The 134815-nt window shown below is 52.5% G+C and overlaps 8 protein-coding genes, 1 long non-coding RNA gene and 12 other non-coding genes across 51 annotated transcripts in view; 12 read left to right on the plus strand and 9 right to left on the minus strand.

Annotated features, from left to right (window-relative positions):
- The first annotated feature begins 122 nt into the window (after window positions 1-122).
- Window positions 123-6110, plus strand: AURKB (aurora kinase B). Of its 19 annotated transcripts, none has more exons than XM_016946767.4 (10): window positions 142-246; window positions 527-599; window positions 767-822; window positions 2949-3112; window positions 3225-3279; window positions 3483-3674; window positions 3962-4100; window positions 4211-4359; window positions 5464-5638; window positions 5804-6110. In XM_016946767.4, exons 2-10 carry the CDS (start codon window positions 552-554, stop codon window positions 5975-5977), a joined length of 1152 nt encoding a protein of 383 aa, XP_016802256.1. In that variant the 5' UTR covers window positions 142-246; window positions 527-551; the 3' UTR covers window positions 5978-6110. The 19 variants fall into 19 exon arrangements, with proteins under 19 accessions (XP_016802258.1, XP_016802256.1, XP_063655864.1 ...); XM_063799794.1 differs by having other exon boundaries at window positions 3010-3112; XM_016946768.4 differs by having other exon boundaries at window positions 150-246; window positions 3483-3532; window positions 3916-4100.
- Window positions 6111-11480: 5370 nt separating this feature from the next.
- On the plus strand, window positions 11481-22315 carry BORCS6 (BLOC-1 related complex subunit 6). Its single transcript, XM_016932457.4, has 2 exons — window positions 11481-11639; window positions 18193-22315. Exon 2 carries the CDS (start codon window positions 20520-20522, stop codon window positions 21591-21593), a length of 1074 nt encoding a protein of 357 aa, XP_016787946.1. The 5' UTR covers window positions 11481-11639; window positions 18193-20519; the 3' UTR covers window positions 21594-22315.
- A 679-nt stretch (window positions 22316-22994) lies between these two features.
- Window positions 22995-23068, minus strand: TRNAI-AAU (transfer RNA isoleucine (anticodon AAU)). Its single transcript has one exon. It is a non-coding gene; the product is annotated as a tRNA-Ile (tRNA).
- A 359-nt stretch (window positions 23069-23427) lies between these two features.
- Window positions 23428-23501, minus strand: TRNAT-AGU (transfer RNA threonine (anticodon AGU)). The gene has a single exon. It is a non-coding gene; the product is annotated as a tRNA-Thr (tRNA).
- A 211-nt stretch (window positions 23502-23712) lies between these two features.
- On the minus strand, window positions 23713-23794 carry TRNAS-GCU (transfer RNA serine (anticodon GCU)). Its single transcript has one exon. It is a non-coding gene; the product is annotated as a tRNA-Ser (tRNA).
- Window positions 23795-24230: 436 nt separating this feature from the next.
- TRNAW-CCA (transfer RNA tryptophan (anticodon CCA)) lies at window positions 24231-24302 on the minus strand. The gene has a single exon. It is a non-coding gene; the product is annotated as a tRNA-Trp (tRNA).
- A 9431-nt stretch (window positions 24303-33733) lies between these two features.
- On the plus strand, window positions 33734-38180 carry TMEM107 (transmembrane protein 107). Of its 5 annotated transcripts, none has more exons than XM_016932459.4 (5): window positions 33734-34459; window positions 34633-34700; window positions 34802-34902; window positions 36046-36142; window positions 36389-38180. In XM_016932459.4, the coding sequence occupies exons 1-5, from the start codon at window positions 34373-34375 to the stop codon at window positions 36456-36458; spliced, it is 423 nt and encodes a 140-aa protein (XP_016787948.1). In that variant the 5' UTR covers window positions 33734-34372; the 3' UTR covers window positions 36459-38180. The 5 variants fall into 5 exon arrangements, with proteins under 5 accessions (XP_016787948.1, XP_016787950.1, XP_016787947.1 ...); XM_016932461.4 differs by having other exon boundaries at window positions 34217-34459; window positions 36046-36121; XM_016932458.4 differs by having other exon boundaries at window positions 34237-34459; window positions 34784-34902.
- On the plus strand, window positions 37072-37205 carry LOC112206142 (U8 small nucleolar RNA). Its single transcript, XR_002940344.1, has one exon. It is a non-coding gene; the product is annotated as a U8 small nucleolar RNA (small nucleolar RNA).
- Window positions 38181-47786: 9606 nt separating the features above from the next.
- Window positions 47787-51664, plus strand: VAMP2 (vesicle associated membrane protein 2). Of its 2 annotated transcripts, none has more exons than XM_001156324.7 (5): window positions 47787-47921; window positions 48437-48557; window positions 49040-49198; window positions 49282-49333; window positions 49935-51664. In XM_001156324.7, coding segments are annotated over exons 1-5 (351 nt in total). In that variant the 5' UTR covers window positions 47787-47919; the 3' UTR covers window positions 49952-51664. The 2 variants fall into 2 exon arrangements, with proteins under 2 accessions (XP_001156324.1, XP_009431073.1); XM_009432798.4 differs by lacking the exon at window positions 47787-47921 and adding an exon at window positions 47923-48362.
- Window positions 51665-54330: 2666 nt separating this feature from the next.
- Window positions 54331-70413, plus strand: PER1 (period circadian regulator 1). Of its 4 annotated transcripts, none has more exons than XM_016932464.3 (23): window positions 54331-54546; window positions 60022-60435; window positions 60550-60648; window positions 60742-60896; window positions 60991-61112; window positions 61204-61405; window positions 61557-61608; window positions 62068-62210; window positions 62595-62673; window positions 62751-62857; window positions 63025-63178; window positions 63274-63382; window positions 63471-63602; window positions 63850-63955; window positions 64087-64258; window positions 64350-64480; window positions 64715-64894; window positions 65858-66100; window positions 66979-67589; window positions 68020-68206; window positions 68397-68586; window positions 68900-69050; window positions 69547-70413. In XM_016932464.3, the coding sequence occupies exons 2-23, from the start codon at window positions 60161-60163 to the stop codon at window positions 69817-69819; spliced, it is 3873 nt and encodes a 1290-aa protein (XP_016787953.2). In that variant the 5' UTR covers window positions 54331-54546; window positions 60022-60160; the 3' UTR covers window positions 69820-70413. The 4 variants fall into 4 exon arrangements, with proteins under 4 accessions (XP_016787953.2, XP_054527088.1, XP_016787952.2 ...); XM_016932463.4 differs by lacking the exon at window positions 54331-54546 and adding an exon at window positions 58404-58527; XM_054671113.2 differs by lacking the exon at window positions 64715-64894.
- Window positions 70414-71359: 946 nt separating this feature from the next.
- Window positions 71360-71433, plus strand: TRNAT-AGU (transfer RNA threonine (anticodon AGU)). Its single transcript has one exon. It is a non-coding gene; the product is annotated as a tRNA-Thr (tRNA).
- LOC129137707 (uncharacterized) lies at window positions 71416-82289 on the minus strand. The gene is made up of 3 exons (XR_008540484.2): window positions 82153-82289; window positions 78965-79072; window positions 71416-72026 (listed from the first exon to the last, which is right to left on the minus strand). It is a non-coding gene; the product is annotated as an uncharacterized LOC129137707 (long non-coding RNA).
- Window positions 71913-71994, plus strand: TRNAS-CGA (transfer RNA serine (anticodon CGA)). Its single transcript has one exon. It is a non-coding gene; the product is annotated as a tRNA-Ser (tRNA).
- A 2812-nt stretch (window positions 82290-85101) lies between the features above and the next one.
- TRNAG-GCC (transfer RNA glycine (anticodon GCC)) lies at window positions 85102-85172 on the minus strand. The gene has a single exon. It is a non-coding gene; the product is annotated as a tRNA-Gly (tRNA).
- A 91-nt stretch (window positions 85173-85263) lies between these two features.
- On the plus strand, window positions 85264-90322 carry HES7 (hes family bHLH transcription factor 7). Of its 3 annotated transcripts, none has more exons than XM_016932467.4 (5): window positions 85264-85406; window positions 85761-85827; window positions 87789-87884; window positions 88485-88572; window positions 88878-89651. In XM_016932467.4, the coding sequence occupies exons 1-5, from the start codon at window positions 85345-85347 to the stop codon at window positions 89342-89344; spliced, it is 780 nt and encodes a 259-aa protein (XP_016787956.1). In that variant the 5' UTR covers window positions 85264-85344; the 3' UTR covers window positions 89345-89651. The 3 variants fall into 3 exon arrangements, with proteins under 3 accessions (XP_016787956.1, XP_063655878.1, XP_054527089.1); XM_063799808.1 differs by having other exon boundaries at window positions 88030-88572; window positions 88878-88935; XM_054671114.2 differs by lacking the exons at window positions 85264-85406; window positions 85761-85827 and adding an exon at window positions 86623-86872 and having other exon boundaries at window positions 88878-90322.
- Window positions 89903-89989, minus strand: TRNAR-UCU (transfer RNA arginine (anticodon UCU)). Its single transcript is given in 2 exon segments — window positions 89903-89938; window positions 89953-89989. It is a non-coding gene; the product is annotated as a tRNA-Arg (tRNA).
- A 196-nt stretch (window positions 90323-90518) lies between the features above and the next one.
- TRNAL-UAG (transfer RNA leucine (anticodon UAG)) lies at window positions 90519-90600 on the plus strand. Its single transcript has one exon. It is a non-coding gene; the product is annotated as a tRNA-Leu (tRNA).
- Window positions 90601-91068: 468 nt separating this feature from the next.
- On the minus strand, window positions 91069-91140 carry TRNAQ-CUG (transfer RNA glutamine (anticodon CUG)). Its single transcript has one exon. It is a non-coding gene; the product is annotated as a tRNA-Gln (tRNA).
- Window positions 91141-91664: 524 nt separating this feature from the next.
- On the minus strand, window positions 91665-91737 carry TRNAK-UUU (transfer RNA lysine (anticodon UUU)). Its single transcript has one exon. It is a non-coding gene; the product is annotated as a tRNA-Lys (tRNA).
- Window positions 91738-92088: 351 nt separating this feature from the next.
- Window positions 92089-114771, plus strand: ALOXE3 (arachidonate lipoxygenase 3). Of its 3 annotated transcripts, none has more exons than XM_054671116.1 (16): window positions 92089-92196; window positions 92593-93052; window positions 93927-94131; window positions 95219-95300; window positions 95850-95969; window positions 96297-96422; window positions 98709-98812; window positions 99372-99544; window positions 100375-100518; window positions 100608-100811; window positions 100901-100987; window positions 101560-101729; window positions 102314-102435; window positions 106453-106553; window positions 107175-107345; window positions 113864-114771. In XM_054671116.1, the coding sequence occupies exons 1-16, from the start codon at window positions 92114-92116 to the stop codon at window positions 114041-114043; spliced, it is 2532 nt and encodes an 843-aa protein (XP_054527091.1). In that variant the 5' UTR covers window positions 92089-92113; the 3' UTR covers window positions 114044-114771. The 3 variants fall into 3 exon arrangements, with proteins under 3 accessions (XP_054527091.1, XP_054527090.1, XP_016787958.2); XM_054671115.1 differs by lacking the exon at window positions 92089-92196 and adding an exon at window positions 92379-92407; XM_016932469.2 differs by lacking the exon at window positions 92089-92196 and having other exon boundaries at window positions 92409-93052.
- Window positions 114772-122701: 7930 nt separating this feature from the next.
- Window positions 122702-134815, plus strand: part of ALOX12B (arachidonate 12-lipoxygenase, 12R type) — a 15230-nt gene continuing 3116 nt past the window's right edge. Inside the window, exons 1-11 of the mRNA XM_511864.7 lie at window positions 122702-123381; window positions 124432-124636; window positions 129447-129528; window positions 129658-129750; window positions 129854-129976; window positions 130296-130399; window positions 130693-130865; window positions 131095-131238; window positions 133409-133612; window positions 133859-133945; window positions 134258-134427. Coding sequence (XP_511864.4) covers window positions 123235-123381; window positions 124432-124636; window positions 129447-129528; window positions 129658-129750; window positions 129854-129976; window positions 130296-130399; window positions 130693-130865; window positions 131095-131238; window positions 133409-133612; window positions 133859-133945; window positions 134258-134427 — 1532 coding nt within the window. The 5' untranslated portion in view covers window positions 122702-123234. The remainder of the gene's footprint in view (window positions 123382-124431; window positions 124637-129446; window positions 129529-129657; window positions 129751-129853; window positions 129977-130295; window positions 130400-130692; window positions 130866-131094; window positions 131239-133408; window positions 133613-133858; window positions 133946-134257; window positions 134428-134815) is intronic.

The raw sequence follows: 134815 nt of genomic DNA on the forward strand, positions 1-134815 counted from the left end.
AAGATAATTCACTGCGGGAATTTGGGGAAACTTTCCTAAGCTGGAAGCCAAGCGTGCGCCCTTCTCATTCCGCCTCTTCCCATGACTTACGTCACAGGACATCGAGCCAATGGGAACTAGGCATGGGCGACGAGCTTGTCCAATGGGGCCGGGGCGGGAGATTTGAAAAGTCCTTGGCCAGGGCGCGGCGTGGCAGATTCAGTTGTTTGCGGGCGGCCGGGAGAGTAGCAGTGCCTTGGACCCCAGGTGAGCTGGCCTCCTGTCGCAGGCCTTGCGCCGGGAGTGGGCAGATGATCAGGTAGATCAGAGGGTCTGTTGGGCTGGCCTGCGCGCACGCCGCAGGGCTGGAAGGAGGTAGGGACGATAGGAGGGCGGGGGCGGTGAGACCAGCGCCCAGATTGGGGCTAGTGTGCTGACCTGCTCCCTTTTACCAGCTCGGGCTAGCGCTTCCGGCTCGATCGGTCCAACCCCTCCCTCTCTCTCTCTTTTTCTCTGCTTCTCACGGCTGTTTCCCTTCTCCGCCCAGCTCTCCTCCCCCTTTCCCTCTAAGGATGGCCCAGAAGGAGAACGCCTACCCCTGGCCCTACGGCCGGCAGACGGTAAGGCCCTTCCCTCCGTCCCTGCGCCCCCATGACCCCGCATGGCGAGTTCCTGCTGGGAAACTTGAGATCCTGCAATGAGCAATCCTTTAAGCACTTTCTTCCCCGTTATGCTCCAAAGAACGGGTCCCAAGTTTGACGACAGAACCCGCTCTGGTCATTTGTAGCCACATCCTGTCAGGTGCTGCCAACGTGAATCTGACCAGCCAGTGACTCCCAGCCGGTGAGGACCTCTGCAGGGCTCGTCACATACAAATGATATCTGGGACTGAGCAGGCAGGGCGTGGCCTTCAGGCCATGATTCCCAACCCATATCCTGAAAAAAATAAACTAGACAGCAAATAGAAATAGACTATAGACAGAGCGAGACTCCGTCTCAAAAAAAAAAAAAAAAAAAAAAAAGAAATAGACTATAAAAGGATATAAAGTTACAGTTTAAAAGGCCCAAGGCAAGTCTAAATTACAATTTGGAATTCATGACTAAATTGAGGTAAGAATCTAAATGGATCTAAATTGACTTATTTCCCAATGGTCCAGACAGATTTCATTGACGGGCCTCCTCTCTGATTTGAAATGCCACTTTTATTATATATATAAATTCCCACATATATGTGGGTCTATTTCTGGACTGTATTTTATTCAACTTGCTTATTTGTAGATTGGTACCAATATCACTATTCGGGGCCTAGGGGCTTTCTTCTCTTGGCTGCAGAAGAAGGAAGGGGCCCTGCACAGGCTTTGCTCCCTGTTTTTGGGGCTCTTGCTTCCTGGAGAGTCTGTCTGTTCCCTTGTGCATCAGCTCCCTCCCTCATGGAGCACTGAGTGAGGCTGTCAGGAATGGAGTCTGAATGAGAAACCATTGTCACTTTTACCTTAGTCACTCCTAAAAGAAAGTGTACCTATTATTTTGAGAAGTTGAAAGTGAGGCCAGGTGGGTGGCCCACGCCTGTAATCCCAGCACTGGGAGGCTGAGGCAGGTGGATCACCTGAGGTCAGGAGTTCGAGACCAGCCTGGCCAACATGGTGAAACCCCGTCTCTACTAAAAATACAAAAATTAGCCAGGCATGTGCCTGTAATCCCACCTACTCAGGAGGCTGAGGCAGCAGAATTGCCTGAACCTGGGAGGTTGGAGGTTGCAGTGAGCCGAGATGGCACCATTGCACTCCAGCCTGGGTAATAGAGCGAGACTCCATCTCAAAAAAAAAAAAAAAAAAAAAAAAAAATGAAGAAGTTGAAAGTGAGAAGTGGTCCAGGGCCATCAGGGTAGCTCTTAGTGTCCTTAAAGCCTGTTCTTGCAAAAGTGTAAATCCTGGTTATTGCTATAACATTCAAGGCCTCAAGCATCTTATCTAAGCCTTAATAAACTAAGTTTTTTAGGAGACTTTGAGAATACCTCTGTGCTAAACCCCTTGAATTGTGGGTGTTCATTGACCCAGCTCTCTACTGTGGTGTAAGTGAGGGGCTGGATGAATGACTGTGTTGTTATGGACAGGACTTATACAGGTTGAACAGCTTCATGCCTGAAAAGTGTGGGCCAGGGCCAAAGAAGTGAAATGTTAGGTGTTGGTGTGAGTCCTTTGCCCCTTATCTTAGGCCTACTTAGGTTATTTATTTTTTATTTATTTATTTTTTTGAGATGGAGCCTCACTGTGTTGCCCAGGCTGGAGTGCAATGGTGCGATCTCAGCTCACTGCAACCTCTGCCGCCCAGGTTCAAGCGATTCTCCTGCCTCAGCCTCCCGAGTAGCTGGGATTACAGGCGCCTGCCACTACACCTGGCTAATTTTTTTTTTTTTTTTTTTTTTTTTTTTTTTTTTTTTTTTTTTGAGATGGAGTCTAGCTCTGTTGCCCAGGCTGGAGTGCAATGGCACGATCTCGGCTCACTGCAACCTGTGCCTCCCAGGTTCAAGCGATTCTCCTGCCTCAGCCTCCTGAGTAGCTGGGATTACAGGCGCGTGCCACCACGGCCAGCTAATTTTTGTATTTTTAGTAGAGATGGGGTTTCACTGTGTTGGCCAGGCTGGTCTCAAACTCCTGACCTTGTGATCCGCCTGCCTCGGCCTTCCAAAGTGCTGGGATTACAAGCATGAGCCACCATGCCCGGCCGCACCCAGCTAATTTTTTATATTTTTAGTAGAGATGGCGTTTCACCATGTTGGCCAGGCTGGTCTTGAACTCCTGACTGCAGGAGCCACTGCGCCCGGCCCTAGGTTGTTTATTAATAACCCATTTTAATATGGGACTATGAGCAGAGGCTGGGAAGCAAAACTGTCACATCAGTGTTTCTCTTTGAATTGGGGGTAGGTGGGTGGGTGGCTCTTTAGCAAGGGGCTGAAATACTGCTTGCAGCACATTCCACCCCGGTCATCAGACAAAGGCACCCTCAGAGCTACCCCCTGCTCCTTCTCAGGCTCCATCTGGCCTGAGCACCCTGCCCCAGCGAGTCCTCCGGAAAGAGCCTGTCACCCCATCTGCACTTGTCCTCATGAGCCGCTGCAATGTCCAGCCCACAGGTAACTGGGGCAAGGGGGAGAGGACTGAGCTGGGGAGATGACCGTCTGTGGGAGGGTTTAGGGATGAGAAGGTCATCCCTGTTCGCATTCAACCTACCTGTTCTCTCCTTAGCTGCCCCTGGCCAGAAGGTGATGGAGAATAGCAGTGGGACACCCAACATCTTAACGTAAGTGCCCCAAGCCTTGGGGTGGACGGGGGTGAGGGGACAATGAACAGGCAGGAAGTCGGGGAGATAAAACCTAAGCACGGGAGGAGTAGGGATGAAGAGAAGTGGGGCGGAGGACAGGATGGGATGAGGAAGCAGAGAGAAAGCAAACCTCTTAATAACCAAAACCGGTTCTGAGTTGCCTTCCTCCACTTTCTAAGCAGGCGGCACTTCACAATTGATGACTTTGAGATTGGGCGTCCTCTGGGCAAAGGCAAGTTTGGAAACGTGTACTTGGCTCGGGAGAAGAAAAGCCATTTCATCGTGGCGCTCAAGGTCCTCTTCAAGTCCCAGATAGAGAAGGAGGGCGTGGAGCATCAGCTGCGCAGAGAGATCGAAATCCAGGCCCACCTGCAGTATGGGTTGATGCCCCCTGAGCCGAAGCCCCTCTGCTCCCTCACCCCCAGCTCCTCATTCAGCCCCACTTCATCCAGATTGCTTTCTCTGTAGCTATGGCTAGTGAGCCCCATTTAGCTCTTAGTCCTGGCAAGCCTTGAATCCAGAAATCTGCCTCCAGTTTCCCCTTACCACTCCCAGCCCTGGTGTCCCCGGCCTGGGCCACGTCTGACCCCAGTTTGCTCCTATCATCTTTTCCAGCTCTTTTATGCCTTTGGCCTGAGGCCTCCTCTGTCTCTTCCCCCAGCCATCCCAACATCCTGCGTCTCTACAACTATTTTTATGACCGGAGGAGGATCTACTTGATTCTAGAGTATGCCCCCCGCGGGGAGCTCTACAAGGAGCTGCAGAAGAGCCGCACATTTGACGAGCAGCGAACAGCCACGGTCCGGGCGGGTGGGCACCTGGGGCGCCAGTAGGGGGCTCGAGGCTGAGGGTGTGCTGCTTGTAGCTGGAGGTCCATCCTTGTCTGATTGCCTGTCGTTGCCCCTCCCAGATCATGGAGGAGTTGGCAGATGCTCTAATGTACTGCCATGGGAAGAAGGTGATTCACAGAGACATAAAGCCAGAAAATCTGCTCTTAGGGCTCAAGGGAGAGCTGAAGATTGCTGACTTCGGCTGGTCTGTGCATGCTCCCTCCCTGAGGTATGGTGGCCTGGGAGGCCAGACCTGGGTGTGAGGCAGGGCCATTAAAACCTCTCCAGGGGCCGTGCACCGTGGCTCACACCTGTAATCCCAGCACTTTGGGAGGCCGAGGAGGGCGGATCACCTGAGGTCAGGAGTTCGAGACTAGATTTGCCAACATGATGAAAACTTGTCTCTACTAAATATACAAAAATTAGCCGGCCATGGTGGCGGACGCCAGTAATCCCAGCTACTGGGGAGGCTGAGGCAGGAGAATTGTTTGAACCTGGGAGGCGGAGGTTGCAGTGAGCCGAGATTATGCCATTGCACTCCAGCCTGGGTGACAGATCGAGACTCTGTCTCAAAAAAAAAAAAAAAAAAAAAAAAGGTTAGAGTGTGGTGCTAATAACCCCAAAGTCGCAGGTTTGATCCCCGTAGGGGCCAATGGTAAAACTTTGGCCAGGCGCGGTGGCTCACGCCTACCAGTCCCAGCACTTTGGGAGGCCAAGGCGGGTGGCACTTGAGGCCAGGAGTTCAAGACCAGCGGACCAGCCTGGCCAACATGATGAAACCCCATCTTTACTAAAAACACAAAATTTATTAAGCAGACATGGTGGTGCACACTTGTAATCCCAGCTGTTCAGGAGGCTGAGACATGAGAATCACTTGAACCCGGGAGGCAGAGGTTGCAGTGAGCCAAGATCGCCCCACTGCACTCCAGCCTGGACTCTGTCTCAAAAAAGCCCGGAGCAGTGGCCTTTTTTCCTCCCACATCACTTTTTAATGGTTTCATAGTATCACGTAGTAGCTGATTTATTTAACCAGAACATGCCTGATGGGCATTAGAGATGTCCCCAGTGAACTCCAAATGAACACTGCCCTCATATCAGGGTATCTTATTAAGATATATCCTTCAGTGTGGAGTTGCTGGGCTGTGTGCAGGCTCACCTCTGGGGCTTTGGGATATATCATCACCCCAACCCCACCCCCACTCCAGTGGCCCTACCTGGCTGGACCTCTCGCCTGGTACATCCCGTGGTCTTTTGGCTCCCTGCCGTCAGGCAGCAGGGAAAGGAGAGTTCCTATGTCACTGGGACCCCTGCCCACACCCCTTATCCCTCCCAGGAGGAAGACAATGTGTGGCACCCTGGACTACCTGCCCCCAGAGATGATTGAGGGGCGCACGCACAATGAGAAGGTGGATCTGTGGTGCATTGGAGTGCTTTGCTATGAGCTGCTGGTGGGGAACCCACCCTTTGAGAGTGCATCACACAATGAGACCTATCGCCGCATCGTCAAGGTGCGGCCTGGGCTTCGTGCCAGCTGCTGAGGCCAGGAGTTGGGGGGCTGGGGGTGGGCAAAGTGTATTTGCATGGCCCTAAGTAACTCCAAACAGAATGGGTAGTCAAGGAAGATGTAGCCAGGGTGAAACTAATGCAGCCCTTCCATCTCTTCACACCTGCAGGTGGACCTAAAGTTCCCCGCTTCTGTGCCCACGGGAGCCCAGGACCTCATCTCCAAACTGCTCAGGCATAACCCCTCGGAACGGCTGCCCCTGGCCCAGGTCTCAGCCCACCCTTGGGTCCGGGCCAACTCTCGGAGGGTGCTGCCTCCCTCTGCCCTTCAATCTGTCGCCTGATGGTCCCTGTCATTCACTCGGGTGTGTGTGTTTGTATGTCTGTGTATGTATAGGGGAAAGAAGGGATCCTGAACTGTTCCCTTATCTGTTTTCTACCTCCTCCTTTGTTTAATAAAGGCTGAAGCTTTTTGTACTGATGAGTGTAGATGTTTCTAGGTGGAGGCTTTGCTGTGGAGGAAGCTGTTCCCTAGAAGGAGAGCTGGCTCACCCTGAGGAGCCGGGATGAGCATTACTTTGCTATCCCTGGTAACACCCTACCCTCTCAGCTCTGACACCCACCTGGTCAGCTCCCAGCCACCCCAACCCCTACCCCCACTTCCACCTCTACCCTCACTGTCTATTCTTTCTGTTGCTCAGACTCCCACAGCCCAGGGGCACTGGGGGCCCTGGTTCCCCATTGCTACATTGGAACACCAGCCATCTCTGGCCACCTTCTTTCACCTCTCTCTTGGTTGTCCAACTTCTAGTTTTTCCTTTTCTGTTTCATTCTCTGCCCCTTTGCCAACGTAGGAGCAACTAAACAGTTCTGTACCCTAGAAGCTGTCTTTGATTATTTCACTGCTCTGGTCAGGATCTAGTACAGGAGCCAATAGAAGCAGCAGTGATTCTGTCTTGTTCCTGACATGAGGTTTCACTGTTATGCATGATGCTTGCTGTAGGTTTTTGATAGATACCCTTTATCAGGTTAAATAGGGCCTATTCTACTCATAGTTTACTCAGAGTCTTTTAAAAAAAAAAACCAAAAACAAAAAAACAGTTAAGTCTGGGCGCAGTGACTCATGCCTGTAATCCCTGCACTTTCAGAGGCCGAGGCAGGCAGATCACGAAGTCAAGAGATCGAGACCATCCTGGCCAACATGGTGAAACCCCATCTCTACTAAAAATACAAAAATTAGCTGAGCGTGGTGGCGTACACCTGTAGTCCCAGCTACTCAGGAAGCTGAGGCAGGAGAATCGGTTGAACCCGGGAGGTGGAGGCTGCAGCAAGACCAGATCGCACCAATGCACTCCAGCCTGGCTACACAGCAGGACGGAGTCTCACCCTGTCGTGCAGGCTGGAGTGCAGTGGCCCGATCTTGGCTCACCGCAACTTCCAACCTCCTTTCAGGTTCAAGCTATTCTCCTGCCTCAGCCAGCCAAGTAGCTGGGATTACAGGCGCACGCCACCAAGCCCGGCTCATTTTTTTGTAGTTTTAGTAGAGATGGGGTTTCACCATGTTGGCCAGGCTGCTCTCGGACTCCTCACCTCAGGTGATCCACCCTCCTCAGCCTCCCAAAGTGCTGGGATTACAGGCGTACCACGCCTGGACAAGTTTTTTTTTTTTTTTGAAACAGAGTCTTGCTCTGTCGCCCAGGCCGGAGTGCAGTGGTGTGATCTCAGCTCACTGCAGCCTCCGCCTCCCGGGCTCAAGTGATTCTCCTGCTTCAGCCTCCCGTGTAGTTGGTATTACAGACATGTGCCACCACTCCTGGCTAATTTTTGTATTTTTAGTGGAGACCGGGTCGGGGTTTCACCGTGTTGGCCAGGCTGGTCTCGAACTCCCGACCTCAAGCAATCTGCCCACCTCGGCCTCCCAAAGTGCTGGGATTACAGGCGTGAGCCACTGCGCCTGGCAGGATTGATTGATTTTTTTTTTTTTTTTTAATTCATTGCTTTACACCAAGCCTCTAGAACAGTACCTGGAATGTAGAGGACACTCAGTAACTACTGTAACAAATGAATAAATCTAACCAAAATTATGGTGGCAGTAGGGTGGAAAAGTGAATTCCTTGAATTTTATAGCAGGAAAAAAACAGGTCATGCCTAAAACTGAAAACTTAAGAAGCAGCAACGGAAGCATGTGATTTAAAAACGTATGGTAGGGGCTGGGCGTGGTGGCTCAGGCCTGTAATCCCAACACTTTGGGAAGCCAAGGCAGGTGGATCACCTGAGGTCAGGAGTTCGAGACCAGCCTGACCAACATGGTGAAACTCTGTCTCTACTAAAAAAATACAAAATTAGCCGGGTGTGGTGGTGCACGCCTGTAATCGCAGCTACTTGGGAGTCTGAGGCAGGAGAATTGCTTAAATCCAGAAGGCAGAGGTTGCAATGAGCTGAGATCACGCCATTGCACTCCAGCCTGGGCAACAAGAGCAAGACTCCATTTGAAGAAACAAAAAAGAAATCTGTACTTGTACACCTTGAGAACATAAAAATTAAAAAAATAAAAATAAAATATACATGACTGTTGTTTAACAACTTAAAAAAAATGTATGGTAGGCCAGGCTCAGTAGGCCATGCCTGTAATCCCAGCACTTTGGGAGGCCAAGGCGGGCGGATCACGAGGTCAAGAGATCAAGACCATCCTGGCCAACATGGTCAAACCCTGCTTCTACTAAAAATACAAAAATTAGCTGGGCATGGTGGTGTGTGCCTGTAGTCCCAGCTACTAGGGAGGCTGAGGCAGGAGAATCTCTTGAACCCGGGAGACAGAGGTTGCAGTGAGCCGAGATCAAGCCACTGCACTCCAGCCTGGCGACAAAGTGATACTCCGCCTCAAGAAAAAAAAAAGTATGGTAAATACCCAAAGCAAATCAAAATAAAACAGTGAAAAGACTTGGAACTGGCTATCTCTAGGGAGAAAGAAATGGGCGGGGTGCTTATTTATTTTTTATTTTTTGAGACGGAGTTTTGCTTTGTCACTCATGCTGGAGTGCAGTGGCACAATCTCAGCTCACTGCAACCTCCACCTCCCAGGATCAAGCGATTCTCCTGCCTCAGCCTCCCGAGTAGCTGGGATTACAGGCATGTGCCACCACGCCCAGATAATTTTTGTATTTTTAGTAGAGATGGGTTTCACCATGTTGGCCAGGCTGGTCTCAAACTCCTGACCTCCAGTGATCCACCCGTCTGGGTCTCCCAAAGTGCTGGGATTACAGGCATGAGCCACTTCACCCATCCTGTAATTTTCTCTCTTTTTTTTTTTTTGAGACAGAGTCTTCTGTCACCGAGGCTGGAGTGCAGTGGCACGATCGCGGCTTACTGCAAGCTCTGCCTCCTGGGTTCACGCCATTCTGCTGCCTCAGCCTCCCGAGTAGCTGGGACTACAGGCGCCCACCACCACGCCCAGCTAATTTTTTTTTTTTTTTTTTTTTTTTTTGCATTTTTTAGTAGAGACGGGGTTTTCACCATGTTAGCCAAGATGGTCCCGATCTCCTGACCTCGGGATCCGCCCGCCTCGGCCTCCCAAAGTGCTGGGATTACAGGCGTGAGCCACCGCGCCCGGCCTTTCAGCCTATAATTTTTAATAAGGATATCCCTAGGGTTTTTTTTAAAGCCCTTCTACTGGATGCACATGCAGATTATTTCCAATGCTTTGCACTGTGGCCAGTGTCTTTTGAGTGCCTCCTGTGCACCTTTGTGATGGTCTCTAGTTGTCCTCTAGGGGACATCTGAAGAAAGACATGGCAATGGAGAGTACCAGCATCTAGAGAAAGACGTGGTAATGCTGGGTACACGCAGGTAAACGGTCTATAGATATCACCAAAAATGCCCCTCTAAGTGGTGGACAGTTTACACTCCCACCGGCAATAATGAAGGACACCTATTTTCCCACAGCCTTAACGCTGACTCCTACTTCTATTGTTACCTGCGGGTAAGCCTGCAGCTATCCGGGAAACTCCGGAGTTGCAACTCTGCAGCAACCTCTCTCCTTTGTTTTCTCGAGGGCAAGAATTCAAACGAGATAAAGGCAAGGTTTTTGCTTTTTCTCAAGACGGAATCTTGCTCTGTTGCCCAGGCTGGAATGCAATGGCGCGATCTCGACTCACTGCAACCTCCGCCTCCTGGGTTCAAGCGATCCTCCTGCTTCAGCCTCCCGAGTAGCTGGGATTACAGGCACGCGCCACCACGCCCGGCTAATTTTTGTATTTTTAGTAGAGACGAAGTTTCACCATATTGCCCACGCTGGTCTCGAACTCCTGACCTCGTGATCCGCCCCTCCTCGGCCTCCCAAAGTGTTGGGATTACAGCCGTGAGCCACCGCACCCGGCCAAAGGCAAGGTTTAAGGCAGAAGGGAGAACTGATTTTAAGCAAAGTGAGAGTTTATTACAAGACAGTACACTTAGAAGAGGACAAGGCTGGAGACTTGAAAAATCAAGTGCCCCTTCCTTTTCTTTGTTTAGAGTTTTTTGTTTTTTGTTTTGAGACGGAGTCTCGCTCTGTCGCCCAGGCTGCAGTGCCGTGGCACAATCTCGGCTCACTGCAAGCTCCGCCTCCTGGGTTCAGGCTATTCTCCTGTCTCAGCCTCCCGAGTAGCTGGGACTACAGGCGCCCGCCACCACGCCCGGCTAATTTTTTGTATTTTTAGTAGAGATGGGGTTTCACTGTGTTAGCCAGGATGGTCTCGATCTCCTGATCTCGTGATCCTCCCGCCTCTGCCTCCCAAAGTGCTGGGATTACAGGCGTGAGCCACCGCGCCCGGCATGTTTAGAGTTTTTACACCCCCTACGTTTTCCCGCACTCTCTGTCTCCTTATGTTCTTCCCTTGAGCGGGCTGTGGCTTAATTGCCGCATGCGCAGTGGCCTGTCGGCGTTTGGGAGGGACCGCATGCGCAGTGTTCACCGAAGTCCAGCGCATGCTCATTAGGGGCAATTCGCCCTTTCTGGTCCAGAGCCCCCACAGGAAGGTTAGATACTGATCAAATTCAACCATTTTCTTTTTTCACTGCACATACTTAAAACCTTATAGGGGTGATGGCTTGCTAACTCCAGGTGTTTTCTCTGTTGCAAGACTCCTCTTACTCCCAGCACCAGCGATGGCCACTTATTATCTCAGACGGATGGTTGTATGCCTGCCGGTCCTTCACTCGATGAGAACCAGCTTGGGGGTTCTTCCCTTCTCCTGCTCATTATGTCAGAGGGACAGATTTCTAATCGCTTGACCATGGCTTGACAAATGCCCAGCATACCTGGAGGCCCTCTTTCCTGCCTTCATGTCTACCTACTCTAACATTACAAAGCATCCCCAATATATTGGCTTTTCTACTCCCGAAAACACCAAAGCTCCCCACAGCTCCCACACTAGTGATCCCCCCTCTTCTCTGAGAAACAGCAGAACCAAACAGGGGTCTTGTACATTCCAATCACCAATTGCCCCAAGTTACCTCTGTTCACCTATTATCTGTCTTTCCCCTTCTCAAGTCCTGTCAGGGAGCCCCTCCAGATATACTCTGAACCCAGGCCTCCTACTATTCAACAACTTCATTCCAGTAATTGTCCCCTTTCGCTTTTCTACCATTTATATATGTGTGTGTGTGTATATATACACACACATATATGTCCATATATATATATATCCTTTTTTTTTTTTTGGCTGGATAAGTCTCATCACCATGCAAACATCTAGCATCCAAAAAAAAAAAAAAAAAAAATAGGCCAGGCAGTTTGGCTCAGGCCAACTTTACATCTGTAAGCTCTGCCTCAATATCCGTGTGGAGAAGAGTGACGATAGACTGACACGGGCAGCCAAGGTGTTGGAGCAACTCACAGGCCAGACCCCTGTGTTTTCCAAAACTAGATGCACTGTCAGATCTTTTGTTTTCAGGAGAAATGAAAAGATTACTGTTGACTGCACAGTTCCAGGGGCCAAGGCAGAAGAAATCCTGGAGAAAGGTCCAAAGGTATGGGAGTATGAATTATTTTTTCTTGACTTCTCAGATACTGGAAACTTTGGTTTCCAGGAACACAAGAATCTGGGTATCAAATATGAAATCTTTGGCCGCGACTTTCTTTCTTCTTCTTCTTCTTTTTTTTTTTTTTTCTTTGAGACAGGGTCTCACTCTGTCATCCAGGCTCAAGTGCAGTGGTGTGATCACAGCTCACTGCAGCCTTGAACTTGTGGGCTCAAGCATTCCTCCTGCCTCAGCCTCTGGAGCAGCTGGAACCACAGGTGCACACCACCACACCCGGGTAATTTTTTTTTTCTCTTGTAGAGATGGGGTCTTATTATGTTGCCAAGGCTGGTGTTGAACTCCTGGGCTCAAGCGATCCTCCAACCTCGGCCTCCCAAAGTGCTGGGATTATAGGCTTGAGCCACTGTGCCAAACCCATGGTTTTATTTTTATTTTATTTTTGAGATGGAGTCGCTCTGTCACCCAAGCTGGAGTGCGGTCGCACAGTCTCAGCTCACTGCAACCTCCGCCCTCCGGGTTCAAGCAATTCTGCCTCAGCCTCCCGAGTAGCTGGGATTACAGGCGCGTGCCACTGTGCCTAGCTAATTTTTATATTTTCAGTAGGGGTTTCACCATGTTGGCCAGGGTGATCTTGAACTCCTGACCTCAGGTGATCCACCCGCCTCAGCCTCTCAAAGTGCTGGAATTACAAGCGTGAGCCACTGTGCCCGGCCCAGCCCATGGTTTTAAATAACGACTCCCACATTTGTATTTCTCACCTTGACGTCCCTATCAAGCTTGAGACTAACACATTCTTGGCAATCTAATAGGCTTCTCAAAGTGAGCATGCCTAAAATAGTACTTTTTTTTTTTTTAGACAAGAGTTTTGCTCTGTTGCCCAGGCTGGAGTGCTGTGGCATGATCTCGGCTCACTGCAACCTCTGCCTCCCGGGTTCAAGCGATTCTCCTCCCTCAGCCTCCTGAGTAGCTGAGATTACAGGCACATGCCACCATGCCCAGCTAATTTTTTTTTTTTTTTTGTATTTTTAGTAGAGACGGGGGTTTCATCATGTTGGCCCAGCTGATCTCGAACTCCTGACCTCAGGTGATCCCCCCACCTTGGCCTCCCAAAGTGCAGGGATTACAGGCGGGAGCAACCACGCCTGGCCTAAAATAGTATTCTTAATTCAGTGCCCACCCAATCAAAAAAGTTGTAACTTCCCCATCTCAGTCAATAGCACTATCATTTAGCACCCAGTTACTTGGGTCAAAAACCTAGAAATCATTCCTGGTTTCTCTCTTTTTTCTTCCTCACCTCCCCAGATCTTCCACCTCTTCTTATTGCCAACCAAATCCATGGAGAGGCCCACCTTTATTACACACACACCCCATCACTCTTATGCTGGTTCAAGCCACCATCCTTTCTGGCTTGGGTGATAACAACCTCCTAACTATTCTCTCTGCTTCTTCTGTTCCTGCCTCCTTGAGTCCATTCCCCCAACAGTCAAAGTCAGAGCATATCATTCCTCTGTTCAAAACCCTCCTTTGGTTTTTCAGTGTATTTACAATAAAATCGAAACTCCTTATCATGGCTGGCAAGGTCCTATCTTCAGGGGTTATCAACAATGGCTGCACATTAGAAGCATGTGAAGGACTTAAAAAGAAAATAGGAGACCGGGTGCGGTGGCTCATGCCTGTAATCCCAGCACTTTGGGAGGCTGAGGCGGGTGGATCACGAGGTCAGGAGATCAAGACCATCCTGGCTAACACGGTGAAACCCTGTCTCTACCAAAAATACAAAAAAAAATTAGCTGGGCGTGGTGGTGGGTGCCTGTAGTCCCAGCTACTCAGGAGGCTGGGGCAGGAGAGTGGCATGAACCCAGGAGGCGGAGCTTGCAGTGAGCTGAGATCGTGCCACTGCACTCTAGCCTGGGCGACAGAGCGAAATTCTGTCTCAAAAACAAAAAACAAAAAACAAAAAACTCCCAGGCCTTGCCCTAAGAAATTCAGATTTCATTGATCTGGGTTGAGGCTGGAGCATCCATGTCGTTTTTAACTCCCCAGGTGGTTCTGAGGGGTTCAGAAGCCCTGCCCTAAGAGTTCTGGTCCTTCCCCACCAATGGATGCTCCTCTCTAACTGCTCTTCCACTTCCATCACTAAAGCTCTGACTTCGGCTGGGCACGGCAGCTCATGCCTGTCATCCCAGCACTTTGGGAGGCCGAGGCGGGTGGATCACCTGAGGTCTGGGGTTCAAGACCAGCCTGGCCAACATGGTGAAATCCCATCTGTACTAAAAATACAAAAAAAAAAAAAAAAATTAGCCGGGCGTGGTGGCGGGCGCATGTAATCCCAGCTACTTGGGAGGCTGAAGCAGAAGAATCTCTTGAACCCCGGGAGTGGAGGTTGCAGTGAAGCAAGATTGGGCCATTGCACTCCAGCCTGGGCAACAAGAGGGAAACTCCATCTCAAAAAAAAAAAAAAGAAAAGAAAACAAAGACATCATCTCCTCACACGTGAAAATTCCAAGTATCCAGAGCAAGAGCCATCCCCAAATGTAATGTAAAACCATGGCATAATTCTACATGCCACATAAAACCTGCATTCCACCCCCATCCCACTCAACAAGCCCTACAGACAATACAACGGCTGATGCCCTGGGGTATGGGGAGAAAACTGTCCTAGTTGACATTCTTCTAAATGCTGAGCATAGCTGACTGGGGCATTTGTTCATTTTTGGGACTTGATGATCACCTTACCTTCCCACTGAATGGATGATGCCAAAAAAAGAAAGCAGAAATGATATCCAGCCTTGCTTGTTCCCCTGATAGGTCGGCAGATAATTTCTCTCTACTTCTGTGAAGTAATGTGGGCACTGGCAACATTGAGGGTGGGTAATCTGACCCCCTCCCCTACTGTGGCCTATGGAGGGGTGAGACCTGTGGATGATTGAGCTTTCACTTTGAGTCAGCATATCTCACTTTGAATTCCTTCACCATTGCTTATTAGCCATGTGACCTTGGCCAAGTTATTTTTGTATTTTTGTGAGTCTTTTTTTTTTGAGACAGACTCTGTCACCCAGGCTGGAGTGTGGTGGCGCTGTCTCAGCTCACTGCAACCTCCGCCTCCTGGGTTGAAGCGATTCTAATAGAGACAGGGTTTCACCATGTTATCCAGACCGGCCTTGAACTCCTGACCTCAAGTGATCCACCTGCCTCGGCCTCCCAAAGTGCTGGGATTACAGGCCTGAGCCACGGCACCCAGCCAGCCACTGCGCCCGGCCTTTTGTGAGTCTTTAAGATGGAAATAACAGTCATTTCTTATGTATAACATGGGCTGTTCCCAATTGCATTAATATACATAGACATTTTGTTTTGTTTTGTTTCGTTTGTTTGTTTTGAGATGGAGTCTCACTGTTGTTGCCTAGGCTGGAGTGCAATGGCATGATCTCCGTTCACTGCAACCTCCACCTCCCAGGTTCAAGCGATTCTCCTGCCTTAGCCTCCCGAGTAGCTGGGATTACAGGCATGCGCCACCACACCCAGCTAATTTTTATATTTTTAGTAGAGACAGGGTTTCACCATGTTGGCCAGAATGGTCTCTAACTCCTCACCTCAGGTGATCCGCCGGCCTCGGCCTCCCAAAGTGTTGGGATTACAGACGTGAGCCACCGTGCCTGGCCCATACATAGAAATTTTTACTTTCTAAAAACAATATTTTAAAATGCTGTTGGGGGCTGGGCGCAGCGGCTCACGCCTGTAATCCCAGCACTTTGGGAGGCCGAGGTGGGCCAGGTGGGGCGAGGTGGATCACGAGGTCAGGAGATCGAGACCATCCTGGCTAACACGGTGAAACCCCGTCTCTTCTAAAAATACAAATAATTAGCCGGGCGTGGTGGCGGGCGCCTGTAGTCCCAGCTACTGGGGAGGCTGAGGCAGGAGAATGGCATGAACCCGGGAGGCAGAGCTTGCAGTGAGCCGAGATCATGCCACTGCACTCCAGCCTGGGCGACAGAGTGAGACTTCGTCTCAAAATAAATAAATAAATAAAACAAAATAAAATAAAATGCTGTTAGAGGCCAGGCACTGTGGCTGATGCCTGTAATGCTAGCACTTTGGGCAGATCATCTTAGGTCAGGAGTTTGAGACCAGCCTGGCCAACAAGGTGAAACCCTGTCTCTACTAAAGATAAAAAAATTAGCCGGGTGTGGTGGCATATGCCTGTAGTCCCAGATACTCAGGAGGCTGAGGCAGAGAATCGCTTGAACCCGGGAGGCGGAGGTTGCAGTGAGCTGAGATGGTGCCACCGCACTCCAGCCTGGGCAACAGAGCGAGACTGTGTCTCAAAAACAACAACAATAAAACACACAAAAAAAGACAATACATAAGTGAATGAACATAGCTGTGTTCCAATAAAAATTTATAGACTCTGAATTTTTTTTTTTTTTTTTTTTGGAGACAGCGTTTCATTCTGTTGCTCAGGCTGGAGTGCAGTGGTGTGATCTCAGCTCACTTCGACCTCTGCCTCCTGGGTTCAAGCAATTCTCGTGCTTCAGCTTCCCGAGTAGCTGGGACTATGGGCACACATCACCACGCCCAGCTTTTTTTTTTTTTTTTTTTTGAGATGAAATGTTCTGTCGCCTAGGCTGGAGTGCAATGGAGCGACCTTGGCTCACTGCAACCTCTGCCTCCCTGGTTCAAGCGATTCTCCTGCCTCAGCCTCCCGAGTAGCTGGGATTACAGGCACGCGCCAATATGCCCGTCTAATTTTTGTATTTTTAGTAGAGACGGGGTTTCACCATGTTAGTCAGGCTGGTCTGGCACTGTTAACCTCAGGTGATCTGCGCACCTCGTCATCCCCAAAGTGCTGGGATTACATGTGTGAGCCACCACGCCCGGCTTCCCGGCTAATTTTTGTACTTTTTGTAGAGACAGGGCTTTTGCCATGTTGGCCAGGCTGATCTTGAACTCCTGGCCTCAAGTGATTCAACCGCCTCGGTTTCCCAAAGTGCTAGGATTATAGGTGTGAGCCACCATGCCCAGCCAACTTTCATATTCTCTAGATTATTTTCAACAGCTGGGCAGGGTAGCTCACGCCTTTAATCTCAGCACTGAGTCTGAGGCAGATGGATCACCTGATCTCAGGAGTTCAAGATCAGCCTGACCAATATGGTGAAACCCCCATCTCTACTAAAAATACAAAATTAGCCAGATGTAGTGGCACATGCCTGTAATTCCAGCTACTTGGGAGGCTGAGGCAGGAGAATTGTTTGAACCTGGGAGGCAGAGGTTGTAGTGAGCTGAGATTGCGCCACTGCATTCCAGCCTGGGCAACAAGAGCGAAACTCTGTCTGAAACAAACAAATAAAAACATAAAAGCATTCTTAGCTCATGGCCGTATAACAACAGGTGTTGAGCTGGATTTGGCCCTTGGGCTATACTTTGCTGAACCCCACTGTAGTGGACACTGTGGTAGCCTCCTGACAGCCCCTCCTGCCTTCCCATTATGTCGCAACTGTTTGAATTTGGAAGGAACTGACCCATCCCTAGCTCCAGGAGGAGCATAACTCTTAACCTAATCAGTTAATTCTTTTTTTGAAATAGGGTCTCGCTCTGTTGCCCAGACTGGAGTGCAATAGTCCGATGATAGCTCACTGCAGATTCAACCTTCTGGGTTCAAGCAATCCTCCCGCATCAGCCTCCACAGTAGCTGGGACTCCAGGTGTGCAACACCATGTCTGGCTAATTTTATTTATTTATTTATTTATTTATTTTTGAGACGGAGTCTCGCTCTGTTGCCAGGCTGGAGTGCAGTGGCACAATCTCGGCTCACTGCAACCTCCGCCTCCCGGGTTCAAGTGATTCTCCTGCCTCGGCCTCCAGATTAGCTGGGATTACAGGTGCGCGCCACCACACCGGGCTAATGTTTTTGTATTTTTAGTAAAGGCGGGGTTTCACCATGTTGGCCAGGATGGTCTTGATCTCCTGACCTCGTGATCCGCCCACCTCGGCCTCCCAAAGTGTTGAGATTACAGGCGTGAGCCACCGCGCCCGGCTGATAATTTACATTTTTAAAGGATCATTCTGGTTCTCTATTGAAAATAGACTGTAGAGAGAGGTGAGGGTAGAAGTGAGACCATTCGGGAAGCAACTTCATTTATCCAGGCCAAAAATGATGGTGGTTTGGACCAGGGCAGAAACAATGGTAAGGATGAGAAGTGGTCAGATTCTGGATGTATTTTCGAGCAGAACCAACAAGATTTCCTAAAGGATTGGCCATGGATTATGACAGAAAGAGGAGTCAAGTACAACTCCAAGGTTTTTGGCCTTGGCCACTGGGAAGATGGAGTTGCCACTTACTGAGACAGAAGTCACCGTAGGAAGAAACAAGGTTTTGCGGGGGAGGTGGTGCGATAGGGGTGGGGCAAGGAACCAAATCACAGGAAGGATAAAGGTGGGGCTATCTTCAGGCTGGCACAGGAATTCAAACGCTCTCAGAACTCATGCCTCTTCATCTTTTGTCTCTGGTTCTCTTCCTTATCAGCCTCATTCTTTCCTTCTACAGACAGCGATCTCCTGGACAGGAAAGATGGACAAGCTGATACCCAGCTTGAGCTCTCAAGAGAACAGAAAGGCGTCTCACACTCTCCACAAAGCTAGAAACAAACAACACTGTGGAGGATTTTTACTGGTCATACCTTGGGTCATGTGCCCTCCCCTGAGCCAATCTGCAGTCAGAAGGATGAAGTACTCTAATTGGCCAGTTTTGGGTCACGTGCCTGTTCCTGGCTGTCATTGCACCAACACATCAGGGAATGGGGAGTTGAGGAGTGAGGAGCTTCCCCTACACAGAGAGACGATGGGTAGCCCATTTGTCCGCTAAAACCTTCAAGATACATCTAGAATGCATCCATCCACATCATGCTAGGCTGAGCTACTATCACCTGGTACTTGGAACCGCCTCCTCACTGGTCTACCGTCTCCCTTGCAAACATTTTCTACAACAGCCAGTAATCCCTAAACATGAATCCCATCACATCACTCTCTTCCTGTGCTCAGCTTCCCATTCTCAAGGGAAGTCCTCCCATCTTCTAAAGAATATCTACCTACCCAGCCCAATTATATATGAGCTTTTTAGGTTTTTTTTTTTAGAGCAAAGGAATGACAGGTTTTGTCAAGCTGCAGGTGACTATAAGATACAGACAGCTGACAATTGTGGACTCCTCAGGCGTGGTGAAAGATTGAGCTACTATCATTAGGGTTGGCTGGCTAGGACCCCGGCAGGCACCTGGGGATAATAGTGCTGGGAAGTTCTGGGGAGTTGCACTTCTGAATGCTGGCATGACACTGCCTCAAGACATCTCTCTATCCAAATGGAAAAAACAACCACATCCTTTGTCAGCTAAGGAGAGTTAGCAAACTGTTTTTATTAAATACTGATGTCTGGCCGGGCACGGTGGCTCACGCCTGTCATGCTAGCACTTTGGGAGGCTGAGGCGGGTGGATCACTTGAGGCCAGGAGTTCAAGACCAGCCTGGCCAACATGGTGAAGCCCCATCTCTCTGAAAATACAAAATTAGCCGGGCGTGGTGGCGGGCGCTTGTAATCCCAGCTACCTGAGAGACTGAGGTAGGAGAATCGCGTGAACCCAGGAGGCGGAAGTTGCAGTGAGCCGAGATCGCGCCACTGCACTCCAGCCTGGGTGACGGAGTGGGACTCTGTCTCTAAATAAATAAATAAAAATACTGATGTCTCCAAGCTTTGGCTATGTGTTGCAATGTACAACCTTTCCAATGTCGCTGCACCATTGCATTTAGAGGAAATCTCCATTCCCTAACAAGAACTACAAGACCCCCTGCATGACGTGGCCCCTGCTGCCTGTTCAGCTCCTTGGCTTGAAATCCTTCCCCTTACCTTGCTGATTTTGTTTTAGTCCCAATGTCTCCTGCCCCCTCACCTCAGTTTCTTGAATACGTCAAGACTTCTTTGTCTCTGAGAGGTAGCTCACGTTTTCTTCTCTCTGCCTGGAGGGTGGCTGCGTCTTTTTGGTTCTTTTTAGTTAAAAGTCTCACCAAAGAGGTATTTTCCTGACCCCTTATCTAAACTAGTGCCTGCTCAGTTATATTCTCAATCATAACACTTTATTTCCTGTATAGCACATATCAAAATTTGTGATCATTTCATTTGTTGAATATTTTACCTCGTGGCAAAATCACACGCCATCCTCCAAGGGGCGAGACCCCTCAATGTGAAAGGGGCAAGAGACACAGAACAAGAGTGACAAACGCATAGGAAAGCCCAGAGGCCGCTGCCTTGACCACAGTGGGTTGCTCTGAGCAGTTCAGTGGTTAGGTCTGTTAACCAAGAAAGATAGAGCAAACCATTCATGCTCATGCTGGACCTCTGGTTTCCTTCTTTTTAGTCAACTAGGTTCAACCCTGATGGTCCAAGAAGGATATGCCATTTTCATCCTAAGAACCTCTCTAGGAACCCCAAGTGGGCTCCCCACTTGGTATTTTTGCTAAGCAATCACTGTGGGGGGGGGTACAATTGCAGGCAGAAAGAATCTGAGCCCCACCCCTCGGGACTCAGGAATTTGAGGACCTTGGTCTTTAAGATCTGCCTCATCAGCTTTCAGAAAGGGCGGGGCGATGGGAGCAGCTGTCACCTCCTTCTCTCCACCCTGCCGGCGTTCACGTGTGTTCCGCTGTGCAGTAACAGCTCTTCTTCCGGGACTTCCTGGTCGCCGCGACCAATCAAAATGCTTTTCCTGTCCTTACCATTGTCAGCCGCTGCCAATCGGCGCGCCTCTACCAACGCCCCTTAAAGGCGCAGCCACTGCCTCCGGAGCCGGGGCGAACCAATTCCTCCGTTGCGGCCCCCACCTGCAGTATGGAGTCGTCTCGGGGGCGGCCCGGGCCCGAGACGGACCTTCTGGCTGTAGCGGAACATCAGGCCCTAGTCTTTGGCGGCGGGCCGGGCCGAACGTCCTCTGAGCCGCCCGCAGGCCTCCGGGTGTCCGGGGAGGAAGAGGCCGAGAACGTTGGGGGCGCGAACCGCCACCCCAGGACGTCCCCGAAGACGTCAAGCTGCGGCGTCGTCCACCGGCCGGAACGGGAGGCTCTGGAGAACGAGCCCGGCTCTCAAGGGACGCCGTCTGGGGCCGGGAGCCGCAGGGGGGCGCCGGGTGCAGAGCACGAACCTTCCCTGTCCTCCCGGCACAAGAACCCGGCGCCGCCCGAGGGCAAGCCCGCCTCCGGGAGGGACTGCCGTCGAGGGGGACCAGGCGGCGGGATGGATGTTGAGCAGCAGGAGGAGGAAGACAACGACGAGGAGGCGGCCGCGGGCAGCAGAGCCGGCCGCTCGTTCTCCAGCCGTCTTCAGGACAGCCGCAGCCTGGACGGGCTGAGCGAGGCGTGCGGTGGCGCCGGGTCCTCAGGGAGTGCCGAGTCCGGCGCGGGCGGCGGACGCCGCGCCACCATCTCCAGTCCCCTGGAGCTCGAAGGCACAGTGAGCCGCCACGGCGACCTTACCCACTTTGTCGCCAACAACCTGCAACTCAAGATCCGTCTGAGCGGCGCCCCTCCACCCCCGCCTTCTGCCCCTGCGCGGCCCTGCCCAGCGCCTGCACCCACACCCACACCGGCCATTCCCCCCATCGACCCCGAGGTGCTGCGGGATCTGGAGCGGTTGAGTCGGGAGCTGGGAGGCCGGGTGGACCGTCTGCTTCGCGGTCTGGGTGGCGCGGTGCAGGAGCTGACGGCGCTGAGCGTGGGTTGCATCCAGACCTACCGCGATGCTGTGGACTCCTTAGGTGAAGCCGTGGACATGAGCATCAAGGGCATGTACACCCTGCTGGCGCGCTGCGAGGAGCTGGAGCGGGCTCTGCAGCCGGTTCAGGGGCTGGCGCGCCAAGTCCGGGATATCCGACGTACTCTGGAAGTGTTGGAGGCCCTGTGCAAGTGACCAGGAGGATAAGAGAGGCCGGGCCTGGCCAGGGCAGGGCCCAGCAGGACCCTAAGGACTCTTCAGGGAGTCCTGGTGGGAAGTGCCCACTGAGGGGAGGCCTGTGTGTTGGAGGCTCTTCCAGATGCGTTCAGCTGGCCCGTGCCCACTCGCTGGGCCTTAGGCTGGTGTATGTGGGGAAGTTCTAACGGCTCTCCTGGTGGGAAGGGATGTTGCTCTGCTTGTATTCAGTTGGCCATCTGTAGCTACCCTGTTCTTCCCAACTCTCCTCCCTAGCTAGAGCACCAGCCCTGGGAACACAGGGCTTTAGGTCTGCTTGAAGGTGAGGACGTGACTCCCACATGTAATCAGGAGAAAGGGACAGAGGAAGCCCCAGCCCCCACTGTGGCTATCCTGACTCCAGTGGCCACATCTCAGGTGCCAGGGGCTGTGGGAGCTTGTGCCGTCCTTGGCCAAACACCCCGCAGGCAAAGATGCACCCCTGCTGATGGAGAGCCTTCTGCTTCTGCCCTCTGGCCCTCTACCATACCACTTCCCCAGCCAGAACCGGCGTGCAGCTAGGAGGAATGGGTTGCACGGCGGAGGGGGTGAGGTGGGAGGCGTCTCACTGCTCTCAGGGTTCAGGTAGAATGTTGCTGGTTTTGAAGCTCACCTGTTGTGGAGTGTTCTAATCAGTTTTGGCTTTCTGAGTTTTTGTGGAATTAAAGTGCTGCTGCTGCGAAGGCTGAGGCTGAGTCTGTGTGGGGTTGCAGTGATTAATAAGCCAAAGGAATGGGAATGAGGGTCGGTGTTGTTCACGCAGCTCCCTTGGGGCTGGTGCTGGGAGTGGGGTGGGGGTGGAGATGTCTCAAGCTCCGTGGGGAAAGATATGGTTCTTGCTCTTAAGCATCTGGTCTGAGGGGAAATGTGAGGACACAGATAATCACTCACAGGGGCCCAGAGATCCGGTAACCACAGAAACGTAAAAAAGATGCTCTAGAAGAGAAGGGGAAGAAATTGTCTTCTCAGGTCCTCATGAATAGGCAGGGGCTGGGTGGATTGGACGGACATTTTACCTCTGGGGGAAGACTGGGAACACTTGTCAGCTCTATTCCTGACCATTTCCCACACTCTGCAGATCAGTGCCACGTGGTTTGAGACAAATTTGTCCCAAAGCCTTTTGTTTACAGTTCACACAGTAAGTTCAGGAGCCATATATTGTGGCCATAAGATGTAGAAGCAAAGATCACGAAACAACCCCGGTTTCTCTCAATCCCTTCCTTTCAAGACACGCCCACTTTAGAATGCGCTCCAATACGCTCCCTGTTCTGGGATTGGAAATGTGGCGCTGTTTTTCCCCAGAGACGTTACCTGGCTCTAAAACGGAGTGCAGTAATCGTACTTTCGAAAAGTTTTAAGTCTTGGCCCGTACGGGGATCGAACCCGCGACCTTGGCGTTATTAGCACCACGCTCTAACCAACTGAGCTAACCGGCCAGTCTTTACGAAGACTTTGAAATAAATCTATTTAGTTACAATACTGTTCAGTTCTCTCGGGAAAAACCTTCAGTTGTGGGACTGCTTTATGAGAAATGAAAACAGAACACAAACACTGACTAACTGAGCACCTAGACGAGTAACAGACAGTACTGGCAAGTACAGATGATACGACTGGTGTAACTGCAGGTCGAGGCGCAAGTACCATGTGCACGAAGGGCAAAAAACCCAACAGCGTGTGGCAGATGCACCGGGAGAGGATAGATGGGTACGTGATTAAACCATGTAGGATGGAAGTTATGAGTTTCTGCAACTGTCCTCACGATGTTTAATGTTGGCAAAAGCGTGGGGAAACACGGAGGCACCGCTGGGATTCGAACCCAGGATCTCCTGTTTACTAGACAGGCGCTTTAACCAACTAAGCCACGGCGCCGCCGGAAGGGCGCTTAGGATCTTATTTCCTTGGCCAGGTCAGCTGAATTGCAGAGAATGAATACAAAGATGTCACAAAAAGTCGGCTGCATAGGAAAATGAGGAAAGGATGGATGCAGCTGGGAAAGACACGAAAACTGAAGGGAGCGACTGGGGTAACAAGAGAAATCCTAGTTTTGATGCTACAAAACTGAGCACAGGACTTCCTTAGCCGACGAGGATGGGATTCGAACCCACGCGTGCAGAGCACAATGGATTAGCAGTCCATCGCCTTAACCACTCGGCCACCTCGTCTACACACAACCCTCGCTGTTCAGACTGCCCTCCGCGTCTCACATCTATGGGACCTGAACTTCCTGCAGGTGGGGCTCGCCTACGTCGTGAAGGCTGCACATTTTGAAGGAATCCGCTCGGCACTGGAAAGAGAACTCGTAGATCAGAGACCGACTTCTTCCATGCGTGATCGCCCGACCCTCCTCCCTCTGCTGAGAGGTCTAGAACTGCTCCTGTCTTAGGACCCGCGTTGTCCGCCCAGAATTACGGTACCCGGATCCATCGCAAAAATCCCCGCGCGATGGTTGGGCTGTCCAGACGAGGCGGCCTTGGAACTTCCAGAAACCCCTCTCCTTCAGGCCCCAAGGAGATATTGCTTCTTCAATGACCTGAACGCCGAAGCTCGACCGTAGTTTAAAATAAAGGGGGGTAATGAAAACAGAAGAAAAATAGCCGCTGACCCCGACGTGATTTGAACACGCAACCTTCTGATCTGGAGTCAGACGCGCTACCGTTGCGCCACGAGGTCGGCCGGCCACTCGGCAGCTCAGGTCTCCCCATGACCACTGTGCGCCCAGGAGGCCAGGGTCATGAATCGAGGCATGGATGGGCACCTAGGGCATTTCTGCCCCTCTGAACAGCTGCGGGGTCGTATCTGCGCTCGCCGAGCAGCCCTATAGGACGAGCCGGGCTAGTGGCATCCCAGGGCAGTGACTATGGGATCCAGGCTTAGCGGTCTGTCCCTCCCGGCCCCCGGCGTCCTGCCAACGCCCAGATAGAGGGTCCCGAGCTGATCGCCAGGGGATCCCAAAGCTTACAGCCCAGTGGGGACGGACCTGCCTAGAAACGGATGGAAGGATGGGAACCAGACGGAACGTGACAGAGCAGTGCCAGAGCCTAGGGCACCTGAAGTGGAAGAGATTTGCTCCCCCAGCAGCAGGTCTCCTCCCCGGTTGCACTTTTGTAACTGCCTGCGGAGACTTCGAATGTACCCACGCACAACCCCCGGGTTCGGAGATTCTGATTTAAACGGTCCAGGGAAGAGCTCTGAGATCGGTATGTAAAACTTTTGAAAAGTATCGGTATCTCAACTGTTGGAGGGCACATAAATTTTGTCTATATTTTGATGAGTTTTGACAAATACATACACCTGCGCAAATCACAACTCTTTAAAAGCATATAGGACATTTCCCTCGCTCAAGGTTCTTGCATGTCTGTCCCTTCTCTACGGATCCCCACTCCTCCCTTGCCAGAGGCAATCTCTGTTCTAATTTTGACCACCACAAACATCAGTATTTCTTTCTTTCTTTTTTTTTTTTTTTTTTTTTGAGACGGAGTTTCGCTCTTGTTGCCCAGGCTGGAGTGCAATGGCGCGATCTCGGCTCACCGCAACCTCCGCCTCCCGAGTTCAAGAGATTCTGCTGCCTCAGCCTCCCGAGTAGCTGGGATTACAGGCATGCGCCACCACGCCCGGCTAATTTTGTACTTTTAGTAGAGACGGGGGTTTCTCCATCTTGGTCAGGCTGGTCTCGAACTCCCGACGTCAGGTGATCCTCCCGCCTCGGCCTCCCAAAGTGCTGGGATTACAGGCGTGAGCCACCATGCCCGGCCAACATAAGTTTTTTGTTGTTGTTTTTCTGTTTTTGTTTTGTTTTGTTTTGTCTTTTTGAGACGGAGTCTCACTCTGTCGTCCAGGCTGGAGTGCGGCGGCGCGACCTCGGCTCACTGCAACCTCCGCCTCCCGGATTCAAGCAAGTCTGCCTCAGCCCCCCGAGTAGCTGGGATTACAGCGCCCACCACCGCGCCCGGCTATAATTTTTGTATTTTTAGTGGTGACAGGGTTTCACCATGTTGGCCAGGCTGGTCTTCAACTCCTGACCTCGTGATCCGCCCGCCTCGGCCCCGCAAAGTGCTGGGATTACAGGCGTGAACCACAGCGCCCGGCTGTTTCTAGAAGAATGAAAGGAGTTCAATAGGCCGAGATGGCACAAGAGGTCCTGCCTGTATCTCATTCCTTTCCATCCAAGCCAAATTTCTACACAGTGGCTCTCTCGAAAGTTATCAGGGACCACAGAGATGTCAAAGCCAACAGGCTTTCTCAGGCCTGGCCTTAACCGACTCCAGGCAACATCTTCTCCATGAGCCTCATTTCCCATGGTTGTCTTGACACTAGTCTGCTGGCCCTTCCTAACTGGCTCCCCGCTCCAGTCTCTTTTTCTTTTTTCTTTTATAAATTTTTTTGAAACGGAGTCTCACTCTGTCGCCCAGGCTGGAGTGCTTTGTGGCGCGTTCTCGCTCGCCGCAACCTCCGCCTCCCGGGTTCAAGCGATTTTCCTTCCTCAACCTCCCGAGTAGCTGGGATTACAGGCGTGGTGCCGGTTAATTTAATTTTTTTTTTTTTAAAGTAGAGACCGGGATTCACCATGTTGGAGAGGCTGGTCTCGAATTGCTGACCTCAGATGATCCACCCGCCTCGAGCTCCCAAAGGGCTGGGATTACAGGCGTGAGCCACCGCGCCCAGCTCCAATCTCTTTTTCTGTTCTCCCTGTAAATCCTGGTTTTCCTCGGGTAAGGTTTTCTCTCCTCATGCTACACATGTTCTACGGATTCAGCTATTTCCTGCTTGCTAAGGGCTCCTGAATCTCGCTCCCACCTCTGGACTCAGATGTGTAGTGCCTGCTGATACCTTCACTTGACCCTGCCATACTTCCTTCCAGTCTTTCTGCACTCCCAGACAGTGGCCAGGCCCAGGCTGGGGGATGCATCCTTGATTCTTCCCTCCCCCTACCGTCTTACTTCCAGTCACCACATCCTGTCAATTCCATTTCCTCAATAATCCCCCTGTCAACCATCCTTCCCCATCCCACTGACAACCCCTCAGCCTCTCTTGCTGGATTGTTGTAGCAGGCTCCTCTCTAATCTCCCTGCCACCCGAATAGTCAGATAATCGTCTTTTTTTTTTTTTTTTTTTTTTTTTTGAGATGGAGTCTGGCTCTGTCTGGAAGAAGAGGAGGAGGAGGAGGAGACGGAGACGGAGACTGGCACGGTGGCTCACTCCTGTAATCCCAGCACTTTGGGAGGCCGAGGCGGGTGGATCACCTGACGTCGGGAGTTCTAGACCAGCCTGACCAAGATGGAGAAACCCTGTTTCTACTAAAAATACAAAATTAGCCGGGTGTGGTGGCGCATGCCTGTAATTCCAGCTACTTGGGAGGCTGAGGCAGGAGAATCTCTTGAACTCGGGAGGCGGAGGTTGCGGTGAGCCGAGATCGCGCCATTGCACTCCAGCCTGGGCAACAAGAGCGAAACTCCGTCTCAAAAAAAAAAAAAAGAAAGAAAGCTTAGGCACCAACCAGAAGAAGCTCCCACCGACCAAAATTGGGACAATTTGAACATCAAAAAGAATAACTGCAATGGATTGAAACACACAAAAGATATTAAAATGTACAAGTTCATAATGATATTAAAAACAACTAATTACTTTTGCAAGATGCTAGAGAACCAACTCATTTTTCTGAAAACTGGTAAATCATAAGAAAAAACCCACACATTTATCCTGCCTTTCCTGTATGACCTGTATCTCATGGTAAACAAATTGATGATGGCAAGTTCTTACTGCAGAATGACAGAATTAGGACATCCCAATTTTGCAACTCCTAATGAAATAATAGAGATAGGCAGTGATGATCAACTAAACCATTAGGTGAAAAACGGACGGGGAATTTTATAATTGTTGCCTAGTCTGACTACACCTGAACCCAATGCTCAGCCTAAACACTAGAAAAACAGGGAAAAGCAGGCGTCCTGATGCAATGGAATCAGGAGAACAAACCGTCACTCATGATGTGTTTTTACCAGAAAACTGAACGTGAGACTAACCAACCACTGGATCTAAGAACCAGTTTACAGGACATGCAGGGCATGGAGGAACGTGTTAAATCACATCACAAGAATAAGGCCCAGAAATGGCTCAATGCCTTCAACTGATAAATTGCAAGAAAAGAAAAGAAGGAGAAAGGAGGTGAGGGGGTAGGGAGGAGGCAGGACCCAAGATGAGCAAGACGTGACAACCAGGTGCAATGTGTGGACTTTATTTGGACCCAGATTCAAACAAACTGTAAAAGAAAAAAGAAGTATGTAGGAGACACTTGGGCAATTTGAACTGTTTGATGACGTCTAGGATTTGCTTCAAAATAACCTGGTGTGTGCTATGAGGGAGGGTATGCCTGAAACAAAGTTGGTCATGTGTTGATAATTGTTGAAGCAGAATAGAAGTGTTCATTATCTCCCCTCCCCTCGGCTCCCCCATCCTTCCCTCTCCCTACTCCCTCATCTTTCCCCCTCCCCTCCCCTCCCCTCTTTTTGAAGGAGTCTTGCCCTGTCACCCAGGCTGCAGTGCAATGGCACGATCTCAGCTCACTGCAACCTCCACCTCTCAGGTTAAAATGATTCTGCTGCCTCAGCCTCCCGAGTAGCTGGGATTACAGGCACCTGCCACCATGCAGCTAATATTTGTATTTTTAGTAGTGACTGGGGTTCACCATGTTGGCCAGGCTGGTCTCGAACTCCTGACCTCGTGATCTGCCCACCTCGGCCTCCCAAAGTGCTGGGATTACAGGCATGAGCCACCACACCCGGCTATTTTCTTTATTTTGTCATGTTTGAATTTGTCCATGATAAAAAAAAAAAACGATTTTTAACTCCTTTTATTAAGAGTTCAAATCTTAGTACTTGCGGGTCCCAGTCCTGGAGTGAGTAGTCACTTGGGGGGGACACCTCGTCAACAGCAGTACCTCCTATGGCCACTGGCTGGCTCTAAATATCAGTTTTGTGAGCAGGCAGAAACAGCGTCTCTATAGGGCAGGCTTCTGTGAACCAAGGTCATGGAAAATGACAGGACAGGCTACTCACTGTTTATCAGTTCAGGACATGAAATGTGACTACCCCGTTGTTACTTATATAGTAAGTCCCCTATGCAGAAGGCCTATTTTTTTTTTTTTTTTTTTTTTTTTTTTTTTGAGACGGAGTCTCACTCTGTCGCCAGGTTGGAGTGCAGTGGCTCGATCTCGGCTCACTGCAACCTCCGCCTCCCAGGTTCAAGCGATTCTCCTGGCTCAGCCTCCCAAGTAGCTGGGACTACAGGTGCACACCACCATGCCTGGGTAATTTTTGTATTTTTAGTAGAGATGGGGTTTCACCATGTTGGCCAGGATGGTCTCAATCTCTTGACCTCGTGATCTGCCTGCCTCGGTCTCCCAAAGTGCTGGGATTACAGGCGTGAGCCACTGCGCCTGGCCCAGAAGGCCTATTATAAGCAGAATGCCTCAGACCTCCAGCTGTCAGAGCCCCCATAATCTAACAGCCATCCTGACCCTCCCTTTTTCCCACTCACCCACAGCACCAAGTCCAGACTTCCTTTATCTTCTAAATATCTTTTGATACCCTCCACCTCCTTTGTCCAAGCCTCATCCTGTCTCTTCTGGATAATTATTAGCCTTCTGTTTAAAATCTGCTTAAAAGAAAGAAAAAAAATGGAAGAAGAATATAAATAAAAATAAAATTTGCTTAAAATCCATTATCCATGTTGCAACTAGAGTCATCATCTAGAACACCAACCTGACCATGTCCCTCCCTGTAGCTGCAAGGCCTGGCTTCATCTGGCCCCTGTTTACCTAACGAACCTCACACTGAACTTTTCTTCCCCTTCCATCACTAGGTTTCTGAAATGCTGCCTTCCTTACTGTTCAACAAACACACTTGGCTTGTTCTCACCATCTTTGCACTTGCTATGTCCTCTGTCTGGAATGCTGTTTCCCTAGATCTTCATGTAGCTGACTCTTTCACTTCCTTCTATTCAGAGACCTTGGAAAACCTTGCAAAAGCAGGTCCTGGATTTTCCTCACTTTTGGCCTATGACAACTTCTTTCATCTGTGAACAGTTATATTTGATGAATCTCTCACTGGGGGAGCTCACCTCTGAAGGTCTAGGTCGAAAATGCATGTAAGTTGCAGACAGAGGGAAGAAAAGCATGGAGAGTTCGTCAGTCTTTTTTTTTTTTTTTGAGACAGGTCTCACTCCTGGCACTCAGGCTGCAGTGCAGTGGTGTGATCATGGCTCACTGCAGCCTCCACTTCCTGGGTGCAGGTGATCCTCCCACCTCAGCCTCCCAAGCAGCTGGAACTACAGGTGTGCACCACTATGTTTGGCTAATTTTTTGTATTGTTTTGTAGAGACGGGGTTTTGCCATGTTGCCCAGGCTGAACCTTCAGTCTTTTTATCTTGTCTCCTAAGAACGTTTGAATGCTTGCTATGCTGTAATTTCTGCATTGGAGAATACAGGAAGCTCATCTCTCATTGTAAATTAGGTGTCATTACTATCACTCATTTTAGGAATCAAATGCAATGGGGGTCATTTCAAAGGAGAAAACTTAATGGGTTTCCTTGTCCATCCTGAGAGCAGGGAGGTTTGAAACTATCTTCAGAACTTTGAAGGGGTCCAACAGTTAAGAAAAGAACTGGCCGGGTGTGGCGGCTCACGCCTGTAATCCCAGCGCTTTGGGAGGCCGAGGCGGGTGGATCACCTGAAGTCAGGAGTCAGAAGTTCGAGAACAGCCGGGCCAACATGGTGAAACCCCGTCTCTACTAAAAATACAAAAATTAGCTGGGCATGGTCGCGGGCACCTGTAATCCCAGCTACTAGGGAGGCTGAGGCAGGAGCATCACCCCAACCCACAAGGCGGCAGTTGCAGTGAGCCGAGATTATGCCATTGCACTCCAGCCTGGGCGACAAAGGTGAAAACTCTGTCTCAAAAAAAAAAAAAAAGGGGGGGGTGCCGGGTACGGTGGCTCACGCCTGTAATCCCAACACTTTGGGTGCTGGGAGACTGAGGCGGGCAGATCACGAGGTCAAGAGATGGAGACCATCCTGGCCAACATGGTGAAATGCGGTCTCTATTAAAAATACAAAAATTAGCTGGGCATGGTGGCGTGCGTCTGTAGTCCCAGCTATTCCGGAGGCTGAGACAGCAGGATCACCTGAGCCAGGGAGGTCGAGGGTCACTGTAGTCATGATCATACCCCTGCACTCCATCCTGAGTGACAGAGCAAGACCCTGCCTAAAAAAAACAAAGAGAGACTTTGTTGAACCTCCTTTCAAAAAAAAAGATAATAATAATAATAGTAACTCCTCAGTAAAGTTTAGAAAATCACAATATTTTATTTCATGGGGATAAAAGCAAGTTTTGGTGATTACATTGTCTCCAATATGAAGAAAAGGCTGTGCTGTCTTTTAAAGAGATGGTTTATATGGAAATGTCATTACATAGTTTCAATATATAGGAGTTCAACATTTTAGGGACCCTCAATCCTATAAATCATTACTTTTTTTTTCCAATTTCTTGTCTTAATAATACAATATAAGACTCCGAAAATATTAATGTTTATTGTTTAAAACTTTTTTTTTAAGACGGAATCTCATTCTGTCACCCAGAGTGGAGTGCAGTGGTGTGATCTCAGCTCACTGCAATCTCCACCTCGTGGGTTCAAGAGATTCTCCTGCCTCAGCCTCCCGAGTAGCTGGGACTACAGGAGAGTGCCACGATGCCTGGCTAATTTTTGTATTTTTAGTAGAGACGGGGTTTCTCCATGTTGGCCAGGCTGGCCTTGAACTCCTGACCTCAGATGATCCACCCGCCTCGGCTTCCCAAAGTGCTGGGATTACATGCGTGAGCCACCGCGCCCGGCCTAAAACTTTATTAAAAAGATATCTATGTATGTATATATGTGTGTGTGTGTGTGTGTGTGTGTATATATATATATATATATTTTTTTTTTGAGTTGGAGTCTTGCTCTGTTGTCCAGGCTGGAGTGCAGTGGCGCAATCTCGGCTCATTGTAACATCCGCCTCCCGGGTTCAAGCGATTCTCCTGCCCCAGCCTCCCGAGTAGCTGGGAATACAGGTGTGTGCCACCATGCCCGGCTAATTTTTTTTTTTTTTTTTTTTTTTTTTTTTTTTTAATAGAGACGGGGTTTCATCATGTTTGTCAGGCTGGTCTCAAACTCCTGACCTCAGGGGATCCGCCCGCTTCGGCCTCCCAAAGTGCTGGGATTACAAGCGTAAGCCACCATTCCCGGCCTTTATTATTGTTTTAACAGAGAGAGGTGTCTCACTATGTTGCTCAGACTGGCTTCAAAGTCTTGGGTTCAAGGAATACTTCGCCTTGGCCTCCCAAAGTGCTGGGATTACAGGCATGGGCTTTTGCTTCTGGTCCCAGAGTGCATTTTCTTTTTATTTCTTTTCTCTTTTTTTGAGACGAAGTCTTGGTCTGTTTCCCAGGCGGGAGTGCAGTGGCACGATCTTGGGTCACTGCAACCTCTGCCTCCCGGGTTCAAGCACTTCTCCTCCCTCAGCCTCTGGAATAGCTGGGATTAGAGGCGGGCGCCACCACACCTGGCTAACTTTTTAACTTTTTTTTTTTTTTTTTCAGTAGAGATGAGGTTTCACCATGTTGGCCAGGCAGGTCTGAAACTCCTGACCTCAGGTGATCTCCCTGCCTCGGTCTCCCAAAGTGCTGGGATTACATGCGTGAGCCACCGCTCCCGGCCAATTTTTGGCCAAAGTTTCTAAAATAAAGTTTAAGGTTAAATGTCCGGCTGGGCGCGGTGGCTCATGCCTGTAATCCCAGCACTTTGCAAGGCCGAGGCTGGCGGATCACGAGGGCAGGAGATCTAGACCATCCTGGCTAACACAGTGAAACTCCGTCTCTCCTAAAAACACAAAAAATTAGCCGGGCATGGTGGCGAGCGCCTGTAGTCCCAGCTACTCAGGAGGCTGAGACAGGAGAATGGCGTGAACCCGGGAGGCCGAGCTTGCAGTGAGCCGAAATCGCGCCACTGCACTCCAGCCTGGGAGACAGAGCGAGACTCCGTCTCAAAAAAAGTAAATAAATAAAATAAAACAAAATAAATGCTCTATTTTAATAGAATTATAAATGCCCTATTTTTATAGAATTATAATTCTAGCGTTTCTTTTTTTTTTTTTTTGGAGACGGAGTTGCGCTCTTGTTGCAGAGGCTGGAGTGCAATGGCGCGATCTCGGCTCACTGCAACCTCCACCTCCTCGGTTCAAGCGATTCCCCTGCCTCAGCCTCCCGAATAGCTGGGATTACAGGCACGCGCCACCACGCCCGGCTAATTTTGTATTTTTAGTGGAGACAGGGTTTCAGCATGTTGGTCAGTCTGGTCTCGAACTCCTGACCTCAGGTGATCCGCCCTCCTAGGCCTCCTAAAGCGCTGGGATTACAGGTGTGAGCCACAGTGCACAGCCCGCTTTTCCCTGTTTGTAGCGCCTATTATCTTACGGATTTATTTGTTTGCATGTCTATTGTTGATCTCCCTGACTAGAATACCCTTACTAGGTGATCAATAAACATATAAAAATATTTGTTGAAGGAATGAGAAATGCCTCTTGGGCTTGTAGTTTAGACTGGCTAAAAGCACTGAGATGGGGAGTGGGGAGTGGGAAGAGATTGTTCTCCTGGGAGATGGGCCGGGAGGTTCCTTGAGGATGGGACTTGACTCAGCAATTAAAGAACTTTCAGATCTGCAGGGACCTGCGCTGAGGCCCAAAGGTCATGAGGTCGCCGATGATAAGAGCTTCTTGGACTGTAGCTGGGCAATGTCGGAGGCCCAGCACCTCCAAGAGACAAAGAAATCTGAGTTGAGTTTCCCTTCCAGCCGGCTCCAAGCCTCCCAGAGACGCAGGGACTGTCCCATTCCCTTCGTCCACTCCCACCCTTTCCAGCCACCTTGCTCTGCTCTTATCCCCATGCTAGTTTAAGGACGCTGGCCATTTTTTGCACTCTGCAAATCCCTCACCAAACTGAGCAAAGTAGTCTGAAAGAAATCAGTCTTCCTCAAGGAAGGTTCAGGCCTGGGGTCCTCAGACAACCAGGGGCTCCGTGACAATCTGTGACTGCAGAGCAGTCCAGGAACACCGGCCTCTCCAGGTTCGGGTCCCTTGTTTCTCAGGCCCAGCTTGGTGGGAAGCTAAAGGCATGCAGAGGAGGGGAAGGGGAGCGGGTCTGAGTCTTCGGCATGGCGGGGAACTCAGCCCGGCGTGGTGGTGGCAGCGGTCTCAAGTGATCCACAACTGGGCAGCGTAGCTGGGGCTGGGGGCCGCTCCCGGCGTGGGCAACAGCAGAAGCATTGGTGTCCCCAAGCTAGGCCAGGGTGGGTTTCCGTTCATCGGCCCTGCGTGGGCAGATCGGGCGCTGCGGGGCTGTGCCACCTCGCACCCTCTGAGGAACAAAGGGCCTGGCTGCGCGCGGGTACCCAGCCGTTAGGTTAGAAGCGCCTTCGGGTACCCCTGACCTTCGCTGGCCCTGAGAGACCCGCAGCAGCCGGAGAATGTACTGCTCGCGAGGTTTTCCGAGAACGCGGCGCCGAGCCCGCGTACACGGTTACCAAGGCAACTGGGCGGTGCCTGAGCGGGCGGGAAGGAGGCGTTCGTCTAGATTTGTCGGCTTGCGGGGAGACTTCAGGAGTCGCTGTCTCTGAACTTCCAGCCTCAGAGACCGCCGCCCTTGTCCCCGAGGGCCATGGGCCGGGTCTCAGGGCTTGTGCCCTCTCGCTTCCTGACGCTCCTGGCGCATCTGGTGGTCGTCATCACCTTATTCTGGTCCCGGGTAAGACCCACGGCTGCACTCAATCCGTCCCCATTCCCATCTCTGAGTGGTCCTAGTCCTACCCTGCCCCCTCCCAGTGTCTTACCCTCTTGGGTTTTCTTGTTTCCCGCCGCCCCCAGGCCTGCCCTGCAGCCTGCCCCTTTTTCACTTCTCTTCCTGTGCCCTGCTCCCAGGACAGCAACATACAGGCCTGCCTGCCTCTCACGTTCACCCCCGAGGAGTATGACAAGCAGGACATTCAGTGAGCTCTTGGGACGGGGTGGCCAGAACGAAGAGGTGGTGGGAGTGGAGGGGTCTTAGAATAAGTCCAAAGGCCTGGGCCAGTCCACTTCCTCTCTGCAGGCTGGTGGCCGCGCTCTCTGTCACCCTGGGCCTCTTTGCAGTGGAGCTGGCCGGTTTCCTCTCAGGAGTCTCCATGTTCAACAGCACCCAGAGCCTCATCTGTATCCTTTCTGCCTGCCCACCTTTCCCACACGACCCACTTCTATCAGGACTCCCTTCAGCCACCTGACACAATAGTAGTGTCTGCTGTAGCCAATCCTTCCAGTTCAAAGATCTTCAACCATGTGCTAAATCCTGCTGTTTACTAGGCACTTAAAATCCCAAAATGAGAGTAAAATACAGTTTTTGGCCAGGCATGTTGGCTCACGTCTGTAATCCCAGCACTGTGGGAGGCGCAGGCAGGAGGCAACATAGTGAGAACCCATGTCTACAAAAATAATAGGAATAATAAAAACCCCACCGTTTCTTTTTACCGTGAGGAGGAGGTAGATACAAATCTGTAATTCAGTGTGATAAGCACTGTGCTATAGAAGTGTGTGAAGATAGAAAGCACAGGCAGGGCGCGATGGCTCACGCATGTAATCCCAGCACTTTGGGAGGCCGAGGCAGGTGGACCACCTGAGGTCAGGAGTTCGAGACCGGCCTGACCAACATGGTGAAACCCCCGTCTCTACTAAAAATACAAAAATTAGTCGGGCGTGGCGGCGCACTCCTGTAATCCCAGCTACTCAGGAGACTGAGGAAGGAGAATTGCTTGAACCCGGGAGGCAGAGGTTGCAGTGAGCTGAGATCGTGCCACTGCACTCCAGCCAGGGCAACAGAGCAAGACTCTGTCAAAAAACAAACAAAAGATATAAAGCACAATGGGAACTCAGAAGAGGCAACGGAAGCGAGCACTGGGAACTCAGAAGAGACAAAGGAGATGAGGCACATGGGTCAGAGAATTGTGGACCAGGAGGACCAGGACACTGGAGGCTGATTCCAGCGCATATTAAGTCGCTGTCAGCACTCCTTTGTGGCATAGCAGAAGGAGAGCCTACTCTTACCTCTCATCTGAAGGATCCAGGCTGGCCCACAGATAAGGGGTAGGGTAGCCTGAGGTCCGATCTGTGCAGTCACTTCTGGTCTCTCCTCACATGACTGTCCTGAAATTCAGAAGTCAGAGCTGCTGACTCTAGCCCTTGAAACATGGTGAGGGAGCAAGGGATGAACCTGAATACAGATGCCAGCCCCACCACTGGCCTTTTCTGACCCATCACTGTCTGTCGATCCAAAGACTTTCCTTAATCTGGTGCCTTCCCAAGCCATTGGGGCTCACTGTAGTGCATCCGTGGCCCTGTCCTTCTTCATATTCGAGCGTTGGGAGTGCACTACGTATTGGTACATTTTTGTCTTCTGCAGGTGTGGTAGCATCCAATATTTGGGGATGAGGGAGGAAGGTTGGCCCTAAACCTGAAGGTTTTTCCCCTACCCAGCCCTTTCCTCCATGTGTGAGATACCAGATCCACTCAACATCCTGTAGTCTTTTAAAGTTTCATCCCCTACCCCCATGCCACCTGCCCTACACTTTCAGAGGTGGGGTCTCTGGTTTGGAGATTTGGGTATTTATATTGAAAGGGTTTCTGAATCTACCACTTGCCTTGGTAGTGCCCTTCCAGCTGTCACTGAAATGGCTTTATTCGTCACCGTCTTTGGGCTGAAAAAGAAACCCTTCTGATTACCTTCATGACGGGAACCTAAGGACGAAGGCTACAGGGGCAAGGGCCGCTTCGTATTCCTGGAAGAAGGAAGGCATAGGCTTCGGTTTTCCCCTCGGAAACTGCTTCTGCTGGAGGATATGTGTTGGAATAATTACGTCTTGAGTCTGGGATTATCCGCATTGTATTTAGTGCTTTGTAATAAAATATGTTTTGTAGTAACATTAAGACTTATATACAGTTTTAGGGGACAATTGAGATGGCTGAACTACTGAATAAAAAAAACACACGCTGTTTTCTAGTCCTGCAGACCGTAAGATACTTGGTATCGCTTCTATTTTGGTTACTACGGTAGGTGCCTGGCGGAAGGGAGTGGGCGGAGATATGTAAATAGAAAGTGCGTACAGTTAGAGCGTCCGGCACGTAACTGATCGGAGCATTCTGGGAAGAAGTAATTTATTCCTTTTCGGCAGCCGAATGAAAAAAAAATTTTTAAAAATGTGCGAGCAAATATGGCAAAACAACTGGAAGGACGCTAAACAATAGGGTTGCCATACCAACGCGTTATGAACTCACCCTAGCTTGTAACGGAATCTTTTTCACTGAGTGCGGAATGTCGGCTTTTTGTGTGTATCGTCAGGTAGGATAATCCTTACCTGTTCCTCCTTCGGAGGGCAGATTAGAACATGATGATTGGAGTTGCATGAAACGTGATTAACGTCTCTGCGTAATCAGGACTTGCAACACCCTGATTGCTCCTTTCTGATTCTTTCTGACGATCATTTTCATTTGTGTTATATTGAGTAACAGACATCTGTAAGTGTAGTTATGAAGTTGTGACTGTGATAATTTTGTTGTGTGTCTATTTTGCAGTCTTTCTAAATTTTTTTGTTCTTGAAAATTGTGATTTGGTTTTTGTTTTCTGGAATTTAGGTAGTGAAGTAATACAAATGGACTCATTGTTTTTTGTTAGATAACTTTAGCGCTCACTTCTCAGAAACATTGTACATCAGTAAATATCTGTAGTCTTGTGCACATGGTGGTTGCCTTCAGGATGGTATTCAATAGGAACTGTATTTCTTTTTCCTTGAGGTAGGGTCTTGGTCTGTCGCCAAGGCAGGAGTGCACGGCGCAGATGTATATACATGGATACATTTGTTTTTGGAGAGTTGGTTGTTAAAAATCTACCAGTACACCCCCAAGAAACTGATCATCACCAATGACTTCTTCCCAAATCCAGAGTCACTTTTCAGACTTGAGATTGACCTCTCTTCAGCATATGGTATGTTGACCACCCCCCTCTTTTTTTTTTTTTTTTTTTTTTTGAGACAGTCTCACTCTGTTGCCCAGGCTAGAGTGCAGTGTGCAGTGGTGGGATCATGGCTCACTGCAGCCTCAAACTCCCAGGCTCAGATGATCCTCCTGCATCAGCCTCCCAAGTAGCTGGGACTACAGGTGAGCACCACCACACCTGGTTAAGTTTTAAAATTTTCTATAGAGACAGGGTCTCACTGTGTTGCCCAAGCTGGTCCCAAACTCCTGGGCTCAAGCCGTCCTCCCCACTAGGCCTCTAGGCCTCCTAAAGTGCTAGGATACAGGCATGAGCCACCGCGTTTCTCCCACTCCCCTCTTTTGCACTTTTTTCTCCCTTAGTTTTGAAACAGTGGTTCACCTGGTTTGCCTACTATTATACTGTTCTGGTTGTTCCTTCTTACATTAATTCAATAAATACTTATTGAGTACCTGCAGTGTGTCAGTTACTGGGGACATAATACTGGGTTGTCTCTTCTGCTTGCCCCGTAAGTGCTGGTGATCACTGCTCTTCGGGTGACTTCATCCATCTCTTGTTTTCAAACATCAACTAGATGCTGCTGGTTTCCAGATCTCAGCTCACGTATGTGAGCCCTAGCCCAGGGCCAGGACTACAGGAACAAGCTCTGCAGCCAGACTGCCTGCCGGGGTCCCAGTGTGGTTTTTTCTCTTTTTGGCCGTGTGATGGGCAGGAGGTCACTTTCCCTCTTTCTGCCTCAGTTCCCTCATCCACACTCACACTTTTTTTTTTTTTTTTTTTTTTGAGATGGAGTCTTGCTCTGTCGCCCAGGCTAGGGTGCAGTGGTGCGATCTGCAACCTCCGCCTCCCTGGTTCAAGCGATTCTCCTGCCTCAGCCTCCCGAGTAGCTGGGATTACAGGCGCCGGCCACTGCTGTCTGTCAGGGGAGAAGGGTAGCAGAGTGTCAGGCCTGTGGTAACTGCTCAGTGTCTTTTCCCTCCTGAGTTGACTGGGTCTTGGGATTCTCCCATCATAGTAGACATCTGTTTTTGCCAGTTCGGTATCCATCCTTTCTTTCTGGTAATAGCACCACCATTTTCTCTTCTTTTTCTTTCTTTCTTTCTTTCTTTTTTTTTTTTTTTTTGGAGAGGGAGTCTCGCTCTGTCGCCCAGGCTGGAGTGCGATGGCGCAGTCTCGGCTCACTGCAACCTCGGCCTCTCGGGTTCAAGCGATTCTCCTGCCTCAGCCTCTTGAGGAGCTGGGATCACAGGCGCGCGCCACCACGCCCGGCTAATTTTTGTATTTTTAGTACAGACGAGGTTTCACCATGTTGTTCAGGCTGGTCTCGATCTCCTGACCTTGTGATCTGCCAGCCTCGGCCTCCCAAAGTGCTGGGATTACAGGCGTGAGGCACTGCGCCCGGCAGCACCACCATTTTCTTTTGGGAGACCCTCCCTTATTCTTAGTCTGCGTGGTTAGGAAGAGGCTGACAGCCACTCCCTCCCTACCATTCCTCTCTAGGCTCATTCTGTTTTCCTGGGCGCGGTGATTGGTTCAAGCATAAACCTTGACAACAGGACTATTGCTGGAACTTTTGGGAAAAGAGAAGCCTGGACTCTTCCTGGAAATAAAAGCATGCTATAAAATAAAATAATTAGCCTGGGCGAGGTGGCTCACGCCTTTAATCTCAGCACTTTGGGAGGCCGAGGTGGGCAGATCACCTGAGGTCAGGAGTTCAAGAACAGCCTAGCCAGCATGGTGAAACCCCGTCTCTACTAAAAATTAGTCGGCCGTGGTGGCGTGTGCCTATAATCGTAGCTACTCGAGAGGCTGAGGCAGGAGAATCGCTTGAACCCGGGAGACGGAGGTTGCAGTGAGCTGAGATCGCGCCACTGCCCTTCAGCCTGGGTGACAGAGGGAGTCTCTGTCTTAAAAAAAAACAAAAACAAAAGCATAAAAGTATTCAAATAAATCTTGGAACTTTTAACCTTATATTTTGAATAACTTAATTTTTTTTTTCTTTTTGAGACGGAGTCTCGCTCTGTCGCCAGGCTGGAGCGCAGTGGTGCGATCTCGACTCACTGCAACCTCCGCCTCCCGTGTTCAAGCGATTCCCCTGCCTTAGCCTCCCAAGTAGCTGGGACTACAGACATATGCTGCCACGCCCGGCTGATCTCCCCTCCCCTCTCCTCCCCTCTTTTTTTTTTTTTTTTTTTGAGATGGAGTCGCCTTCTGTTGCTCTGGCTGAAGTGCAATGGCGCGATCTCGGCTCACTGCAACCTCCGCGTCCCAGGTTCAAGTGGTTATCCTGCCTCAGCCACCCAAGTAGCTGGGATTACAAGTGCATGCCACCACACCTGGCTAATTTTTGTATTTGTAGAAGAGACAGGGGTTGGGGGGGAGGTTCACCATGTTGGCCAGGCTGGTCTCGAACTCCTGACCTCAGGTGATCTGCCCACCTCAGTCTCCCAAAGTGCTGGGATTACAGATGTGAGCCACCGTGCTTAGCCCTATTATTATTATTTTTGAGACAGGGTCTTGCCCTGTGGCTCAGGCAGGAATGCAGCGGCATGATCATAGCCCACTGCAGCCTCAGCTGCCCCAGGCTCAAGCGATCCTCCCACCTCAGCCTCCCTAGTAGCTGGGATTACAAGCACCTACTGCCACTACTGGCTAATTTTGATGGCTTTTTTCGTTTTGTTTTGAGGCAGAGTCTTACTCTGTCACCCAGGTTGGAGTGCAGTGTTGCCTTCACAGCTTACTGCAGCCTTGACCTTCTGGGTTCAAACAACCCTCCCACCTCTGCCTCCAGAGTAGCTGGGACCACAGGCGGGTAAAAACACACCCAGCTAATTTTTTAACTTTTTTGTAGTGACAGGGTCTCGCTTTGTTGCCCAGGCTGGTCTCGAAGTCTCAAAGTATGGTAATAAAACACTGAAGGCATAAATGAAAACACTCACACACTTTAAATATATATTAGAATGTTAAAACTATGCATAGTACAAAAAATTATAAGCAAAAGTTAAAGAATAGATGATAATCTAGGGGGAATATTTTAAATTCATATTGCAGAGAAAGGACTAATTTTGACATATATATATCTACAAATTTACAAGATAAATACCAATAACCCAATAAAACTGTACAAAACATTTCTACAGAAATTTCACTGGTAAGGAAACACAAAAAACTCTCAACTATATGAAAAGATGCCTAACCTCATTCATCAATGAGAAATGCAGATCATGTTTCAACTTAGCGTATTTGTAATCACCAAAAAGTTTCATAGAGTGTTGGAGGGGGTGTGGGCAAACAGGCATTGCCTATTTGTTGGTGGGAGTAAAAGCTGGTAACACATCTATGGAGAGCAATTTAGCAATTCCCATGAAAATCAAAATCACAAACACCTATTCCTTTGACCTAGAATTTATTTTTGTTATTTTTATTGTTTTTGAGACAGGGTCTCACTCTGTTGCCCAGGTTGGAGTGCAGTGACATGATCATGGCTCACTGAAGCCTTGGAAATCCTAGGCTAAAGTGAGCCTCCCACTGCAGCCTCCCAAGTAGCTGGGAATACAGGTGTGAGCCACCACACCTGACTAGTATTTTCATATCTAAGAATTAGCCCTACATATTTGCACACAGTTGAAAGGGGAATGTGTAGGATATTCTTTGCACCTTTGTTTGTATTGGCAAAAGGCTAGAAACAACCTAAATGTCTGTCAGTAGGGGATTGGTTACATTCTGATACCTCCATACTGTGGAATACTATGCCACCAGAAGAAAGGGAATTTTATGCAGTATAATGGTACAATATACAAGATACATTAAGTGACAAAAGCAAGGTGCAGAAAAGTGCATGTAGTTTGCTTCCATTGGTGTAAAAAAGGGGAAAACTACAAACATGATTGCTTACATATGCATGGACCACCTCTGAAAGGAGGTGCAGGCAACCGGGAGTATTGGCTGTTGTGAGAAAGCAGATTGAGTGGCTGGGATACAGGGTGGGGGAGAAACTTTCTGCATATGCTCTTTTGAACTTTTGAAATTCTGAAGATAAATTGTGTGTGTGTGTGTGTGCATGTGTGTGTGTTTAATATACAAGGTTGAGTGCAGTGGCTCACACTTGTAATCCCAGAACTTTGGGAGGCCAAGGCAGGAGGACTGTTTGAGCCCAGGAGTGTGAGACCAGCCTAGGCAACATAATGAGACCCCCATCTCTACAAAAAATTTTAAAAATTAGCTGGATGTGGATGTGGTGGTCTCCGCCTGTGGTCCCAGCTACTTGGGAGGCTAAGGTGGGAGGATCACTTGAGCCCAGCAGTTCGAGGCTGCAGTGAGCTTTGATTGTGCCACTGCACTCCCTCCTGGGTGACAGAGTGAGAACATGTCTCTGAAAAAACAAATAAAAATTTAAAAACTATAACATTTTTGGGGCCGGGCATGGTAGCTCACACCTGTAATCCCAGCACTTTGCGGGGCTAAGGCCGGAGGATCACTTGAGGCCAGAAGTTTGAGACCAGTCTGGAAAACATGGTGAGACCCCCCCCATCTCTATAAACTAGATATAAATATATATAAAACTATAACATTTTAAACAAATATGAGCCTGCAGCTGCTTATGTTGCCTGTGTGGAAATGAAGCTACGCCAGAGGCAAGCATAGCTGAAGAACAGAGAGACAGATCCCCGATGGCATCTTTTGAGGACCTGGATCCTGCTGTTTCTAGCTGTGTTCTAGTTACAAGATTCTTCTTTTTTGGTTTAATCCGTTTGAGGAGGGTTGGCAAGTGTCTTGGTCATTAAGTCCATCACAGCAAAGATCATGCTGTTTTAATAATCTCTCTTTGTGTTTATTATTGTAGCTTCTGATACCAGCACAATGCCTGGCATTGTAGAATAAGAGAGCCCTCACTTAACAAATGAGAAAAATGAGGCCCCAGGAGAAAGGCATTTGCTCCAGGACACCATGCAGAGTGGGAAAGCTGGGACTAGAACCCAAGTCTCCTGGCTGTTAGGCCAAATCAGTTGACTCAATTAAACAAATGTTTATTGAACACCTGCTACCTGCCAGGCTCTGGGCTTGGCATGTAATATGGAAGGTAATAAGATGTCAACCAGGTGCCGTGGCTCATGCCTGTAATCCCAGCACTTTGGGAGGCTGAGGCAGGTGGATCACCTGAGGTCAGGAGTCCGAGACCAGCCTGCCCAACATGGTGAAACCCTGTCTCTACTAAAAATACAAAAATCAGCTGGGCTTAATGGCAGGCGCCTGTAATCCCAGCTACTCAGGGGGCTGAGGCAGGAGAATTGTTTGAACCCAGGAGGCAGAAGATGGCACCACTGCACTCCAGCCTGGGGGACAGTGAGACTCCATCTCAAAAATAATTAAATAAATAAAAAGGAAGATGTGGGTTCTTGACAACCTCTCTATCTAGAGGAGAATTCCTCCCCCTTTCAAAACAACAGGAGCTTGTTAAACCCAGTGAATCTCTAATGAATGGAGGGTTGGAGAGTGAGGGACTGGAACCAGGAGTCCTTTCACGCACCCAATCCCAGGAGATTCTGATCTGCCTATGTCTTCTCCCACCCATATAGGGCTCTGGCATGTGGCACCCCCACCACCCACACTGCCCTGCTTCCCAGTGGCCAGGGGCCTGGGCCTGCTCTGCTGGCTGGTTCCCTGGTCGAACCAGTAAAAAGTGATCAGTGCTTCGCCAGCCCAACTAGGACTGTCCTTACAGAATACTGGGCACATAGGTCCTGCCCAAACACATCCTTCCCGTTAGCAGTCTATCTGCCTGCTATGCACTCACCATAGTTTATTATTCATTTGCCTGCCTCGTTCCTGGCACTGTGCTTGGTACTTGTTCAGAGAGAACTTCACATATTAAAAAGATACCACTTTATGTGTTTACATTATGCTTTAATACAAAAAGAGACACATTCTTGACCGGGTGCATTGGCTCACGCCTGTAATCCCAACACTTCAGGAGGCCAAGGTCGGCAGATCACCTGAAGTCAGGAGTTTGAGACTAGCCTGGCCAACATGGTGTAACCCTGTCTCTACTAAAAACAGAAAAATTAGCAGAGGTTGTAGTGAGCCAAGCTTGTGCTACTGCACTCCAGCTTGGGTGACAGAGGGAGACTGCCTCAAAAAAAATAATTAAAAAGGCCGGGCACAGTGGCTCACACCTGTAATCCCAGAACTTCGGGAGGCCAAAGTGGGCAGATCACCTGAAGTCAGGAGTTTGAGACCAGCCTGGCCAACATGGCGCAACCCTGTCTTTACTAAAAATAGAAAAATTAGCCAGGCATGGTGGCGGACGCCTGTAATCCCAGGGACTCGGGAGGCTGAGGCAGGAGAATCTCTTGAACCCAGGAGGCAGAGGTTGCAGTGAGCCGAGATCACGCCACTGCACTGCAGCCTGGCGAAAGAGTGAGACTTCGTCTCAAAAATAAGTAAAAATAAAAACAAATTGAGCACACGTGGCAATCCATGCCAACTGTCTGGCACACAGTGGGTCCCTGGAGTGTCCCCTCCTTCCAGGAGCCCAGAGCTGGACAGGCAGCTCTGAGAACCTTCTGTCCTGGAGGGTTCACCAGACGTCACAGCTGATTGCAATGGTGGAGGGCTGACCTTTCTATTACTCATTAGAAGGCCTTTACTTCACAAGCTGCACTGAGGGACACACAGGCCTCTGAAATTAATTATAAGTTCAGTCAGGTTTGATTCATGTGGATGAAGCAAGTTCATGAGTCAGTGTGGGAATGACCCAGCTCCTTTCTTTCTTTTTTTTTTTTTTTTTTTTTTTTTTTGAGACGGAGTCTCTCTGTAGCCCAGGCTGGAGTGCAGTGGTGCGATCTCTGCTCACTGCAAGCTCCGCCTCCCGGGTTCACGCTATTCTCCAGCCTCAGCCTCCAACCACTGCGCCCGGCCGACTTCTAAACCAGTAATTAATTGTCTGAAGAGAAAACAAAATTACGAAATAAGGCCGGGCATGGTGGCTCACGCCTGTAATCCGAGCACTTTGGGAGGCCACGGTGGGTGGGTCACCTGAGGTCAGGAGTTCGAGACCAGCCTGGCCAACATGGTGAAATCCCGTCTCTACTAAAAGTACAAAACAATTAGCCGGGCGTGGTGGTGCACTCCTGTAATCCCAGCCACTTGGGAGTCTGAGGCAGGAGAATCACTTGAACCCGGGAGGTGGAGGTTGCAGTGAGCCGAGATCGCACCATTGCACTCCAGCCTGGGCAACAAGAGCGAAACTCCATCTTAAATATAAATAAATAAATAATAATAAAAATAAAAAATAAAAGAAAGCATTTATGAAAGTGTGGTCTCGGCCAGGCGCGGTGGCTCAAGCCTGTAATCTCAGCACTTTGGGAGGCCGAGGCAGGCGGATCACGGGGTCAGGAGATCAAGACCACCCTGGCTAACACAGTGAAACCCTGTCTCTACTAAAAATACAAAAAATTAGCCGGGCGTGGTGGTGGGCGCCTGTAGTCCCAGCTACTCGGGAGGCTGAGGCAGGAGAATGGCGTGAACCCGGGAGGCGGAGCTTGCAGTGAGCAGAGATCGCGCCATTGCACTCCAGCCTGGGTGACAGAGACTCTGTCTCAAAAAAGAAAAAAAAAAAAAAAAAAAAGAAAAAGAAAGTGTGGTCTCTGTTGCCTACATCACCATCACCTTGAGCCCCTACATCCTTTGAATGAGTCTTGGGGGTGTGCCCTAGAAAATCATTGGCCAATTCCCGAAGCCGGTACATGTAGAAGCCAAATCTGAGTTATGCAAATACATTATTTTTCTATTGTTCAACTTACCTCTATTTGGGTCTCCATTCTACCTGCCTGCAGAAAACATTCTCTTAGTCACTTCCAGGTGAACTCCGTCATCCCACTCCTTCTCCCACCTCCACCATTGATCTAAATTTGGGGAGTTCCTCTGAGCCACAGCCTAGGTGGGGTGGGGTGGGAAGGGGCTGCTGGATGAGAGTCCTCTTTCTGAGATGAATCCTCCTGGGCCCTTCATCTCCGTGGGTCACACATGCCCTCATTTCTTCCCTGCTGCTGCCGTCCCCACGATCCAATAGCAATAGCACGACCCCTGGCCTTGACAGTGTATCTGGGGCTCTGTCCCTTCCACATCACCCCCAAACCAGCATCAAATGTCTTGTCTGGCTCTGCACTAGGCTCCCCTCAGTTAGTGCAGGGTGTCCAACTGGGGGCGGAAGGGCTTCCTGTGCCTGCCTCTTCCAATCCTCCATGTCTTATTTATACCCTGACAGACACTGAGGGTTTTGAACTTAAAAGGCTGGAATTTGGCATCTTTGTTCTCTGACTAGAAAGAGGAATCATTTCAAGACCAAAAAGCAGGAGCCAGCATCTCATAGCATGATCTGAGACCCCCGTGGAAGCTGCTCTTTTCTTTCTCATCACATAGGCTGAGCCACCCGGGACTGTCAGTGCACAAGGACCAGGGACGCGGCTGCTCCTCTGAGGGGGAGGAAGCCAAGAGTATCTTCTCTTAGATTGGGCTGAGTTCCCACACCCAGCACACACATTCCCTGCTCACTCACCTCCCACAGACAGCTGGGAAATGACACCTCTGGTGACAGAGCCACTCTCCGGGCTTCTGTGGGGAGCGGGTGGGGCACTGCAGTGGGGGAGGATCTCACACCCGGAGGCCCTGGGAAGCCAGGGTGGGGGAGGGAGGAAGCTGGTTCCTGTTTGTCTTAGAGATCAAGGCCATCAGCCTCCCTGCACCTTCCAGGGATGTAGTAAGCACCCCCACCCCAGGGCCAAAGGGCCTCGCCTAAAATGCCTCCTGCACCCTTGAGGCTTGCTTTGACCCCCTGCACTCCACCAGAGCGACAGCTCCCCTGGTCCCATCTTCTCTGACAAGCTGGGTGGGAGTGTATACAGCTGCTGGGTGTGCTTAGAGGGCCTAATGGAGACCAGCCAGGGATAATCTCCTATGTTATCCACATCAAGCCATTTAACAAATATGGATTTAGTACCTACATATGCAACGTATTTGGGGTCCAGAGAGAGGAGGGCAACGGTCCAAGGTCACACCTGCGAGGCGAATACGCATGTAAAGCAGCACCTTGTAACCTGTGCCCACTGTGCCTACTACTAAAGAAAAAAAAATGAGAGAAAAAGAAAAAAGGCTTTTTTTTTTTTTTTTTTGGCCCAGGCCCTGTGCCTGGGACCAAAGCCTGAGCCCTTTCCTGCAGTCGGGTCGCTGACCCAAGCCTGGGGCAAAGCTAGGTCTTGGCCAGTCAGCAGCCACCACGTGAAGCAGCCCCTGCCCCCATCACCCCCGGCAGCCTTGTGCCCTCCTCTTCGGGGTCCTCAGCTCACCCCACCTCAGTCGGGCCTGCTCCAGCGGTTAAGTACCTCTAGTCTGAACCTTAATCGTGAGGCGGGGCAGCCCCCTCCCCACACCCTGTAGACACTCCCCCGTCCTCCGCCCCCTGGACTTGTTTGGGCGGGAAGAGCCTGCCTCATCTTTTCTTCCTACCCTCCTACCCAGTGGCCAGGGACCCCAGGCTTCCTCTGAGACATCCACCAGCGGTGATGGGTTGGGACCAATCTCCCCCACTCCTCTCCACCCTAGCAGCAAGGTCCCCGCTCTCGATATTGCCCCAGCACCTGCACTGGCCCTCTCTGATTTCCCAACTCCAGCCCATTCCAAGTGCTGAAGGCGGGTCGCTAGGTGCTGGGACCTGGGCGCGGGGCAAGACCTTGGGCTGTGTGGGGTGCAGGCTGGTTTACTGGGTTCACGATTGAGGGAGTGGTCTGGGGGTTAGGTGTAGGGCCAGGCTGCGTTGTGCTCTAAGGGGCAGGTGGCAGGCGGTTTGGGGGCGGCTGTGGTCAGACAGGGTGGGGTGGCGGTGGGTTTGGGGAAGCCGCAGCAGCCCACCTTGGGGTCCCGCGAGTGCCGAGGGAGCTGCCGGGGCATGGTGGCGCGGGGCCCGTGGTCCTGCCCGGCACGACCCCCGCCCCGCAGCGCCCCGCAGCGCCCCGCCCCCGCGGCCCCGCTCGCGACGCGTCTCCCGCGGCGCCCCGCCCCCGCCCGCAGTGCCCGGATGCGGGTGACGCGCGGCCGCCATCTTTCCGTCCCGGGCAGCCAGCGCCAGTCGGAGCCAGCGCGAGCCGCCGCCGCCATCACTGCCGCTGCCAAGTCCTCCACCCGCTGCCCCCGCCATGTGAGTCGGCCGCCCGCCACCCTCACCGCGCTTCCCTGCGCCGGCCGCCGCCCTTGGCAACCAGCCGTGGGGAGTGCCCGGGGTCTCTCCTGCGTTCCCCGCGCCCCGGGGCCAGGCCCAAGCCGGTGACTGCGCGCGGGCGGCCGAGGAGCCCCGCGTCCTGGGCTGGCCGGCTCGGGCGATGGCCGCGGGAAGGAGCGGACCCAGTGTCCTCCTGCCCCTCCCCGCCCCTGTCACCGCGGCCGCCTGTCTTTTCGGGTCGACCCGGATCGCATCTGTGAGGTCGCCCTCAGTTGACAGGCGGGGAAACTGAGGCCGGGGGGAGGGGGGGCCTCGCTCAAGGTCACGCAGCTCATCGGCGGCGGGGCTGGACCGAGACCAGGGCTTACATCGGGTGGCCTTCCTCCCGAAAAGGAGGACTGGAGGGACGAGGATGGACAGGTGGATGGGCGGAGCCCTGGCTGCGGGGCCGGGAGGCTGCAGGCCCTGGGTCTTAATCCGTCCCTGCTCCTCAGGTCTGCTACCGCTGCCACGGCCCCCCCTGCTGCCCCGGCTGGGGAGGGTGGTCCCCCTGCACCCCCTCCAAACCTCACCAGTAACAGGAGACTGCAGCAGACCCAGGCCCAGGTGGATGAGGTGAGTGTGGGGGGAGTCAAAAGCAGTAGGAGGGACCCTGGGGGTTGGCGTATAGGTGTAGGGGCCCATGTTGGTTTGGGAGTGATGACAGTTCACGCCTGTGGGTTTGCGGACAAAGATACCATGCCCCATCCCTGTCTCCCTGTCAGCACGCACTTGGAAGGGCGCTGGGGGTGTTAATCAGCTTTGCTAGCCTGGGGTGTGCCAGCCTGGGCAGGTGTGCTCTGGTGATGGACAGAGCGCCTGAGGTTCCATAGAGGGAGGGTGTTGCTATGACATCTGAGATGTCACCAGCATGCCCCTGATGTGTGCTCCTTGCATGTCCCCAGGTGTGCTAGGCATGTTCTGTATGTCCTTGGCATGTTAACCTGGCAGCATCAGGGTGCATGTTCCATGTGTGGCACGGTGGGCACATGTTTGAGGATTGCCCTCACTGAGGTGGGCCTTGGCACACCCCCCTGCCTCGTGGGCCCTTCTCCCAGGTGGTGGACATCATGAGGGTGAACGTGGACAAGGTCCTGGAGCGAGACCAGAAGCTGTCGGAGCTGGACGACCGTGCAGATGCACTCCAGGCGGGGGCCTCCCAGTTTGAAACAAGTGCAGCCAAGCTCAAGCGCAAATACTGGTGGAAAAACCTCAAGGTAAGGGTGGGGACAGGAAGGAGGACTGGCGGGTGAATGGGGTATCATAGTTTGTCTTACTGATCCTCGCCTCTCACCCCCAGATGATGATCATCTTGGGAGTGATTTGCGCCATCATCCTCATCATCATCATAGGTGAGTAGGGTGAGAATGGCCGGGGCCCTTTCCCTGGAGAGGTTTCCCCAGTGGATTCTAGGTTTTGAAGGTCATTAACCTAGTTTTTACTTTTCAGCCAAAAACACATATAGCTGCTAATGGCAATTCTGATTCATCTAGAGCCAAAAACTTTGATGTTATTTAGCCTGCATTTTGCCTAGTTCTTGGCAGTTTTGTTAACATTTGGAAATAGGAAAGCTGGTGTATCCATTGAGGACCCTTTAGGCCTAAGAGCCCAGTCTGAGAACCCTGGAATTGAGGAGTGGGAGAAAGGAAAGGACCAGGGGCTTGAGACATGACCAGGAAGGCAACCACCCCATTATTTGAGAGCTTGCGGTCTCAGAGGCTCAGAGGATTAGGGTCTGTGGCTTCAAGGCCATACCATGGAGCGGAAGGGACCTCAGAACCTACCTGTCTAGCCCCTTGCTTTGTAGATGGAAAAACTGAGTCCAAGAGAGGGTGTCAGCCAGCTGGGGAGTGGGGAGGATTGGAGCAGGGCCAGGCCTGACACACTGCTTTCTTGTTCTCTCTCTTTCTCTCCCCTCTCCCTCTTCCTCATCTTCTTCCCCTCTCTCCACAGTTTACTTCAGCACTTAAATCCCCGAGGAGTCTGCCCTGCCTAGAGAAGGGCCTCTCCCCCCACCCTCAGCCGTTCCTCCACCTCTCAGCCATATCTTTCAGCCCCCCCTCCCCTGGATCCGTGTGTGTGTGTCCGTGTGTGTGTCCCCCTGTAAATAGCCAGCTGTTATTTATACATATATAATATTATATATATTTGGTCTGTTTGTAGTTTTATTACTAGATGATTTTTCCGGTTGTCCTTAACAACCCTTCCTGAGGTTCCCTTCACCTCCTCTCTCTTGCCTTCCTTCCCTTTCCCTTTCTTCCTGACTAGCCCCAAGTCCCTTCATTTGCATCTGCTATGCAATAGTCCCTCTCCTTTCCTTCTTCTTCCCTCAGATTTAGCTGATCCTTCCTCCCACCCTGGCCTTCCTTTCCTCTTTCCTCCTCACTCTCCCCGTCATGCTCCCTCTGCCCCGCCCTCAAAAAAAAAAAAAAAAAAAAACAAAAAAAAAAAACAGCACCTGTCCAGGCTTCCTTAGGTGCATCTTCTTTGTATCCATTGGGAGGCTCTGAGACTGGCCCCACTTGGTCCTAAGAATCCCAAGGTCTTTGGGAGCGTCCAGCATGTTAATTAGCGTATCATTACATACTGCCATCCCTTTCCATTTCTTTTTGTTCCATCACTCTTCTCTCAACCTGTGTTTCTTTTTTTACTGAGAAGTTAGTCCCCATTAGTTCTTGTATCACATTTTCATTTGCACGACATTACTCGCAGGTGGTGGGGAGCCTGGGCTTTTGGGGAACCAGGCTGCTCTGGCCCCCAGCATTGCCTCCTCCTAGCCCCTCTAGTCCAGTTTGCCTCCCTTACCCTCATTTTCCAAACCTCTTGTACCCTCCTCTCCCTCCCCCAGCTGGTATGTAAGTGTCTTGAAGTTCAGTATGTTATGATGGACCAATAATTCTGCCACTTCGGGTTTCTCCCTACATTCCTGCTCCCCAGTTTTCATGTGGGGTACTCAACTGACATTCCCATGGGGTTTCCCTCCCATCTGCCTGATCCACCTCCTCCTCCCACCAGGAGAGTTGGGGGTTGGCCACAATTGATCTCTTGTGAGAGGGGTGGCTACCAGTGTGTGTGTGGGGGTCATCACTGCCTTGGGGAGGAGTGGGGCAGGGCAGAGAATCCCCCCAATTCCTGCCTGAAATCTCTGGCCTCACCCCTGCTGGGGGTTGGACTGAAAACCCTCCTCCCCAATTTGGGGGGTGTTGCCCCATCACTGCCCAGCTTCTCTGACTGCCCCCCCTGAATTTAGGGTGGGGGTACTAGTCACTGCCAATGTGTGTATGGGACTTGCTGGAAAACGGGGATGCTCGCCCCTCTCCAGGACTATTGAGCCCAGAGAGAGCTGTCCTCTCATTGGGTGAACTGATTGAGGAAGGGTCTATTGTCTTTTTAAATGGCACAATTTTAAGGGTTTGAGGGTACAGTCCCTTAACCTGCCACGGGAGGGGGCCCCCACACTTTCTTCCCCCCACACTTCTGGTTTTCTGTGTGGAGGGGGAGCAGGGATATCTAAGCTGTGGTGTGAAAGGGTAGGAGAGATGCTGGAGGTGGGGGTGCTGTGTTCTAGACCCCCCATATTATCCCAGTGTCCCCTGCCCCCCTCTTCCCCCACCCCATGCCCCCAATTCTGTGGCGCATCCAGATTGTGAAAATGTACAATAAATGTGTAATGAGTAACCAGGTGTTAGAGTCTAAGATCTTTTTTATTTTTTCTATTTTTTTTTTTTTTTTTTTTTTGGTTGGGGGAGAATAAGATCTTTTCTTAACCAATGGGAATAATATTGGATCGGAAGGTATACCAGGAAGGTTGAGAAGATACATTGGTAATGGACTGGACTTTGCAAGAGGCCCTGACCTTGGGCAGGGCAAAGTGTGATTCTCAAAGTGGCCACCGGGGGGCACTAGGAGTTGGTAATGGGAAGTGTCATAGCCAGCCCCTGTGTCTCTAAGCCCGGTGCGCCCTATGGTCTAGGGTTCCCAGCTTTCGTTTCCCTTTACTGGGGCATGTTCCTGCTGTTGGACTCCTTTCTACTCCTCGATTTAACTTCTAGACGCTCTGCAGTGGCTCCCGTGCAGCAGTAGATGAAGTAGTTGGCCATTTCTGTGAAGCATGTCTTCCCCTCTGTGCCTAACCCAGTGCCAGCGCCCAGACGGGGTTAGTAAATTGTGGTTTAAATAGGCTCACAGAGACAAAGCTGAGTATGTTGTGGAGCTGCCTGTAGATGGCCTACTACCCCTGTACTCTGTTGTGACTTGTGACTTTAGACCCCACACTGAACTGCCACAGCCTGTAGGTCCAGGAGGCCCCGATGTGGCATCTTAGTATCCCTGTTCCCAGGTGCTTCAACAATGAGTGGCCGGCCGCGGTGGCTCACGCCAGTAATCCCAGCCCTTTGGGAGGCCGAGGTGGGCGGATCACGAGGTCAGGAGTTCAAGACCAGCCTGGCCAACATAGTGAAACCACGTCTCTACTAAAAATACACACAAAAAATTAGCCGGGGATGGTGGCGGGCACCTGTAATCCCAGCTACTCGGGAGGCTGAGGCAGAGAATTGCTTGAACCTGGGAGGTGGAGGTTGCAGTGAGCCCAGATCACCCCACTGCGCTCCAGCCTGGGTGACAGAACGAGATTGTCTCAAAAAAAAAAAAAAAATCCACTTAACACGATGTTGAACACATGAGAGTATATTTTAGGTAGAGTGTGGTGGCTCACGCCTGTAATCCTATCACTTCGGGAGGCTGAGGCAGGCAGATCATTTGAGGTCAGGAGTTCGAGACCAGCCTTGCCAACATGGTGAAACCTCACCTCTACTAAAAATACAAAATATTAGGCGTGGTGGCATGCGCCTGTAATCCCAGCTACTTGGGAGGCTGAGGCAGGAGAATCGCCACCGCGCGCGGCCTTTTTTTGCTTTGAGACAGTCTCGCTCTGTCACCCAGGCTGGAATGCCCTGGTGCAATCTCGGCTCACGCAACCTCCGCCTCCTGGGTTTAAGCAATCCTTGTGCCTCAGCCTCCTGAGTAGCTGGGATTACAGGTACCCACCACCATGCCCGGCTAATTTTTGTGGGGATTTTTTTTTTTTTTTTTTTTTTTTTTTGAGACGGAGTCTTGCTCTGCCGCCCAGGCTGGAGTGCGATCTCGGCTCACTGCAAGTCCCGCCTCCCGGGTTCACGCCATTCTCCTGCAGTAGCTGGAACTACAGGCGCCCGCCACCTCGCCCGGCTAATTTTTTGTATTTTTAGTAGAGACGGGGTTTCACCGTGTTAGCCAGGATGGTCTTGATCTCCTGACCTCGTGATCCGCCCGCCTCAGCCTCCCAAAGTGCTGGGAATACAGGCGTTATCCACCGCGCCCGGCCGTCGTTTTTTTTTTTTTTTTTTTTTTTAGTAGAGACAGGGTTTTACCATGTTGGCCAGGCTGGTCTCAAATTCGTGACCTCAAGTGATCCACCCACCTCAGCCTGCCAAAGTACTGGGGTTACAGGCGTGAGCCACCGTGATTCTTATAATTAGGTACACAATCATTACCAGAACGTCCAACTTGATTGAAGTCTTACTATATGCCAGGCAGTGCTCAGGATTTCGCAGTTCCAACTCAAATCCCTTCCAGGTTTAAGAGTTCCCATGGGCCCCAGGACCCGCCTGCTTTATGGTGTCGGGGACTTGGGTTCAAGTTTTCGCGTTGTTACTGACTAGCGTGTTACAGGCGAACAGATTATGTAACCCCCCTGGATCTCGGTCTCATTTGTGAGGCGGGGGGAGTATGTGAGCTGGCCTCCTCAGAGTTTGTGAGAAGCGCCTGGCCTGGCCCGCAGAAAACAATCAGGAAGAGGCTCTCTTATTTTCATCGTCACCATGACACCGTGCTGAGATCTGAAGACCGCTTCACCCTAATACTCTCACCTTCCAGCTTCAGGGAGCCTCGGTGGGACCCAGGGCCGGAACCCCAGCGCCAGAGGCGCCCTTGTCACGCCCGGGTCTCTGTACAAAGTGCGCTTTATACGCTGCCACCGCTCACGTCTGCGCCTGCGCGCAGGTCACGCTCGCTGCGCCTGCGCAGATTTAGCAGCCGTGGTTAAGAGTGTCGTCAAGGAAAATCCCCAGCTTCTGGGTAAACAAGTTGCCGCGTGAGACCGCCTGCACGTGTACCCTACAGCTCCAAGACCTCTCAGCCTATGAGAAAGCTTGGAGAGCGGGACTGGCATTTACGTCACCAATCTTGGCAGGTCGGGGGTTATTTCCCCAGCCAATAAGAACCTCAGAAGTGTCGAGGGCGTGGCTTCCTGTCAGTCTTCCAATCCCCGCGTTGGGGCGGCCCCTCTCTCACGTGTCTCTCTCCCGCCCCCGTTGGCCTGCTGACCAATGAGAAGACGATGGCGGCCGGAGGTGCCAATGGAGGCTGTGCGGGGGCCGGCGGCTGCACGCGGCACGGGGCATGGGTCGGCGCCCCTAAGCCAATAAGCGTGGGGGGCGTGGCAGCCCGGCCCGTGGGCGGGTTTGGAGGAGCCAGTGTAATGCTAGAAGTCCTAGAAGAAATTTGGAGTGTGCGTGCGCGCCGAGCGGTGAGTGCTCGGGGATGGGGGAGAGATGCGGGGCGATCGGTGTGGACTTTTCCGGGGTGGTGTGGTCGGTTAGGAAGGTGTTAAATAGAGTGTGTGTGGGGGATCATGCAAATACGTGATAACTGCGGTGGGAGCTCTGATGGTTGTGGAGAATAGGGACCGTGAACTCAGGTCTAGAGGGACGGGGTGGGAGTTAGTGACATCAGATCCCTCGCCCCCGTGGAGTCCCTGGACACTTGACTGCCAGGGGGGAAGGGCTCGGAAGCCCTCTGCGACCTGAGGGAGCTCCCTCTCAGGTCGGGACTGAAGGAGCCCCTGCTCCCAGGGTGTTTGGGTGGTCTCCTTAAACACTTGAAAGAGGCAGAGGTTCGGAGGCCGGAGGGAGGCCCTGGTAGGGCAAGTCGGAGGGTACCAAAGGGTTGGCATGCTGATATGAGAAAGGATGGTGTTTTAATTTGTGAGACCCAGAGCCAGTCACATTACGGCTCCGGGCGTCTTTCTCATGTTAAACGGAAGGGTTTAGGCCTCAGAGTCGTCCTTGAGAATAGACGTGGGGTAGCAACTATTGAGTCCTGAGAGGATAGGGTTGGGGTTTGGGCAGATTGGCTGTGCACGTCTTCCTGAGACCCTAGAGGTGGGGACGCACCAACAGGGTGTTTTGGTATCTGTCTGTACAAACAACCAGGCCAGGCGTCTGGTAAAGTTGGCCTGAGGTAAAGTAGAAAAGTGAGGAAGTGGGCTTCGTAGGAAATCATTGGGGCTGGTGGCTGCTTGGGTGATCTCAAGCACTTTGTGAGCCTGGGAAAACGGGCTATGATGTTAAGTGTGTGGGGAGTGCAAACAGTGGCTTGGGATCAGGCCTAAGGCAGAGAAAGGGGTTGGATGGAGTCTGTGTTCCTGGCACCAAACTTAGAATTGGCTGGATATTTGAGAGGCCAGGTTTGCCAGTGCTGGAATGCAGCTTACAGGTTGGTTAACACCTCACAGGTTCCTCAAGGGTAAGAAACCAGAATGACAAGCCATTATTAGAGTTCAGATTTTTGAATCCTGGGCTCCATTTGTTAAGAGCTTGAGACCATGTTATGAGGCACTGGACAAGTTTAGTAACTTCCGTGCCTTAGTTATCCCCCATGGAATGGGGATAATGATACCTATCTCACGGGGTTGTTCTGGGGATGAAATAAGATAATATAAAGTGCTTAGCATAATGCCTGGGTTATGGTGAGAGATTTATGTGAATGCTGTGGCTGGGAACTAGTCTCATATTCTCAAGTTTTTCTGCAAGTTTTGATGGCGTCCCATTTCTCTCTTCCTGGCTCTTTTGGTCTTCAGGCAGCAGTCCAAATTCCCTCATTCCTCCCTTCCAGCCCTCTCCCAGCATCCAGGCCCTAGACTGGGCCACTTGCTCTGTCCCAGTTTGATTTTTTCATCCTAGGCCCCTTCTCCTCCCTGTCCGCGCCCCTCTCCCTCTTCCCCCGCCCGCTGTCATAATAAGAGATTCAGGCTCTGAAGGGGCTTCTGGAAGGTAGCAAAGGTGCGTGTTCTCTCCCAGAGACAGGACCTCCAACTTCTCCGCCCTGGGTCTTTGGTACCAGGCCAGCAGATGTGTACAGTTTGGGAGAGAGGAAAAGCCAGAGCTGCAGGAACAAGCTGAGGAGCGGGCAGATGGGAGTCCTGAAAAGAGAGCCAGGCGTGGTGGGGGGAGGTGTGGGGAGGGGGCCCCCTTCCTCCTAATCCTCTCTCCAGGAATCCCTGGCTTTGGGACAGGACGGCTGTCGTTTTGTTGGGGGAGGCGCCCAGGCTGGTTGCATGTCCTGGGCCACCAGCCAAGAGAACATGATGTTCCCAAGTGCGCTGGCCGCCGCCCTCTCGGGCTGGCCGCCTCCCAAACCGCTGCCTCTCCAGTCTCTCCAGCCTCCCTGCCCCACATTCCGAGGCAGCTTCGCCCCGCCCCCTTCTTCCGCTTTGACGTCACTGCTGTCTCCCGCCCCCTCGCCTCCATTGACGGCAGCAGGGCCTGGTTACTGTGGGGACGGTGAAGCAGGACAAGAGTCTTGGGAGCAAGCGGGGGCTGCTGGAGGGCTGGAGCCTTTTGTCTATGCAAAAGACAGGGAGATGGAGGCGGGAGATCAAGGACTGCCTGGGTTAGGGGAGATCACAGCTAAATCCCTGAAGGGGGAGAAAAACCATGTTTCCAGGGAAGAGGTATCTGCAAACGAGATAAGGCCAAAGCCACAGTATGAGTTGGGGTGGGGAGGATCATTTTCAGGGAGAGGAGACTGAGAATCCAAGCTCCTGAATCTTTTTTTTTTTTTTTTTTTTTAATAGAGACGGGGTTTCTCCATGTTGGTCAGGCTGGTCTCGAACTCCCGACCTCAGGTGATCCGCCTGCCTGGGCCTCCCAAAGTGCTGGGATTACAGGCGTGAGCCACCGCGCCCGGCCTCCAGGCTCCTGAATCTTTTGTTTTCCTGTTTCGATTTTTCTGGGTTAATTTATAACACGATCTTGTCTCAGCTTTTCCACAGAGCCCTCCCCTTCACCCTTCCCTCATTGTTCAGGAAAGCTTAGGCCACGTGACAGTGAGGGGAGTGCCCCCACAATGATTATGTCAGCAGCTGCTTGGAGGCCTGTTCATCTACTACCCACGTTTCCAGGGAGCCCTGCGAGGAACTACTCATCATGGTCCTGGATGGAGGGGTCTGTGTAACTGCAGCTCTCCTGAGCCCAGACTAACATTTTATTGCCTGCAAATCGTGCCCCTGTTCTCTTTCTAGGACTACTCCTCTCTTTTAGAGAATCAGAATTCCCAGCCCCCTTTCTCCTGTTGACACTCTTTTCCCACCTCCCCAACCTATCCTTGTTTTAAAAAAAAAAAAAAAATCACGTTTATCGATCACTTGCCATGTGTCAGGTCCTGTCCTGGGCTCTGGAGACTGCAGTGAATGAGACAGATGACGTTCCGTCTGGGCCCCTGGAGTTTGGCTTTCTCTTTTCCAAGCAGTGGAAATATGAAGCCCTTGCCACCCCACCTTTCTCTGTCTAGGGCCCCAGCTGGCCTCTTCTCTGGGCCATCCCCTTGGTCCCTCTGTAGTCCTGGCTTCCTGGCCCCCACTTTTGGGGCAGCTTTAACTGTGGGTGGCTGCGTCCTCTGGAGGAAAGTACTAGACACCACGTAGGCTGCCTGGAGACCTTGTCTCTGAGTGGCCATAGAAGCACCTGCCATTGTTTCCCTTCACAGCCACTATTGGCTCTGGTTGCCTCTTCCATTGTCCGCATCCTTCCTCCACCCACTCACCCACCGGTCACACGTGGACCCTTAACTGTCCTCTCCCAGGATTTGAAGTGTCAGAGGAAGTGCTTCGGTTAAAGGGCTTCATTATGTAGAACGAAGGTTGGGAGGGAACAAGGTTGGGAAAGGAACCCAGGAGAGGCCCAGGCAGGTTTCTGTCTCTCCCCTCCTCTCAAGGACCACCCATCTCATCCAGCTGGCCTAACTTGCAGCGCCATTCCTTTTCCTCACCCTTGGAAAGGCGAAGATGCCAAGATGTTGTGTTCTGCAAGGCTAGTGCGTTCAGGAAGTAGACAAGTCTTGAGCACCTACTCTGGCCCGGGCTTTTTCCCTAAAGAGGCGCAGCGTATCTCCCTCTCTCCTCCCTTCCATTATTCAATGTGCAAGCGTCCTGCGCCCATTGGCTGGGCGGTGTCTGGGGCTCTTCAGCCCAGCACCAGCACCCAGGTCCACGTGCGCCCGTGTGTGTGACACAGCCCTGACCTTAGTGGAGGCCACTAGCCAATCAGGCGCCGGGAAGAGATCCCCAGCCAATCGGGGGCGGGGCCTGCGGCTCCGTCGGCAAGAGGCCAATGAGGGGGCAGTGCCCGGCATTATGCAACCCGCCTCCCCGCCCGCCCGGTGGAGCTTCCACTCGGCTGCGGGCTGGAGCGGCGGCGGGCAGGCGGGCGGAGGACACTCCTGCGACCAGGTAGGCATCTCTGCGGCCATCCTGGGGCCGATCTCCGTCCCTGAGCCGGACCGCTGCCACTTCCAATCTGATGGGCTACTTTCGGCCCAGGCAGAGGGCACACTGTCGTCCTTACCGCTACCCACCCTCTCCCTGCCCCCAAGGACCGAAGTCCTCCTCGAAATCTTGCACCGGGAGTCTGCACTCCTGACCCACTCATCTTACCTCCAGCTTGTCCCCACCTCCCCGTCCCAGCTTTCCCGGCCCCACAGCCGACTCTCAGCGGGCATGCCCCGGTCTTCTTGCTCGTTACTCGAGGGGCCCCAGGTTTGCCCCGGTACCAGGACCCTATTAGGCTTTCAGCGCTCCCCGTGTCTCTGTTCTCCAGTCCCTGGCCCTGCGCCGCCTGTGATGTCAGCCCACTTCGGACTAGAACATCCCGTTCCCAGCGCTGGTTCCTGCTGTTGGCCACAACCTTCCCTTTTCCCCTGGCGCTCAGAAAATGCTCAGTAGTGGGGGTGTGGTTGGACGGGGAGTAGGAGAAGAAAGATCTGTTGGCTGTTGTGCGTCTTCTGCCCAAGGCTTGGGGTTGGTGGGGGGGTCTGGCCCGAAAAGTAGGGGACTGAAGAGAGAGGATCCTCGGGTCCTTGACGATGGCAGGTTGCCGGCTTCGGTCCTCGTGGTGGGGAAGCAGCGCAGGGGCTAAAGAAGGAAAGGCTGTGTTGTCTTGACCAGAATGACTGGGATCCAGGCGAGAGTCAGGTTGAGGGGCTTTTGCGCCGAGGGCAGTGGCCGTTGTGTTTCGTCCTGGGGAAGCCAGGACCAACCCTGGAATCCTAATAGGCCGTCCCACTTCGTACGGCCACCGAGCCATCCTGGGACTGGGGATATGTAAGGGATGCGTGACCCCCCCGGCCGCGCCCACCAGTGTGAGAGTGGGCCGTTCCCCCACTTCCGCCGGGAAATGGGGGAGGGGTCGCTCCTCCCGCCCTCCTGTGGTCCCTCCAGCAACCGCTGAGCTCAGCAGCTGACGTCGGTTTCCCTGGCGACCGTGGCGGCGGCGGAAGCGCGTGGTGGGGCCGCGCACGTCGGCGCGCATGTGCAGCGGGGGTGGCACCGCCCCCGGATAAAATTAGCCTGGAGGCCTAAATATAGGAGGCGACCAGCTCACCTCCTGCTCCGAGGCCTTGGAGGCCCAGGCAGAGTGGACACCTAATGGGAACTTGGGAATGGGAAGTGTTCAGGTTTTTGCCTACAGCCGTGGTTCTCATTGATTGCTCAGGCCATGGTGGCAGGGGATGTGAAGGAAGGCCCCGGAGAACCTTCTCCCGCTGGCAGTCCCCCTAAGGGTACAGGAAACATCCTGACTCCCCATTGGAAGCCCCAGGCCTCGGTTCCACTCCCATCAGTCCTGCATGAGGCCAGGCAGGGGGAAGGTCTGAGTGAAGCCAGCAGGTGCTCTGGAGTTAACAAACCAGCTTTCTGCAAGCCCTGCTTCCTGGTCTCCCTCTCCAGGTACTGGCTGTGATCGAACTTCTCAACCCTCAGAGACTTAGATCTTCCACCTCACTCCCTCAGCCTGGCCTCCAGGCCCCCTCGTGCATCCGTGGTGGCCTCTCCGCCTTCTCTGTTCTGTTCTCCCCATGGCCCAGACATGAGTGGCCCCCTAGAAGGGGCTGATGGGGGAGGGGACCCCAGGCCTGGGGAATCATTTTGTCCTGGGGGCGTCCCATCCCCTGGGCCCCCACAGCACCGGCCTTGCCCAGGCCCCAGCCTGGCCGATGACACCGATGCCAACAGCAATGGTTCAAGCGGCAATGAGTCCAACGGGCATGAGTCTAGAGGCGCATCTCAGCGGAGCTCACACAGCTCCTCCTCAGGCAACGGCAAGGACTCAGCCCTGCTGGAGACCACTGAGAGCAGCAAGAGGTGTGTATGGATGTGTATGTTGGGTCTAGGAATGGTCTTGGGAGCAGGCAGAGCTGGGTGACAGGCCTCGCACTGCTGGCCCTACCTGTAACTGGGCCTGTTGCTGTCTCCTAGCACAAACTCTCAGAGCCCATCCCCACCCAGCAGTTCCATTGCCTACAGCCTCCTGAGTGCCAGCTCAGAGCAGGACAACCCGTCCACCAGTGGCTGCAGGTACATAGGGTGAGGCTGGAGGAGAGGTCTGGGGGCCCAGGCCACACTCTGGGACTAATGTCTTTATCTCTTTCTTCCCTGTGGGCCCCGCAGCAGTGAACAGTCAGCCCGGGCAAGGACTCAGAAGGAACTCATGACAGCACTTCGAGAGCTCAAGCTTCGACTGCCGCCAGAGCGCCGGGGCAAGGGCCGCTCTGGGACCCTGGCCACGCTGCAGTACGCACTGGCCTGTGTCAAGCAGGTGCAGGGTAAGTGGTGTGTCCCAAGAGGGAATGGCCTGGGCCTGGGCTCCTGTGTTGAGGCAGCCTCCTTACTGAATGCCTCACTGCCTCCACTCTGCAGCCAACCAGGAATACTACCAGCAGTGGAGCCTGGAGGAGGGTGAGCCTTGCTCCATGGATATGTCCACCTATACCCTGGAGGAGCTGGAGCACATCACGTCTGAGTACACACTTCAGAACCAGGTCAGCGGCGGCCTGGCCTCTGCATCCCGACGCACCCCTACCCCTTCTCCCACAGCTCTTGAATCTGCTCTTGCTCTCCCCCTCCTGCCAGGATACCTTCTCAGTGGCTGTCTCCTTCCTGACGGGCCGAATCGTCTACATTTCGGAGCAGGCAGCTGTCCTGCTGCGTTGCAAGCGGGACGTGTTCAGGGGTACCCGCTTCTCTGAGCTCCTGGCTCCCCAGGATGTGGGAGTCTTCTATGGTTCCACTGCTCCATCTCGCCTGCCCACCTGGGGCACAGGGGCCTCAGCAGGTGAGGTGCCCAAACGCTGTGGGGAGGCATGAGCAGTCCCAGGAAATTCCTGCTGTGAGGGGCCAGGGAACCCAGACTTTCCCTTAGTGGGTTCTTCGCAGCCTAGGGAAGGGACAGGAAGCTGTGCTCACTCCTCTCCTGTCTGTCCCAGGTTCAGGCCTCAGGGACTTTACCCAGGAGAAGTCCGTCTTCTGCCGTATCAGGTAGGTGAGGGGAACTGGAGAAGATCTCTGCCTCCTTTTTTTTTGTTTTTGCTTTTTGAAAGGGAGTCTCACTCTGTCACCCAGGCTGGACTGCAGTGGCACAATCTCGTCTCACTGCAACCTCCGCCTCCCAGGTTCAAGCGATTCTCCTGCCTCAGCCTCCCAAGTAGCTGGGATTACAGGCATGCACCACCACGCCCAGTTAATTTTTGTATTTTTAGTAGAGACGGGGTTTCACCATGTTGGCCAGGCTGGTCTCGAACTCCTGACCTCAGGTGATCCGCCTGCCTTGGCCTCCCAAAGTGCTGGGATTAAAGGCGTGAGCCACCGTGCCCGGCCTACCTCTGCCTCCTCCTGCCCCCTCCCCAGCGTCTTTGCTGTTGTCTGCTGTGACCTTGTTGTTGGAGGAGTGGGTGGCTCTCTGTTGAAAGTCCCTAATGCTCCTCTCTCCTTTGCTAGAGGAGGTCCTGACCGGGATCCAGGGCCTCGGTACCAGCCATTCCGCCTAACCCCATATGTGACCAAGATCCGGGTCTCAGATGGGGCCCCTGCACAGCCGTGCTGCCTGCTGATTGCAGAGCGCATCCATTCGGGTTACGAAGGTGGGCAGGTCAGGGCCCTGGCCTGGTGGGGGCTGGGAGGAAGGACATTTCCTCATGGCCAGACATGAATTTGGGAGGCATGAGCCACACCCTTTGAATTTTGGAACAAAAAAAGCTATTGTAAAGATGAGGATTTGAGCTCCTCTTAGAGGTAGAGTTGAATAAGGTGCCCAAGCTAGAGGAGGGCAGAGAAGAATGCTTTGCTTGCTCTCAGTCGTGTTACTGATACAGGGCATAGGATTGGCCCAGACCATCTTTGGGCCCATAGTGCCCGGGGCAGAGCTGTGTGGCAGATCATCAGCCAGCCTGGGCCCAGGCAGAGTGGAGGGCTGAGGAGTTGGGCATTCTGGACGAAACCCAGTGACCACACTTTCTGTGCCTCAGCTCCCCGGATACCCCCTGACAAGAGGATTTTCACTACGCGGCACACACCCAGCTGCCTCTTCCAGGATGTGGATGAAAGGTGAGGATAGGACCTAGAGGAGACGAGGGCAGCCAGGGCTGAGGCCATGGCCACTCTGATGCCTCCTTCCCGTTCAGGGCTGCCCCCCTGCTGGGCTACCTGCCCCAGGACCTCCTGGGGGCCCCAGTGCTCCTGTTCCTGCATCCTGAGGACCGACCCCTCATGCTGGCTATCCACAAGAAGAGTGAGTTCCTCTCGCCCTGCTCGCCTCCCACTGTCCTGGGCTTTTGAATGGCTGCCCTTGTGGTTGTGTCTCTTGGTGCCTTGGTCTCCTGGATCTCTAGTGGCATGGCCTCCCTCTTACTCAGCTCTCCCTCCCTTTGACCGCTCCTCTTTTCCCACTTCCATCAGTCCTGCAGTTGGCGGGCCAGCCCTTTGACCACTCCCCTATCCGCTTCTGTGCCCGCAACGGGGAGTATGTCACCATGGACACCAGCTGGGCTGGCTTTGTGCACCCCTGGAGCCGCAAGGTAGCCTTCGTGTTGGGCCGCCACAAAGTACGCACGTAAGTGGGCCATGCCCCCGAGCTGGCGTTGGGGATAGGGCAGTGCGGTGGGGCACAGGACTGGGCCAGGGCTGGATTCACTCTTCACCCTACAGGGCCCCCCTGAATGAGGACGTGTTCACTCCCCCGGCCCCCAGCCCAGCTCCCTCCCTGGACACTGATATCCAGGAGCTATCAGAGCAGATCCACCGGCTGCTGCTGCAGGTGAGAGTAGCGGAGAGGGAGCGTGGGAGGTGAGAAAAGGTGTGGGAAGCCGGGTCAAGCCATCTAACCTGCCCTCTCCCTGCTGCAGCCCGTCCACAGCCCCAGCCCCACAGGACTCTGTGGAGTCGGCCCTGTGACATCCCCAGGCCCTCTCCACAGCCCTGGGTCCTCCAGTGATAGCAACGGGGGTGATGCAGAGGGGCCTGGGCCTCCTGCGCCAGTGAGTGACCTGCTCCTACCTCACCCTCTAATCGCCCTTTCCCCTCTCCTTCTTGGAACCAGCACTGCCAGTCCCAGAGTCTTGCCCGATTCTCCTTTGCCCTCTCCTTCCTGCCTTTTCCTTCTTGTCCTGCTCCCATCAAGGCGTCTGTGCCTCCCCACTGGTACCTTCTTGTTATATTGTGCCCTTGGCCCCTGACACTGGCGACACCCCCTGGTTCTGCTCACTGTGGTGCTGTGTCCCACAGGTGACTTTCCAGCAGATCTGTAAGGATGTGCATCTGGTGAAGCACCAGGGCCAGCAGCTTTTTATTGAGTCTCGGGCCCGGCCTCAGTCCCGGCCCCGCCTCCCTGGTGAGTTGATGATGATGTGTGGGTGAAGAGACAGACCTGGGGGGTCCCCTGACCGTCACCCCCAACCCATTTGCTGTTTTTTTCCATGTGAGCTTGAGAAGGCTATTTTCCTCTTTCTCTCTTTGCCCCAGCTACAGGCACGTTCAAGGCCAAGGCCCTTCCCTGCCAATCCCCAGACCCAGAGCTGGAGGCGGGTTCTGCTCCCGTCCAGGCCCCACTAGCCTTGGTCCCTGAGGAGGCCGAGAGGAAAGAAGCCTCCAGCTGCTCCTACCAACAGATCAACTGCCTGGACAGCATCCTCAGGTAAGGCCTGCCAGGCATCTTCTCCACCTCGGGCTCTAACCCTGCCCACCCCAAGCCCTGCTCTGATGCCCTGTGCTGTGTCCATCCCCAGGTACCTGGAGAGCTGCAACCTCCCCAGCACCACTAAGCGTAAATGTGCCTCCTCCTCCTCCTATACCACCTCCTCAGCCTCTGACGACGACAGGCAGAGGACAGGTCCAGTCTCTGTGGGGACCAAGAAAGGTAAAGATCCAATGCACCCTGCTCCCACTGCCCTGTCCTGGCCTGGTGGCCCTGTGTCTTTTCCCTTCTGCTTCTGGGCCCTCTTGCTCTGCCCTGCCCTCCTCCCCAGCCTCCTGGTCTCCAGACTGTTCCCTCTGTTCCGTACCACCATCCCCTTCCCCTTTTCCCTGGGATCCTCTCTCCTGACTTCCCGGTGGGGGTGGGGATGGTAACTGGCACCATCTCTCTGCACAGATCCGCCGTCAGCAGTGCTGTCTGGGGAGGGGGCCACCCCACGGAAGGAGCCAGTGGTGGGAGGCACCCTGAGCCCGCTCGCCCTGGCCAATAAGGCGGAGAGCGTGGTGTCCGTCACCAGTCAGTGTAGCTTCAGCTCCACCATCGTCCATGTGGGAGACAAGAAGCCCCCGGAGTCGGGTATGGGTGTGGAACTGGGGGGCAGTGCTTGGGCTCCACCGGTCTCCCAGCTAGAGCTCCCTCCTGCCTTTCCCCTCCCCTCTAGGCCCTGATGGAGAGAAGGAGGCCTCCTGTGACCTGGGGCTTGGGGCTACTGCTTTTTGCTCTCCCCTCCCTGCCAGGCTTCTCGGCTTTGCCCTTCCCCTGTTCTGCTTCTCGTATTGTTACTGTCAGTTGAAACACGAAGTCTGGGGTAGAGGGTTTGCCCTGAGGTGCTGACCACACAGGGTCTGAAGGCAAGGAAAATTGAAGATCCCTGAAGGGTCTTTGGATATTGACCTTGAAAATCATGAGGGGCTGGGCATGGTGGCTCAGGCCTGTAATCCCAGCATTTTGGGAGGCTGAGGTAGGAGGATCACCTGAGATCAGAAGCTCGAGATCAGCCTGGGCAACATGGTGAAACCCTGTATCTACTAAAAATGCAAAAATTAGCTGGGCGTGGTGGCGCGCGCCTGTAGTCCCAGCTACTCGGGAGGCTGAGACAGGAGAATCGCTTGAACCCAGGGGGTGGTGGTTGCAGTGAGCTGAGATCGCACCACTGCACTCCAGCTTGGGAGAAAGAGTGAGACTCCATCTCAAAAAAAAAAAAAAAAGAAACAAGAAAATGTGTGAGGGAAGGCCAAGGGGTGGGCTTCTCTTCCAACGAGAGTTGTGACGGGGTCATCCCAGTAGACTTCCTGGCAGGGAGTGGCCACTGGAGGGGCCTGAGTATCGTCTCTTCTTCTGGGCCAGCTTTGCATGGAGAGGAGGACCCAGGGCCAGCCGTTGGCAGAGAGGTGACCAAGAAACGTACATGGAGACCAGGCTTGGCTGTGGGGCAGAGCTGCCAGGGGTTGGCTAGGCTATCAGACAGGGAGGGTGTGGTATGGATGTGTTGACCCCTGAAGTGGTTCTGATGACTTTTCCCTATCTCACTCTCCTCAGACATCATCATGATGGAGGACCTGCCTGGCCTAGCCCCAGGCCCAGCCCCCAGCCCAGCCCCCAGCCCCACAGTAGCCCCTGACCCAGCCCCAGACGCCTACCGTCCAGTGGGGCTGACCAAGGCCGTGCTGTCCCTGCACACACAGAAGGAAGAGCAAGCCTTCCTCAGCCGCTTCCGAGACCTGGGCAGGCTGCGTGGACTCGACAGCTCTTCCACAGCTCCCTCAGCCCTTGGCGAGCGAGGTAGCCACCTGGGGCCTCCTGGAGCCTGCCCTCTGCCCAGTCTAGGACTGGATTGTCGGGGGGTGGGTCTTAAGGGAGGTGTTTCTGCTCCAGGGACCCAGGCTGGTGTTGCTTCCACCACTAGGCCCTGCCTAGGGACAGGCCCCTCGCTAGCTTCTCCCCACTAGGATGGGGTTCCGGGCTGCAGCCAGAGGAGGGCAGCCTGGGGGGATGGCACTGGGATGGGCAGGCAGAAGTGCTGTCTCCAGGTAAGCGACTTCAGGCCTAGCCTGGGGGCAGGGGCAGGAAGTATGCCCACTTAGGAGTCAGTTGTCACTGATGAAGAGACATGCATAGATTCTGGGCCAACTCTGGGTGGGGTCTGGGCTTCAAGGGCAGGTGGAAGGCAGCCCCTCCAGGTGCCTGAGGGAGATCCCCTGCAGGCAGACGCAGGACTCAGGACTGGGCTTTCCAGCCCCACTCTTCACTCCATTGCAAGCTAGGCAGAATACGGCCTCGATGGGCAGGAGGAATGCCTAAGCTGGCAGTGCCCACAGGAGTTTGGCGGATGGACCAGAGCCATCTGTCCATGTGTCCATGGACTCACCCTGCTTCCTCCATCTGCCAGCATGCCTCCATCTTCCGCACACCCCCAGCTCGACCCCTCATGTAACCTCTCCCTGGCCTTGTTCCTTTCTCAATAAATCCCCTTGTCCCTGGCTCCTGTGATTCTTCCCTGAAGGTGCCCCACCTCCTGAGTCCCCCGTTCTGTGTGGGTTGAGAAGCTCTCTCTGGGACCTTGGCCTGTCCTCTCCCTGGTCAGTGTGTCAGGGCAGTGTGGGTAGCAGGGGTACTAACCCCAGGTTGAGGCCCTTGCTAACCCTAGTCTCTACCCACAGGCTGCCACCACGGCCCCGCACCCCCAAGCCGCCGACACCACTGCCGATCCAAAGCCAAGCGCTCACGCCACCACCAGAACCCTCGGGCTGAAGCGCCCTGCTATGTCTCACACCCCTCACCCGTGCCACCCTCCACCCCCTGGCCCACCCCACCAGCCACTACCCCCTTCCCAGCGGTTGTCCAGCCCTACCCTCTCCCAGTGTTCTCTCCTCGAGGAGGCCCCCAGCCTCTTCCCCCTGCTCCCACATCTGTGCCCCCAGCTGCTTTCCCCGCCCCTTTGGTGACCCCAATGGTGGCCTTGGTGCTCCCTAACTATCTGTTCCCAACCCCATCCAGCTATCCTTATGGGGCACTCCAGACCCCTGCTGAAGGGCCTCCCACTCCTGCCTCGCACTCCCCTTCTCCATCCTTGCCCGCCCTCCCCCCCAGTCCTCCTCACCGCCCGGACTCTCCACTGTTCAACTCGAGATGCAGCTCTCCACTCCAGCTCAATCTGCTGCAACTGGAGGAGCTCCCCCGTGCTGAGGGGGCTGCTGTTGCAGGAGGCCCTGGGAGCAGTGCCGGGCCCCCACCTCCCAGTGCGGAGGCTGCTGAGCCAGAGGCCAGACTGGTGAGCACTGACCCCTGCGTCTGCCTGCCAGCCCCCACCCCAGCCCCGCCCCTCTGCCACCCTGTGCTGCCTGCTGTCTCTGCCAGGCTGGCGTCTCAGCCTCCAGGAGGTGGAGGGAGTCCCCAGCTGAATTTCTGAATGAGGCAGAAATTGGCTACCTCCTCTTTGAAGGGACAGTCCTGTCTGTCTGACAGGTGGTGAGGACATCTCAATAACTTCTGAGAGAGCATCTGTCACTTGGAAAGGGTCTGGCCTCACATCCCCACTCTTCGCCAGCTTTCTTCTCTCTCAGCCTGGCCCTACTGTCACGAAGTGGGGAGCAGAGACCACTGGGGTTGGATGTGCCTCTCCCCACAACCAGTAAGAGCAGTTGAAGGGAGGCCTAGGTGCTGACCCCTCCATCCCTCCTTGCCCCCCTCCCCTCCTCCAGGCGGAGGTCACTGAGTCCTCCAATCAGGATGCACTTTCCGGCTCCAGTGACCTGCTCGAACTTCTGCTGCAAGAGGACTCGCGCTCCGGCACAGGCTCCGCAGCCTCGGGCTCCTTGGGCTCTGGCTTGGGCTCTGGGTCTGGTTCAGGCTCCCATGAGGGGGGCAGCACCTCAGCCAGCATCACTCGTGAGTACCCCGCCTCCAGCATCTCCCAGGGTAGGGCAGTGATTGGGGAGCCGGGAGCCCAGGCCCCGTCTTGGCGGAGCTTCCTAAGGCCACTGGGATGGACATGTGGCCTTTGAGGGAGGCCTTGTGAGGTCCCAGGAGTGGGCATGCAGCCGGCCTGACTCCCATTGGTCTGCCCCCCACTTCACAGGCAGCAGCCAGAGCAGCCACACAAGCAAATACTTTGGCAGCATCGACTCTTCCGAGGCTGAGGCTGGGGCTGCTCGGGGCGGGGCTGAGCCCGGGGATCAGGTGATTAAGTACGTGCTCCAGGATCCCATTTGGCTGCTCATGGCCAATGCTGACCAGCGCGTCATGATGACCTACCAGGTGCCCTCCAGGTGAGGCATTTCAGAGGCCTTCTTGGCCTTCCTTTCAGAGGTAGTAGTGGGGGCAGTTTTCTTTTCTGGGGCTGGCTCTGCCCTGGATAGGATAAAGGTTTCTATCTTTCTTCCTGCTTCTTGGAGCCCTGTTACTAGTTGCTCCCAGGAGGAGAGCAGGTTTCCTGGTCTTGGAAGCCTTGACCTCCCATAGCCCTAGTTTAGGGGAGGAGCATGAGGTGGGAAGCTGTGGTAGAGGAAGGATGCCAGCTTCATGGGTCCTGGTCCGGGTCCTGGATCCCAGCCTCTGCCTTCTGAACCCCTTCTTGGGCAGGGACATGACCTCTGTGCTGAAGCAGGATCGGGAGCGGCTCCGAGCCATGCAGAAGCAGCAGCCTCGGTTTTCTGAGGATCAGCGGCGGGAACTGGGCGCTGTGCACTCCTGGGTCCGGAAGGGCCAACTGCCTCGGGCTCTTGATGTGATGGTGAGAGAAGCCTGGGACGGGGAGAAAAAAGAATTGAGCTCAAGTTCAAGGGGGAGAAAAAAGAATTGAGCTCAAGTTCAAGGGGGAGAAAAAAGAATTGAGCTCAAGTTCAAGGGGGAGAAAAAAGAATTGAGCTCAAGTTCAAGGGATCGAGGCCAAGAGCTGATCTCCTTGATGTCCTTGGATCATTAATTCTGAAGAATGTTGATTCCACTAAATTTGCTGTGGATTATAGAATATTAAGCCGCATGAGTCTTTGCAGAACTTTTCACAGCCTATCCTATGCTAATATGCATTGTGACTGTCCTGTAACGGCATCTGGGTAGAGGGCACAAGGCACTGTCCAACCTTGTTGGACCGCAGGTGCATCTGTGTGGACTGGTGCTTCTTGGGAGTACATTTCGGGAAGCACAGTGGGCTGGGGGTGGGAAGCTGGGCTGGCAGGTTAGCAGTGAGAACCCTGTCTGACTCTCTCATGTCCATTTCTCTCACCAAGGCCTGTGTGGACTGTGGGAGCAGCACCCAAGATCCTGGTCACCCTGATGACCCACTCTTCTCAGAGCTGGATGGACTGGGGCTGGAGCCCATGGAAGAGGGTGGAGGCGAGCAGGGCAGCAGCGGTGGCGGCAGTGGTGAGGGAGAGGGCTGCGAGGAGGCCCAAGGCAGGGCCAAGGCTTCAAGCTCTCAGGACTTGGCCATGGAGGAGGAGGAAGAAGGCAGGAGCTCATCCAGTCCAGCCTTACCTACAGCAGGAAACTGCACCAGCTAGACTCCATTCTGGGACCATCTCCAGGAGTCCATGAGAGGCTTTCTTCTCCTATGTCCCAATTCTCAGAACTCAGATGTGGCTAGACTAACCAGTGGGAAACTGCCCCAGCTTCTCCCACCATAGGGGGCCGGACCCCCATCACCAGCCTAGGATCCAGGGGCTGCCTCTGGCCTCTTAGGGAGCAGAGAGCAGAACTCCACAGCCCAGCCCAGAGGAGTGTCACCTCCCACCTTTGGAGAGGAATCCTTCCCTCCCCTGGACAAAGTTGCTGACAAGCTGCTGAAGTGGCCTCTCCATATTCCAGCTGAGCCTGAATCTGACTCTTGAGGTTGGGGCTGCACTTATTTATTGGGGGAGACAGCTCTCTCTCCCACCTCCTCCCCAGATGGGAGGAGAGCCTGAGGCCCAAGCAGGACCCGGGGGTTCCAGCCCCTAGCTGCTCTGGAGTGGGGGAGGTTGGTGGACCATGGAGTCCCTGGTGCTGCCCCTCAGGTGGGACCCAGGCGTTCTCAGCTGTACCCTCTGCCGATGGCATTTGTGTTTTTGATATTTGTGTCTGTTACTACTTTTTTAATACAAACAGATAAAAACGCCCAGGACTTTGTGGAATGAAGTTTGGGGTTGGGGTGAGGGGAGCATGTCAAGGGGAGATGTGGCCCTGCTTTTGGGAAGGTTGTAGTGAGGGTGTACAGGGCCATCTCCTGACGACCCCCATTCCTCTTTTCCCCCATCCTGTCCAGGTGAGGGCCCTGCTGAGCCCGCTACGTCCACGTCCAGCTCAGACTCTGCTGTCCCCTCTAGCATGGCCTCAGCTGGGTTTGCCCTGGGAAGGAGAGCTGAGAGGTGCGTGTGGCCAAGGGCTTGGGTAAGCTCCAGCCCGGGTCACAGGTGGCCAAGGCAGAGGAACCCCGCTTAACTCCGTGGTGCCCTGAGGTATTCGAGGGTGTTTATCTTCCTTGGCTTCCTTTTTTTTATTTGAGACGGAATTTCGCTCTGTCACCCAGCTGGAGTGCAATGGTGCAATCTCGGCTCACTGCAACGTCTGCCTCCCGGGTTCAAGCGATTCTCCTGCCTCAGCCTCCCGAGTAGCTGGGATTATAGGTGCCTGCCACCGCGCCCGGCTAATTTTGTTTTTTTAGTAGAGACAGGGTTTCACCATTTTTGGTCAGGCTGGTCGCGGACTCCTGACCTTAGGTGATCTGCCCGCCTTGGCCTCCCAAAGTGCTGGGATTACAGGCGTGAGCCACCGCGCCCGGCCTTCCTTGGCTTCTTGGTCACCACATAGAGAGAGCCCTTCAGCAGGTCAGTCTAGGTAGCTAAGGGACACATGGAGTCATGTGCTCACTCATGGTTGAGTTGGCCCCAAAGGTGTGGAAGAATGGAGAAGCAAAGCATTAACCCTTTGGCTCAGAACCTGAAAGGGAAGAGGCACCTTAGGAAGGGATGAGTCACTGAGGAACCACTGCAGGCAGTTTGCTGATTTTCACTTACTGTCACCCACTAAGAGTTGATTTATCTTGAGGCACACCTCTTTTACGCCGGCGCCGTGGCTTAGCTGGTTAAAGCGCCTGTCTAGTAAACAGGAGATCCTGGGTTCGAATCCCAGCGGTGCCTAAGTTAGCGGGGAGTGATACTTTATTGCTGCAAGTACACTTCTCCACTTTCAAAGGGCCTTTCTAAGCAACATTTCTTCTAGAATCTCCCTAAGATTCTTCTTACATGCCAATCCGTCTTTGGACCTCCGTTTCCCTGCACTTTTAGTGTGTATTGGAAACTACAGATTCTCACTTCGGTTTCATGAAGTAGCCTGAAGTAGGCATCTCAGGGTCTGTCCTCAAGAGTATGGAAGACAGGGCTCGGATTTGGACCCGTTTTGTTTCCATCCTATGCTCAGGGAGGAGAGGGAGAATAGGAAGGCTGCCGCTCCAATGGGGCTGCTGACGTCTGCTGGAGGGAAGGCATGGTCTGCGCCACCGAGCCGAGGCGCACGAGCGCAGACGTCTCTAGGCAGCGCGGGTGGAGCCGGGTGGAGCCGGCTGGAGGCGGGCGTGTTGATAGGCAGCTATAGTTGCGCAGGGCCAACAGCGCACGCGGCTGTGATGGCCGAGTGGTTAAGGCGTTGGACTCGAAATCCAATGGGGTCTCCCCGCGCAGGTTCGAATCCTGCTCACAGCGTCAGTAGTTTTGGTATTTAGGTAGCTCGGTCTCTGGGGAAGGAAAAAGCAGTTTGTTTTCTGGTCCTTTCCTTGGAGAATCTCCTGCGTTATTCTGAGAATCTCAGAGACTCGGCCGTCAGGGACCAGCCCGCGAGCGCCCTCTTGCGATTCTCATAGTCCTATCGACCTGCAAAAACTTTTTTACTGCCGATTTCAATTCCTAACGCCACCACACTCGGGTGGCTCCTTAGTGCTACTCAGCAATCGTTACTTTCCTCCAATTCATTCACTCTCATACTGCCCCATGAGACTGTTTCATTCCTACCCTCACCTCAAACTACGAATCCCTTCTCAGCTTTTACTTCCTGATTCACTGAGAAAATAAAGCATTCCGGAGTTCCCCATCAACATTCACATCGCACCTACCTACCTACCTACCTAATTGAGTCGGTGACCACGTACTCTTCTTTTCCTTCATTATTGTAGAAGAATGCTTCCACCTAAAGCCAACCCCTACTTTTACTAGATTTCCCATCCCTCTGGCCATCTCAAAGACACTGCTTTTTCCTATACCATCAAAATTTCCCTCTCAGCCGGGCGTAGTGGCTCACGCCTGTAATCTCAACACTTTGGGAGGCTTGACAGGTGGATCACTTGAGGTCAGGAGTCCGAGACCAGTGAAACCCCAATCTCTACTAAAAATACAAAATTAGCCGGGCGTGGTGGCTGACGCACGCCTGTAATCCCAGCTACTCGGGAGGCTGAGGCAGCAGAAGCTCTTGAATCCGGGAGACGAAGGTCGCGCCATTGCACTCCAGCCTGGGCAACAATAGCACAACTCCATCTCAAAAAAAAATCCCTCTCTACTTGATTTTTCTCTTCAGCCTACAGACACTAATTTCCCCCAATTTAGAAGCAAGACAACAAAAGCTATCTTGACCCCACACGCCTGTCCAGCTACCACTCAATTTCTCTACTCCCTTCTACAGCAAACAGAGCAAGTTATCCAATTCCATCTTCCCACTCTCCTTTGGACCCTTGCTAATCAGGTGTCCACCGCCCCCATCAAAGCTGCCCTTGTTAAGGTTGCCGAATGATCATCACATTGCTAAATCTATTGACCATTACTTCGTGGCAGCTGATACCGATGCTCACTCTTCCATTAGAAACACTCTTCGCTTGCCTTCTAGGACACTACACCCTTCTGATATTCCTTCTATTTCATCAGCAGCTTATTCTCAGACTTCTTTGCTGTTCCTCACCTTCTGGATCTCTAAATGTTGGACTGTTCCCAAGGCTCAATTTTCCAACCTCTTCTCTATCTGTACCCACTACCTTGGTCATTTCCAGTTTCATGGCTTTAAATATCAGGTAATACATTAATACATCCCAGATTTTCATCTCCAGCTCCAGAACTCCCCCCTGAGTTACAGATGCTTATATATTATTGCCCACATATCATCTACACTTGGAAAAAGCTAATACAGATCACAAACTTAAAATGTGCAAACCAAGGCCGGGCGCGGTGTCTCGTGCCTGTAATCCCAGCACTTCGGGAGGCCGAGGCGGGCGGATCACCTGAGGTCGGGAGTTCGAGACTAGCCCAACCAACATGGAGAAACCCCGTCTCTACTAAAAACAGAAACTTAGCCGGGCGTGGTGGCACATGCCTGTAATCCCAGCTACTCGGGAGGCTGAGGAAGGAGAATCACTTGGACCTGGGAGGCGGAGGTTGCGGTGAGCCGAGATCGGGCCATTGCACTCCAGCCTGGGGAAAAAGAGTGAAACTCCGTCTCAAAAAAAAAAAAAGTGCAAACCAAACTCCTAGGCTTCTTCCCCAAACCTCCTTCACCTGTGATCCTTTCATCTCAATAAATGGAAATTCCATTCCTTCAGTTATTTAGACTAAAAACCTTAGCATCATCCCTGATTGTTCTCTTTCTCTCCCACTCTACATCAAATGAGCCATTTCTATTTAAAATATGTTAGGGTCAGGTGTGGTGGCTCACACCTGTAATCCCAGCACTTTGGGTGGCCAAGGCAGGAGGATCTCTTGCGTCCAGGAGTTCAGGACCAGCCTGAGCAACATAACAAGACCCCAGTCTCTGTGAAGATTTAAAAAAAAAAAAAAATAGCTGAGCATACTTGTTGTCCTAGCTATTTGGGAGGCTGAAGAGGGAGTATCACTTGAGCCCAGGAGGTTGAGGCTGCAGTGAGCAGTGATTACACCACTGAACTCTAGCCTGGGTGATGGAATGAGACCCTGTCTCAAACAAAAAAAGAAAAAAGTCTAACATTTGACTATTTGCCATTACACCATGGTCCAAGCCACCCTCATCTCTCACCTAGATTATTGCAATACCCCCTAAGTTATTTCCTGGCTAGTTCCAGAGTCTACTTTTTTTTTTTTTTTTTTTTTTTTTTTTTTTTTTGAGACAGGGTCTTGCTCTGCCTCCAAGACTGGAGTGCAGTGGCGTGATCTGGGCTCACTGCAGCCTCCTGAGTTCAAGTGATTCTCATACCTCAGCCTCCCAAGTAGCTGGGACTACAGGTGTGCACCACCACGCCCAGCTAAATTTTGTATTTTTAGTAGAAATGGGGTTTTACCATGTTGCCTAGGCTGGTCTCGAACTCTTGACCTCAAGTGATCCACACCCCCCCACCCAGCCTCCCAAAGTGCTGGGATTACAGGTGTGAGCCACCACGCCTGGCCTCTACTCTTTTTTTTTTTTTTTTTTTTTTTTTTTTGAGACGGAGTCTGGCTCTGTCACCCAGGCTGGAGTGCAGTGGCACGATCTCGGCTCACTGCATGGCTCCGCCTCCCAGGTTCAAGCGATTCTCCTGCCTCAGCTGCCTAAGTAGCTGGGACTATAGGCGCGCACCACCATGCCCGGCTAATTTTTGTATTTTTAGTAGAGACGGGGTTTCGCCATGTTGGCCAGGATGGTCTCGATCTCTTGACCTCTTGATCCACCCGCCTCGGCCCCCCAAAGTGCTGGGATTACAGGCGTGAGCCACCGCTCCTGGCTGGCCTCTACTCTTAATATATTGGGTAGATTGATCCTTTTAAAACATAAATCAGGGACCAGGCGCGGTGGCTGACACCTGTAATCCCAGCACCTGGGAGGCCAAGGCGGGTGGATGACCAGCCTGGTCAATATGGTGAAACCCTATCTCTACCAAAAATACAAAAATTAGCCGGGCATGGTGGCGTGCACCTATAGTCCCAGCTACTCGGGAGGCTGAGGCAGACGAATCGCTTGAACCTGGGAGGCGGAGGTTGCAGTGAGCTGAGATCATGCCACTGCACTCCAGCCTGGGCGACAGAGTGAGACTCCGTCTCAAAAATAAACAAACAAACAAGAAAAGAAACATAAATTGGATTCTGTCATTTCTCTTTGAAGTCTTCTAATGGAGGTATCAATATGAATTCATGGTTTTTATGTGTACAGATACAGGAATAAATATAATAAATATATACACATACACAACATATACACATACACATATTTCCTAGCTCTGTCCACTGAGTGAGCCTAGAAACAATGATATCCCATACTAAATGCCCAGATCTTGGTTACTAAATGCCATTCTGTGCTAAAATTCCAGGACTGGGGCTGAAGAATTACAAGATGATCTTGGAACATTTTGTTGCACCAGAATGTAAAGAAATGCTCAAAGAATATTGGGTATGTATATCAAAAAAGACAGCAGCTAGGGTCTGCAGCCAAAGGGGCTCCCATTGGCTAAATCTGGGACAATTTGAGCATTAAAATTAAGATTGTGATGGATTCTAATAAATGAATAAAATAAAAACCCAAAAGTAATACTGATATAAATAAATAAAGCACCGTGGCTCATGCCTGTGCAAATCCTGCAGTTTTGGAGGATTGATTGAGCCCAGGAGTTCTAGACTAGCCTGGGCAACGTAGTGAGATCCCCATCTCTACAAAAAATTAAAAAATTAGCCAGGCCTTTTGGTGTACACCCATAATCCTAGCTACTTGGGAGATTGAGGAGGATCACTTGAGCCCAACAGTTCAAGGCTGCAGTGAGCTATGATGGCACCACTGCACTCCAGCCTAGGCAACAGAGCGAGTCCCTGTCTCAAAAAATGAATAAATAAATAAATAAATAAATATTCTTTGTACTATTCTTGCAAAATTTCTGAAAGTCTGAAAATGCCAGACATATTGCCACCTCAGGGCTTTTGTGCTAGCAGTTCCCTCTGCCTGAAATGTTCTTCCCCAGTTATCCCATAACCTGCCCAGTCATCACTTAGATTTCGCCTTCTCAATGAATCCTTCGCTGATCGTCCCTGATGACATCTAAAATTACAATTCTCACTCTCCACTCCCCTTCTCTGATTGATTTTTTCTTTTCTTTTTTTCTTTTTCTTTTTTTTTTTTTTGAGACGTAATCTAGCTCTGTCTCTCAGGATAGAGTGGAGTGGCCAGATCTTGGCTCACTGCAACCTCCGCCTCCCGGGTTCCAGTGATTCTCCTGCTTTAGCCTCGCGAGTAGCTGGGACTACAGGCATGCGCCACCACGCCCGGCTACTTTTTGTATTTTTAGTAGAGACGGGGATTCACTATGTTGGCCAGGCTGGTCTCGAACTCCTGCCCTCAGGTGATCTGCCCGCCTCGGCCTCCCAAAGTGCTGGGATTACAGGCGTGAGCCACTGCGCCCCACCCAAGCTTAATTTATTTCTATAGCACCATCTAACAAATGATTTGCTTTGTATAATGTACATTGACTGTTTCCCCTAAAAGAATGTATGACTCATAAGGGCAGAGATCATTGTCTGTTTCTTTTGGGGCTATATCCCCAGGGCCTAGGACAGATCGAGGCCCACAGTATGCACCCTATAAATATGTGCTGAAGAATAAAGGAGGTTCAGGGATCCAGACCTTTTGTGTTTGTGGGGCTTTAAGTTCCTTAAGTGGTTTCACTGCCCTGTTTTCTCTGCCTGGGTCTGTGCTGCCCCTTCTCTTTTCTTTGATTTTGCCACCCAAGGCAAGCTGAGCGGGGCAAGACCTTAAGTTTGCCTTGCGGGCCTGGAGAGCGTCTATCCTGGTCTTTCCTTGGCCCAGGGTCCTGGTCCTCTTACTTCCCAACCCCCAATCCCCCAGGACCCAACCCTCCAGGAACTCCCTCTACCCAGGGCCCAGGGGCTCCCAGGAAACCAGCCTTCCTTTTGAAGAACTGAAGAGGGAGGAGCTAAGTCTTGGAAATCAGGACTGGGGAGACTTCACAATGGGGGAGGGGAGGCTGGGATGCTCTACCGGCTACTCCGTTCCTTCCCCACCCCCTGCGTTCCTTAAGCCCAGCGCACGTGGGACACGAGCTCCCCTCCCCCAAGCCCCAGTGTGGCCCACTGTTGAAAGGGCAGCCAGGAAGAGGCTGGAGGCTCAGACGTCCACACACACGCCATTAGGCCACGGTATAAATGGACACAGCCACAAACTGTGTCAGGCCCATGCTGACAAAGAGGCGTGCAACCACACAGAGACCCCCACTGACACTCTGTGACACAGATACGCTGGGGATAGGAGTGGGAGAACATCTTCATAGGCCACATCTGCACTGGACCAACGAGCTCCAGAAAATTACCCAGCCCTAGGTCCGGGAGTCTGAAGCTTAAATGATTTAGAAGGGGGAGGTGGGGAGGGAAACAACTATTTAAGTGTTTAAGGAAAAATACGGCCAGGTGTTGTGGCACAGGCCTAGAATCCCAGCGCTTTGGGAAGCCAAGGCCAGAGGATCAATTGAGGCCAAGAGTTTGAGACCACCCTGGGCAACATATTGAGACCCTCATCTCAAAAAAGAAAAAAGAAAAAAAAAAGGGAAAAAGTACAAAATTAGGTACAAAAAGTAATATTTAGAGTGAAATGAGAGATGGCAACAACTTACAAATTTTAAAAGGTGACAAAGGCCGGGAGCGGTGGCTCATGCTTGTAATCCCAGCACTTTGGGAGGCTGAGGTGGGCGGATCATGAGGTCAGGAGTTCGAGACCAGCCTGACCAACATGGTGAAACTCCATCTCTACTACAAGTACAAAAATTAGCTGGGCGTGGTGGCACGCCCCTGTAATCCCAGCTACTCAGGAGGCTGAGGCAGGAGAATTGCTTGAACCCAGGAGGCAGAGGTTGCAGTGAGCCAAGATGGATGCCATTGCTCTCCAGCCTGGGCGACAGAGCAAGACTCCGTCTCAAAAATAAATAAGTAAAAATAAAATAAAATAAAAGGCAAAAATTTCACACTGTCCAGAAAAATAACTTAACAGTTTTAATTTTTTTTCTTTGAGACAAGGTCTCACTCCTGTTGCCCAGGCTGGAGTGCAGTGGCACAACTACAGCTCACTGCAGCCTCGACTTTCCCAGCTCGGGTGATTCTCTCACCTCAGCCTTCCAAGTAGCTGAAACAGGAACAGGCCACCATACCTGGCTAATTTTTTTTTTTTTTTTTTTTTGTATTTTTAGCAGAGATAAGTTTCACCGTGTTGCCCAGGCTGGTCTCAAACTCCTGGACTCAAGCAGTCCACCTGCCTTGACCTCCCAAAGTGCTGGGATTCATAGGTGAGCCACTGCGCCCAGCCAGCTATTTGTAGTACTTACTGCCTACACACCTCTATAGCACTTTCCATAGACTAGCTGCTAACTCTCTATATTTCAAATCTTGTTTCTCCTCTACCACCCATGACTCATAATGTCAAGAGCCATCAGACATTCATATCACATGTGTCCTCTGGCCCTGCACACTTCCAGCACGAAGCCTAGTGACTGGGCAAAGGAAATAGGAGTATCCCTGGAAGCCATTCCTACCCTAGATGAGGAGGCTAACTTAACTCAATATTGGCTGAGAACTGTGGCTCATGCCTGTAATCCTAGCACTTTAGGAGGCCAAGATGGGAGGAACACTTGAGACAAGCCTGGGCAACATAGTGAGACCCCAGTCTCACAAAAAATTAAAATTAAAAAAAAAATACCTGGGTGTGGTGGTGCATATCTGTTGTTCCAGCTACTCCAGAGGCTGATGTAGGGGGATTGCTTGAGCCCTGGAGGTTGAGGCTGCAGTCTCACCACTGCACTTCAGCCTGGGGGACAGACAGATCAAGACACCCTGTCTCAAAAACAAAGCAAAACAAACAAAAACACCAAAACCCCAAAACAAAAAAAAACTATATATGGAAGTGACTACAAATCATCTAAATGTATCCCACAAATCCAACTCAACTTCTCCACAGCTAGATCCCCCAAAATGCTCACAGCCAGCCACTCTAACACTGGGGATGAGTGGTGATGTGATGGACAGGCCGCAGGAGCAGCCAGAGTAGAGACTGGCCTTTGTCAGTTGCAGTGAAATGCCGAAGGTATGCACAATTTGTTTTTTTGAGACGGAGTCTTGCTGTTGCCCAGGCTGGAGTGCAGTGGCATGATCTCGGCTCACCGCAACCTCCGCCTCCCGGGTTCAAGCAATTCTCCTGCCTCAGCCTCCCGAGAAGCTGGGATTACAGGCACCACCACCATGCCCGGCTAATTTTTTTCTTTTTTTTGAGATCTGCCCACCTCAGCCTCCCAAAGTGCTGGGATTACAGGTGTGAGCCACTGTGCCCGGCCTCACTTATTATTTTTAATTGACAAATAATTATATATATTTATGGGGTAAAATGTGACATTTCCATATAAGGATACATTGTAGAATGATTAAGTCAAGCTAATTAACACATCCGTCACCTCATCTACTTATTTTTTCGTGGTGAGAACATTTAAAATAGACTTTTGAGACTCTGTCTCAAAAAAAGAAAAAAGAAAAAGGAAAAAATTACTTATTCTTGTTGGATACAGGTTAAAAAAAGAAAAAAGTGTTCATTCACTTATTATTATTATTATTATTATTATTATTGAGACGGAGTCTTGCTCTGTTGCCCAAGCTAGCATGCAGCAGCGCTATCTCAGCTCACTGCAAGCTCCGCATCCGGGGTTCACACCATTCTCCTGCCTCAGCCTCCCGAGTAGCTGGGATCACAGGTGCCTGCCACCATGCCTGGCTAATCTTTTTTGTATTTTTAGTAGAGACGGGGTTTCACCGTGTTAGCCAGGATGGTCTTGATCTCCTGACTTCCTGATCTGCCCACCTCACCCTCCCAAAGTGCTGGGATTACAGGTGTGAGCCACTGAGCCCGGCCTCACTTATTATTTTTAATTGACAAATAATTATATATATTTATGGGGTAAAATGTGATGTTCCATATAAGGATACATTGTAGAATGATTAAATCAAGCTAATTAACACATCCATCACATCATCTATTTATTTTTTCGTGGTGAGAACATTTAAAATAGACTTTTAATAATTTCATAATATACAATACGTTATTACTAACCATGCTGTGGAATAGATAGCAAAATCTCCTTCTTCATACACCCTCTTTTCTGGATTTCCAGAACACCCCACTCCCCCTGGTTTTCCTGTTGCCTCTCTGACCACTCTAGTCTCCGTTGCCAATTCTTCCTCCTCAACCAATCTCTAGGTGTTGGGGTGCCCCTGAGGTCCATGTTCAGCCTTTTCTTTTCTTCTTCTTCTTTTTTCTTTTTTTTTTGTTTGAGACAGATTCTCATGCCCAGGCTGGAGTGCAGTGGCCCAATCTCGGCTCACTGCAACCTTGGCCTCCCGGGCTCAAACAATTCTCCTGCCTCAGCCTCCTGAGTAGCTGGGACTACAGGCGTGCGTCACTATGCCAGGCTAATTTTTCTATTTTGTGGAGATGGGGTTTTGTCATGTTGGGCAGGCTGGCCTCGAACTCCTGACCTTAGGTGATCCACCCGCCTCAGCCTCCCAAAGTGCTAAGATTACAGGCATGAGCCAACACACCCGGCCCATGTTCAGTCTTTTCCCGCCACATTTTCTCTCTAGGTGCTCCAGTCTTATAGCATTAAAAGACGTCTATCTCCCAATCACTCCAGCATATTTACCCTCCAGCTCTGATCCCCAAACTTGTATATCCCTAACCTATGTGTGACCTCCACTTAGATATCTTTTTTTTGAGCGGAGTCTTCCTCCGTTGCCGAGGCTGGAGTGCAATGGCGCAGTCTAGGCTCACTGCAACCTCTGCCTCCCGGGTTCAAGAGATTCTCCTGCCTCAGCCTCTGGAGTAGCTGAGACCACAGGCGCATGCCACCATACCCGGCTAGTTTTTGTATTTTTAGTAGAGACGGTGTTTCATGTTGGCCGGGTTGATCTCAAACCCCTGACCTCATGATCCACCCGCCTCGGCCTCCCAAAGTGCTGGGATTACAGACGTGAGCCACCGCGCCTGGCCAGGATGTCTTAACTAATATGGCTAAAGTATAATGCTTGATTTCTCTTCCTAAACCTCTCCCCGACCCCACAGGTTTTCCCATCTCAGTTAAAAGCCACCACCACCGTCTACCCAGTTACAGTCATGCGCTGCATAACAATGTTTTGGTCAATGATGAACTGCATATATATATATGATTATAATGGGGATTGCCAGATGCAATGGTTCACGCCTGTAATCCCAGCACTTTGGGAGGCCAAGGCGGGCAGATCACTTGAGGTCAGGAGTTCAATACCAGCCTGGCCAACATGGTGAAACCCTGTTTCTACTAAAAATACAAAAATTAGCCGGGCGTGGTGGCTAATGCCTGTAATCCCAGATATTCGAGCAGCTATTCGAGAGGCTGAGGCAGGAGAATCGCTTGAACCCGGGAGGCAGAGGTTGCAGTGAGCCGAGATCCCACCATTGCACTCCGTCCTGGGCAACAAGAGCAAGATTATAATGGGGCTAAAAAAAAAATCCTTATCGCCAGGCGCGGTGATAAGCACTTTGGGAGGCCGAGGCTGGCAGATAACGAGGTCAGGAAATCGAGACCAGCCTGAGCAACATGGTGAAACCCCTTCTCTACTAAAGATACAAAAGTTAGCGGGGTGTGGTGGCACGGGCCTGTAATCCCAGCTACTCGGGAGCCTGAGGCAGGAGAATCGCTTGAACCCGGCAGGCGGAGGTTGCAGTGAGCCGGGATCGCCCCACTGCACTCCAGCCTGGGCAACTGAGTGAGACTCTGCCTCAAACAAAAAGAAAAAAAAAACCCGAAAAATTCCTATCACCCAAAGATGGCATAGCTATCATAACATTGTAGTGCCATGCGTTACCTTTTAGGTACACAAATGCTTAAAATTGTGTATAATTGCCTCCAGTATTCAGTACAGTACCATGCTGTAGCTGTACAGGTTTGCAGCCTAGGAGCACAATAGGCTGTACAGTGTAGCCTAGGTGTGTAGAAGGCTCTACCATCTAGGTTTACATCACTACACTCTGTGATGTCTGAATAATGAAATTGCCTAGCAACGCATTTCTTTGAATATATCCACACGTTAAGCAAATACATGATCGTACCTAAGACAAAGACCTAGGAGTAACCCCTTCATGTTTTCTCTCCCCACCACCACCTCAAGGCATTGCCTAAAAGACTGCTTCAGCACCCTAAATGAGCCCTCTGCCTTCATTCTCCAAATAGCAACAAAAGCGATCTTTTAATTTTATCTATCTATCTATCTATCTATCTATCTATCTATCTATCTATCTATCTATCTAGAGTCTCGCTCTGTCGCCCAGGCTGTAGAGCAGTGGCGCGATCTTGGCTCACTGCAACCTCCCCTCTCAGGCGCGGACCATCACCCCTGGCTAATTTTTTTTTCTTTTTTCTTTTTTATTTCATTGAGACAGAGTCTGGGTCTGTTGCCCAGGCGAGAGTGCAGTGGTGCGATTACGGCTTACTGCAACCTCGCCTCCCGGGTTCAAGTGATTCTCCTGCCTCAGCCTCCCAAGTAGCTGGGATTACAGGCCCACGCCATCACTCCCGGCTAATTTTTGTATTTTTAATAGAGACAGGGTTTCGCCATGTTGGCCAGGCTGGTCTCGAACTCCTGGGCTCAAGCGATCCGCCTGACTCAGCCACCCAAAGTGCTGGGATTACAGGCGTGAGCCACAGCGTCCGGTCCAAAGTGATCTTATTAATTATTATTATTATTTTGAGACAGAGTCTCGCTCTGTTACCCAGGCTGGAGTGCAGTGGCGCGATCTCGGCTCACTGCAAACTTCGCCTCCCGGGTTCAAGCGATTCTCCTGCCTCAGCCTCTAGAGTAGCTGGGATTACAGGCGTGTGCCACCACGCCCGGCTAATTTTTGTATTTTTAGTACAGACGGGGTTTCCCATGTTGGCAGGCTGGTCTCGAACTCCTGACCTCAGGTGATCCACCTGCCTCGGCCTCCCAAAGTGCGGGGATTACAGGCGTGAGCCACAGCGCCTGGCCCCAAAGTGATCTTTTAAAACATAAGTCAGAGAATATAACTTTGCTGATGAAAATCCTCCACTGGCTTCCAATTGCCGTTATAATCCAAACTCCTTCAATACTCTCCAAGATCCTGTGGGATGGGCTACGCCTGACTCTCCAATCTGATCTCTGCCACTCTGCAAATCCTCCATCCCGAGTTCGCCGGACCTCTTTCTCCAGTTCCCACCAGCAAATAGCTCTCCTGCCTCAGAGCCTGTACTTGCAGATCCTTTTGCCTGGACTCAAGGCTGCTGACTACGCTGGCATCAAATATCACTTCTTCATAGAGGCTGTCTCTTACCACCCAGAGTAAAGTAGCCCCTCACTTTCAAGTCATCGCCATGACCTTTTTTGTTGTTGTTGTTGTTGTTTTCTTCCCACAGCCTTATAACCATCTGAAGCTATCTTATGTTATTTTTTGCTTTCGTAGTTATTGTCTGTCTTCCCCTCTGTAATATAAGCTTCAGGAAGGCCCAGACCCAATGTACTCCTTACAGTACTCGGCACACAGGAGGCACCCCATAAATATGGGCTGACCGAATAAATCCAGCAGCTGCGCACACAGGCATATAGAGAGATGCACTTTTTTTTTTTTTTTTTTTTTAACAGTTTCCTTCTGGAGGCCACGGTTACTACTTAGCGCTAAGAACAGAGCATTGGCAGTCACAGATACAATCCGAGGACGAGACAGAGACCCAGACCCTGGCGCAAATAAAACAGGTTGAAAGAAACGGGAGGGACAGCTCCAGGGTGAGTTCCAGAGAGAGAGACCCAGATAGACTAAGGCCGAGACCCAGATTCACTCAGCGAACCTGAGCCCCGAGCCCACAGGCCCCGGCAGCGACCGCGGACAGAGCCAGGAGGAGGCGAGCGGTGGGAGGCGGAGCGCGCCGGAAGGGAGCGGACCGCGGGGAGCCCCGCCGCCCCGCCCAGCCGGCCCGCCCCGCCCCGCTCACAAGTGGTCGCCGCAGGTGGCTGTGCGCCCACCCGCCCGCCCTCGGGCCCGACGCGTGCGGGATCAAAGCGGCCGGGAAGGGGCGGGGAGGGGAGGTGGCAGGAACCTGGAAGTGTCAGCGAGCTTCCCAAGGGATGGCAGGAGCGTGGGAGCGCAGAGTCCCGGGAGGCGACAGAGACTCGGAGAGACGACGAGATACCAGAGACCCGAGAGAGCCAGAGGCGGAGATGCAGACGCCAAGACGCGGAGAGACGCGGAATCAGAGATGCGGAGGGAGGAGACCACCGACACCAGAGAGACCCAGGGCAGAAGTCGCTGAAGATCTGGAAAAAACGTGAGAGATACAGAGATGGAGGAGCTAAGAGACACTCAGAGACCCGGAAAGGAGGCCAGACAAAAAAGGCATAGACCCATAGACTTAAGAAAAGGAAGCGTGCTTCAGAGAGAACGGAAAATAACAGAGGAAGAGAGGTGGAAAGAACAAGGGATGTAGAGTGGGGGGCGGGGAGACCTGGCCCTTCCCCCGCGGGGGGCCGAGATCCGAGCACTATGTCCTTTCTCAGGGTCACGCCTGCGGAGGTGCGGGCCGGGGGCGGAGGGAGGGGGGTGTGGAGGCTGCAGGACCCCCAGGCTGGGAGGAGGGGAGTGCGAGGGGGTGCGGAATCGGAGTTTAGGCCTGGGGCTGCAAACTCTGCTATAGTCAAAAGGTTAAGATTAATATTTGGTAGAAATATTTAAGTGAAGACGTTTCTTACAAATGCTACCAAATATATTATCCTTTTTTTGGAGGGGAGAAAAGAAAACTATATTCGTGCATTGGCCGGGAATCGAACCCGGGCCTCCCGCGTGGCAGGCGAGAATTCTACCACTGAACCACCAATGCGCGGCTTACAAACTCTGCCGGGATCCTATCTGAGATTGTAAGAGGTTGAGGCGGACCCGGACAGGCAACGGTGTAGGCCAGGGAAGTGGTCCCGAATGGTTGACGTGGGTGGAGCGCCAAGTCATCCTTCCTCTCGTCCGGATCCGGCCACCGGGCCATAAAGCCGCCCCATATGGCCAGGGGCGGCCCCACACCCGGGTGCGAACAGCCGGGGGCCCCCAGCCTCGCGTGCAGGTGAGAAAAATTCAGCCCGAGCCCAGGTTCCCAAGGAGGGGGGCGGCGGGGGCTGATGGGGACACACATTTGCGTTCCCATTTGGCTGAAGGACGGAGAGGTGGGATGTGCTGGGGGCCCTGATCCCAAATGGGAGCCCCCTCCTCAAGGTCTGTGCCTCTCCCGTCTCGGGCTATGGCAAGAAAGGCTCCGTGACAAAACCAAGGTGCGGAGGGCCGTTGGGAGGGCTTGAAGGAAACCCCATTGGTCTCTGATTTCACGGCTATCTTCCGTCTCGGTCTGCAACCCTGTCTTTCCGTGTCTTTATCCCTGGCAACCTGGCTGTTCCCTTCAGTTTCTGATTTATCTTCTCAGACACTTTGTCCTGAAGCCCTCGAGTGGTCAGGCATCGTTCTGCGGAGGGTCATGCTCTTGGTTTGAGGTGGGTGTTGATCCCTTTTTTGTACCCCTTGCTTTCCCCTTAGTAAACTGCCTGCTCCCTGCTACCCTACAGTCACCAGGGGCCTCCAGAAGCAAGCAATGCGGGCACACTTGCGTGAGGTGTCCTATCAGCCACACTCCTGAATCTCCTATGACTAGTTTTGAATCAAATACTTGTACTGTAAGTGGAAAGACCTCTCCACTCATACCTATGTTTCAAAGACTTGCTCCCTCTGCCTTGAAGATCCTCCTCAGTCCAGCCATCCTTAAGGAGACCTTTTCCCGGAGCACCTACTTCACTGGGCTTCTGTAATAGCTACTTGGTGTCACACGGTCTTTTCCATTAGATCCTGCAGGGATAAGCTGGCTCTCTCCTGCGTATCTCACTATGACTCGCCCGAGCCTAGACAAGTGCCCTGTCCGCAGAGTGGGCGCGCAGATGTTCGCGGACTTCAATGTAACTGGCTTAGATAGAAGAGAGCGCCTCTCCAACCTCCCGGCAGAGATTCGGTTGAGTCGGACAGATTCACCCAGCGCACTCGGGTTGCTCCCTGTCTCGACTAGGAAGCGAACTTCAGAGATGATATATAAAATTCAGCCTGGGGGCTGAGAGGTGCTAACTTCTATTTCAGGGTTAGTGAGGGTACAGTAAGCCTCCCAGAAAGCTGCAATTCTGGAGGAACTCTGAATTTCATCCCCAAGCGAGCTCTGCCCCAATAGCCTCCTCCTTTCAGCTGGGTCCCGCCTCCTTATACAGCCTTATGGTCTGTAAACCAGCCAGTGCCCCCATTCACCCCTCACTTCCCACACTCCCAGGCCAGTTTCTCTCCTTCCCCTCCCCCCTTCACTCCTCCTCTTTCCGGGAGCCTCGTGCCGGGTCCTAGAGGGGCAGAATCTGGATGTCGAAGGGGGCGGGGTCGGGTCCTATCCCTCCTACCCTTGGGCCGCGGAATATAAGGCTCCAGGCGAGCAGGGATCCGGTCCACACAGGGTCCGGAGGAGCAATGGTCACCCGGGATCGAGCTGAGAATAGGGACGGCCCCAAGGTGAGAGGCGGGAGGGGAGGGAGCAGAGGTCCCTGGTTTGGCCAGGGGACTGGGCCCCTGACGCTGTCGGTCTGGAGAGAGGCTGGGGACGCAGGGATGGAAGGGGAGCGGTGCTCCAGAACTCCAGGAGCCAGAAGCTGGAGAGGAAGCTGCAAAATATGAAGAAGGGGACAGGGGTCAGAGCCAGACCTGAGTGGGCGGCGGAAACATAGGACTAGGGGCCTCGGTAATGGGTGTCGGCACCTTGTGGCCTGGGGAGGGGGCCGGTGTTGGAGTAAAATAAGCAATTAGAGGGCAGAGCCAAGGGAGGAGGGTGGGAACGAAGAGAGAAGAGGATAGGCACTTGCTCCACTCTGGCTGTGAGCCGGGCGGGGCTGGCCCAAGGCGGTCTTGTACAGAAGGTCCCGGGGCGTTGGTTCCAGAGGCCCCAGACTGGTGGAAGATTTTAGGAGAACCGTGGAGAAGGTGAAGGCCTGGAGGGTTTTGAGGGAGAAGAGGCGGCGCGGTCGCGCTAGGTATCTCCCTTTCTATACTCAGGGCCGCCAGGTCTGAGCCCGGCACCGTGCGGCGCACGTGCGTGCGCGCAGAGAGTCCCCAAAGTTCTCCACTGAGACAAAGAGAAACTGCACCAGACGGAGACGTAGAGAGAAAAGAGGAGGAAAGACACAGAGAGGGGAGGAGGGAGGACGAGACTGAGAGAGGAGAATGCGAAGATCCGGGGAGGCGAGCTACAGAAACTGATCTAGGGGCATTGGGAGGGGGAGCGGAGAGGGATCGAATGGGGCCGGCCCTAGGCAATCTGGGGTCTTGGGGCCGGGGTGGAAGCCGGGCTCTCCCAGCGGCCGGATCCGACGCCGGGGCGGCCGCACTGAGTCTCGGTCTGGTCGGCCCGCTCTCCTTTTCTGGCTGGTCGCAGATGCTCAAGCCGCTTGTGGAGAAGCGGCGCCGGGACCGCATCAACCGCAGCCTGGAAGAGCTGAGGCTGCTGCTGCTGGAGCGGACCCGGGACCAGGTCAGTCCCTCCGCTAGCCCCAGGTCCCCAAGCTTCCCGTTTCCGCGTCCCAGGGCTTCCCACTGGGGTGGGGACACAAGCTTGGTTGGCAACCCTGGCCCCAAGGCATCCTCACCCGAGTCCCGCCTTTGGAATTCCATCCCAGACCCCCACTCGCTCTCAGAACGCGATCTTCTTCGCCACCCCTCGGGTCTGTAAGTTTCACGCCTGGTTCTGTAAATTTCGCTCCCGGGGTCGGTCAGTTTCACCCTTTGGGTCTCTAAGTGTCTGCTTCCCCCTCCCCTACAGCCAGCTTCTGATGAGCCAGCTTCTGTTATGGCGGGTGGTTAATTTCATTCCCTGGGTTGCGGTTTCAAATCTCCTCCTCACGCGTTGGGCATTGGTTCCAACCCCTCGGATTGGACAGTTTCGTCTCAGGGTGGGCCAGGATTTTCCTTGGTCATCTCCACTCCGCATTTGGTCGCGCGTTCTGTGGGCAGTGCGCAAATGCGATCGGGGGCACCACCAGCTCCCGCATCCGTCCCTCCCTTCTTCCCCCTGCCACTTTCCCCCTTTCTCCCCACCCCTTTCTGTCTCTGCGCCCTCCCCTCCCGTCTGTAGAACCTCCGGAACCCGAAGCTGGAGAAAGCCGAGATACTGGAGTTCGCCGTGGGCTACTTGAGGGAGCGAAGCCGGGTGGAGCCCCCGGGTACAGCGCGGGGGTGGGGCAGCGGAGGGAGGGAGGGGGGACGCTAGGAGGCTCCGGCCGGGGCAGAGCGGGCGGGCCCTGCGGTGGATGGTGGGCTTGGGGAGTGGCCGGTTCTGCTCCGAGGCGAGGTTAATAACACCCGCGCGTGTCTGTCTCTGTGTCGCCCTCATTTTCTCCCTCTCTCCGTCCATCTGGCTTCCTGTCTCTGTGCGCCTGTCCGGCCTTGGTATCTCTGCGCCCCGCCCCTTCCCTCACCCCTGCCGGGCCCCTGCCCTGCCCACCTGTGCTCCCGCCGGCCGCACCAGCCGCCGCGGCTCCAGGGGTTTCCCGGTCCCCAGTCCAGGACGCCGAGGCGCTCGCCAGCTGCTACTTGTCCGGTTTCCGCGAGTGCCTGCTTCGCTTGGCGGCCTTCGCGCATGACGCCAGCCCGGCCGCCCGCGCCCAGCTCTTCTCCGCGCTGCACGGCTACCTGCGCCCCAAACCGCCCCGGCCCAAGCCGGTAGATCCGAGGCCTCCAGCGCCGCGCCCATCCCTGGACCCCGCCGCACCGGCCCTTGGCCCCGCGCTGCACCAGCGCCCCCCAGTGCACCAGGGCCCCCCTAGCCCGCGCTGCGCATGGTCCCCAACCCTCTGCTCCCCGCGCGCCGGGGATTCTGGCGCGCCGGCGCCCCTCACCGGACTGCTGCCGCCGCCACCGCCGCCTCACAGACAAGACGGGGCGCCCAAGGCCCCGCTGCCCCCGCCGCCCGCTTTCTGGAGACCTTGGCCCTGAGCCTTGGGGGGTGGTGGGGGCGGGGTCTAGGGGTGGGGTAGAGACTCCAGCCCGAGGGCAGCAGAGGGACCCGGGCGTCCGGGCGAGCAGGTGTTGGGGAGGGCGGTGGGGCGCGCGGGCTCAGCGCGCGGGTGAGATGTGGTCTATATTAGAGTATCTATATAAATATATATTTCCCTGGTTCCTGTCCCTTTTCCCTGCCCCAACTTCTCCCTTGCGTCTAGGATTGTACCCTCTCTGCCCCTCAGCCCAGTCCCAGTCCCTTCCCGAGTCCCTAGTGCATGGAATAAAGTGGTTATTAAATCCCCGTGTGTCCCCGAGCCAGGGGCCTGCCTTTATCTCGACGTCCACGCCCACTTTCCCTTCCCTTCTGTCTCCCACCCTCAGTCCTGCTCTCCATGGCCCAAGCCCCGGGGCAGACAGGTAAGTAAAGAAGAGAGCAGAGCGGGAACTGAGATCGAAATTGAAACCAGGTGGGAAGAGAGAGATAGGGTAGGGGGAGAAGGGATGGGGGCCTTTAAGAAAAAAACGGATAAAAAGGAAAAATTGAAATAAAATCGACTCTGGTGGGATTCGAACCCACAACCTTTGAATTGCTCTTTCGTCACTAGAAGTCCAATGCGCTATCCATTGCGCCACAGAGCCACCCGGCGAGCGGCGGCGTCTTGTAGCTTACGGGTACTAGAGTGGGAATGGGGCAGGGTTGGGGAGTGGGGCCAAGGGACTTGGGCGGGACATGCCAGGAGGGCGCGGTTTGGATCTCAGAGGCCAAGCCAGGTAGAGGTAGCGGGCGCAAAGCATGTTAGCCAGGTGAGAGAGAGGGCGCACATGGGTCTAAAAAACAGGGAGGGAGAGCAACCGAAAATGGCTGAGCGAGCGAGTGCAGAGCTCCGGCTGCCCGCTTGGGGGGTGTTTCCGGCTCAGGCGCTCCCCACTCCCAGATATAGTCCCACCCAAATAAACTAGTTTTGTTGTAAATTTCTGTGTGTTTTTGTCTCTTCTCGTTTATCTGTTCTGCCATCTGCTGCTATGCGGTCCAGAGTCTCGATGGTTCTTCATTTCCAGTCTAAAAAATGTGGAAAAGGAGACGAATCAAATTGGCACTCTTAAGCTTTGCCCCATTCCTTACTTCTAGTCTCTTAGGAGGACAACGGGGAAAGTAAGATTTCGTTCAGGTAGCGTGGCCGAGCGGTCTAAGGCGCTGGATTTAGGCTCCAGTCTCTTCGGAGGCGTGGGTTCGAATCCCACCGCTGCCAGGCTGGAGTTTTTCTGGTGGATTAAGCACCTGCTACAATTCTGTTAGGTTACACATAGTATTTACATGCAGAAAGTAATTTTACGAATTCCCCTGGTAATGGTTTCACCATCATCTTCCGTGTTTGGTCTTCCAGACAGATCATAGGCCTGCATCCATCCCTCAAGCTAAGACCTGATGGTAACTGCTGAAGCAATATTTCGTTTCTTCATAACATCTCTATTATTTCGTTTCTTCATAACATCTCTATTTTAACATGTTTTCAAATGTTAGCTCAACTTCCAACATATTTAAATAATTTATTGTATGTTCTCTTAACACTGTGTTATAGGACTCAATTGCCCGGTAGAAAAAGCACAAATAATTGGTAGTGTCCTAGTTTACTTTTTTTTGTCGTATTATCTTGGGTCATAGGAGTATCCCCTCTGTGAAAATCAATTAACAATATTCAACATGCTGAAAAGATTTAAGGTTCCACCGAGATTTGAACTCGGATCGCTGGATTCAGAGTCCAGAGTGCTAACCATTACACCATGGAACCTCCCTCGTGCTGTCTTTCAAGAGTGTGTACGTTACTGGACATTCTATTTTGCGTGTCTTCCACACCCGTCACTTAAAACGAAAACAAAACAAAGTCTGCTGTTGGATATGGTAGACACCGTTATCGAGCACTTGAAATATATGAATTCAGATGTATTGCCAGCTTCTAAATACACATCTTCTTTTGGAGGAAGGCTTTGTACAAACAAAAAGACTTAAAATTTCATTAATATTTTTAAAATGTTGATTATATGTTAAAATAAGATTTTGGTATATTAGGGTAAGTAAAATAGATCCGTCAAATTAATTTCGCTTGCTTTTTATTCTTTGTAATGTGGCTACCAGAAAATGTAAATTCGATAATACGGCTTGCGTTTGTACTGTTTTAAAGTATGTTTATTACCTTCCACCGTCGTTTGCTGTATTTTGTGGAAACCAAGTTTCTGTCTCACTTAGCTTTAAAAACTAGTAACTATTTTTGTTACCATTTTATGAGAAGTGCGGTACCCGAAAGCAAAAACGAGCCGCCCGAACAGGGACTTGAACCCTGGACCCTCAGATTAAAAGTCTGATGCTCTACCGACTGAGCTATCCGGGCTCTACGTTTGTACTTAACTCTTTGCTTATAAGAGGGTTCTCTACAGGAAAAACCAGGCTTGTAGAACCGACAGAGGATTTTATCTGTGCAGCATAGAATATTTTGGCACAGATTTGGAAGCAGCGGGTGAAGCTCGCCTGCTGCTGATTGAGCTTTTTCTGCCTCCCGTTCTTAGAGCCCCAGCCGAGGCTGGGACGCAGGGACTGTACCATAGTAGAGGCTGGAACAGTGCGGCGCCGGAACCGGCCGCGCGGGGCCGCTGCGGGCTATGGGCTTCTCTGAGAGGTTCCTCCCCAGTCCCAAGCGGCCCAGATCCCGGACACCTGGGCTCCCGCCCAGGATCCTGCAGGCCCAGGGCGGTCCTGGAGCGGAAAGAATGCCACGCGGGGCATTCAGACCCTGTTTGCCGGCGCTGTATTTCGCTTTCCTGACCTGCCCTACTCCAGAGCAGAGAATGAGGTCGGGCGTGCCAAAGGCTGGGGACAAAGAGGGCCAGGCGTGGGGGGATCGGTGTATGGGGTGATAGGGGAGCTGTTCCTGACCATTTGACATGTGCTGGAATGCGTGTGCGACTCACCTACGTGTGGCTGCAGTCACGTGTGATTTATGACCAAGTGCAACTCTCCACTGTTTAGTGATTCACACGGATGATTCACACGTAGGAATGCAGGTGCCCTGTGCTCATCTCTGCCTGGGAATGGGGAGGAACAGATCTTGGGGGACATTGGGGAGTGGGCGGACAAGCACTCCAGGGCATCAGTCCGGGCCGCTGACCAGGCGGAGGGCAGTGTCCCAATTATACAGGCGTTACCTCCTCCTTTTCTCCATCTCAGCATCTGATCCCTCCCTCCGCAGTGGAACCCAGGCTCCTGATATCCATCTGGGTGAGCCAGCCAGAGGGACCGGCTGTGTCAGAGGCAAGCAAACAAGTATTAGAGTGCAAGACTGTGGGCGGGGAGAGGGAGCCCGAGCCGCCAGCAGGGAGCTTCGGAGAGAGAAAGCCCAGGAACAACCCAGAGAGAGCTGGGTCCATCCTCAGCCCTACCCAGCCCCGCAGCCCCTACCCCTCCACCCAGAAACCCAGCCCTGTCCGGCCTGCCGCTCTTCTCCTCCAGGCCGGCTGCTGCTGCGGCCAGCGTTGCCGGGGCATCCCTTCCTCCTTCCCATCATGGCAGTGTACCGCCTGTGTGTGACCACTGGTCCCTACCTGAGGGCCGGCACACTGGACAACATCTCTGTCACACTGGTGGGCACGTGTGGTGAAAGCCCCAAGCAGCGGCTAGATCGAATGGGCAGGGACTTCGCCCCTGGATCGGTGAGTACAAAGGAGACAGGGAAGCGCGACCTCAGAGGGGCAGGGGCCGCAGGCGGGAGGAGTAGTCCTCCTGGACTCTTGAGATCCTGCTGAACTCAGGATACCGGCCTGACCTCCTCACCTTCCCTATTGAGGTCCCTGTCTTTCCTGGAGATGATGAACTCCATCCAGACAGGACTGTGGAGAGGAAGGAGCGTTGGACAGGGAGTAGAGGGACTTCCCTTGGCTCCTAAACTCCTCCCATAATTGACAGTGGGCTTTGGGCAAGTCGCTTCCCCTCTCTGAGCCTGGGTTTCCTCTTATCTGGAGGGGATCTGCCTGCCTCTGCCAGCCCCAGGTGGCCTCCACAAGAGTTCCCAGCCGGCCTAGGAAGTTAGTGAAATGCAGTGCCCACTGTGCTCGGGCACCTTTTTCTTTTCTTTTCTTTTCTTTTTGAGATGGAGTTTTGCTCTTGTTGCCCAGGCTGGAGTGCAGTGGTGTGATCTCAGCTCACTGCAACCTCCACCTCCCGGGTTTAAGCGATTCTCCTGCCTCAGCCTCCCAAGTAGCTGGGATTACAGGCGCCTGCCACCACGCCCGACTAATTTTTTGTATTTTTAGTAGAGAAGCGGTTTCATCGGGCAGGCTGGTCTCAAACTCCTGACCTCAGGTGATGCACCCGCCTCGGCCTCCCAAAGTGTTAGGATTACAGGCGTGAGCCACCGCTCCCGGCCCGGGGAACCTTTTTCTAATTCATACAAAAGCCCGGTATGGGCTGGGAGCAGCTCAGGTTTGTATGCCCGAATAGGCTTAGGTGGAGATGCATCTTGCAAGGCGCAAGGACCGCCTTGGCAGTTCCCCGCCTCTTACCTGCTTGCTGTCTTGGTCCCCTCAGGTACAGAAGTACAAGGTGCGTTGCACAGCAGAGCTGGGTGAGCTCTTGCTGCTGCGTGTACACAAGGAGCGCTACGCTTTCTTCCGCAAGGACTCTTGGTACTGTAGCCGCATCTGTGTCACCGAACCGGATGGTACTGTATCCCACTTCCCCTGCTATCAGTGGATTGAAGGCTACTGCACCGTGGAGCTGAGGCCAGGAACAGGTGGGCCAGAGACGAGGACTACACTGTACTGCAGAAGGTGTCCTTTGGGATTAGGAGTGGGGTCTCACAGAGCCCCAGAGTATAGGGAATAAGATTGAGGTCAGAAACTCTGGGCTCCCAAGTAGATGTTTTCTGAAAAAAGGGAGCCTCTCAAGCCCTGAAATGCGAGGGTTTTGCAGACGGTATTGACTCTTCTGGAGACTCACATAGACACATACACTCATATAGGCAGGCACCCTTCTCTCATACACATAGGAAGCACTTTGCTTTCCACAGCCTCCCTCTGCACTTCTCCAGAGTGAGTTCCTCCAGACCCCAGAGAGGAACTAACCTGCACCCTGAGTCATTAGATTTTAACAGGTAGAGAAGCCCTGGCTGCTCAGAGATTTTAGCTGGAGAGGCCCCATTCTCTCCCCTACTACTAGCTTTTCTAGTGTGGATGAAGTCCCTGAGAGGTGCTGCTAGGATTCCTTGTTGAATTTCTGGGGCCTTCTGCGGATGCTGGGCTTGAGCATCTTCAGTTTCCAGAGCTATCTGATCTGGAGAGGCAACAGTAGGGCTGCTCTGGGTGTTGGGAGGAGGCTCAGGATGAAGGAGGGATATTCTAGGTCAAAGTGAGGCAAATGAATATTACCCCATGGTCCGTAATAAGTTTTCCATAGACCTCACTATAAACTCTCATCCATCTCCACAGCACATCCATCCATAGCTTCACAAAATATATTTGTTCATCAGTCTTTTAAAGTGCATCTTATACACATGGTGCCAGGCACCATGCTAGAAGCTGGGAATACAGAAGAAAAAAAAAAAGAAAAAGGAATACAAGACGACTTCTGCCCTCAGGGAGTTTATAGTCTGGAGGGGAGATAAACATGCCAACAATTGGGAAGGTTGCTATAATTTGGGGGTGAAGCTGTCTTGAATCCCTTCTACTGATGAATACACAAAGAACGTGGGGGCACCGCCATGTGTTTCACAGGGATGTGGCTGTCGGATTGGGTTCAAGGGTCAGGGGGTTCAGGCAAGGTTTACAGAAGATGTTGTTGGAAAAGAGATTTATACCAAGAGTAATTTTCATTCCCCACAGCAAGAACTATTTGTCAGGACTCTCTTCCCCTCCTCCTGGATCACAGGACACGGGAGCTCCGGGCCCGACAAGAATGCTACCGGTGAGGGTGGCCTAATTTAACTTCTTTCCCCATCTTTATCCTGACCTCAGTCTTAATCAGATTGTTCCTAACTCTAACCTCATTCTCAACCTTGGGTGCCTAGCTTGGATCAGGACTCTTATTTGGACCTAACCCCACTTTAATAGTGACCCTGAATCTGAACTGAGAACACCAATAGTAACAATTGTCCCAACACCACCAATGAATCCATACTCAGCCCTCAACTGTCCCTGATGTAACCCAGATCCCAATATCAGAAGTGACCTGAAGTATCCACCAATCTCAGTCCTTTCTCAGCCTCCCCCACTAAACCGGCCATGATTTTAATCTCAACACAAACCCATCTCTAACCCAGTGTGGGCATTAATGCCATCCTCAAATGCTACCCTATGTGAAGCCAGTGCTTTCATGGAGAAATGTCCAATTCCTTGTCACTCATCCAGAAAGTAGGTGGTTTTTGAAGTTTTAATCTGAAGCCGTGTCTTTAAAGCTAAGACTTGTGTTTATCCCGAGCATGACCTGCCACCTCTGACCTCTTTCCCTCGGAAGCTGGAAGATCTATGCCCCTGGCTTCCCCTGCATGGTAGACGTCAACAGCTTTCAGGAGATGGAGTCAGACAAGAAATTTGCCTTGACAAAGACGACAACTTGTGTAGACCAGGGTGACAGGTGAAGATTAAAGCTTGGGAAGGAGGGGAAAGGAAGTCAAGTGGAAGGTCTGTCGGGAGGATGGGGTCCTGATAGCCAGGAAGTAGGGGTAGGGGTATATGACAATGCAGTTTCATTCAAGCATCAGGGTGGGAGATGGCCCCAAAGGGTCTGGCACAGGGGACAAGAGTGAGAGGTTATTTTAGCTCAGGAGCAGAGAGGGCAGGGGAGGAGCCGGGAGTAAGAGAGACCCGGGGACTTGGAAGGCAGGAAAGAGGGAAGGAGTTGAGCGGCTGGGCTCCAGGGCCCACTGACTGGTTTCTGTCTTTCTACTCCCCCGACCCCCAGCAGTGGGAATCGGTACCTGCCCGGCTTCCCCATGAAAATTGACATCCCATCCCTGATGTACATGGAGCCCAATGTTCGATACTCAGCCACCAAGACGATCTCGCTGCTCTTCAATGCCATCCCTGCGTAAGGCCATTGCCCCTCTAATGAACATCTCACATCTCTGCCCATCCATCCCCCTCCCCGTGCTCCCAGACTGCCCCTTCTCCCTATTCCCGGTATCCCCTCTCCCTGCCCCAGTCCCTCCTCTCTGGACTCATTCCCTCTCCCTGCCCCACAGTCTTCCCTCTCTACATGCCCCCTGCCCCCTTCCTGCCCTTGTCTCCCCCTTGTGCTCCCCAGTTCCCCTCTCCCTGCCCCCAGACTCCTCAGCCTCTGCTTTCATGATTGAACTCCTCGTGGTTTTCCCACCCACTGGGTGTTAATTGGGCCCCCAGCAAGTGTGTGTGCAGTGAGTGAGCGAGTGCTTAGGAGCCCAGGTGACATCGTTCCTGGGCCTGTCCGATCATTCATCCCCCCTTGCCACCCTCCCTTCCCCAGGTGCCCACATTTTTCAGGGCACATCACTTTTTTTTTTTTTTTTTTTTGAGACGGAGTTTCACTCCTGTCGCCCAGGCTGGAGTGCAGTGCCGCGATCTCGGCTCACCGCAACCTCTGCCTCCCGAGTTCAAGCGATTCTCCTGCCTCAGCCTCCTGAGTAGCTGGGACTACAGGCAGGTGCCACCATGCCGGCTAATTTTGTATTTTTAGTAGAGATGGGGTTTCTTCATGTTGGTTAGGCTGGTCTCAAACTCCCGACCTCAGGTGATCCATCTGCCTTCGCCTCCCAAAGTGCTGGGATTACAGGCATGAGCCACCACGCCCAGCCCACACATCTTTATACATCCTATGTTATTGACCTATTGCCACACGCCTACTTGTTCCATGTTCCATTCCTTTTGTTGTTGTTGTTGTTTTGAGATGGAGTCTCACTCTGTTGCTCAGGCTGGAGTGCAGTGGCTCGATCTTGGCTCACTGCAGTCTCCACTTCCTGGGTTCAAGCAATTCTCCCACCTCAGCCTCCCGAGTAGCTGGGATTACAGAGATGCACCACCACGCCTGGCTAATTTTTGCATTTTTAGTAGAGACAGGGTTTCACCATGTTGGCCAGGCTGGCCTCGAACTCCTGACCTCAGGTGATCGGCCCACCTTGGCCTCCCAAAGTGCTGGGATTATAGGCGTGAGCCACCGCACCTGGCCTCCATTCCCTTACCTTTGATTCAGCTTATTTAGTGAGTGCATATTATGAACTGGATATGGTGGGGCAGACATAGCCAAGTCCTTGCCCTGAGGAGCTCATAGTATAATGGGGATGATATATGTCCACTGGGCTTACAATACAATGTGGGAAATGATGAGTGTGAAAGATCCAAGGCATGTGTTCATGGAGGAGTTCATGTGTGCAAGGAGGAGTTCAGGCAATGCTCCATAAAGGACTTTGCTTCTGAGCCGTGCCTAGAAGAGATAGATTTTTATCATAGAGATGGAGTAGATGGCTTTCTACCAGAGGTGCAGCTTAAATGAAGACCTGGAAGTGGGGGAAAGCCGTTTTAATTTCAAGCATGCTTCTCCATATTATAAAATAACGTTGCAGGGCATGGTGGGGCACACCTGCTACTTGGGAGACACTACATGGTAGTGCCTGCTACTTGGGAGGTTGAGGCAGGAGGATTGCTTGAGCCCAGGAGTTTGAAGCTGCAGTGAGCTATGATTGTGTCTCTAAACAGCCACTGCACTCCAGCCTCGGTAACACAGGGAGATCCCATCTTAAAAAGAAGGAAAAAAAAATAGTGCTCACTGTAAAAATTCAAACAGTACAGACATCCACAAAGTGAAGAGTATGCATCTCTCCACGTGCCAGCCCCTCTTCTACCGTCCAGTGTACAAAGCATGTCTCTGATCATGTTTGGAGAGCGGGTCTTGGTTGGCCCTGTCTAATGCCTAGGGTGGGAGAAAATACTGGAAAGGTTGGTAGAAGCTGGCTGGTGGGGATCTCCATGGGCTAGTCAGGCTCGGCAGCTGGGGCTCTGTCCTGTAGGCAGAGGGGAGCCAGTGGAGGTCTGTGACAAGAGGGCAGCTTGGAGAATACAGGCCAAAACACCAGTGAGGGTGGCTTGTCTGCACCATAGGGCCGTGTGTGCCAACTTTATGTGCAAGTGCAATGACCTGTCTTAGGGATGGCTGCATATGAACCAGGGTCTTCCGAGGCCACAGAGCCTCCACCGGGCACTAGACTTTTTCTCCCATGTGGATTGTTAGGCATCTCTACTCTGGGGACGGACCCCGTCAGTTCCTCCAGGCAGAGGGGGACACAGTGATTCCCAGCAGACTCTAGCCCCCAGACCTCACCCTCATCTTTTCCTCTCCCATCAGGTCCTTGGGAATGAAGCTTCGAGGGCTGTTGGATCGCAAGGGCTCCTGGAAGAAGCTGGATGACATGCAGAACATCTTCTGGTGCCATAAGACCTTCACGACAAGTGAGCAGAGCCAGGCAGGAGATGTCTACCCCTCACCTTATCTCATGCTCAGACCCCTTCCTCTCCTTCCTGGGAAAGGGCCCTCTCCCAGCCCTCCCAGGGAGACTGCTGGATTTGAGTGGGAGGGGCTCCTGGCTTCACTGGTGGCATCTCCCAGATTCCTCTGGAGAACAAAGCACCTTCTCTGAGGAGGGGACAAAAACAGGGGATTCAGGAGAGAGAGACACTCTGCTTGCCTGGGAGAGGGTCACAGTCATTTAGGGAATCTTGATCCTCATCAGGGACACACGACTCTCTTCCCCTACTCCAACCACCAAGTGCTCCGGGCTTTGGGTCCAGAAAGGCTTAGGTTCAAATCCCTGCTCTGCCACTCAGCTGTGCAAGTCACTCCATCTCTCTGACCCTTAGTGTCTAGTATTAAATTGAAGATATAATGATTCCTACCTCATAGAGTTTTTGGGAAGGAAACCTAAACCACAATGATAAGCAAAGTACTTGGCAGGACTAGGATCTAGGGAAGTAGTTTCTAGACCAACTGGTCCCCTCTCTTGTATCCCAGAGTATGTCACAGAGCACTGGTGTGAAGATCACTTCTTTGGGTACCAGTACCTGAATGGTGTCAATCCCGTCATGCTCCACTGCATCTCTAGCTTGCCCAGCAAGCTGCCTGTCACCAATGACATGGTGGCCCCCTTGCTGGGACAGGACACATGCCTGCAGACAGAGCTAGAGGTGGGTAAGGATCTGGGCAGTGGGCCTGATAGGTGGGAGGTGGGTGTGTCACCATTATGGACAAGGGATGTGTGTGGAGGGTATGGAAATGGCCTGGGCTGCATTTCACCTGTGGGCCTCATCCTCTGGGCAGCCATGGTCCTGCACACTTTAAGTAGAGCAGATACGGATGAGGGTCAGACTGGGGTTGGGAGGCTTTGAGGCCTGAGATGGGGCCTGATGAACTGGTGTGAACGCACAGGGTGGCTGCAGGGACATCTTTGAGGAAGGCTTGCCCTTGTTTTGAGGCCTCCTGAAGAGGTGCTGAGGCCTAGAGGAAAGCTGTTTTAGGACAGGCCAATGGTAGGGCCACCAGATGCATCAGGGAAAATCACGGAGAACTAGGAGCTCTGAGGTTGTCGGAGACGAGGCTAACCCAGTCTTTTTGGGGCAGTCAAGCCCTCAGGCATTCTCCTCCAGAAAGCTAGAGACATGGTTGGTCAGTTCTCATGTGTTCATTTAGCTGTTGCTGGATACATAGTGCTCAGATGTCAGAAGGGGATTCCATCTGAGTTGAGAGTGGGAAGGACTAGGTATGAGGTGAGGAGGAGAGGACGCTGGCTTGTCCCAGCAGGCGAGCTGTTGCACAAGGAGGGACTCAGCTGGACCTCATTCCGGACATTTTGGGAAGGGCGGGGTACCCCACTTTGGCCATTAATTCAGGCACCAAGAATTTCTGAGACCTCAGCTGGGGGCCTCAGCTCCTCTCTGGGGTGGAAGTGGGCAGGGAAATGGGAGGGAAGTGGAGCGCGAGTAGGGAGGGACAATCAGCCTCTGTGTGCCTTCTGCAGAGGGGGAACATCTTCCTAGCGGACTACTGGATCCTGGCGGAGGCCCCCACCCACTGCCTAAACGGCCGCCAGCAGTACGTGGCCGCCCCACTGTGCCTGCTGTGGCTCAGCCCCCAGGGGGCGTTGGTGCCCTTGGCCATCCAGGTGAGCCCGGCGCCGCCGCCCCGGGATGGGGGCTCAGGTGCTAACCGCCAGCCCGGAGCCCCATCATCCCTCGTTCCTTTCGGACGCAGCTCAGCCAGACCCCCGGGCCTGACAGCCCCATCTTCCTGCCCACTGACTCCGAATGGGACTGGCTGCTGGCCAAGACGTGGGTGCGCAACTCTGAGTTCCTGGTGCACGAAAACAACACGCACTTTCTGTGCACGCATTTGCTGTGCGAGGCCTTCGCCATGGCCACGCTGCGCCAGCTGCCGCTCTGCCACCCCATCTACAAGGTCCGCGACCCCGGGTGGGGGCCCAGCGGGGCAGGGGCCGGGCGGCCTTGTCCCCGGCCTTCAGCTCACGTGATCCGCTCCGCTCGCAGCTCCTACTCCCCCACACTCGATACACGCTGCAGGTGAACACCATCGCGAGGGCCACGCTGCTCAACCCCGAGGGCCTCGTGGACCAGGTGCGGCCTCCCTGCCGGGTCACTGATCTCCGCCCCCGAAGACGCTTTGCCCCGCTACCCGCCCCCAAGCCCTGTTCTGCGCCCAAGCCCCTTGTGAGGACACCTGGGGTGTGAGAACACCTGTACAATCACTGCCTCTTCCACCAGCCCCGCCCACTCCGCCGGTCTCCGGTCTCCTACCGGCCCCCTTCACAGACCCTGTCTCCCCCGCCCCCGCAGCCTCACTGCCCCCGCCCACCGCCCCCAGCCCCGCCGGGCCACGGGTCCACAGGCAGGGCAGCCTCATCCTGAGCCCCAGCACTACCCTCAGCTGACCCTGAGCCCAGCCAGGCTCCCTGGCTTTCAGTTCATTCTTTTAGTTACCAAATACCTAAGGATCTTCTCCCACGCACATAATGGGGCGTCAAGCTGCGCAGCCTGCGTCAGGCAGGCCCTCGTGGGTATTTGATCCGTGGATTGCTTGGTGAACCGAAGAAGGCCCTCCTTGGGCCGAGTCCCCAGCCCCATCTCGTGCCCAGACACTAGGGTGGGGATTGGGCCGGCCCGGGAGCCGAGCTGTGCTGTGTCCTCAGGTCACGTCCATCGGGAGGCAAGGCCTCATCTACCTCATGAGCACGGGCCTGGCCCACTTCACCTACACCAATTTCTGCCTTCCGGACAGCCTGCGGGCCCGCGGCGTCCTGGCTATCCCCAACTACCACTACCGAGACGACGGCCTGAAGATCTGGGCGGCCATTGAGAGGTGCGAGGTGCGGGGCGGGACCAGCAGTCCCACCAGGGTCTCCTGGCCTGGGACACTGTGGTCCCCGCGCTCATGGCGCCTGGGGATTTCAGGTGTTTTCACACCCTAGCATAGGGAATTCTTGAGGGTATGAATTGAGTTTGGGGTCCCTTCTGAAATGGCAGGTAGCTGCGGTCCAGAGAGGGGCTTGGGGGTGTGTGGATGCAGGGGAAGGAGGGGGTGTCCAGTGGAGTCAGAGTATCAGAGCTGGTGCATCATTTAAGCATGGGCTGGGGCCTGTGGCAGGCAGGTCTTCCTTCCTCCTGGGTGGGGAGGGGGGTGGCAGCATGAAGCAGACTCTTCGTGCACTCCCCTGCCCACCCCCCAGGCCCCTGTGCAGGAAGGAAGTGTGGAGCACCCATGGCTCAGGAGTGAGTGGGACTTAAGGGAAGCCCGGCCACTCAGATTCCAGCTGCACCTGGGGGTCCCCACTGAACCCCCATGGCTATCTGTCTCTCTGCCGCCTGAGCAGCAGTGGGCCTCGGTTTCCTGGCCAGGACTGAGCCCGTGGTTACTCCAGTGGTACCAGCATCTCTTTCCTGCAGCTTTGTCTCAGAAATCGTGGGCTACTATTATCCCAGTGACGCATCTGTGCAGCAGGATTCGGAGCTGCAGGCCTGGACTGGCGAGATTTTTGCTCAGGCGTTCCTGGGCCGGGAAAGCTCAGGTATCCCCTCTCTATCCCACTTTCCGTGTAGCTCTGATGAGCTAGCACTTGCTTGGCCACACCCTACTCCCATCAGTTATTTATTGACCAGCCTTCGAAGTAGATACTATTAATATCCCCAACTAGCAGATATGGAAAGAGGCACAAAGAAGACTGTGCAAGGCGGGTTCCGAGCCAGCTCCGACTGCCTCCAAAGGCATTGCTGCATCCACTGCTCTGTGCCCCTCTGGTCCCTTGACCTTTCCACAAGCCCACCCATTCATTTTAGCTTCCTGAGCTCTGTCAATATTCTGCAACGTGCAGTGGAAGCCATCTCTGACTTCAGAGGATTCTGGGAACTTTCTCTCAAACCCCCCTTCCTGTCCTGCCACGTGGCCCCTCCAGCCACCAACCTCTCTTCATTTCTTTCTTTCTTTCTTTTTTTTTTTTTTTTTTGAGACGGGGTCTCCCTCTGTTGCCCAGGCTGGAGTGCAGTGGCGCGATCTCTGCTCACTGCAAGCTCCGCCTCCCGAGTTCACGCCATTCTCCTGCCTCAACCTCCGGAGTAGCTGGGACTACAGGCACCCGCCACCACGCCCAGCTAATTTTTTGTGTTTTTAGTAGAGACAGGATTTCACCATGTTAGCCAGGATGGTCTCGATCTCCTGACCTTATGATCCGCCCGCCTCAGCCTCCCAAAGTGCTGGGATTACAGACGTGAGCCACCGCGCCTGGTGCGAGACAGAGTCTTACTTTGTTGCCCAGGCTGGAGTGTGGAGGCACGATCTCGGCTTACTGCAACCTCCACCTCCTGGGTTCAAGAGATTCTGCTGCCTCAGTCTCCCGAGTAGCTGGGATTACAGGCGTCTGCCACCACATCTGGCTAATTTTTGTATTTTTAGTAGAGATGCAGTTTCGCCATGTTGGACAGGCTGGTCTTGAACTCCTGACCTCAGGTGATCTGCCCACCTCGGCCTCCCGAAGTACTGAGATTACAGGTGTGAGCCACCGCACCCGGCCTTGGAGTTTTTAAAGGGTGACCCTTCCCTGTGTTTTGCAAACCTGCTATTAATCATGATCAGTGCTGATCCTGACAGCTCCTCCCTCCTTGGGCAGTTGTTTCATATTTGGGGTGTCTGTTTCCTACTTAAGACCCAAAGGGGGATCTAATTACTGTTAATTCAACTCTCCTATCTTACTTTATTTCATTTTTCTCTGATTTAATGCATCAGAACACTCTTCAGATTGACAACAGCTCTTCCAACGAGTATAAACCTATTGTAGATTCATATACAGTATTTAAAAAGGGAAAACACACTCATTAACCTCAGTCAGTCTGAGGTTAATTCAACTCTCCTATCTTACTGTATTACATTTTTTTGTCTGATTTAGTGCATCAGAACATTCTTCAGATTGACAACAGCTCTTTCAATGAGTACAAACCTATTATAGATTCACATACAGTATTTAAAAAGGGAAAACACACAAGTTAACCTCCACCTCCCGGTTCAAGCGATTCTCCTGTCTCAGCCTCCCGAGTAGCTGGGACTACAGTCGCACACTACCACGCCCGGATAATTTTTGTATTTTTAGTAGAGATGGGGTTTCTTTCACCATTTCGGTCAGGTTCCATATTCCAATGGGGGAAAAATAGGCAATATGAACTACAGAAAATTCCTATAGATGGTCTGTCCACTTCTTTGTTTTTATTTTTTGTTTTTGCTCATGTTTTGTTTTTTTGAGACGGGGTCTTGCTCTGTTGCTTAGGCTGGTCTCAAACTCCTGGGCTCTATTGATTCTCCTGTCTCAGCCTTCCAAGTAGCTGACACTACAGGTGTGTCTGCCTGCTTTACTTTTTTGTTCTCAGCCTCTGAGTTTAGAGACTCAACCAGGAACAGAACCTTCAGAAAACTCCCAGACATTCCCAGGCGGATGTCTGGTCTTGCCTCCCAACCTCTCTGTTCTGTTGCATCAGCCTCCGTCCAGTCAGCCTGACTCTAAACCTTAGTTCTCTTTGACTCATGTTTCCCTCTCTGTCTTCCTAAATCCAGTTAGGTGGCTGATCCCTACTGTCACCACCCTAGTTGTAGTCTTCCTCATAGTGCTCTGGAATTGTGGCAGCTGCTTCTCAACCAGTCCCACCTCTCCCAGCCTCTCGCTGCTTGCCCGCCAAGCCTGCAGGGCCACCACCCTGCTAATCCTCTGAAATACTGCCCAGAAACCACATAGCCCTGCATGCCGCTGCAGCCTCACCTCCAATTAGGTCCCCTCCCTGTTCCCTCACCCTGTTAATACCCCATGCCTTCCCACTCTGGCTTTTTTTTTTTTTTTTTTTGAGGCGGGGTCTCACTTTGATGCTCAGACTGGAGTGCAGTGGCGTGATCACAGCTCACTGCAGCCTTGACCTCCCAGGCTCAAGTGATCCTCATGCCTCAGCCTCCCTGGTAGCTGGGACTACAGGCATGCACCACCACATCACTGCATCCAGTTACCTTTTTAAAAAATGTTTTTTAGAGACAAGGTCTTGCTATGTTGCCCAGGCTGGTCTCAAACTCCTGGGCTTGAGCAATCCTCCCACCTCTGCCTCCCATGCTCTGGCTTCTTACCCTCTCATGCATTCCTTCATTCAACCAATAATTACCGGGCTCTTGGTATTTATTAAGTATTGTTCTAGGTGCTGAGGTTTAGTAGTGAAAAAGACAAAAATTCTGGCCTTAGTGGAGCTTAACATTCTTTTGGAGAGAGAAAGAGAGAATCAACAAACATATGTCAAGTGGTTATGAATGCTAAGAGGAAAACTGAAACAGCACCAGGGGATACAATGTGTCAAGGTAAAGAGATCATTTCAGGGAGGTGGCTAGGGCAGGCCTCTCTGGAGCTGATGCATTAGTAGAGGCCTGAAGGAAGTACAGGTGCTAGTTCTGAAGATAATTGGGGCAAGAGTAGCAGGCAGAGGTATAGTAAGTGTGCAGGCCCTGAATTCTGAATGTGCTGGTGCGTTTGAGAACTATCAGGAAGGCCTGCACAGCTGGAGTCGAATAAGTGAACAGCCAGGAAGGAAATGAAGTGGGAGAAGGGGCTGGGGCCCGATCAAGTAGGGCCATGACAAGGTGAGTGAGATGGGAAGCCCTCCGAGGGTTTTAGCGAAGGGTGACGTAATCTGACGGGCATTTGTCCTTGCCAGTGTGCAGTGTGAGGTGGTGTAGATGCTTAGGTGGGGACGTCAGGTAAGCTGCCTGCAGGGTAATGCCCACGGCTGAGTCTGGAGCTCAGAAGCCAGGCACAGCCAGAGATGGGAATTTGGGAGTTGTTGGCAAGTGGGAGGTGGTTAGAGCCATGGACTTGGATGAGATGAGTGAGGCACAGCATGAATGGACCAAGGGCTGAGCCTTGGAGCTCTCCCCTCTCCAATCCTGAAATGCTTTTCTCTGTTGTCTTTTTTCCATTCGAGGCTCATCCATTTTTCAACTCACAAGTCCCCTCTTGTCCTCCAGGAGGCCTCCACTAACCACTCTGCTCCTGGTGCCCCTTTCTGCCCTGCTTGCCCTCTCCTCAAAGAGCCAAGCTCTGGTCTTAGAAGCTTCCTTCTGCTTCTGTTACCGTGAGCTTTTGAGTAACACGCCCTCTGCGTGGGTCTCTGCTGCTAAGCCCAGCAGAGGATGGTTGGATACTGGGTGCTTGAACAAATCTTGGTGAACTGGGTAGGATTAAATCATTACATCCTAATAGGGGCTGCAGATCGAAGTGCCTTGGAAGTCAGGGAGAGGCAGCTGGGCACTTGGGCTTGAAGCTGCCTCTGTCATTGGCCCTGCCTGCCGGGGATTTTCTGGCCAGATCCCAGCCCCCATCTCCTATCCTGACCCACTTCAGAGACCACAAATCTTGGTGATGGCCATCCCTAACCAGCCCAACAAGACAGTCGTGGCTCGGTGTTCCCTACTTCCTTACTTTCCCCCTGTGGTAAGCCCCAGTCCTGAGCTGGCCCTAAGAATCCAGTACCTTCCGTCCACACCCTCTACCCTTCCTCCCCACACCCAGGTTTCCCAAGCCGGCTGTGCACCCCAGGAGAGATGGTGAAGTTCCTCACTGCAATCATCTTCAATTGCTCTGCCCAGCATGCTGCTGTCAACAGTGGGCAGGTGAGGCTACAAAGGGCAGGCCTGGGGACATCAGGTCTCAGCAATGGACTTGAGGCCTGAATTCGGGTTGAGAGCTTGGGTGGGTCAGCGTTGGGGTGGGTTTATGATTAGACTTGGGGTTGGAGTGGCAGCTGAGTGGGGTGAAGGGTTGGCATTGGGTGATGACTGGGTGGAGCTGGGTCCAGGGTTGTAATGGTGATTCAAGTTGATGTTAATTTGGGAGAAGAACTTAGGGGCTCCTCTCATGGTTAGAACCCAGCCAGGTGGAGTAGCAGCTTGCTCTGTGTGGCATGGCAACCCAAGGCCCTTTTCTAGGATTACCTCCACTCTGGGGCCACCTCCTTCCCTAGTGACTCACCCCACCGAGTCCTGGAACACTGGGCGGGGAGTGACAAGGAGTAAGCTGGCTTCCTGCCCCACTTCTGGGACTTTCCACTCCCTACCCTTTCCTCTCTTGCCTTTCCATGATCCCCTCATTTCCCAGCTCTCTTGCCTTTCCGTGATCCCCTCATTTCCCAACTATCACCTCTAGGACGGCAGAGGTGGAATCAGGGATGGTGAAGAGGGAGGTGATACTCCCCTTCTGGCCAACTGACCCAACTGGGATGGGGGTCTCCACAGCATGACTTTGGGGCCTGGATGCCCAATGCTCCATCATCCATGAGGCAGCCCCCACCCCAGACCAAGGGGACCACCACCCTGAAGACTTACCTAGACACCCTCCCTGAAGTGAACATCAGCTGTAACAACCTCCTCCTCTTCTGGTTGGTTAGCCAAGAACCCAAGGACCAGGTGTGTATACGGGATGTTGAGGGGAGTAGGGTTCTTTAGGGCCACCAGTAGGGGTGGTGGTGGCTTCATCTGGGGGCTTGAGGACTGATAGACGGGATTTATGTTCACTGCAGAACTGCCTTGTGTTCTTCAATTTCTTCAGAAAATAATCCCAAAAGACATAGACTGAAGCAAATACCAGTTTAGTTACCAATCTGTCCGTCCATCCATTTATCTGACTGTTCATTCATCAACTACTCATGTGTTAATGTAAACATTCAATAAACATTTGTTGGATACTTCCTATGTGTCCACACAGCACTGGGCACCAGGCCTATAACGCTGGATGAGACCTTCCTGCCTTCAAGAAGCCTGTGGTCTAGTTGAGGAGACATACAGGTCAATGAAAAAGGGCACCACCGTGTTGTAGGAGTTACTTATATGTTAATTTCTCCATTCAACACACACTTCCTGAGTACCAGTGGTGACCCAGACACTGTTATGGGCAGCTATGAAACTTGTCCATGTGAGCTTACAGTCCAGTGATGGGGGTAAGGACAGGGCCCTGAGGAACCTAAATGGGTCTGGGGGAACCCAGGAAGTCTTCTTGGAGAAAGTGACATCTAAGTTGAAATCTGCAGGACAAGTAGGAGTTGGACAGAGAGGAAGAGCAGGGCTCTTTTTTAGGGAGGGGGAAGAACAGGACCAAGGAGCGAAGGTGAGAAATCACTGGTGTGTTTGTAGGATCACAAATGGAAATAGCAGAGCAGAGAGGAAGGTAGGGCTTTGTCTGCACAGTGTTCGTTTAGAAGACAAAGGGGAGCCAATCAAGGCTTCCCCCACCCCCCCACATGGAGTCTTGCTCTGTCACCCAGGCTGGAGTGCAATGGTGCGATATCAGCTCACTGCAACCTCTGCCTCCCAAGTTTAAGCGATTCTCCTGCCTCAGCCTCCCGAGTAGCTGGGATTACAGGCACTCACCACTGTGCCCAGCTAATTTTTGTATTTTTAGTAGAGATGGGGTTTCACCATGTTGGCCAGGCTGGTCTCGAATTCCTGACCTTGTGATCCACCCATCTTGGCCTCCCAAAGTGCTGGAATTACAGGTGTGAGCCACCGCGCACGGCCGCCAATCAAGACTTTTAAGCCTGAGGCCCAATGGTTAAATCTGCTTTAGCTAGGGTGCTCCTGTGGCTGCGTGAATGGATGCAAAGGGCAACTTTGGAGGCAGGAGGCTAGAGAGGGGCCAATATCTGAGTTTAGGCCAGGCAAGTAGCCCTTTATCACTGGTTCCCATCATCTTTGTTTCCGCCCAGCCGTCTTGCACACGAGCTCTCTAACAGGTGAATATTCTTATTTCTCACGCTTGACTCCCTTTGGTGCTGGAAAGATTCCAGATGTTGCTGGGCACATTGGCTCGTGCCTGCAATCCCAGCACTTTGGGAGGCTGAGGCCGGTGGATTGCTTGAGCCTAGGAATTCAAGAGCAGCCTAGGAAACATGGTGAAACCCTGTCTCTACCCAAAACACAAAAATTAGTCGGGCATATTAGTGTGTGCCTGTGGTCCCAGCTGCTTGTGGGGGGGCTAAAGTGGGAGGATCACCTGAGCCCAGGAAGTAAAAAATGCAGTGAGCCATGTTCACGCCACTGCACGCCAGCCTGGGTGACACAAAAACAAAAAACAAAAAACAAAAAAACAACAAAAAAAGAAAGATCCCACATATTTGATCTTCCTGGCAAGTTTTAACTTGCTACCTTATATCCTGGGAATGGCAGGACTCTGGGTCCTGTCCCTATCTGGTCCCAGAGGGATGACGGATAAGTAGACAACAGCATGAGGGTGGAGGGCTCTCTCCTATAAACTATAGAAAGTTTAACTTGGAAATTTATAACAACAATAATAATGGCAGCTGTCACTGATGAGCCATCATGTCTCAGTTATTAAATCAGATCCTTTGTGTACATGATTTTAAAATATGAAACAAATACATAGCTCTATTTAAAATGCTTGGCAGCCGGGCGTGGTGGCTCACGCCTGTAATCCCAGCACATTAGGAGGCCAAGGTGGGTGGATCACCTGAGGTCAGGAGTTCGAGATCAGCCTGGCCAACATGGTGAAACCCCCATCTCTACTAAAAATACAAAAAATTAGGTGGGCATGATGATGCATGCCTGTAACCCCAGCTACTCAGAAGGCTGAGGTAAGAGAATCACTTAAACCCGGGAGGCAGAGGTTGCAGTGAGCTGAGATGGTACCACTGAACTCCAGCCTGGGCAACAAGAGTGAAGTTCCATCTCAAAAAAAAAAAAAAAAAGCAGCTTGGCACTGTGCTGGCATATAAATGTTCAATAAATGGTAGTTCCACTGCACAGGGGAGAAAACTGAGGTTCAGGGAGATTCAGCAATTTGTTCAACAGCACAGAGCTAGTAAGTAGGCTTTGAATCCAGTGTCATATTTCTGTCTTCTGCTGTGTTTTCTTTTTCTTTCTCTGGTGTGTGTGTGTGTTCTGTTTTTTTGATGGCTATACTACAGTTTTGGAAATCAAGTATTAAGCCAGGTGCAATGGCACAGGCCTGTAGTCCCAGCTACTCAGGAGGCCACAGAGAGAGGATTCCTAACGGCTAGGAGTTCAAGGCTGCAGTGTGCCATGACCATGCCTGTGAATAGCCACTGCACTTCAGCCTGGGCCACATAACAAGACCCCATCTTTAAGAAAGAAAAGAAAAAAAGAAATTAGATGTCAATCTGATTTTAAAAACATAAAACTTGTTATTTCAAAAAAAAACACAATACAATAAAATAAAAAAACTATAGACATATTTCTTTTTTCTTAAGATTCTCTGGATCAGAAATTTGGGCAGGGCTAGGCTGGGCAGTCCAGAGGGTACTGGCTAGGGTGAAACACTTGCATGCAATCAGCTGGTGACTGGGCTGTGCTGGAAGCTCCCAGAAGGCTTTGCTCTCATGTCTGGGGCCTCAGTGCACCTGTGTGGTTTTTCTCTCTCTCCATATGCTGTCTTATCCCCCAGGACTCTCCAAGGGGTCTCTCTCCAGCAGGATAGCTGGACTTCCTCATAGCATGGTGGCTGGCTTCCAAGATTGAAAACAAGCTTTCAGATTTCTTCAAGTCTAGGCCCAGAAGTGGCAGTCACTTACAGCACTATTTTTTTTGCTTCCCTCCCTCCCTCCCTCCCCTCTCTCCCTCCCTCCCTCTCTTTCTCTCTCTCTCTTTCTCTCTTTCTCTCTTTTGACAGGGTCAGGTTGTCTGAAAAAAAGCCTGGTCAACTCCAGACAGGGTCACCCAGGCTGGAGTGCAGTGACATGATCATGGCTCACTGCATCCTCAAACTCCTGGGCTCAAGAAATTCTCTCACCCCAGCCTCTCATGTAGCTGAGGCCACAGGCACCACCACGCCTGGCTAATTTTTTGATTTTTGGTAGAGACAGGGTCTTGTTATATTGCCCAGGCTGGTCTTGAACTCCTGGGCTAAAGTGATCCTCCTGCCTTAGCCTCTCAAAGTGCTGGGATTATAGGTGTGAGCCACTGCATCTGGCCTAGACAATTCTAATCAAGGAGGAAAATAAAAAAGAGAAAGAAAGGGAACATAAATACACAGCATTAGGAATGGGAAAGGCATATAACCACAAATGCAGAGAAGATTTTTTATTTTTTATTTTTTTGAGACAGAGTCTCACTCCATCACCCAGGCTAGAGTGCGGTGGCGCGGTCTCGGCTCAGTGCAACCTCTCCCTCCCGGGTTCAAGCGATTCTCCTGCCTCAGCCTCCTGAGTAGCTGGGATTACAGGCATGCACCATCACACCTGGCTAATTTTGTATTTTTAGTAGAGATGGGGTTTCTCCATGTTAGTCAGGCTGGTCTCGAACTCCTGACCTCAGGTGATCCACCCGTCTCGGGCTTCCAAAGTGCTGGGATTACAGGCGTGAGCCTCCACGCCCGGCTGGTAGTACTCTTAAGAAGGGCAGTGGGTCTCCTTGGAAGGCTCTAGTCCCAGATCCACACCTACCACCCATATGACTTTAGTTATGTAATGGCCTCTCTAAGCCTTATTTCCTTATCTTTAAAGTGAGAATAATAAGAATACCTGTCTTAAGGGTTGATGTATGGTTGTGGTGGTTCACGTAAAGTGCTTACGTGTTAGCTGTTATTACGAAAATGAAATTATAAGGCCGGGTGCAGTGGCTCATGCCTGTAATCCCAGCACTTTGGGAAGCAGAGGCAAGAGGACCGCTTGGGCCCAGGATTTAAGACCAGCCTGAGTAATATAGTGAGACCTTGTCTCTCCAAAAAAAAAAAAAAAAGAAAACTAGCCGGGCATGATGGCATATGGCTGTGATCCCAGCTACTCGGGAGGCTGAGGTGGGAAGATTGCTTAAATTTGGGAGTTCAAGGCTGTGGTAAGCTATGATCCCATCGCTACACTTCTGCCTGGGTGACAGAGTGAGACCCTGTTTAAACAAAAAAAGAAAAAAATATATATATACTTATTCCACTTAGCTACAACAATCTTAAAAATATATCAGCCAATGAAGGCCAATAGTGAATAATAAAACAATAATACACCATCATAAAGTCTAATTTATTCTAGGAATGAAAGGAATGAAAGGTTGGTTCAACCTTATGAAATCTAGCAATATAATTCATTACGTCAATAAAGATGCATACCATATAATTATCTCAATATGTGCTGAAAAAGCATTTGATAAATGTGAGCAGCCATTACTAATAAAAACTCAGTGTAAAATGAAACCCCCTTAAGGAGTTTTGATTAGAAGTATATTTCAGGCTGGGTGTAGTGGCTCACACCTATAATCTCAGCACTTTGGGAGGCTGAGGCAGGTGGATCACCTGAGGTTGGGAGTTCAAGACCAGCCTGGCCAACATGGCGAAACCTCATCTCTCCTAAAAATAAGAAAATTAGCCAGGCATGGTGGTGGCTACCTGTAATCCCAGCTACTCGGGAGGCTGAGGCAGGAGAATCACTTGATCCCGGGAGACGGAGGTTGCAGCGAGCCAAGATCACGCCACTGCACTCCAGCCTGGGTGACAGAGCGAGACTCTGTCTCAAAAAAAAAAAAAAAAAAAAAAAAAAAAACCAAAAGTATATTTCAGAAAACACTGTATTTATGGTGAGACCATAGATGTCTATTCATTAAAGTCAGAGATAAGAAAATAATGCCCAATGCCCACTATTACTGCTGCTATTTAACATTGATCTGGAGGGCTTCGCCAATGCAACAAAACGAGAAAAAGAATTTGTTAAAGATCAGTAGTATTGGCTGGGCGTGGTGGCTCACATCTGTAATCCCAGCACTTTGGGAGGCCGAGGCGGGCAGATCACGAGGTCAGGAGATCGAGACCATCCTGGCTAATACGGTGAAACCCCATCTCTACTAAAAATACAAAAAATTAGCCAGGCATGGTGGCAGGCACCTGTAGTCCCAGCTACTCGGGAGGCTGAGGCAGGAGAATAGCATGAACCCGGGAGGTAGAGCTTGCAGTGAGCCGAGATCGCGCCACTGCACTCCAACCTGGGCGACAGTGCGAGACTCTGTCTCAAAAAAAAAAAAAAAAAAAAAAAGATCAGTAGTATTGGCAACAATTATATGAAGGTTCTAGTAAATGGGAAGTGTGTGCTGGTTAGGAGGCTGGACCTCTGTGTTGTCGTGATGAGCTGGTTGTGTGATATGATCATGAGGGACAGTCCTGTACACAGGATGGCAGTGACTGGAGCTCATTGTGATATTTCTCGATAGTGATTGGCTGTGCTGTAAAGTGTGGCAGTGGAGGATGATGGTGATTGTGTTGGCAAAAGTTCCATCATGATGGTTGATTGTGAAGGTACCTTAGAACCAGGATGCTGGTTGTTTTTAGTAGTTGAATTTTGTGAAATTATGAAGTAATTGTTATATTCTTGGGTATATTTCCTGGGCAATGTTTACGTTGATCTCGGTTGTATGAAAGGTGTGGTTCGTTCTTTTAGTTCACAGAGCAGTTGGATCAGGTATGAAAGGGACCTTTAAAGGTCTAGGCCAGGCACGGTGGCTCACACCTGTAATTCTAGTGCTTTGGGAGGCCAAGGGGGAGGATCACTTGAGCCCAGGAGTTTGAGGCTGCAGTGGGCTATGATCACACCACTGTACTCCAGCCTGGGCAACAGAGTGAGACCTTGCCTCAAAAATTTTTTTTTCTAGTTCAACCCATCCATTTTCAGATGCAGGAATTGAGTCTCAAAGAGTCAAAGTAACAGGCAGAGGCTTGCCAGCAGAGGCAGTACTGAATTTGGGTTGGCTGGCTCCTACGTCACATTCTGTCCCCTACTCTGTTTGGGGTTTGGGGGCTGGGGGGCCTCGTGTCAGGATCATGGGGTGGCAGTTTGGGGCAAGTGTTTACAATGGCTGCAACTGGGTTGTGCTACTAGAAGCCACCTTGACTGGATTTGCTGTTACATGTGGTCCTCCGTTATTCCCCATCCCATCTGAATGTCATCCTGACCTCTTACCTGATGTCCTCCCAGAGGCCCCTGGGCACCTACCCAGATGAGCACTTCACAGAGGAGGCCCCGAGGCGGAGCATCGCCGCCTTCCAGAGCCGCCTGGCTCAGATCTCAAGGGACATCCAGGAGCGGAACCAGGGTCTGGCACTGCCCTACACCTACCTGGACCCTCCCCTCATTGAGAACAGCGTCTCCATCTAACCACCCCCAAATACCACCCAAGAAGAAAGAAAGGTCCAAGCATGAGGAGGACCAGTTCCTCAGGGTCCTCCAGACCCTTCCATCCTCCCTGTTCTCAGTTCACCTGAACCTTCTCTTCTGCACATGGAGACCTTTGCAGCCAAGATGGCTCTGACATCATACAAACTGGGCCCTGAGCTGTGAGAGACCAGCACAGCAGCGTCCAGGTTAAAAGCCGCTGACCAAAGTCCAATGCACAATAGCCCCTCTGAAAGGAAGGAACCGCTTCACTTCTTGCCCTACTTGGGGCAGCCTCTTGTTCCAGCCTCTTGGAATGCCCAGCTTGGGTTTCTGAGCTTTTCTCCCTCATCCTCCCCCATCCCCGAACTCCTTCTCCTACCATGCCTTTCTACGTTCTCTTTCTTCCAAGCCTAGAGCCACCAGCCCAGCTTCCTTCTCTGGAAAAGCCTAGAAACTGGGCACAGAAGGACTGTGTGCCTGGGTCTAACATGTGGTCCCCTTTGTCCCTAGCACCTTTAAGGGGAGGGGAAGAATTGGAGGGCAGCTTGCCTGGACCCCTAACGGCTGTTCTCAGGAACAGGTTCCCAGGCCTGGGGTGTTTGTGGAGATCTGTCTTTCTCCAAAGCTTTCATCCCACTCCCCTTTCATCCCACTCCCTTTCATCCCATTTTTTTCTTTTTGTCCTTGAGCCCAGTGAGTTCAATAAAAACCAAAATATTTGGCTCTCATTTTGTTTTGCTGCTTTGATGTGTGTGTGTGTATGGGTGGGTGAGGTTGGGGGTGCCAGGGGATTGCAGTGAGGGGCAGCAGTGGATCCGTGGATCATCTATTCTGGAGACAGAAGTGTCCCGGCTCAACGCACTATCCAGCCAAGCCATATATTCCTGCCCTCACCTTCCAGAGTGCATCATCAGGAGGTGAGGGAATGTCTGGATTCAGGGGACTGAGAAGTGGAATAGTGAGTATTTTGTGAAGCCTCAGAGTCTGGGTAATTGTTAACGTTGCCACCGAAATCCAGTTCTCCTCCTGGACACATGGAAGGCTCAGCCTCTGGCCCTCTTGTGGATGGGTACAGTCACAGGATGAGTTTTGGTTGAGTTGGGAGCAGAAGGGATGAGGATCGTCTCCAGGCCACACGGAGACCCCTGATTTCCTTCTCTCTGCCTCTCCCTTCCGGAAGCACATGTTGAGATGGCACTTGCTTGTGTGTCCAAGGGACTGTAGAAGAGGCCCCCGCTGACTGAGCCAGACATGGAATGAGTGAGAAATAAACTTGTCAGGTGAAGCCACTGGAATTTGGGGGTTGTTACTGTGGTATAGTCCAGTTGATCCTGGCCACATGGCTGGTAATATGGGGAGTCTGATTTTCTCCCTTCCAGCCCCACAGCCCTTAAACATAGAGATCTGTGCAGCCTCAAGTCAGTCTCCGCGGTCTTCTTAATCCACAGCCGCCCAACACCCTGGTTTTCTGCTTCCCCAGACCTCAGATCCAGCCCACCTTCCTTCCTTCCTCTGCCACCTGAGTCAAATTCTGTGCCTGACCCAACCCTGGTCATGGCCTCTCTCTGGCGGGATCACAGTGTCTTTGGACAATGACAGGGTAACTGCTCCCCCATCCCTGTGTTGCCCATGGTAGGGGGATCAAATGGTTTTAGTGTCAACGTAACCAGCGACCCACCCAGAGCTTCACGTGGCTGGGGGCTTTGCGGGCTGCAGTGTGTCTCAGCCCCAGTGCAGACCATGGTCAGTGTTCGTTCCTGGAGTTAGTGGGGATCCACAGGCTGCCTTGGCTGGGGCTGCCATCGTCTAAGAAAACAAAGAAATCATCTAAGAATCTAAGAAATATCTTAAATCATCTAAGAAATATACAGCCAGGCGCGGTGGCTCACGCCTGTAATCCCAGCACTTTGGGAGGCTGAGGCGGGTGGATCATGAGGTCAAGAGAGCGAGACCATCCTGGCCAACATGGTGAAACCCTGTCTCTACTAAAAATACAAAAATTAGCTGGGTGTGGTGGTGTGCGCCTGTAGTTCCAGCTACTCCGGACGCTGAGGCAGGAGAATCGCTTGAACCTGGGAAGGGAAGGTTGCAGTGAGCCGAGATCGTGCCACTGCACTCCAGCCTGGTGACAGAGTGAGACTCCATTTCAAAAAAAGAAAAGAAAAGAAAAGAAAAGAAAACAACATGTGTTATCAGTACAACCGCAGCTCCACGAAGAGCTCCACACCTAACCACATTTCCTCCCTAACTAAATTGCCATCCCATAGCCCTGGCATATTGAAATTCTGGGGCGGCCAACTGTCCCATTACATCCCAGCCCAAGAATATTCTCTGTTGTCAACCAAACCCCTTCTCCCTTTGCTCATGTGTGTGTGTGTGTGTGTGTGTGTGTGTGTCTGTGTGTGTGGTGGGGAAGGCTGTCTTTGGCTGTTGAATTTTCACTTTCTGCATCTGTGATCCTTGGAGAAGAGGATCCTCATACCACTGTGCATAAAGAGGTGTGTTTGCAGATATCTCACATGCAGATTGCAACCTAAGGACTTATCCCAAATCACCAGTTTTGTTCACTGTAGAACAAATCAAAGGACTAAGAAATACTCAGGGGCGCCCCCTTGTGGCCACCAGGGGTGAGGGTGAGGCTGAGGCTAGGTGCGCAGTGCAGGCCCCTTTGACCTTGCGCCTGGCTGCCAAGCATTTTAAATAGAGCTATGTATTTGTTTTATTTATTTATTTATTTATTTATTTATTTATTTATTTATTATTCTTTGAGACGGATTTTCGCTCTTGTTGCCCAGACTGGAGTACAATGGCACGATCTCGGCTCACCGCAACCTCCGCCTCCCGGGTTCAAGTGATTCTCCTGCCTCAGCCTCCCGAGTAGCTGGGATTACAGGTATGCACCACCACACCACCCCGGCTAATTTTGTATTTTTAGTAGAGACGGGGTTTCTCCATGTTGGTCAGGCTGGTCTCAAACTCCCGACCTCAGGCGATCCACCCACCTCGGCCTCCCAAAGTGCTGGGATTATAGGCATGAGCCACCGCGCCTGGCCTGTTTCATATTTTAAAATGGTGTATGCAAAGGATCTGATTCAATGATAGAGACGTGATAGCTCCTCAGTAAGTGACAGCTGCCAGTATTATTGTTGGGTGCGCAGTGCAGGCCCCTTTGACCCTGGGGTTGGAAGCAGCAGCGAAAAGGGCATGGGCATGCTCAGGCACCCTGTCCCCCAAGAGGATGAACACTCCTTGGGCCTCCACAAAGGCAGCATTAGTAGGCATGCCTATCCTGAAAAATGCCCCTGAGCCGGAGAGGGAGGGACCAGGGCGGGTCATTGGAATCTGGTTTTCCAGAAAGGCAGCTTGGAAAGAGATTTATTGGGCAGACACACCTGGTACACTTAGGATGTCCTGCCCTGACTCTGGGGACAGGACATGGGGAGGAGGCTCACATCAAGTTTCTGGAGCCCTGTGAGGTCAGGAGCTCCCCTCAGCTTACACTCTGCCCTCCACTGTTTTTTGGTCAGTCTAAAAGGTCAACTGGTATAATGGGAAGCACACCAGCCTCCTTCCCCAGCTGATCTTGAGCAAGTCCCTCTGCCTCAGTGGTCCCAACCTGTCAGATACATGAGTGGGATGAGAAGACCTGAAAAGCCCTTTCCAGCGTTGACATCCTAGCATCGCTTTGCTTCGTGGCTCTTGTCTGCCTAGATGCTGTTCTAGATTTTGGGGGAGCAGCTGTGAGCTCCCCAGGCACAACCCCCTCTTTCACAGTTTATGGGTGCTGGAGAGACAGACAATAAACGCATCAATAAACAGATAAAGATCCTTTTGGGCGGTGGCAAGTGCAGTTGGAGATACAACCAGGTGGCAGGGTAGCATGATGGAGGGCGGAGGGTGGGGAAACATGAGGGACGGTGGTCAGGGAGGGACTCTGAGGAGGTGACACTGGAGTTGAGACCTGGATGACATGAACAACACACGCTTAGGGTCGGGTGCGGTGGCTCACTCCTGTAATCCCAGCACTTTGGGAGGCTGAGACAGGCGAATCGCTTGAGCTCAGGAGTTTGAGACCAGTCCCAGCCACGTGGCAAAATCCCATCTCTACCAAAAGATACAAAAAATTAGCCAGGTGGACTACGCCTGTGGTCCCAGCTACTCGGGAGACCAAGGTGGGAGGATCGCTTGAGCCTGAGAGGTGGAGGTTGCAGTGAGCTGAGATTGCACCACTGCACTCCAGCCTAGGTGACAGAGTGAGACACCGTCTCAAAACAAACAAACAAACAAACAAAACCACTCTTGAAACAGCTTGAACGGCTTGGTTGAAACAGCTTGAACAGCTTGGGGGAAGGGTATTACAAACCCAGGAATGGCAAATGCAAGGGTCCTGAAGGACACATGTTCTGGGTACAGCAAGAAGGCCAGAGTGGCTGGAAAGAGGTGTCGGGAAGGCATGGTCTTGTAGACATGATAAGTCCTTGGATTCGTCTCTTTTCTTTCTTTCTTTCTTTTTTTTTTTTTTTTGAGATGGAGTCTCTCTCTATTGCCCAGGCTGGAGCGCAGTGGCGCTATCTCGGCTTACTGCAGTCTCCACCTCCCCTGTTCAAGCGATTCTCCCGTCTCAGCCTCCTGAGTAGCTGGGATTACAGGCGCGTGCCACAACGCCCGGCTAATTTTTGTATTTTTAGTAGAGACGGGGTTTTACCATGTTGGTCAGGCTGGTCTTGAACTCCCGACCTCATGATCCGCCTGCGTTGGCCTCCCAAAGTGCTGGGATTATGGGCGTGAGCCACCGCGCCTGGCCCTTGGATTCATTTCTACGGACAACCCCATTTTAAGCTCTGGTGAACTTTAAGCAGGGGAGTGGCATGATTTGATTTTTCTTTCTCTGTGTCTTAGAAGAGTGGGTCCCCAGGAGTTAGTTGCTCCTTGCCTTGCAGGGCTTGGGGTGGGGTCAGGCACGGGGGATACCCCAGCAGTGAGAACTCAGCTTCCTGTGTGGATGGCCCCTAGTTAGCAACCCCAGTGAGTGTGAATCCTTCCCAGGAACCTCTCCTCCTCACCGGCTCCCGCCCCTGGTCCAGGAGAACCAGTTCTTCAGCCCAGTGAGCACCTATCAAGAGTCATGCGTCTACGTTTTGGTCATAGCTGGGGAGTGCCCCGTCTACATCCTCATGCCTGATCCCGTCCCTGTCCCTGCCCCAGCCACATTCACATCCTCAGCATCCCTGCCTCCATCTCTGTCTCCCTCAGGAACCTAATTCCCACTCCAGACTGGAGCCCTGAGCAAACCCAGGGCCACCCTGGGATTTGGGTTGGAGGAGACCTATTGGTAGCAGGCTATGACTCAGTTTGCCCAGTCCACTGCCCTGCTTCTCACCAAGCCTCAGCAGCCCCCTGGGGACACAGGGCAAAGGGGAGAGATTAGAAAGAGGAAGCTGGGAGAATTTGCATGGAATTTGCATCTTAAGATTTGCATCTTCAGGCTCCCAGCATCCTCCAAGAGTCATCGAGGTGGTTGAGGAGGGAGATCCCAGGAGGGAGATCCAGCTGGATGGCTTCTGTCTGCAGCCCAGGACAGCCAGCCCTGCCACCCAGAGCTGGGCACAACCCTCATCCTCAGCCTTCTCCCCTCTCCTCCCTCCCTCCCCACCCAACCTCTTTCCCTCCCCTACACCACGCCTTGCCCCTTCTCTCACCCTGAGCCCAAGTCAGCTCTCTTCGGATCTTCACCATAACTCCAAAGCCATCATCGATTCAATCCCCAGCCCTGACCTTGTCCTTGTCATTAACCCATTCAACTATGTTTTTCGTGTCTCCCAGGTACCAAGTATGACACCAGGAGATGGGGACAAAGCCAAAAAAAATTATGGACTAATTTATTAGAGAAAACAGACATCAATCAAAGATGTTAGCTATAGTGCTGTGAGAGCCATGTATAGTGAAATTTGGCCTTCCTGGAAAAAACAATTATTGAGCTAAGATCAGGAGGAAGAGGAAACATGACCTCAGTTCGAGAGGTAGAGAGGGAACAGCATGTGCCAAGGCCCTGGGATGGCGATGAGTTGACTTCACTTCTTTCAGGTCTTTACTCAAAAGTCTTCTTCCCAAGGAGCCCTCCTTGGCCACTCTGTATCTAAAATATCCTCCTTTTCTTTTTTCTGAGATGGATTTTCGCTTTTGTTGCCCAGGCTTGATAGCAATGGCATGACTTTGGCTCACTGCAACCTCTGCTTCCTGGGTTCAAGCTATTCTCCTGCCTCAGCCTCCCGAGTAGCTGGGATTACAGGCATGCGCCACCATACCTGGCTAATTTTGTATTTTTAGTAGAAACGGGGTTTCTCCATGTTGGTCAGGCTGGTCCCGAACTCCTGACCTCAGGTGATCCACCTGCCTCAGCCTCCCAAAGTGCTGGGATTACAGGCATGAGCCACCATGCCCGGCACTCCTCTATCTTTTATATTATCCTTCCCTGTTCTCTCTTTTCTCTTCAGCACTTATCACTATTTAACATACTATTTAATGTATTTGGTTACTAGGTAATATTGTCTGCTTCCCTCACTCGAAGGCAAGCTCCATGGGTGCAGGGGTTTGCTTTGATCGCATTGTATTTTCAGGACCTGACACAGCGCTGAACACACAGTAGGGGTTCGGCCAGTGTCTGTTGATGAATGAATGAAAGGCACGTGGTCCCAGACAGAAGAGAGCAAAGGGGAATGTGAGGGGTGAAGCCAATCAGGCAGGCCGTGGGGGCCACGGGAGGGGATGGTGTCACTGTCCCAAAGGTAAAGAGGAGCCACTGCCAGTCTTGATCAGGGTTGGGAGGAGGGAACATAGAGAGTGATGTGAACAGATTTGGGTCTGGAAAAGATCATTTCAATCCCCAACTCCAGCCACATCTGTGTCTCTAACCTAAACCTGAATTGCAGTTTCGACCCCATTCCACATCCATTCTGGAACCTACTGGAACCTTCTCTTCATCTCACAATCCCAGCCCCCTCTGGCCCTAACTTGGCCTGGGCACTGAATGACCTTCCTTCGATGGTGATGGAAGCGTGCCATCAGGGAGGAAAGCAGGGCTGTGCTTCCTGGTTGACAGAAGCTGCTCCTGGGAGGTGAAAGGAAAGAGGACAGGTCCAGAAAAAGGGAATAGGAACGTGCCTGCCTCCTCACTCTCCCTGGGTCCCAAATCCTATCTTTGGAGAGTCTATCTCTGACTCTCTCATAATGCTCTTCACCTTACTCCTAACATCTTCTCCCTATCCTGCGGCTCTGACTTCTGTGATTCTATCAGCAACTAGTTCCCAATCCCAACCTCCCACGCTTATTTTCTTCAGAGCACTTAGTATCCAAAATTATAGTGAACAAATTCTTGTTTACTGTTTCTTTCACTTCTTTCCCAGATATTCCGTAAGCTCCATGTATGTTTCATTTCTTCTCTGCCTCTGCAGTGCCTAGAACGCCGTGCACCATGCTCACTACATATCTGAGGGAGGGAGGGAGGAACGACCTGGTTCCCAACAAACACAGTTCCACTGGAGCTCAGCCCTGCCTCCAGCCCTCTTCCTAGCTTCATTCTTTTTTGGGAGGGAAGTGAGGGTATGTACTTTATGAAATTAAAGGATAACACATAATGAAATGAATGAAGTACCCTAGACGCCCCTCAGATCAAGATAAGAACACCTCCAGCAGCCTATATGGCCTCCCTCTGCCAGGGATACTCACCAGTAGGGGTTGTCTGAGAATTGCTCAGTTTTGCTGGTTCTGGAAGTTCCTATCAATGGATAACAGAACGTATCCCCTTTAATGTCTGGCTCATTTTGCTCAATATCATCTTTGTGAGACTCATCCGCATTGCAGTTCATTCTTTTTATTCCTGGGTAGAATTCTATTTTATGATTATACCACAAAATACTGATCATATTAATCCATTATTTAACTTAATTCTTTTGTCTTTTTTTTTTTGGAGACGGAGTCTTGCTCTGTTGCCCAGGCTGGAGTGCGGTGGCACGATCTCAACTCACTGCAACTTCCGCCTCCTGAGTTCAAGCGATTCTCCTGCCTCAGCCTCCCAAGTAGCTGGGACTACAGGTGCATGCCACCACGCCTGGCTAATTTTTGTATTTTTAGTAGAGACAAGGTTTCACCATGTTGGCCAGGCTGGTCTCGAACTCCTGAGCTCAGGTGACCCACCTGCCTTGGCTTTCTAAAGTGCTGGGATTACAGGCGTGAGCCACCACGCCCAGCTATTTAACTTAATTCTTATGCCCCAGATTTCACTCTGTCTTCTAATTTAGTTTTTTTTTTTTTTTTGGTCTTCTGATTTTATATCCAACTCCAATCCCTCACCAGTGGATCCTGGCCCCACAGGAAGCAACAGATCCCCTTCTCCTACCCTGATCGTTCCTCCCCGCAGCATCTTCAGGCCTTTCTGCACCCATGTGGTCCCCGAGCCCTAGCTTCAACACCTCCCACCCTTCCAGTCACAGACTCTGGGCCCTGGGGCAGAAGGACAGGCCAGCTTTCTCACTGTGGCCACTACCTGTCCCATTTCCCAGAGAGGAATGGCCTGGAGGCTGGCCAGCTGTGCTGCAACTTAGTGCCCCTCCCCCTCCCCTCCCCCGCCCACCAGTGGCCTCAGAACCAATGCAAGTCACTCACTGCCCATGGCCCTGCTTAGTAGGGGTGCCTGGCACTGTAGCCAATGGGGACTGGCAGGAGGAAGGAGCTTATTAGTCTGATAAAGATCTGGGGACTACACCCTGCCCCCTCCCGCAACTTCCCTAGGGCCCTGGCTCAGGCTGGACTGGCTCCCCCACCCTGAAGGCGCCTTCATCCACGGCATCTTCCATCCGCCCTTTCAGAGGCAGGCCCAGTGCCCTGCCTGCTCTTCCTCCCCACCAGCTCCCAGAAGGCTCGGAGCCCAGACACCTGCTCACTCACCACCAGCTGGGCTCCGCCTGGGCCTGCCCGGCACGCACCCCGGCCACCAAGGGCAGCAGCTTTTCCAGAATTTGGCTGGCAGGCCCAGTCACCCCACCTCGCCACCTCGCCACCTCACCTCTGCACCTCGGAGGCCAGCCCTGTCCACTCCACTCTGTGCCTGGCTTCTCTTGCCTGCCTTGGGCCTTCGTGTGGCCCCTCCACGGTGTCTGGGACTGAGTGCCCCTCTTGCCTCCTGAAGAGCAGCCATGGCCACCTACAAAGTCAGGGTGGCCACAGGCACCGACCTCTTGTCGGGAACACGGGACTCCATCTCACTGACCATTGTGGGGACACAAGGAGAGAGCCATAAGCAGCTGCTGAACCACTTTGGGAGAGACTTTGCAACTGGGGCGGTAAGAGTGTGTGTGTGTGTGTGTGTCTGTGTGTCTGTGTGTGTCTGTGTGTGTCTGTGTGTCTTTGTGGCCCCGGGAGGGGTGAAGGTGCGCAGGGGGAGCCAGGTGAGCTGAGCTTGGCGAGGAGAGGCTGGAGAGCTGAGGCACAGCTCCGAAGGCAGTGGGCTCCCCGGTGGCTCTACACGCCTTGTCCAGAGCTGGCTTCCAGCCCTCGCCCATGTCCCAGATCTCTGGGCCATCCTTCTCCATCCTGCTCCTTCATCTCTAACCCTTTCAGGCATTCCTCATCTCCCTCCCCATCCTTTTCTTCTCTCTCCCTCTTCCTCAGCCCTCTCTCCCTGTCTCTGCCTATCCTGCATCTCTCTTTTCTCAATCCTTTCCACCTGCTTTCCTTCCCCTTTGCTCTCCTCCCCTTTCTGTCTTACCCCCTCTCCCGCATCCCTCTCTCTTCCATTCTCAGTCACTCTTCCTAATTCAGCTGCCTCCTAACTGTCTCACATTTGCACTGGATTCTCTGTGACTTAAAATGGCATCAGACCAGCCTGTCTAGTGGAAGGCACGCTTTGCAGGCCCTCAGACCTGATTTTGAGTCAGACCCAGCCACCTGCTGCTAGGCGACCTTAATAGGTCACTCTATCTATGTGGCCATTCTGAATATCTGCATCTTCATTGATGAATGGGAGAAGGGGCTGGCTGGGCCTCTCCCCACTCGAAAACTGTAGAGTGGTACCCAAGTCCTCAGGGGTCTGAAGGGTTCCTGCAACCTCAGGTGCCTGGAGAGGGGAGTGGGAGAAGACAGGAGCTGGGGATGGAGAGAAGGAGGGGCTGGAGTCCTACACAGCCCTGGGTAGAGGAATCCAGTAGGAGACCCCCAAGCTGGAGAAGTCAGAAGGAAGCTCAATGATCAGGTCAATATCCTGTCCCTCCGTCAGTCCAGGGAGGTGAGCATTGCCCAGCATGAGCAGCGCCTGGGTGAGGGGCCAGAGGGGTGGGCGGCCTGGGAGCCAGGGTGAAGTCCTGCCCGCTCAGCCAGGCTTGCATCCTGCCTAGGTGGACCAGTACACCGTGCAGTGCCCTCAGGACCTGGGTGAGCTCATCATCATCCGCCTGCACAAAGAGCGGTACTCCTTCTTCCCCAAGGACCCTTGGTACTGCAACTATGTGCAGATCTGTGCCCCCAACGGCCGTATCTACCACTTCCCCGCCTACCAGTGGATGGATGGCTACGAGACCCTGGCACTCCGGGAGGCCACAGGTAAGCCCTCATCACCCTGCTCCATCCTATGGCCGTGAGGCCTCTAGCTCCAGCCTGCTACCCTGGCATGGCACCCAGGCTCCCATCAAGCCAGAGGGGGGCCCAGCCCCACCAGGGACTCCTGGGCTCTCCTGCCACTGTCACACATTTCCCTCAGTCAGTGCTGCTGCCCTGAGCTCAGCTTGGGGCTGCACACTGGAGGAAGAGAGGTGCCTGAGGCCCAGCGGCTACCCTCAGCATCCCCATCTGGCAGCAGACAGCATTCCCAGAGTGCGCTCCCCGCTACATCTCCAGTCTTCCCTGACTCCTATAAGATGCCCGGCCACGTTAAAAAGACCCCTTGTGATGCTAAGTACAGGCTCAGGACTCTCACAGGAGGCCTATTTATGATGCCAATCATATGCGCTCCAGAAAGACACCCTGTTACTCCAGCAGGATTCTGTTACTATAACAGGATGCCCCATTATTCCAACCAGCACGTTGCTATCCCATTTAGAAGCCCTTTGAGTTCAACAGGTCTCCATGGTGCTGTGGTCTTATAATTATGACGCCCTAGCTTTCTTTTTTTGAGACGGAGTTTCACTCTTGTTGCCCAGGCTGGAGTGCAATGGCACGATCTCGGCTCACTGCAACCTCCACCTCCCAGGTTCAAGCGATTCTCCTGCCTCAGCCTCCTGATGCTAATTTTTGCATTTTTAGTAGAGACGGGGTTTCACCTTGTTGGCCAGGCTGGTCTCAAACTCCTGAACTCAGGTGATCTGCCTGCCTCAGCCTCCCAAAGTGCTAGCATTACAGGCATGAGCCCCAGTTTTCTAATTGAGCATTTTTTAGACTGATGGGATGTTCTATTGCTCCAAAGGACTCCCTATTTTCCCAACAGGATACCATATTTCTCTAACAAGATGCACTGTTACTCCAAAAGGCCCCCCTTAATCCAGTAAGGATCTATCTAATAGAGGCCCTGTTATTCAGATAGACTGTCAGGGTTTCTCCAAGGTTAAGGCTGGCTAAGGCTGCCCAGTGGTTTTTCCAGTTGCTTGGTTACTCCCATGGGAGAGACATAGGACCTGAGTGGCTGAGCTCCTTGCACCCACCCCTGCCAGAGCCCCTTGTGTGGTGGGCTGGGGTCAGCTTCCTAATTTGTGGTGCTGCATGAGGACTGGGGGCCTGTCCTCTCTTATCTCCCAGTTCCACCACCTGAGTGTCTGTTGGCTTCCCTTGAGGCGAATGGGAGGGAAAGGCTGAGCTGAGGACACCCAGGGCCCGAAGCCCCATCCTCCCTGCAGCTGACTACCTCTCTTCGGTTTCTCATTGCCCTGTGCTAGAATCTTCCCTCAGGATTGGGGTACAGGGCCTGAGCTGGGGAAAGGAAAGGCGAGGAAAGCCTGGGAGATGGTGAGCATGCCAAGGGGAGGGTCTCACTGGGGACACAGAGCATCTTCCTGAGTGACAGGTCTGGGTGACATGGAAGCAGGGGACAGGCAGGGTGACGCTGGTGGCCAGGCAGGAATGGGGTTGGGTGGGGCCGCTGCCATGCAACAGGACAGGGAGACTTGAGTCACCCATAGGGCCCTCAAAGGAGTGAGGCTTCCGCCCTGGGGATGAAAACGAGCTGGGTCTCTGGGTTGCACAACTCCAGGGAGCACTGTTCATCCAGAATACAACATGAGCTGAGGCAGGTGGAGGAGGGAGAGGGTGGTGAGGTAAGGGACTTGAGGGGAAATGATGGGCTGCAGTGGTAGGCACAGGCCAGCCTGGGGACTACCAGCCAGGGTGCTGGAGAAAGACGGACCTGGACTTAGGTCTCAGTTCTTCCGCTGACTAGCTGGACATTTGGGCATATTTCCAAATTCTTTTTTTTTTGAGATGGAGTCTCGCTCTGTCGCCCTGGAGTGCAGTGGCGCAATCTCGGCTCACTGCAACCTCCACCTTCCAGGTTCAAGTGATTCTCCTGCCTCAGCCTCCTGAGTAGCTGGGACTACAGGCGTGTGCCACCATGCCTGGCTAATTTTTTGTATTTTTAGTACAGACGGGGTTTCACCGTGTTAGCCAAGATGGTTTCGATCTCCTGACCTTGTGATCTGCCTGCCTTGGCCTCCCAAAGTGCTGGGATTACAGGTGTGAGCCACCGCACCCGGCCACATTTCCAAATTCTTCTAAGCCTTGGTGCCCTCATCTGTAAAATGGAGATAACAACAGAACCTACTTCACAGGGTGGATGTGAGAATCCAATAAGATGACATCTGAACGGAGTTGTTTTTTTTTTTTTTGAGACAGAGTCTCGCTCCGTCACCCAGGCGGGAGTGCAGTGGCGTGATCTCAGCTCATTGCAACCTCTGCTTCCTGGGTTCAAGCGATTTTCCTGCTTCAGCCTCCAGAGTAGCTGGGATTACAGGCGTGCAACACCACACCCAGCTAATTTTTGTATTTTTAGTGGAGATGGGGTTTCATCATGTTGGTCAGGCTGGTCTTGAATTCCTGACCTCATGATCCACCTGCCTTGGCCGTCCAAAGTGCTGGGATTACAGGCGTGAACCACCGCACCTGGCCTGAACAGAATTTTAAAAGGCTTAACAACTGTTGGTGGTCAGAAGCAGCCCGCTACGGGGCAAATCCAGCCTTGTCCCCACGTAATACATAATAGTGACTGTTTCTCCTTGTAAAATGGGCATGGGGATACAGTCCTTTAGCTGAAACTGTTGATTCCAGGGGTGTTTTGAAATTCGGATTTTATTGAGAAGCTACATACACATGTATCTGTACACATGTGTGTATGTTTATATAAAATATGTATATGTATACATACATATCTTCATCTATAAATCTATATCACACACATACCCCATATATTATGTGCTATATCTACCACAGGGCACCCCAATCAAATATACTAACACTTCCCAGTAAAAACTATGGATAGTTAGACCCAGTGAGTTAAATAAAGATTGTATATAGCCTCAGGGAGATTCACAGCAGGCTTTGTCAACCAATGAATTTGTTGTGGAACAAACAGACAAACTTGATTTCCACAGCTTTCTGTACTTTGCAGTTGTGAAGAAGGGGTCACCAGCCTATAGTAATAGTCACCTGCCTCATAGGGTGCTTCTTAGGCTTAGATTAATAAAAGTAAAGTGTCTACAAAGTGCCTGGTGTTGGGGACCAGCCTCAACACCACCTGTAGTGTACCCAAAGTCCGGTGGTGACGAAGGAATGAGAAGAGACAGGTTAAGAGTGCAAAAAGAGTGGTGGCCAGGGAGGCAGTTGCAAAATGGAGGCTGCAAAAGGCCCAGAGTTCTGGTCTCCACACTATTTACTGAGTACAGTCACTTAGATCTAAGAAGCAGATGTTCAGGGCGAAACACTGAAAGGGAGGCAGTGCGTCACAGGCATAATCTATAGCAATAGCGGTTTAAACGAATCTCCTTTGTGCTCAAACAGCACATCTTTAACTTATTGGAGAGCAGCTAGTGGGAACAGGCTTAACTAGGAGCCTGTGCGTCTGTCCACATTCCAGGTTTCAAAGGAGTGTCTTTCTCCTTGAACACAGTATTTATAGATAAGACAGCAGGTTAACGCTCAGAGCATGGGAACATAATGGCGATAAGAACGCTTTCCTCCTCAGAGGCCTTTTGTGACTTTCCACAGCTTACTGTCACATATTTTTATGGCCAGTTTATACAGGCACCCCACAAGCCCTTTTCCCAATACCTGGGACCTAGTAAGTGCTAAACAACCGTCAGTTATTAATATTTCAGTGGTATATACCCAAAGGAAAAGAAATCAACATATCAAAAAGATGCCTTATTTATTGTGGCGCTATTCACACTAGCAAAGATATGGAATCACCCTAAGTGCCCTAATGGATGACTGGATAAAGAAAATGTGGTATATATACACAGTGGAATACTATTCAGTCATGAAAAAATGAAATCATGTCATTTGCAGCAACATGGATGGAACTAGAAGTCATTATCTTAAGTGAAACAAGCCAGACCAGAAAGTCAAATACCGAATGTTCTCACCCATAAATGGGTGTTAAAAAATGTGTACACATGGGCCAGGTGTGGTGGCTCACACCTATAATCCCAGCACTTTGGGAGGCAGAGGCGGGCAGGTGACCTGAGGTCAGGAGTTCGAGACCACCCTGGACAACATGGCGAAACCACGTGTCTACTAAAAATACAAAAAGTAGCCGGGCATGGTGGCAGGCACCTGTAATCCCACCTACTCCGGACACTGAGGCAGCAGAATCGCTTGAACCCAGGAGGCAGAGGTTGCAGTGAGCCGAGATCATGCCATTGCATTCCAGGCTGGGTGACGAGAACGAGACTCCATTAAAAAAAAAATGTGTACACATGGACATAGCAAAACAATAGACAATGGAGACTCCCAAGGGTGAGAGGATGGGAGGGGGTGGATGATGAGAAATTACTTAATGGGTACAATATACTTTATTTGGGTGATGGGTAACCTAAAGCCCTAACTTGGCCACTATGCATGTAACAACATTGCTCTTGTACTCCATGAATTTATAGAAATAAAAAATATTTCAGAGGGTCTAGAGGAGGGACTTTTTGCAGCAGCAGAGCTTAGCTTGACAGTAGAGCAAGAGGAAAGAGGGTGGGTCCGTGATTCTTTTATCTGATATTTCCGGACAGGACGCACCTTCACTCTCCCAAGGTGAGCCTTCCCACTCCTTGGTCATGGGCCCCCCCAGAGCCGACCTGGGGCACAGAAGCTGAACTCCTGCTTCCTGAAGTGGGCAGGGGCAAGGGTCAGCCCTTGAGTCCGCTCCTTGTTCTCCCTACAGGAAAGACAACAGCCGATGACTCGCTCCCCGTCCTCCTGGAGCACAGAAAAGAGGAGATCAGAGCCAAGCAGGACTTCTACCAGTGAGGGGGCGGGTGGCAGAGTCTGGGCGCCCGGCAGGGGTCCAGGGAGGTGGGGGGCAGTGATGGCTCTGGTCCTTTGCCCTGGGGTGGTGCACGGGCATGAGGGTGACATCTCGGTTTCCCTTGCAGCTGGCGAGTCTTTCTTCCTGGCCTGCCCAGCTATGTGCACATTCCCAGTTACCGCCCTCCGGTGCGGAGGCATCGCAACCCCAACCGGCCTGAGTAAGGACCCGAAGCTGTGCTGCGCCCCGCCCATGGTTTTCCCCTGGGCGCCTGCCTCCTCCCCGCCCCCTGGATCCCAGTTGCCCTGCGCTTCTCCCCACAGGTGGAATGGCTATATTCCGGGATTCCCAATTCTCATCAACTTTAAGGCCACCAAGTTCCTGAACTTAAATCTCCGCTACTCCTTCCTCAAGACGGCCTCCTTCTTCGTCCGCCTGGGGCCCATGTGAGTGCGTGTGAGTGACGGGAGAACGAGGGCTCCTGCAAGGACTTTCCCTCTCCCCCAACCTTGGCGGCCTCCAAGACAGCCCCAGAGGTTGGAATGGCCAGGAAGGCAGAGGGAGCTGAAACCCAGACCCAGAAAACCTGAGACATGATCCCAGAGACCTAGAGATGCAAAGATCTTGAGACATGGGACCCAGAGACTTTGCGACGCACAGACCCTGAGACCCAGAGATCTAAGTGGATGGGGCGGCCCCGCCACCTGCCCCAGCCGGCGCTTGGCAGCCCCTCTGAAAGCCTCTTCCTGGAATCCCATCTCCTAGGGCACTGGCTTTCAAAGTCCGCGGCCTGTTGGACTGCAAACATTCGTGGAAGAGGCTGAAGGACATTAGGAAAATTTTCCCTGGCAAGAAATCTGTCGTCTCCGGTATGGAATGGGGCGTCCAGGATCGAGCAGGGGGAGCCAGGCGGTCTCCGGCGTGCTAGGCAGGCCCCCCACTTCGGGGCAGTGGGACGGGAGAGGCAGCGAGGCGCGCGCGCGCCCTCTGGCGGCTTCTTGGAAAATGTCGCCCCGGGCTCCTCCGGCCGCTCAGCGCGAGGCTGGGGGCCTCGTTTTCCTCCCCGACTCCTCTCGGTGCCCACAGTCTTCTTCTGTCCCATGCCTCTCCGTCCCCGAGGGGGGCCGGGCCGCCTTGTGACGCCCTCGCGCCGTCCTCGCAGAGTACGTGGCCGAGCACTGGGCAGAGGACACCTTCTTTGGGTACCAGTACCTCAACGGCGTCAACCCCGGCCTGATCCGCCGCTGCACGCGGATCCCAGACAAGTTCCCCGTCACAGACGACATGGTGGCTCCGTTCCTGGGCGAGGGAACGTGCTTGCAAGCGGAGCTGGAGGTGAGGCCCGCTCCGGCGGAGACCCCGGCCCTCCTCCCGGCCTCCCTCGCCGGCATCCCCGTCTCTCCCCACCTCCGGCGCCCGCGCCAGTCCCAGGCAAGCCCGCACCCCGCGTCCCTGTCCCCGTCGCACCCCTGCCCCTAGTCGCCAGCGCCCTGTGCACCTGCGGCGCGGGTCACGGGCTTCCCGTGTGGGTGCCTACTTGCCACCCATCGCGGCTCCCCTCCAGAAGGGGAACATTTACCTGGCCGACTACCGCATCATGGAGGGCATCCCCACCGTGGAGCTCAGCGGCCGGAAGCAGCACCACTGCGCCCCCCTCTGCCTGCTGCACTTCGGACCCGAGGGCAAGATGATGCCCATCGCCATCCAGGTGCCTGGGCTGCAGGCGGCGCTGCCGCTGAGCCTCTGTGTGCGCGAATGTTCCTCCGAGTGTGCGCGCGCTTATGTGAGCGTGTGGACCTGTATTCAGCCGTCTCTCGTTATCCTTAAGAGATTGGTTCCAGGACCTCCCCGGGATGCCAAAATCTGCAGATGCTCAAGTTTCTTATATAAAATGTCCCAGTATTGCCGGACGCGGTGGCTCACGCCTGTAATCCCAGCACTTTGGGAGGCCGAGGCGGGCGGATCACGAGGTCAGGAGATCAAGACCATCCTGGCTAACACGGTGAAACCCCGTCTCTACTAAAAATACAAAAATTTAGCCGGGCGTGGTGGCGGGCGCCTGTAGTCCCAGCTACTCGGGAGGCTGAGGCAGGAGAATGGCGTGAACCCAGGAAGCGGAGCTTGCAGTGAGCCTAGATCATGCCACTGCATGTCGCTCTGGGCGACAGAGCGAGACTCCATCTCAAAAAAAAAAAAAAAAAGTCCCAGTATTTACATATAACTTACACACATCTTCTTGTGTGTTGGGATCACAGGCGTGAGCCACCGCGTCCAGCCTGGGCACATTTTTCTAGTTCATACAAAAACCCGGTATGGGCTGGGAGCAGCTCAGGTTTGTATGCCCGAATAGGCTTAGGTGGAGATGCACCTTGCAAGGCTCAAGGACCGCCTTGGCAGTTCCCCGCCTCTCACCTGCTTGCTGTCTTGGTCCCCTGAGGTACAGAAGTACAAAGTGCGCGGCTCAGCGGAGCTGGGTGAGCTCTTGCTGCTGCGTGTACACAAGGAGCGCTACGCTTTCTTCCATGTTGCACTTCTGGGCTCAAGCGATTCTCCCGCCTCAGCCTCCCAAAGTACTGGGACTACAGGCGTGAGCCACCTCGCCCGGCCCTCTTGTGTATTTTCAATCCTCTCTAGGCCCGCTCTCTAGGCCCGGTGTGGTGGCTCACGCCTGTAATCCCAGCACTTTGGGAGGCCGAGGTGGGCAGATTACCTGAGGTCAGGAGCTCAAGACCAGCTTGGCCAACATGGGGAAACCCCATCTTTACTAAAACTACAAAAATTAGCTGGGCATGGTGGGGGGCGGCGCCTGTAGTCCCAGATATTCAGGAGGCTGAGGCAGGAGAATCTCTTGAACCCAGGAGGCAGAGGTTGCAGTGAGCAGACATCGTGCCACTGCACTCCAGCCTGGTGACAGAGCAAGACTCCTTCTCAAAAAAAAAATAAATAAATAAATAAAATGAAATAAAATAGATCCTTTCTGGATTTCTTATAGTATCCAATACAATACAATGTAAATGCTATGTAGATAGTTGTTACACTGTATTGTTTAGGGAATGACAAGGGAAAAAAGTCTGTACACGTTCAGCAGAGACACTTTTTTTCCCAGAATATTTTCCATCTGTTGCTGGTGGAATCCACTGGTGTGGAACCCATGGATACGGAGGGCCAGCTGTACTTGTATGCCCCTATGTGTGTGCATCTGTGAGTGTGTGCATGTATATGTGTCTGTGGGGTGTGCTTGTCTCTTTGACTTCATCCATCCATCCACCTGGAAAACCAATCCCTGAAGGGGGTCAGGTCCCTACTGGAAATACTGAGATAATTAGACTTAGCCTCTGCCTTGGGAATCTGGTCTGGCAGAGGAAGGAACTGGGTGTTTCCTTCCCAGAGGTCCCCCCAAGGGTCATGTGCAAGTTAGAAAGAGGCTCCCTCTGGGGGGATGGGCCAGAGCCCCAGAGCCTGATGCTCCTGGCTCCTTAATGGAATAGCGTAGGCTGATTTCAGTGATCTGCCTGCCCCCTGAGGGGCTAGGAATCCTTGTGCAGTGCACAACCTGCGCACCTGAATGTGGTGGAGGTGTGGCTGAAGTAAGGAAGTCTTGCCAGAGGAGGCAGCTTGTGAGATGGTTCTTGAAGAATAAGTGGGAGCTGCCAGGTAGAGACAGGGGCAAGAGGAAGGTACTGCAGTTGAGCAGAGGGAACAGCAAGATCAAATGTGGGGAGGGAGGAAAGGCCCAGGGGTGCTCAGGGGACCAGTGGGAGCGGAGCTTAGGAGTGTTTTCACCTTCTCATACTCCCTTCTGCCTCCTTCCTGCGGTGGGGCCTTTATGTGTGTGGGTCTCTGCCCTCACCTAACCCTTTCTCTTTCACCACCCCTAGCTCAGCCAGACCCCTGGGCCAGATTGCCCCATCTTCCTGCCCAGTGATTCTGAGTGGGACTGGCTGCTAGCCAAGACGTGGGTACGCTATGCGGAGTTCTACAGCCACGAGGCCATCGCCCACCTGCTGGAGACCCACCTCATTGCCGAGGCCTTCTGCCTGGCCTTGCTGAGGAACCTGCCCATGTGCCACCCCCTCTACAAGGTATGGGCTTGGGAGAAGGAGCCTCCCCCGGGCATCATGGCCCTCACCTGGCCTCCGAAAACCCCCAGGCCCACTGAGCAGTCAGAGAGACTCCAGTCAGCCTGGGGGGCATCTGGGGACCACAAGAGAGGGCTTGGCATAGGGACTTCCCAGAGTGAGCAGATCTGATGTTACAGAAATGGGGAGCTGAGCTCTTTTGGGGGCCACTTCAGCCCTCTCTCTTCATCCTCCTTGCTCTCCCCACAGCTCCTCATCCCCCATACCCGATACACCGTCCAGATCAACAGCATTGGCCGGGCCGTTCTCCTCAATGAGGGGGGGCTCTCTGCCAAGGTAAGACTTCTGCCCCCAACCCCAACGAGACATTTGTTTTCCTCTGGCCTTTGCAGTTAGATGAAGAGGAGGACTTCCCATTTGCCTTTGGGTCATCATGAGGGGGCATGAAGGGAGGGAGCTGGATGAAGTTGGTTCTCCTGTCTAGAAAGGAGCAGAGGCAGGGCTGGTGTGCTGGCCCGGAGCAGGATTGTTCCTGGAGGTGGGGTGGGCTGGGTCAGGGGTTACAGGGGCACTTACAGGGATCCTAGAGGACCTGAAGGGGTGCCAGGGATGCCTGTCCGGCTCCAGGATCTGCCTCCTCCCTCACAGGGCATGTCCCTGGGCGTGGAAGGCTTTGCTGGGGTGATGGTACGGGCTCTGTCGGAGCTCACCTATGACAGCCTCTACCTCCCCAATGACTTTGTGGAGCGTGGGGTCCAGGACCTGCCTGGATATTACTACCGCGATGACAGCTTGGCGGTGTGGAATGCACTGGAGAAGTGAGCTCAGGACAGCAGTGGGTGGCTCTCAGGGTGGACACCCTGGGATGTTGGAGAGGGTGTGGGGAGCTTCTAGAGAACTGAGTGTGGGTCTGGTGTCATCCAGGGGCTTGGCCTTGGGGAAGGGGCCTGGGGTCTGTGTGTCCATCACACCTACACCCTCAGCCCAGCAGGCCCCTTCCTTGCTTGGGTCCCCAGCCCACCTTTGCTGGCCAAATCGCTTCTGGGATCTGAGATGCCTGTAGGCCTTGCCCATCCCTTATAAGGGAGTGCTCTGGGTGTGTTCTGACCTTGCCAAGCCATCCTCTCCACTTCTGCCCCACAGGACTTGCCCTCCCACAGGCCTGGGGCAGCTCTGGGGCCAACTGAGGTCAGGGCACCCTGGGGG

Source organism: Pan troglodytes, chromosome 19 (genome assembly GCF_028858775.2).
Source record: "Pan troglodytes isolate AG18354 chromosome 19, NHGRI_mPanTro3-v2.0_pri, whole genome shotgun sequence".
In the NCBI taxonomy this organism is placed as follows: domain Eukaryota; kingdom Metazoa; phylum Chordata; class Mammalia; order Primates; family Hominidae; genus Pan; species Pan troglodytes.

Bases quoted from the DNA above. Each gene is read 5' to 3' on its own strand.
- AURKB (XM_016946767.4), top strand. From the start codon at position 552: ATGGCCCAGAAGGAGAACGCCTACCCCTGGCCCTACGGCCGGCAGACG. The intron at 823-2,948 runs GTGAGGACCTCT...TACTGCTTGCAG, and splicing joins CAGCCAGTGACTCCCAGCCG to CACATTCCACCCCGGTCATC. The intron at 3,280-3,482 runs GTAAGTGCCCCA...CTTTCTAAGCAG, and splicing joins GGGACACCCAACATCTTAAC to GCGGCACTTCACAATTGATG.
- BORCS6 (XM_016932457.4), top strand. From the start codon at position 20,520: ATGGAGTCGTCTCGGGGGCGGCCCGGGCCCGAGACGGACCTTCTGGCT.
- TMEM107 (XM_016932458.4), top strand. From the start codon at position 34,373: ATGGGCCGGGTCTCAGGGCTTGTGCCCTCTCGCTTCCTGACGCTCCTG. The intron at 34,701-34,783 runs GTGAGCTCTTGG...GGCCTGGGCCAG, and splicing joins TATGACAAGCAGGACATTCA to TCCACTTCCTCTCTGCAGGC. The intron at 36,143-36,388 runs GTGTGGTAGCAT...TTGCCTTGGTAG, and splicing joins TACATTTTTGTCTTCTGCAG to TGCCCTTCCAGCTGTCACTG.
- VAMP2 (XM_009432798.4), top strand. The intron at 48,558-49,039 runs GTGAGTGTGGGG...CCCTTCTCCCAG, and splicing joins CCCAGGCCCAGGTGGATGAG to GTGGTGGACATCATGAGGGT. The intron at 49,199-49,281 runs GTAAGGGTGGGG...TCTCACCCCCAG, and splicing joins ACTGGTGGAAAAACCTCAAG to ATGATGATCATCTTGGGAGT.
- PER1 (XM_016932464.3), top strand. From the start codon at position 60,161: ATGAGTGGCCCCCTAGAAGGGGCTGATGGGGGAGGGGACCCCAGGCCT. The intron at 62,858-63,024 runs GTGAGTTCCTCT...CACTTCCATCAG, and splicing joins GCTGGCTATCCACAAGAAGA to TCCTGCAGTTGGCGGGCCAG. The intron at 67,590-68,019 runs GTGAGCACTGAC...CCCCTCCTCCAG, and splicing joins CTGAGCCAGAGGCCAGACTG to GCGGAGGTCACTGAGTCCTC.
- HES7 (XM_054671114.2), top strand. From the start codon at position 86,726: ATGTCGAAGGGGGCGGGGTCGGGTCCTATCCCTCCTACCCTTGGGCCG. The intron at 86,873-87,788 runs GTGAGAGGCGGG...GGCTGGTCGCAG, and splicing joins AGAATAGGGACGGCCCCAAG to ATGCTCAAGCCGCTTGTGGA. The intron at 87,885-88,484 runs GTCAGTCCCTCC...TCCCGTCTGTAG, and splicing joins TGGAGCGGACCCGGGACCAG to AACCTCCGGAACCCGAAGCT.
- ALOXE3 (XM_016932469.2), top strand. From the start codon at position 92,435: ATGGGGAGGAACAGATCTTGGGGGACATTGGGGAGTGGGCGGACAAGC. The intron at 99,545-100,374 runs GTGGGTAAGGAT...TGCCTTCTGCAG, and splicing joins GCCTGCAGACAGAGCTAGAG to AGGGGGAACATCTTCCTAGC. The intron at 100,988-101,559 runs GTGCGGCCTCCC...CTGTGTCCTCAG, and splicing joins CCGAGGGCCTCGTGGACCAG to GTCACGTCCATCGGGAGGCA.